Source organism: Schistocerca cancellata, chromosome 4 (assembly GCF_023864275.1).
Source record: "Schistocerca cancellata isolate TAMUIC-IGC-003103 chromosome 4, iqSchCanc2.1, whole genome shotgun sequence".
Taxonomy (NCBI): Eukaryota; Metazoa; Arthropoda; class Insecta; order Orthoptera; family Acrididae; genus Schistocerca; species Schistocerca cancellata.
In genome coordinates, this window is record NC_064629.1 from 309,652,307 (window position 1) to 309,774,202 (window position 121,896).

At 39.3% G+C, this 121,896-nt stretch overlaps 1 protein-coding gene across 1 annotated transcript; it reads right to left on the bottom strand.

Annotated features, from left to right (window-relative positions):
* Positions 1-31,058: 31,058 nt before the first annotated feature.
* Positions 31,059-102,172, bottom strand: LOC126185084 (uncharacterized). The gene is made up of 3 exons (XM_049927872.1): positions 101,931-102,172; positions 70,729-72,265; positions 31,059-35,544 (listed from the first exon to the last, which is right to left on the bottom strand). Exons 2-3 carry the CDS (start codon positions 72,254-72,256, stop codon positions 35,498-35,500), a joined length of 1,575 nt encoding a protein of 524 aa, XP_049783829.1. The 5' UTR covers positions 72,257-72,265; positions 101,931-102,172; the 3' UTR covers positions 31,059-35,497.
* Positions 102,173-121,896: the final 19,724 nt, after the last annotated feature.

A 121,896-nucleotide genomic window follows, 5' to 3' on the forward strand; every position in this document is an offset into this window, starting at 1 on the left:
CTCCAGCTATCAGAGAGAACCTGAAATTTCATGGATTCTTATTCAGCAAGTCCATAATGGTACGAATTTTGAAAACTTTATCTTGTTTGTCAGCAGAGATTTGTTCAGACGTGTGTTATCAATGAAGTGAAGGTAACACTTGATTTCCAGGTATCTGTTGCAGCTCATACACTATTGTACACACCTTACATCAGTGTTCTCATCGTCATTCAAATATAATTGTTTCTTTGTCTCCAGTGAGGAGCAGTATATCAAAGAATTTTTTTATGCATTCAAAGGATAACTCAAAGCTGCGATTATTCTTCTGTGTAGCATATCGGACACTTTCACTAGCAGTCAAGTTCAGTACTTGGCAACAAAAAATTAGCTTTCATTTTCTTCTTGTGATGGTCTGCATTTTCCTCGTTCTACCTTTGTTCATTAGTATGAACTTATAAGGTACCTGGCACATCAGCTGGAAGAGTATCTACCAATATATTCTTGCCAACATAGGACTTGCCATCTACGCGATCTGGAGGGATCTTGACAATGTCAGTGGTCTCATTCACTTCACCCTCGTCATACAAGAAGCCAAGATATTGTGGTCACTTATAATTTCTTCAATTTCCCTTATAGACAGTGCTTTATAGCCACTCATCCTACCTGAGGAGAAAAGAAGAGCAAAATGTTTTAGGCAGAACCTGACATGAGCCCAAAATGGGGATCAAAATTCAGAGAGCCCTCCTGAGAAAATAAAATTAGCCTCGGAAATAAATAACCGATAAACATCTTCTAAGGTCATTACAGAACATGTCAGTACACATGTGTTGAAAATTATTTATACACTCCTGGAACTTGAAATAAGAACACCGTGAATTCATTGTCCCAGGAAGGGGAAACTTTATTGACATATTCCTGGGGTCAGATACATCACATGATCACACTGACAGAACCACAGGCACATAGACACAGGCAACAGAGCATGCACAATGTCGGCACTAGTACAGTGTATATCCACCTTTCGCAGCAATGCAGGCTGCTATTCCCCCATGGAGACGATCGTAGAGATGCTGGATGTAGTCCTGTGGAACGGCTTGCCATGCCATTTCCACCTGGCGCCTCAGTTGGACCAGCGTTCGTGCTGGACGTGCAGACCGCGTGAGACGACGCTTCATCCAGTCCCAAACATGCTCAATGGGGGACAGATCCGGAGATCTTGCTGGCCAGGGTAGTTGACTTACACCTTCTAGAGCACGTTGGGTGGCACGGGATACATGCGGACGTGCATTGTCCTGTTGGAACAGCAAGTTCCCTTGCCGGTCTAGGAATGGTAGAACGATGGGTTCGATGACGGTTTGGATGTACCGTGCACTATTCACTGTCCCCTCGACGATCACCAGTGGTGTACGGCCAGTGTAGGAGATCGCTCCCCACACCATGATGCCGGGTGTTGGCCCTGTGTGCCTCGGTCGTATGCAGTCCTGATTGTGGCGCTCACCTGCACGGCGCCAAACACGCATACGACCATCATTGGCACCAAGGCAGAAGCGACTCTCATCGCTGAAGACGACACGTCTCCATTCGTCCCTCCATTCACGCCTGTCGCGACACCACTGGAGGCGGGCTGCACGATGTTGGGGCGTGAGCGGAAGACGGCCTAACGGTGTGCGGGACCGTAGCCCAGCTTCATGGAGACGGTTGCGAATGGTCCTCGCCGATACCCCAGGAGCAACAGTGTCCCTAATTTGCTGGGAAGTGGCGGTGCGGTCCCCTACGGCACTGCGTAGGATCCTACGGTCTTGGCGTGCATCCGTGCGTCGCTGCGGTCCGGTCCCAGGTCGACGGGCACGTGCACCTTCCGCCGACCACTGGCGACAACATCGATGTACTGTGGAGACCTCACGCCCCACGTGTTGAGCAATTCGGCTGTACGTCCACCCGGCCTCCCGCATGCCCACTATACGCCCTCGCTCAAAGTCCGTCATCTGCACATACGGTTCACGTCCACGCTGTCGCGGCATGCTACCAGTGTTAAAGACTACGATGGAGCTCCGTATGCCACGGCAAACTGGCTGACACTGACGGCGGCGGTGCACAAATGCTGCGCAGCTAGCGCCATTCGACGGCCAACACCGCGGTTCCTGGTGTGTCCGCTGTGCCGTGCGTGTGATCATTGCTTGTACAGCCCTCTCGCAGTGTCCGGAGCAAGTATGGTGGGTCTGACACACCGGTGTCAATGTGTTCTTTTTTCCATTTCCAGGAGTGTACAATAATGTAACTTATGCTGTTTTGAAAATGTTCAACTCTTGTAACTCTGAAAAACTTCACTTCTTCACACAAATAATCCCATAAAATTCACTTGTTTAACAACAACTGATTAATAATCAGGACACAAGTTTGGAAAGATCTAGACGACTATGCAATATAGTAACAAATGCTGACAAAATAATTACAAACACAAAATTTCTGTTACAAAGACAAGTCGCCAAATGGGAATCATGCCAATGAATGGGTTAAATTCTCCAAGAGTAGTGCTGTCAGTAGCAGGGCTGCCTACGGCGCGCCAAACTTAATACGTGTAGGGTGTGCGGGCCACATGCAGGGCAAGACCTGGCCTGTCTCGACTTTGCTCGGTCCTTCTCTGAAGCATCCAGAACAGCATGACAGTTCATTGAGTATTGCGGTGTGGCTTTTTCGGTGGCACGACTCTCTTCAGCTCGGCAGAATCATAGTGTCAGCAATTTTTACCCTTTGCTATTTGTTCATGGTATGGAGGACATTCACAGGTCCAGTTGCTGTTTGCACAAAAAGAGGCAATCTAGTCATCTGTCGCAACAAGCATTTAAAAACGAATGGCAGTGACAGAAGAGAGGGATGAGAATTCTCAATCTATATTATGTAGTTGCATAGGTGATGGGTACCGTAAATTTGCTATGAAACGTTACAGTACAATGCAAAAAGAATTTAAATATTAGTTGAGAATAAAAGAGCAAAAAATTACAACGATCGATAGGCGCGACTCATAGTTCCGTACATCAAGAAACACGTTGTGCTTAATTTTCAGGCTTGGAGCACGCGATGAAATTGATGGTATGAAAGGTAAATTTCTGATGTCACACACATTATTCCATTGTCAGTTGCAACAGTTTTCGATGGAACTGAACGAAGTAGAGGGAGCCTTTGTATGTTATTGCAAAGTACATTGATTAAATAGCATGCCAGGAACAATTTCTTGATTTAAAACTCGCTATTATTGAATTTAGGGACGAAAATTAGAATAGCCGGACTGGATCGCGCAGACCTTGCGTTTTAAGTGGACTTGACTGCACACTGCCCATAGTAAGACACTGCAAAGTGAGAAACAACATCTGCTTTGATGGGGGTGCATTTAAAAAGAAAATAGCGCTGTAGAAGGGACACATTCTGACAAAGACAATCCAGTTCCCTGAGCTCACTGGCGTTAATTAAAACGGAAGATTTAAAGAGTTCATTGTTGGCTTGAAAGGTATTACTCAGATAGTTTCCCAAACGTTTCACACCTGTTTTCGAGCTGTTTTCAATACTGTTTCCCGTTTCAGTTGAAAGCACCCCTTTGCATGTGCAGATGTAACTGACATATCTACAAGATTATTCCCATTTTAAAGACAAATCCCTTTAGCATTAAAACTATAGAAGATGTCTTCATTGCTTCCCTCAGGCAGTGAGTCCACGACTCTATAATGAGATTACAAAGTGTTACAATATATCAATCAACATGTATACTGAAGAGCCAAAGAAACTGGTACACCTACGTAATATCGTGTAGGGTCCTCACGAGCACCCAGAAGTGCCACAACACAACGTGGCACGGACTCGACTAAATGTCTGAAGTACTACTGGAGGGAACTGACAACATGAATCCTGCAGCGGTGTCCATAAATCCGTAAGAGTATGAGTGGGTGGAGATCTCTTCTGAACAGCACGTTGCAAGGCATCCTAGATATGCTCAATTATGTTCAACTCTGGCGAGTTCGGTGGCCAGTGGAAGTGTTTAAACTCAGAAGTGTGTTCCTGGAGCCACTATGTAGCAATTATGAACGTGTGGGGTGTCCCATTGTCCTGTTGGAATTGCCCAGGTCCGTCGGAAAGCTCAATGGACATGAACGGATGCAGATGATCAAACAGGATGCTCACGTAGATGTCACCTGTCAGAGTCGTATCTAGATGTATTAGGGGTCCCATATCATTCCAACTGCACATACCTCACACCATTACAGAGCTTCCACCAGCTTGAACAGTCCGCTGCTGACCTGCAGGGTCTATGAATTCATGACGTTGTCTCCATACCCGTACACGTCCATCCGCTGGATACAATTTGAAGCGTGACACGTCTGACCAGGCAATATGTTTCCAGTCATCAACAGTCCAATGTCACTGTCGACGGACCCAGGCGAGGCATAAAGCTTTGTGTCACGCAGTCATCAAGAGTACACAAGTGGGCTTTTGGCTCCGAAAGCCCATGTCAATGATGTTTCACTGAATGGTTAGCATGCTGATACTTGTTGATGGCCGAGCATTGAAATCTGTAGCAATTTGTAGAAGGGTTGCACTTCTGTTCAAAAATGGCTCTGAGCACTATGGGACTCAACATCTGAGGTCATCAGTCCCCTAGAACTTAGAACTACTTAAACCTAACTAACCTAAGGACATCACACACATCCATGCCCGAGGCAGGATTCGAACCTGCGTCCGTAGCGGTCACGCGGTTCCAAACTGAAGCGCCTAGAACCGCACGGCCACACCGGCCGGCAGGTTGCACTTCTGTCATGTTGAAAGATCTCTTCAGTCATTGTTGGTCCTGTTCTTGAAGGATCTTTTTCCGGTCGCAGCGATCTCAGAGACCTGATTTTTTACAAGAGTCCTGATGTTCACAGTTTACTCGTGAATGGTCATATAGGAAAATCCCCATTTCATTGCTACCTCGGCGATGCTGTGTCCCATCGCTCGTGTGCTGACTATTAAACACCATGTTGAAATTCACTTAAATCTTGATAACCTGCCATTGTAGCAGCAGTAACTGATCTAACAACTGTGCCAGACAGTTGTTGTCTTATATAGGCGTAGCTGACCGCAGTGCCGCATTCTGCCTGTTTACATATCTCTGTATTTGATTTTGCATGCCTGTACCAGTTTCTTTGGCGCTTCAGCGTGTGTTGTGTGTGTGTGTGTGTGTGTGTGTGTGTGTGTGTGTGTGTGTGTGTGTAGGGGGGGGGGGGAGGGAGAGCGTGTAAGAGAGAGAGAGAGAGACAGGCAGAGACAGCACATTCCATTCTGGCACACTTTTCATATCAAATTAACTAACTAATTAATTAAATTGATCAATTAATTACCCTCTCAATCTCCCTCCCACACCTGGAAAAAAAGGAAGGAAATTCAAATTTTCCTGGTAAATTAGATTTTTCGTGGTAAATTTGAAAGCTAATGACACTGCATTGCAGAGGACACACTAATAATTGTAATAATAATAATAAATTCATTATTTATAAAAATTCAGTTTGATTATCGCTGGTGCAGAAAGATATAGGGTACTCTCTTAGGACTCCATCAGGAACCAAAGATGAGTTTAGTGCTCTAGCCCTGTGATACAAGATGTAACAGATATTAAGTTGACAAGAACAGATTTTTTAACGACTGAGAGAATACTTATGGGAAATGCAACCTATTCCATGCTTTTGTATTGGATTTTCACATCAAGAATCAGCAAGTAACGATACTTTATCAAAATGAAAATGCGTGTAGTCTCCAGTTTATTCTGTCTTCCAAAATAGCTCACTTGAAAGGGAGGAATCTACAGAGACATTCGAGGTGTATGGACAACATCCCTGTCTTGGATTGGGTAAAGTGGATTTTTTAAAATAGGGAGTCTGTGTTAGAGTTTGAATTACAGTTATAGCTCTACAGCCAAGCTGCACCTAGCTGTCTCGCAGTGTACTAGAAGTTAGCGACATTGTCAGGCATGGTCACGAGGGCTTGGTTGACTGGAAGTCACACTTAAGCATGTTGCAACTGGAAGGGAACAAAGAAGGGCTACAGCCAGTCAGCCCTTCACATACATAGCACACACGTTAGATAGCACTGGACTAGACTGGAGGTGACTGGTCAGTTTTTTAGTCTTGAGAAGCTGTGTTCAAGTAAGACAATGAGCACTACACTCGTAAAAAATATAGTATGATGTATTTCCCATGTTACTGTTGGCTAGTATACGACATGCATTTTGTTAATAGATACAACTGTGTTTCATTCCCCAGTGCTGTCGCCACACGACTCCTACATATAGGGAGTATGGATTTGTAGCAGCACTCCCTTCTCCATAACGACCGCTCCCTTCCCGACAACCTCAGTAAGGCCAACCACTTCGCTTCCCACCTTTCTGAGGTCTTCTCCATCCCTGATGATCCCCACTTTGATTATTCTCTTTTCCCCACCATCATGGAATGCACTGATACCTCAGTCACTCCACTTGCCCCTAGTCTCCAGTACTTGGGGCAGTTGCCACACTCTGACATCAACACTCCAATCACAGCACAAGACATTAAACTTATCCTCCGGTCAAAACGCAACACAGCCCCTGGTCATGACTGTGTCCCTACCGCCACCTTAGACAAAGTCCCTTCTCCTTCCTGACAGTCCTTGCCAATCTCTATAACGTCATCCTCTCTACCAGCTTCTATCCCGACCTGTGGAAGACTCCCGCATCCTCTTACTCCTCAAACCCAACAAACCCCCTCACGTCGCCTCTTCCTATCGTCCCATCTGCCTCACCTCCATCTTCAAATACATCCTCTCCTTTTGTATCCATCAGCACGTTAATCAACACCACCTCCCCCCCTTACCCAGCGTGTCTTCCGACCCTCCTTCTCCATCGAAGACCAACTCCTTAACCTCGTCCACCTTCTCTCCCTCCAGCCCAACTCCTGTCACTCCACCATTGTTGCTTCCCTCAACCTCCAAAATGCATATGACCACATATGGCATCCCGGTCTCCTCTTTAAACTCCAAACCTATGAACTGCCTATCAGTTTTGTCCATCTGATCACTTCCTTCCTCTCACGCCGTCCTTCTTATGTCACAGTCCACAACATCAACTCCCGTATCTTTTAGCCCACTGCTGGCATGCTCCAGGGCTCCGTCCTCTCTCCTCTCCTCTATCTCCTGTACACCAGTGATATGCCTGTGCCATCCTCACCTGTCCACCTTCTCCAATATGCTGATGACACCGCCTTCCTGCCTCTCTCTCCCACCCTTCAACGATCCCAATGCACCCTCCAAACCCACCTTGACCTGCTCGCCAACTGGTGTAACCAATGGTTCCTTCGTCTCAACCCCTCCAACACCCATGCAATCATCATAGGCCGCACCACCTGCTCCTTCCGTCTCCATGATTTCTACCTTACCATTTGTAACCTCCCCCTCACTTTCCGACCTTAATGACAGTGAAAAATGAAACCGAGTGTACCTAATGGGAGTTTTGGAAAAGCAATCGTCACCGAAGTTAACCTGTCGGTAAAGAGGGAGGAAAGGGTTACATCTTAATGAAAGGAAATGCGCTAATGAAACTGGTGGAAATTAATTTTGAAAAGGTGTAAAGTTAATAAAGAAAGTAAATGTGCAGCCGTTACGTTAACAATTAACTAGCGGTAATTAGGTATTTGAGATTTGGGGGAAATCACGGTCGCCAATCCTGAGGACAATTACTATAGTAACTGAAAAAGAAAGGTTATTACACATATAATTAGCACTAGAAGCGTGGCAACTGAAGGTTGACACGTGTAGTGTGAAAACTGAAAGTTTGTCAGAAGTAATAAATTTCGCTACACCCTGACTTAATTTAGCAAAGAATTAATAAAACCGGAAAATCGAAAGTTAATTTAGTGACTGAAGTTAATAGTGAGCTTTCTTTCTGAAGCACATCGAAATTCAGTAAAATACGGTTAGTCTTGGACTACCTCAACAATCATTTCAAAAAACTACTTGAATCTACGCAATTTGGAAATAAGAGATTTAACTTTGAACTTGAATTAAATGATTCTGAACAATTAACAATAGTAAAATTTAGTACGTACCAAGCTGAGCTGCAGTCACAGGTAAGCTAAAATACGATAACAAAACTCGCACTCTTAATTTGTGCTTGTGTAATCTGAATATTGTAGCCAGCTAACTGAACTTTGAAATTAAAGCAGTGAAATAGAATTAGCTATATTACTTTAGTGCTGGCGTTTAAATTTCAACGACACTCGGGTTCATTTCGGAAAAGGAAGGGACCCTGCTTGGTAATGCAATTGGGACAATGAGCAACAAAGGTTCATGCTAAGTTGCTGTTATTATAGTTACGAAAATGGTACAGTTTGAAAAGCTGAGGTCTGCCATACAGTTCTAAAACTTTACTTGCTTCCAGTCTTCCTTGATGGTTGATTGAAGGTTTGAAGCCGTCGATCGAGGAGGTGGCGACAGTCACTCATTGTCGGCCGTCGCTGTTGCAGAAGCTGGATGTTGGCGCGCCTTCTTCTCGACACGGTCACCAGACGAAACGGGCTCTTGATGTGCGCTAGTTAATGTTTCCCGTCCGCGACACCATGTCAGAAACTATCATCGCAAGTCGAGCGCAATTACATGCTGCCAAACCCCGAAAGCGCGGCAACTCGCGGGAGCGTCACACAACACACCTGCTCCACTCGCTACTCCCGCCACACTCTCTCCCTCAGCCCGCGCTCCACGCGGCAGAGTTAACACTACCAAAGATCCTACACACTTTGATTCTTCACACGACCTATCGACGTAATCGTTCGATAGCAGTTTTCCCTAGGCAAGACCCAGCGTAAAAATACAAATAATATTTACGAAACAAACCAATTATACATCGACATAAATGCATAAATATACAAATAGTAAAACAATTACAATATACAAAGAGACAGAAATGTCATATCTTGAGGTAACAAAGCAAGGAAAAAAAATAGTACAATAGATGGAAATAGGAGGATATGCATTTCCGGCGTTACACATTTACAGTCGTCCCATCCAGCTCACCCCCACCCTGAGATACCTAGGCCTCACCTTCGACCGTCAGCTCACCTGGACCCCTCACCTCCTGACCATCCAGCAGAAAGCCCATTCCCGCCTCTGCCTCCTGAAACTTCTATCTGGCCAGACATGGGGATTGCATCCTTCCACCATCCTCCACACCTACAAATCCCTCATCCATCCTATCCTCTGTTATGCCAGCGTTGCCTGGATCTCCGCACCCACCCACTTTTACAAGGTCCTCCAACTCCTCGAACACCATGTGCTCCCCCTTGCCTTCTGTATCCGCCTTCCTTCCCCCACATGACTCCTGTATGACCTCATCCCCTTCCCCCACCTCCTCCTTTTCCTCCAACATCTCCGCATCCTTTACACTGTCCGCAGGCTTAATCCCCCCCACTTCCTGGTTTCCTCCTTCCTCTCCACCCTCCACCCATTGCCGCGCCACTATCGCTGTATCTGTCCCTCTCTCCACCTCCACACCCTCCATCTCCATCATCAGGGCAATTTTCAGCACCTCCCCCCCCCCCCCCCCAGATGTTGAACTTCGCTGTGACATCTACCTTTCCTTCCTGCTGTAACCTGACCTTGTTCACCCCTCCCCAGGGCCCCCTTTTTCCTCTCTCCTCCTTCCCCCAGAGTGGATTTTTCTCCTAACTTCCCTGAGTCCCTGCACCCCCTCCTCGACTGCTTCCCTACCAGACCCTCTTCAGTGCACCCCTCGCCTGTCTCCCCCATCTCCTCCTTTCCCTCCCTTCTTCCTTTCTCCCTCCTCTCCTTCCCTCCCTCCCTTCTTCCCTCCTCCCCCTCTCCTCCCCACCTTCTTCCCTCCTCCCTCGTCTGTATGCTTCTGGCAGATCCTCTCTGTTTGCTGATCGTCGTCAGTGCACTACGTCAGTGTTGTGTTTGGTGCTGTTCTCCTGAGTGTCAAGAGCTGTGATTGTAATTGTGTGTTGGACTTATACATAGTGTTATTGTCAGTGATATGACTAACGTCTTTCGGCTAAAGAGCAGCGCATATGCTGCTGCCAGCCTGCCCCAGATGGGGCACTGAAATACAATAAAGGAAAAAACAAAAAGATAGCAGCACTGGGATTGTGGGTACTGTCCTAATATTGTTATTCATCCTTACATCCCTCCCAGCGGCTATTTACTTGTTAACTGGCACGAATCTACTCCCCTGCACTTAAGTGATAGTTTGCTGTCCTATTGTTACTCATCATTCCCACATGTTGTTGTTGTGGTCTTCAGTCCTGAGACTGGTTTGATGCAGCTCTCCATGCTACTCTATCCTGTGCAAGCTTCTTCATCTCCCAGTACTTACTGCAACCTACATACTTCTGAATCTGCTTAGTGTATTCATCTCTTGGTCTCCCCTACCCTTCACGCTGCCCTCCAATGCTAAATTTGTGATCCCTTGATGCCTCAGAACACGCCCTACCAACCGGTCCGTTCTTCTTGTCAAGTTGTGCCACTAACTCCTCTTCTCCCCTATTCTATTCAATACCTCCTCATTAGTTACGTGATCTACCCATCTAATCTTCAGCATTCTTCTGTAGCACCACATTTCGAAAGCTTCTATTCTCTTCTTGTCCAAACTATTTATCGTCCATGTTTCACTTCCATACATGGCTACACTCCATACAAATACTTTCAGAAACGACTTCCTCACACTTAAATCTTTACTCGATGTTAACAAATTCCTCTTCTTCAGAAACGCTTTCCTTGCCATTGCCAGTCTACATTTTATATCCTCTCTACTTCGACCATCATGTTATTTTGCTCCCCAAATAGCAAAACTCATTTACTACTTTAAGTGTCTCATTTCCTAATCTAATTCCCTCAGTATCACCCGACTTAATTCGACTACATTCCATGATCCTCGTTTTGCTTTTGTTGATGTTCATCTTATATCCTCCTTTCAAGACACTGTCCATCCCGTTCAACTGCTCTTCCAAGTCCTTTGCTGTTTCTGACAGAATTACAATGTCATCGGCAAACCTCAAAGTTTTTATTTCTTCTCCATGGATTTTAATACCTACTCCGAATTTTTCTTTTTTTCCTTTACTGCTTGCTCAATATACAGATTGAATAGCATAGGGGAGAGGCTACAATCCTGCCTCACTCCCTTCCCAACCACTGCTTCCCTTTCATGCCCCTCGACTCTTCTAATTGCCATCTGGTTTTGTACAAATTGTAAATAGCCTTTCGCTCCCTGTATTTTACCCCTGCCACCTTCAGAATTTGAAAGAGAGTATTCCAATCAACATTGTCAAAAGCTTTCTCTAAGTCTACAAATGCTAGAAACGTGGATTTGCCTTTCCTTAATCTTTCTTCTAAGATAAGTCGAAAGGTCAGTATTGCCTCACATGTTCCAACATTTCTACGGAATCCAAACTGATCTTCCCCGAGGTCGACTTCTGCCAGTTTTTCCATTCGTCTGTAAAGAATTCGCGTTAGTATTTTGCAGCTGTGACTTATTAAACTGATAGTTCGGTAATTTTCACAGCTGTCGACACCTGCTTTCTTTGGGATTTGAATTATTATATTCTTCTTGAAGTCTGAGGGTATTTCGCCTGTCTCATACATCTTGCTCACCAGATGGTAGAATTTTGTCAGGGCTGGCTCTCCCAGGGCCGTCAGTAGTTCCAATGGAATGTTGTCTACTCCCGGGGCCTTGTTTCGACTCAGGTCTTTCAGTACTCTGTCAAACTCTTCATGCAGTATCGTATATCCCATTTCATCTTCATCTACATCCTCTTCCATTTCCATAATATTGTCCTCAAGTACATCGCCCTTGTATAGACTCTCTATATACTCCTTCCACCTTTCTGCTTTCCCTTCTTTGCTTAGAACTGGGTTTCCTTCTGAGCTCTTGATATTCATACAAGTGGTTCTCTCTTCTCCAAAGGTCTCTTTAATTTTCCTATAGACAGTATCTATCTTACCCCTAGTGAGATAAGCCTCTAAATCCTTACATTTGTCCTCTAGCCATCCCTGCTTAGCCATTTTGCACTTCCTGTCGATCTCATTTTTCAGACGTTTGTATTCCTTTTCGCCTGCTTCATTTACTGCATTTTTATATTTTCCGCTTTCATTAGTTAAATTCAGTATGTCTTCTGTTACCCAAGGATTTCTACGAGCCCTCGTCTTTTTACCTACTTGATCGTCTGCTGCCTTTACTACTTCATCCCTCAGAGCTATCCATTCTTCTTCTACTGTATTTCTTTCCCCCATTCCTGTCCATTGTTCCCTTATGCTCTCCCTGAAACTCTCTACAACCTCTGGTTTAGTCAGTTTATCAAGATCCCATCTCCTTAAATTCCCACCTTTTTGCAGTTTCTTCAGTTTTAATCTACGTTCATAACCAATAGATTGTGGTCAGAGTCCACATCTGCCCCTGGAAATGTCTTACAATTTAAAACCTGGTTCCTAAATCTCTGTTGTAAATAGGCTGTTTAGGTTTTTATGTTGGTAACTCCACGTAGCGCTCTGTATGAAAATCACTGACTGTACTGTGTGCAGTCTGTGGCTGGTTTTCATTGTTGGAATATTCGCTATTGTACTGTTGGACAGTTGGATGTGAACAGCGCGTAGCGTTGGGCAGTTGGAGGTGAGTCGCCAGCAGTGGTGGATGTGGAGAGAGAGAGAGAGAGATGCCCGAGTTTTGAGAGGTTACTATAAGCGGCCGATCTGGACGTGTGTCCGCCAGAAAAAGGAAATTTGTAAAGATGGAGGTCGAACATTATTAAGGTAAATACATTGTTTGTTCTCTATCAAAATCTTTCATTTGCTAAATATGCCTATCAGTATTTAGTGCCTTCAGTAGTTATAATATTTTATTTAGCTGTCAGTATTGGCGCTCACTGTATTGCAGTAGTTCGCGTAACGAAGATTTTTGTGAGGTAAGTGATTCATGAAAGGTATAGGTTATTGTTTGTCAGGGGTATTCTTTTGTAGGGATTATTGAAAATCGGATAGCGTTGCGCTAAAAATATTGTGTGTCATTTTAGTGATAATCAGAATAAGTAAAGAGAGAAATGTCTGAGTACATTCAGTTTTGCTCAGCTGTTAGAAAATCAAATAAGGTAAGAGGTTTTCCAGCATTGTCATTTTTAATTTTTTCTAAGGGGACGTTTCATATGTCGACCCTTAGCCGAGGATACCTCACTGGAATCTTCTGATTTTTTCTTGTGGTTTGAGTAATTAGTGTAGTTATTGTTTATCACTAGCGCGTAATTGTAGAGAGAATTTCCTTTGTAGTTGTAGTTTTTCATTGTTGTACTGTAAAACAGGTGGCACGCATGTAGATTTGCACCTAGTATTTCGCAGCCGTGCATGCAGTTAATTAGATATTATTTTCAGTGTTATGTTAATGTGTTTTCTTATTTTGCTCTTCAAATTGTGCCTTTCTGTGTTATCGTGTGAAATATTTTGACAATTATGGCGTGTGAAAAACGTAACACTAGGCTGCAAAATAAATTGAGAAATGACAGTGAAGACGAGAGTAGTGTGTTAGCGCCACCGTGTAATGAATTAGCAAATATTCAGAATAGTAATTCGGTAATTGTGCATAGGGAAATGGACCAGGCAATAAGTAATGGTGTAGACAATGAAACAGCTAGTGAACAGGGTAGTACTGTCGATCGATCGGTCGGCAACAGCTCGCCCCAGGAACCCGAAATGACAGGACATAATCTTGCAAATACCGTAGATTCAGGTTTTGCGTCCTCACATTTTTCTCAATTAAGTCCAGACACATTTTCTGCTTTTCAAAATGCGAATGCTGCCGGTGGAAATGTACTGCCGAAAATCATAGAGGAACAGGTTCCAGACACTACTACATTATTATTGCAATTAATGCAACAAATGAAACAAAATAAAAAAAAATGGAACAAAATCAGATACAAACACAGCAACAGCTTCAGAAGTTAGACATCACGCCTGAACAAACACGTGAACGTTTAGCTGCCGAGTTACTTAAAATCGAATCGAAATGTCAAAAAGGTTGTAATGACGTAAAATCACAAATTTGTGAGCATTTTCAGCCTATTTTTTCGCGTCATGAAAATGCATTACAGAATCACGAAGCAGCTATAAAAAGAACTGCAAACTATTGTTCATGAAAATCAACGACACCTTGCAAGCTAAAATTGACTGAGTTGCATCTACCGATTCGGTTACGCAACTTGCAAAAACTCAGGAAAACTTAAACGACACAGTAGATACGATTTCAACACAAATGGACACTCTGAAACTTGGTTCAGAAAAACACACGGAGGAAATCAGTTAATTATCGGAAAAAGTAGCCGAACTTTCGGATCAGTTCACTAATTTATCTACAATGGTAGATGATGATCTGAATGACACAAAACCGGTAGCCATCACTGACACATAAAGGCGGGTCCACATTGAGCGCGCCGTGCCGTGCCGCGCCGCGCAGTTTTCCGGCTGTTGTCGGTACATCAAACGAAGTGGCTTGTTTGCGCGCGCTCAGTTTAGAGGGGGTTTCGGCTCGCTCCATCTACTGACCATGCACGCGCTCCAACTGGAACAGCGCACTCCTCTCTGTTACAGTTGTGCGCGGGGTGCAGCAGCGCGGCGCAGCACGGCGCGGCGCGCTCAGTGTGGACCCGCCTTAAGAGTATGAACAAATTAAGAATTTTCAACAAAATCAGGATAAAATCAATACACAGTACAAAAGAGAAATCCGGGAAGTACAAGATCAGTTGACACAGGTAATACAAGAATTAGATATTTCAGAGGAGACTCGCGCTCCAACACGGGAAGAGGGACTTACGAATACGGAAAAGTCACAAAATAATAACACAGGGCATTTCGGAAATTATGAAAGAAACTGGCAAAGTGCACCGAATTTTGAGATGGAACCACCGACACGACATTACAATGACCGATATGCGACTCGCCGACATGATGATTCTGACTATAAGCTGTTCATTACTACACATAAATTCAAAACATTTAAGAATTCTGGCAACGACATTCATCCACAAGCGTGGCTTCATCAATTCTCTCATTGTTTTCCTCCCAACTGGTCATCAGAGCACAGATTGGAATTTATGTGTGGGCATTTGGAAAATGAACCTGCTGTAAGAATGTGTTTGGTCATTCGCGATTGTCCCACTGAAGGACAATTTTATCCTGCCTTCCTCTCAGTATATTGGTCTCAAGCTACTCAAGACCAAGTAAAACATAGCATCATAATGATGAAACACTCTGAACAATCTGAATTTTCCAATCTTGTCAATTATTTTGAAGACATGTTGCACAAGAATCAGTACCTGTCAAACCCATACAGCCCCTCATAACTCATCCGCATTTGCTTAATCAAATTGCCTGAACATTTACGACATATTATTTTGGCAGGACGTCGCAAAGACGACATTGAAGCTTTTCAGGGACCCTTACAAGAATTGGAAAGTGACACTAACAATCGCAGGACGCGAAACCAGGAGAACAACAATCACAGGTCACATCCGTCACAATACCGTGACGACAAAAATAATAACTGGACACGACAAGGCTATTCTTACAACGCAAATCGTAACCAAAACAGACTCCACCCGTATGACAACCGTTGGCAGAATAATAATAATTACAGGGAAAGATCATCTCAGTAATTACTATGACAGAGACAATCAGAGAAACAGACAATATGGGAAACAAAATAATTATTATCAAGGGAGAAAGAATAACTTCAGACGCAACGGTCCACCATGCAGCTACGACTCAGGGAGAAATTCTCTACTACGTGACCGACAAGAAAGAAATTACAGAAACTACTGACATGACGACAGACGATATAATCTTAACAATAGACCAGACTTTAATCAGAACTGATGGACACGCACCCATATCGTCTGCTTAAAGTAACCTCTCAAAACTCTGGCATCTCTCTCTCCACATCCACCACTGCTGGCAGCTCACCTCCAACTGCCCAACGCTACGCGCTGTTCACATCCAACTGCCCAACAGTACAATAGCGAATATTCCAACAATGCAAACCAGCCACAGACTGCACACAGCACAGTCAGTGATTTTTATACAGAGCGCTACGTGGAGTTACTAACATAAAAACCTAAACAGCCTACTTACAGGCTATAGGCTAGACTGGCTGGAGCAACTCTCTAGTGCTATAGTAATAGTGAAAATATCCTCTCTACATCCAGCAGTTATTGACAAAACTAGCTAGAGCTACTCTCTAGCACTCAATCAATGGGAGCGACCCCTCTCCAACTCTCATGCTTCACAGCCAGAGGAAAAAAATTTAACTGTCCCAGTGATTTTTGTATTACCTGCCAGTAGTAGGAGGAGGGGAGTTAGACTGCCCCAGTATTCTGGGTCGGCCATCTTGTATTGTCACAGCATAATCAGATGGCGAAATAAAGAGAGAACCCTACATCCTTCCAAACCAGCAAAATGCAAATTGTATTATTATTATTACTATTATTATTATTATTTCTTCTACAAATGGTTCAAATGGCTCTAAGCACTATGGGGCTTAACATCTGAGACCATCAGCCCCCTAGACTTAGAAGTACTGAAACCTAACTAACCTAAGGACATCACACACATCCATGCCCGAGGCAGGATTCGAATCTGCGACCGTAGCAGCAGCGCAGTTCCGGACTGAATCGCCTAGAACTTCTCGGCCACTGCGGCTGGCACTTTCTTCTACAATGTAACGCAGTTGTCATTTGAATTTACCAAGAAGATTTAAATTTTCTGCCAATTCTGAATTTCCAGCTATTTTTCCAGATGGGTGAGAAATGGTGGGAGGGGGTAATTAATTGATCAATTTAATTAATTTAGTAAGTTAATTTGATATCAAAAGTGTGCCAGAACGACCTTTGCTCCACTTCTTGTGTGAAAGACGTTTTTTCGATTATGAAACTAGATAAGTCACGATTACGTAGGAACCTGAGTGCAAAAACATATGAAATTATCTGTCTGTCCATATACTGAGTGTTTGTACCAGATAAAAATTATAATATGTCTTCAGTGTGCCAAAAGCAATTAAATATAATGGCAAATTTGTTTTGCTTTTGATCTATGCTATTGAGAAATGTGAAACTATATCATATGTAGTGTGACTGCGTTGTCATTCAAATGTGGTGTGCGCACAGTTTTCCCCTCCTCACACCCATACAGCATGGTGTGGTGGTGGGGGAAATGTGCCAGCCAGGCTGAGCACTATGACACTTCACCAGGGCATGGCTCATGAACCGAATTCTTGGGCACCCTTGGATATAGTCAAAAGCAGAAACAATTGGTCCATTTGAAATCCAAAATGAATCTGACTGAAAAATGATTGTGACAAGACTAATAGTGGTTGCTGGACTAATAATAGTATGTTTTGACCTATCACCTGACACATCCATTTTAAAGTCTTTCGAACATAGCCTAAACTCTGTAGCAGGAAATACTCTGAGAATAGGGTAGCAGATAATAGTGACTTTGACCCAGATAAATCACCTGGGGAAACATACATGTAATGTGAATGGCGATTAGGATGAACTGCCTTGTGAGGTAACACCAAATACATTATCTGACAACTCCTTTGAACAATTATTTGATGTATCACAAAACCGGCCCCTGCCCTGACATCATAAACATGGTAGGCAGCCTGCCTAAGGATCCCCCAATAAAGCCCATAGTCAAGCCAGAGTCCCACTACCTGCCAAGTAAATCAATGTGAAGAAACAAATACAGCAGAAGTCCAAAAGTACAACAAAGTTGAATGCTGCACAATGTAATCGAGAATCATCAGCAAAGAACAGCATGGTCTAAAATGATTGTGCCCTGCCAGATGGCGAACAATGTCACTTGTGTGACATCAGTGGCGACACCCTTCTCATAGTCTCACAGGCTTATGTGAGCAGCAGAAGAGTCCAACAGCGCGACAGGTCCATGCGACAAAACACAACCGCCGTTGTAGCTATAGAAGCATCCTACATTGGTGACATCCGTTTTACTGTTGCTTGTCATCTGCTATAATTGGCGACATCCAAATTCAAATGTGTCTGAATCTTGTCACTACAGCATGTCTGACAGTGACACCTACAAGTCTTCTCAGAAAAGCACTTGAGAGGGCATCCTGGCTGCTATGAAAAACTTATCATCTGATTTTAACAATACCATTAGGTGCAAAAATTTTCTTATTTCACCTCTTACAACTTGGTATCATTGCTCAATGACGGATTGAATTTCTTTTAGTTATTCACCATAGTTCCTGAGCTGCATAAAACTATGTATATGGCTCCAAGAACTTTTTAGGGAAAATGCATTGTATGAAATTTGCATATGGTTCATTTTAGGTCACAAATTTCTGCATAGTAAATGTAGCTAACATATCGAAATTTTGAAACTTCCTGGCAGATTAAAACTGTGTGCCGGACCGAGACTCGAACTTGGGACCTTTGCCTTCTGCCAGTACCTCGTCTCCTACCTTCCAAACTTACTGGCAGAAGTAAAGCTGTGAGGACAGGGCGTGAGTCATGCTTGGGTAGCTCAGTTGGTAGAGCACTTGCCTGCTAAAGGCAAAGGTCCCCCGAGTTCAAGTCTCGGTCCGGCACACAGTTTTAATCCGCCAGGAAGTTTCATATCAGCGCACACTCCGCTGCAGATAGAAAATCTCATTATTGAAATTTTATTTAAAGTTGAGATCAGAATTATATCTCTCTCAGTTCTGGAGAGTTTGGTTGTTATATCTGGCGAACAGGTCAGGCATGGTGCTCCCTATTCTGTCCCTGCGCATCAGGAATCGTGGGGTTGTGAAAATCATCATATTTCGCAAACGGTTCAAGATAAAGAAATGACCACATGCAAAGAGGCACATATTTCAACTATGATTAACACTTGAAACGTTTTGTTCAAATGTTTGAGCGGAGCAGGAAAGGACTCCAAATAAATTATACAATTGGTTTTGGTCCACATTTTCACAGCTGACCAAAGTGTGGGAAATGAACAAATATGGTATAGAATTGACCAACATGAGTTCTAGTTTTGCAAAAAAAAGTTAATTATTTGGAAGTAACCAGGGTAATCAAAAAAAAACTTAAGTCAGTTGAGGGAACACTGAAATGTTTCACGAACAGCCACTGCTAGCTATTTAAATGAAGTGTCAAAAAGTTCATTTCTTCAAGGTCTAGCTATTTTGTGCACAAAAAAAATACATTAGGATGATATTTAACTGTCAAAAAGGCTTCCTTCAAATCATATAATAAATTTAGGACATTTTGAGAACAGAAGACACTTGCAACACATAGTAGGTTTCAATAAGATCATTCTTTCTGAATTAAACTTGAAAATTAAAAAAAAAGAAAAGAAAAGAAAAGATATCTGCCAATGTTTAGTGGAATTACTTGTCTAAAAGTAAGAAATAAAACAGTTTAGGCAACCATTTTACATCCCTTTGAATGATATTCTAAGTCATGTACAGTAAATTAGGTGTATCAAATGTGTCTCTAATCTATTTTATTCCCCACTTTTAGACAAACTATTTCAGAAAACGTTTGACCTTTTTCTTCAAAAAAATTTTTCTGCTTCATGTATGCAGTCTATTTAGATTAACAGAAACACTTGGCATTAACATTGATTGCTGATGAATTCTGTTCCCAAAAATTAAAGATCAGTTAGATTTCTTTGTTGTTCAGTGTTTTATTAGGAATTTAATGTGTATGATGTATTGGGATAAGTGCATATACACTTATTGATAATAATGTCTTATATTAGATAATATACTTCGAGATTCTGTGTAATTCTGTGTAAAGAGTGTAGAGAAAACTTTGTAGACACAACAGGTGATAGGATTGTAGTTCAGGTAGTTAAAATTCAAGTAGTTGCTGCATCCAAACCTGGGATGAACAATGAAGTAGATTAATAGTCAAAAATGCTAGTACAAAACTACAGACCTCACTTTACTACAGCAAGTCATTTTATCCCTTCTTACAGTCATATTCATTCTTTGGTACTTATTGGTCACATAAGAAACACTTGTTTTCAGTTCATTGATGAGATAGTCAAACATATCAGTGCTCATCCTTGTATATTCTTTATATGTAAATTGAAGGTGGAGAGGGCAAGTAAGGAAAGGGAAAGGAAGAGAGGGGATCACTATTGTCACCTGCTTCGGGCATTATGCGAAATCGGCAGTGACGAGTGAAAAGGTGTACCGGGCCGGGATTGGATTCAAACCTGGGATCTCCTGCGTACTAGGCAAGTGTGGTAGCCAATACAGCGTAGACTGTCTTGGCATGCCTCACAGCCAGTCCACATTCCCATTGAGAGATATCTGTTGCCTTACTCTCGAGCTACAACTTTCTGCCCTTTATGTGTGCCATTTTATAGAAACAGCTTGACAGCTCTAGAAGCCACCTTCAGAAGGAGTTTGTCACTCACACACAGAACACCAGGGCATGATGAGCACTGTCAGTCGCTTCTGTTGCTTATGTAGGCCACAGCCTTAGGGCCAACATGCAAAGCTCAAGCTCTTATTCTATGTTAACCAGTCACACCAAACCCAATATAACATTTCCTAAGTTGGCTCCTATCAGTCAAACACAGCAAAGGACCTGTGAGGTGACACAAATGTCTTTCTGGAGATGACACACAACACTGACTATGCTTATTTTTTATTATTATTTTAAATTAAATTTATGTTGACATGTTAATTTGTAATGTAGCGCAGTGTCTATGTTAGGTTGGAGGGTGATAGTTTCCTTGTAATGTGGCCATGCCAGAAAATGCAACATCATGAGAAACTACCATACAATTCATGCAGCATGAATTAAATTATCCCATCAGGCATGTATAACGCCTGCATGCTATTTGCTGTGCTGTGATTGACGTGTATTAACTGAACACACATACCTTGAATCAATTACTCATCATGGCATAATCTTCTAGGGGTAATTCAACAAATGTCACCAGGCTACTAGTGTGGCAAAAGAAAATAAATAACATCATGTGTTTCACACTGCTGGAAGTTGTCATGTCAGCCACTGCTAAAAGTATTTGAAAATACTATCCATTCCATCACTGTACCTTATGTCTTTATTTTCAGCTCAACTACAACATTTATCACAGAGAGAATTTTAAACTTCATACACAGCATTTAAAACTCTATGCCCAAACTCCAGAGTATATGAGGTTAAAAACTTACAATGAACTAAAATTCAGGAACAACTCTTTGTTGCTATAGTGGAAAAGTGTGGTTTTTGAGATTTCATGTACCATAACTTTGCAGTAGAAGGATTGAACTGTGTATTTTTTCTGTAAACATTGTGAGTGTTGTGTAACTGTATCATACCAATGTATGTAAAATAATGTAAGACTTTTTTGTATTGATCTGATAAAAAAAATGCCTCATTGTAAACCTTGACGTCACAAAACAAATGATTTGAAAATTGTACGTAATGGTTTGATTAAATCGCACCTCGAAATATTAATACTTCAATCATGACAAGGTGATATTCCCTCTGGTAGAATATAAATTGTTTTAATCATTTAGTGGTCTGGTCTACATTAAACATTTCAACATTTTCACAGCATTTCCAACAGACTCACTCTCTAACTATAAGCGAAATGAAGAAACCACAAAAAAATAATATGTTTTCTTAACTACTCTGCTACACATATCTAATGACATTGTTTTGATTAAAATGCCACACTTCCATATTTTCATCATTCTGCTATTCCTTCATCTATATGATCAGAATACCACTTGAATAAGTTAAGTGTTAAAGTGAAACCAGTCAATGATTATTATTATTATTATTATTATTATTATTATTATTATTATTATTATTATTATGTCACAATTTTTTTGTGTAATTGACATCTTGCTCTTCAGCACCCTGCTAAAACAATTAGGGAGGAGTGTCCTCAAAGCTGAATAACACTCATCTTGGCATCAGTTAAAATTAAAGGGAAAAGGGGGTGGGGAGAGTATTTTCCCACATAGTTCACCCTTGTCAGAATACAAAACTTGTCTCATTTCAAAACTTACAAAATCCTTATTAATTATATTTCTGCATTCATCATTAAGACAGTTGAGCAACCAGCAAGAACATTCTGTGGAGCTTATTTAAATGACATTCCACACAGTTACAGAACATCTGCCAACAAATTAAAAGACCACATGACAATACTGAACACTAAACTACATTTCTTTTTTTTTCCCTTCAAAAATTAACACCTCAGGGAACAGTTTGTGATTCAAAACGTAACTAAGTATGCGACATTTTCTCTGAGACACACTTTACCTACGTAAAATGGGAAATTATTGTTCCAAACTACTGACAAGACTAAGCAGCTGTCTATGAACTACATGGGCTTAAGTGACCACAGTTCTCCTTGTCTGGACATAATACATTCTCACAACCATGACCTCGAAGAAGTAAAAAAGACGTTTTGTTCCAAAATTCTGAATCGCATTGTCTACTTACCATAATTATCTACACACTCTATGCAAACATATATGTCTTTTCTTCATTCAAAGATGCCAGCAATGTAAGTAATACAGTGCACATCCTCCATTTGTTGCTATTGCAGCATATCATTTTCAGGGACAGCTTCTAACTAACTATAATACGTTGAAATGTCTCAAGCATTCAGAGTTAAAATTATATACATGTAGGTGGATCCTAAAATCAGTATTCCAAGACAAGGCACCAATGGTCAGAAATATGTATCTTGAAGTATGAGGTCTTGAATGAGCAACAAGTGTGAGGCACATGTAGGTAACTACTTATGTTTTATAACAAACAACTGTCTGCATCAGTGTGGTAGTACTACTTTGAAAGATCTGTTTACCACTATTTGTAGCAGTTCACGACTGGTTCTCGAGATGTGGCATTACTCATTACAGGCATGCAGCAACTGACAGGCGCATATTTATTGTATGGTAGAGCAAAAGGAGAAATGTACAAAGAAAAGTTTTATAATAGGTATCATCAAAATTGGAAAAAATTATTAATGTTGTGGATAGAAACTGTGTCATTCAACCACAGTGGACTGGCCAAGATTCTCAACAAGGAATTTTTCACTCAGGAGGATTTGGGATACCAGTACTGGATTGTGAGAGAGACAATTGACCAATAAGCCTTCATCTTTCCTGTGAAAAGCACACTTTGAATAATAGTGTGGAGAGCACTGGTGGAGCAAAAAAAAATAAATAAATAAAATAAAGGGTGTGCAAAGCAATTAGGACAAGTGATTTTGAACCCATAATTCGATTCTGTCAACAAATTACCCCAGGACTCAACTTCCAACAGTTTGTATCGGTCACAGATGATGTATGTCTCTCTCTCTCTCTCTCAACCAAGATGTTGTTTTCAACTATCAAAATCCATGCATCACTCTCATCTCAGATTATCAGCAATGATTCTCTATAAATGCAATTTTAGAAGATCACCAGGAAATCATTACCTGTTGCCCCATTTGGATGGTGCACATACCTGGTGTTCCTTTGATATGTGCTGCCACAGCTGGAGACTGCACCTGTTGTCATTAGTGAGAGGTGTGATTTCAACATGGCTGTGTTCCATTTCGGTGTTAATGTTGCATTCTACTTGCTGTTTTACTGTACAGATATGTAAATCCATACATATCATAAAAGTGTATGTATGTATGTAAGTATGAATGAATGCAGTATGTTTGCAAGTTCCACATCCCCTCCTACATCACTTGACTGATCTCAAGCAAACTTGGTACACACATTACCTACTACTTGGGAAGTCCAGCTTGGAATATCAACAATTATGAAAAGGACAGATTGCCACTCACCATAAAAATGACACAATGAGTTGCAAACAGACAAAACCAGTTGTTCAAAGTCTAGCCTCCAGTGGCAGATATTCCTAGAGCACTCCAGGGCAGCACCCTCTCAATAATATCCACCACATGAAAGGTCGCAGTATGTACGAAAAGTGTATCACAAACTGGCTCATTTAATTTTTGTATACCACGAGCCCCTGCACGTGAATGATAAATGCTTTTAGAATGAGTAGACTATCTGCTCCTGTAAGCGAATAATGAATGATTTTTGAATTGGTTGACTGTCTGACTCTCGGTGAACTGTCCCAGCAGTATAAAAGCAGAAAATGGACGTTTGTGGAAGAGTGGAGGTACTCAAGGGTCGGGTGGTGGAAGTGCATTGTGTAGGTCTGCTTGGGACAGCATCTGTGCAAAGCAGGCAAAGTAAACAAGTAGTCCCGTGCCTGTGGTAGTACTTTAGTTGTTCCATTGTGAATCAGATTGTTTGAAAGAGTGACAGTGAGTAACTAATGTGCTAGTTTTCTGCTTAAAATGAATCGTGTAAACAGTATTTTTACTAGTGGTAGTAAACACTGTATTTAAGTGTAAGAAAGAAATAGCTGAATGCTTGGGATCATTGAAGGCAATTGTAGCAATGATTACTCAACAACCAAGAAAGCAGCTGGACTTCAGGAACTTCTCAACAATGACCAATAGTTTCTCTTTCGGCTTGAGTTTTTCAATAAGGTCCTGCCTCACTGACATTTTGTTTAATCAGCTTCAATGTAGAGATATTGATAATGTGAAAGCTCTTAAGAACGTCTTTGATTTTAAGTGAGCAATACAACTGACAAGAAATTCTCTTGATCTCAATCATCATTGGGGTAACAGGAATGGAAGTGAAGAAATTGTCAGCCAAAAACACTTCCCTTTTGTAGACTCACGTAAAAATGTTGGAAAGGAAGTCTGCGATCTTGTTGTGGCTAACAACATTTAGCAGTCAGTTGTCAGTAGCTATTATTCCAGTCCAGTTTGTTTCTATAACACAAGCTGCTACTCGTACTCTATAGAAAATACACTTTCTAATGTGCATAATTTTAATGAGCTTGTAATTCACCACTTTGCTGAAAGGAAGGAGGGGAGAATGCACTTCATTTACAAATCCATTAATTAAAGTAAGAACATCGTTTTAATTTTATTCTGTATATTACTGTCTTGCCTGCAGAAAATATTAAGAACTACATTTGTGTGTCAATTTTTATATTTTGGTATCAGAGTAAAAAATTGTGTTAGATGAAGGTTTAAATATGTCACTTGCTAATACATTAAATGCTATATTTTCCCTGTTCCAGAAATATTCTGAAGAGATGAAAGATTGCATCAGCTGCCACTGCTAGCCTTCCACATCAAAGATACCAACCACTTCCTTCTCCAACTCTCTACCACTCCCACCCCTTTACCTCCTAGATTCCCACTCGTCATTCCCTACATATCAAAATCCCTAATACCCATGGTCTTGCCACTATTGAACACTACGTCTCCCAGTGTCCTTCAGATTCCAAACCCACAACCTCATTTCTCATACACCTTACTAACTTTATCTTAACACTGCTACTTCTCCTTTGAAGGGAAGGTAAACAAACAAATCGTATTTCAGCCATGGGCACTACTATGCCATCTTCTTTATGGAACATCTTGTGGAAACTTTCCTAGCCTCCCAAAACTCCAAATGCCTAGTCTGGTTAAGGTTCACTGATGATATCTTCACAATCTGAACTCCTGTCCAAGACACCTTATTCACATTCCTTCACAACCTCAACACCTACTCTCTGATCTGCTTTCCTCCTCCTCCTCCTCCTCCTCTCCAATACCTCCCTTCATATATCCATCCACATTATACCCATCAAGAACCAGCTGTAGCTGCATTTCAACAGCTTCCATGTGTATTTGCAGTTACAAAAACTCCCTTGCCCAGTATGCTGAATGTCTCACAAAGGCCTTTCATAGACAGGCACAATCCCCCACACCTAGCCTGCAAACAGATTTCCTGAGCCATACCCCCACACACCCCTAATGCTCCCACCACCCCCAACAACGAGCTACACTGAAGCACCTCCTTTGGCACCCAATACTGCTCAGACTGGAACTGAACCACGTCTTTCGTCAAGTGTTTGCGCTGAAATGAGAATTCTCCTACACCAGATCCTTCCCGTCCCTCCTGAAGTGGTGTTCCATTGCCTACCCAAGCATCACACCCTAGTCCATATCTATCCCACTCCCAATCCCAGACACTGTAGAAGATCAGGGTGCAAGACTTGTCCAATCCACCCACCCAGCACTTCCTATTTCTGTCCTGTCACAGTCTTGTCATCCTATACCATCAGAGGCTTTGCCACCAATTAAAGTAGCCATCTCATATACCAGTTCTGCTGCAATCATTGGACCAATCAGCTGTCCACCAGAATGAATAGCCACTGCCAAACTGTGGTCAACAGCAAAGTGGACCACCCTATGGCACAACATCCAGCTGAACATAACATGCTTGATTTCAATGTCTGCTTCACACAACCCGGGCCATCTGGATCCGCCCCACCACCACGAGGTTTTCATAACCCCGCAGATGGTAGCTATCATCATAGCATATTCTCTGCTCCCAAAAGTATCCCAGTCTTGACCTTCAATAACTTACTGCCCCACACCCTCCACCCAAAAGCTTCTGCCCCTCTGTCCTATCACTTCCTCACAATTCACATCCCCTAAGCCTCATTGTTCTCCAGTCTCTGCTAATGTACCCATCAACTTTACCCCTCTCTGCTCCTCTCCTTTTCAGCTCTGTTTCCCCCTTAGCCCGGCAACTTTGTCCTGGCACCTTCTAGTCCCTGCATGCTCCACCAGGTGGTGGTCTTCTGTCCCCCCATCCACACCTGCTATCCCTCCCCCTTCCCTGCCACACACCAGATTGCTGCTTTCGTTCAATGCAACAGTTGCAGTCTGGCCACAGATAGTGGTCATGTATGGCATGAGGTGTGCCTGCTTTTGTGCATGTGTGCTAAAGAAGGCTTTGGCCAAAAGCTGTGTGTAATAGTCTTTCCTTTGTGTCTGTCTGCTACTCAGTGTATCATGTTTAGGGTCAGTAGAAATCTGTCCTTTTCAGAAGTGTTGTTACTATCTGGAAATACTGTGGGGGTAAAGAACCAGAAACAGAGAGAATGGTGGGAGCAGCAAATGGTCAGGCAGAGGGGAGAGGAGGAGGAGATGGACAGAGACAGGGAGGAGATGGATAGATATGGAGAGCAGGAGATAAACATTTACATACATACTCCACAAGCCTCTGTCTGATGCATGGCAGAGGTTACACTGTACCACTTCTAATCATTTCCTTTCCTGCTCCACTCGCAGATAGCCCTAATTTCTCATATCTTATCTTCATGGTCCTTATGTTAAATGTATGTTGGCAGCAATAGAATCACTCTGCAATCAGCTTCAAATTCTGGCTCTAAATTGTCTAACAGGTATTCCTCAAAAACAACTCCGCCATCCCTCCAGGGATTTGCATTGGAGTTCCCAAAGCATCTCCGAAACACTTGGATGTTGTTCGAACCTACTAGTAACAAATCTAACAGCCTGCCTTTGAATTGCTTTGATGTCTTCCTTCAATCATGCCTTGTATGGATCCCAAACACTTCAAACACTTGAGCAGTACTCAATAATAGGTCATACCAGGATCCTATATGAGATGTGTGCTTGTTCCCGTCCACTCAGGGAGCTTGAAGGATCTTCCAGAAAAGAACTACTTCAAAATTCCTAATATCTCTCCGATGGGTCATTTTGACAAAAATATGTCTATAACATTGGTGATATGCCTGCAACAGAGCACGTAGTTCTTGTAACAGTACATTCAATGTAGTGTCCTCAGGCCTGGCTGCATGGGGTACAACAGAGAGAGAGAGAGAGAGAGAGAGAGAGAGAGAGAGAGAGAGAGAGAGAGTGTGTGTGTGTGTGTGTTTTAATCATCAGAGACGTTCTGATGCAGTTTCCAAGTCCTCGCGGTCATAGTTTCCTGGGCATTTTCATGTCCTTTCTGTGGTAATGCATTCATTGAGTAATATCAATAAAATAGAGACTACACTGTGTACACAAAATTTCTGAAAACATTCTCAGGTTTGCATTAATAAAGTGAGTCAGAGAATATTCTTCACCCGAGAATGTACTTAGTGTGAGGGAAGCTGCCCGAAACAAGAACCTTCTCTGACTTCATATGAATAAAACTAGAGGAGCTTCTCACAAGTGGACAACATTCTCCATTTTTTGGAGCGAGTTCTGTAGCGTACTTCAAGCTGAGTAAGTTCTGTCGAGGATTAGTAGTATCAAGTTCTTTTTCTTGAAAATGGCAGAATTTATGTTGCTTGGTAATAAAAAAAAATTATGTACCCCCATAGAAATGGTGAAGAGAGAACCTGTAGAAATTTATACTGGTTTAACTATAAAAAATTATTTTACTGATGACTTTTCTTCCCGAAGATCTTCAAAGAGAGGGCACCCTTTCAAATGGAGTCAAAATTAAAACATGTTTGTTGCTATTTAGCAGACTAAGGTTTTCAGAATGATGTACAACAAGATTTTGTTATACACCAGACAACCGTGTCATTGACTTTTTCAGATGTTCATTGTCTTTTTTTTTCTAAAAGCATAAATCATATGTTTTGTTATGTTACAAGTAGGCAGCTTAGAAAAATTACTAAAAGGTTTATTACGGGAAACAGATCGCTGGGTTTATAACGAACTGCATAGATGACTGCTTACATCCTTGATGCACGAGCAGACCATTATGAGTTGTATTTAATGAAAATTATCTTGCATTAGCAAACCCTGACTCAGTTCCATTTTGGAGTAGATGGAAATGTCATGTAATCTTAAGATTACCGTTTGCGTAATGTGTTCACCTAACTTCAATAACAAAAAAGTTTTGTGCAAGTCGAAAATTCGGTAACATTGCAAGAAAATATATTTTCGTAAAGTGTCTGTAATTGTCTTATAAATTGTTGGCGCACATAAAAGCAAAATCTAAATGTGGAGCAGTTTCCTATATGTACACTGAACAGCTCACCTGTTTGAGCAAGCTGAATGAAACTTAACATTATGCACGAGTTCTGTGCCAGATATGGCAAAAGACGCACACCGAGAACCTTCTCAAGGAGGGGAGGTACTGAGAAGGAACCTCCTCATCAGAGAAAATGCTTTGAATTTTTTATTTATATGAAGAGAACTTTCTCACAGAATGTTTTTTTGCTCAGATTCTTCACCACAGAATGTTCTCTTTTTTTTATTTATACGACCCATCATTTCTCCTAGACTGTGTACCATAGTTACAATGGTCAAATTTGTTGATGCTGTTCCTTACCTTTGGTAATGCTTAAAAGCTTTTTATTTTTTGTATCATGAAACATGAATTTTATGTTACAAATTACAGAGATTTGGAGTTTCTTTCTATTATGCCAGTTGCACCACATGGTCTTGAAGAGTTCTTGCAGTCTTTTGTTGTGTCTGTCTGCAACTTAACATTTCCTCGATACGATGAGTGCCAATCTATATTTTTCTTAATACCTGGATTTTCCATTGTTTGATTTTGTGTCTGAAACTTAGCATTCACATAACAAAAATAATAAACAGCGTCTGAAACAACTAAAAATGTAATCCCATTGCCAGCATACACATCCTCCTTCCACTTTACCAGGTGCAAGTGAAAAGTTCTCTGGCTGACACAAAGGCCTTTGAAATCAATGATTCTTTTAAAATGTTGATACATTATCAATAACGAAAGTCGAGAACCATTTCGATATGTATAACTGTTTTATTTCTACTTATTTTTAAAGTAGTTGCATTTTGTGTTTTTTTCCAAAGGAAAAACTAGAATATCACATTATCACAAATGCTTCCTCATTTTCAATGGTTTATTGCTGTTGGAAATTGATGAGGTTTTATACAGCCTGTTAATCCATTTTCAACACTTAGCAAATGTGTGGCCAAATTTAAGCCTACTGTACTTCAATGTACGATGATCCATGTGAAAGATAATTAAAATTTGCAATTGTTGATGAAAACATCAATAAAATGTTCAATATGATACTGGACAATCAGCTATTGATGGTGTGTAGAACAGATAATACCACAGGCATATCAGAACAAAGATTGCAGTACTTTTTGCTTGGAGAACTAGCTGAGAGGAAACTTTGGCGGGACACTGCCCTGCAATTGTTTAATTCTGTCCAATAGAAGATACAAAAATGAATATTTGTGTGTTTTAGAAGGAATACAACTGATTTTGTTTGCTAATTTGTTACTGAAGAGGCGTAAGCGTAAGTTGGTGGTAGAAGTGATTTAGGGGTTAATATCCCACCAATCATGACTCTTTAGAGGTGGAGTGCAAACTTGAATGCAACAAGAAGTCACCATTTTCCTTTTCAAGGGAACCATCTCCACATTTGCCATCAGTAACATATGGAAAACATTGAAGACCTAAATGTTTATTTTGGACAGTGTCTCCTGGTACATATATGAGATTTTTTATATTGTCTTTCACAGGATAAACAACAACTGGTCAACACTAAGCAAGTGTTCTGTAACAGCTGGACAAAATAAATACATGATGAGAGGTCTAAATTGTAATAGATGAAAAGATACACATTTCAAGACAATGTGCTTACTCACAAACGTACTCTCACAATGGGAAAAACTGAGTGGAAATACACTTGTCTAGGCACCCTCCAACTACTTCCTGTTTCCACATCTGGAGAGAGAGAGAGAGAGAGAGAGAGAGAGAGAGAGGAGTGTGTGTGTGTGTGTCTAAAAAAAAAAAAAAAACACTTTCAATCTAATGAAAAGATACGACCATTACCCATTACATGAGGGTATTTTGCAGGGTCAAGGATGACACTTTACACATGCAATCTACACACTGGAAAAACGTTGGATAGCTTATAGTGATCTTAAGAGGAAACAAATTTAAAACAAAGTGCAATTTTGCCCTTTAAAAAAAAAAGTTGTCATTCACTGCAAGGTTGAGAAAGTTTTACCTTGCTATCAAATTGTCCAAGTATTTAATCTGAGAGTAACACTTTTTTGAATGTGCTCTTAGAGTGATTCCATAGATTTACCTTCATCACTCTTCACCCTTACCTCATTATCAAGTACCTTGTATATTCGTTAAAAACAGCAAGATTGTCAGTTAAGGAAAAAGCATATTACATTCACATTCCTTTTATTTCGATAGGTTATAGACATTTAATAACACACGTACAGACAATAAAATGATGTATATGGCCATTATGCCAGACAAAAAGCATCATATCATAAATTGCAAATAGCATAAAACAACAGCCAATGAAGACAACAGTGTAAAAACAAATCACAAAACTGAGGACAGGATCATTTGAATAAAAGAACAAGCTTATCTACACACCAATTTACACTACAGATATCATAGACACAGTGTGATCCTGAAGAACGGTTTTGCATGAAGAGCAACAATTCATTACAAAACTGGGTTTCACTTTTGACACATAACAAAACATTTATCTCTTGTATCTGACTACTAAACACAGAGTAAATATTCAGTTGCTGAAATTACCTTGTATGTTCTTTTTAAAAAAGCATGACTGTCAGCAAAAAAAGAGCATATTACTGTCATATTCCTCTTAATTTCAGTAGGTTAAACAGTCTGAAAACAAATCATGAAACATAGGGCAGGATCACTTGAATAAAAGAACAAGCTTATCTACACACCAATGTACACACTACAGACATCATGGGCACATTATGACACTGACGAAACTTCTGCATGAAGAGCAACAATTCATTACAAAAAGGGTTTTACTTTTGACCCAACACACAATTACATCTTGTATCTGACAGCTAAATGCAGAGAAATATTCAGTTGCTAACATTATCTTGTATGTTCTTTAAACAAAGCATGACTGTCAGTTAAGAAAAGAATATATTACTGTCACATTTCTTTTCATTTCTGTAGGTTAAACAGTCTAAAAACAAATCATAAAACTTAGGACAGGATCATTTGAATAAAAGAACAAGCTTATCTACACACCAATGTACACTACAGACATCATAGAAACAGTGTGATCCCGAAGAATAGTTGTGTGTGAAGAGCGACAATTCATTACAGAACTGGATTTCACTTTTGACACATAACAAAACATTTATCTCTTGTATCTGACAACTAAACACAGAGTAAATATTCAGTTGCTGAAATTACCTTGTATGTTCTTTTTTTTAAAAAAAAAGTATGACTGTCAGCAAAGAAAGGGGCATATTACTGTCATATTCCTCTTAATTTCAGTAGGTTAAACAGTCTGAAAACAAATCATGAAACATATGGCAGGATCACATGAATAATAGAACAAGCTTATCTACACACCAATGTACACTACAGACATCATGGGCACAGTATGATACTGAAGGAAAGTTTTGCATGAAGAGCAAAAAACTGGTTTTACTTTAGACACAACACACAATTACATCTTGTATCTGACAGCTAAACACAGAGTAAATATTCAGTTGCTAACATTACCTTGTATGTTCTTTACACAAAGCATGACTGTCAGTTAAGAAAAGAATATATTACTGTCACATTTATTTTCATTTCTGTAGATTAAACAGTTTAAAAACAAATCATGAAATGTAGGACAGGATCAGTTTAATAAAAGAGCAAGCTTATCTACACACCAATGTACACTACAGTTATCATAAACACAATATGATCCTGACGAAAAGCTATGCACGACGAGCAACAATTCGTTATGAAACTGGGGTTTACTTTTAACACACAACACATGTATAACTCGTATCTGACAGTTAAACACAGGGTAAATATTCAGTTGCTAACACTACCTTGTATGTTCTTAAAAAGGGGAAAAAAAGAAAAAGAAAAGAAAGAGCATATTACAGTAGCATTTCTTTTCATTTCGGTATGTAAATGGTCTAAAAACAAATCATTAAACTTAAAGACAGGATCACTGAGTAAAAGAACAAGTGTATCTACACACCAATGTACACTACAGACATCATAGACACAGTATGATACTGAAGGAAAGTTTTGCATGAAGAGCAAAAAACTGGTTTTACTTTAGACACAACACATGATTACATCTTGTATCTGACAGCAAAATACATAATAAATCTTCAGTTGCTGACATTACAACAAGATGGTATAATTATTCTGGTATTCTGACAAATCTGACAGTTCCTGATAACGTAACGTCAACAGGACTGTTTGGGTTTCCAACTTTTGCTATGGCCCTAGACATTTATGCCCAGCTTACACATAAACTCAGTCTTCTCATGAGTACATCACTTTTCCTTACTATAGTCATAACCATGTTTGCTTTTTCTTTTTTTTCTTTTTTTTCTCGTGTTACACAGAAATATCTTCATTTTAATACTGAAACAGGTACAACTGACTACATAAATTTTACATAACACACACAAAATAGAAGAAACTGTTGTATGTTCCCATGTGACAAGCCAAACACATGCACATAGAAGAAAATCACAGAACTCTTGCTTCATATTAAGTTAAGTAACATATCATACACATTTTCCCTACTTGCCAGTTAACAGTCTTATAGTAGTAAACAGTAAAAATAACCATTTACTGTAAGCTCTTTGGAAGATCTAAATTAAGGATATACAAACGCACTGCCTGAAATGCAATAAAGAATGTGGTAGCAAAAGTCAATGCCATTACTTAGTGTCAGGACAAGAAAAACTTTCTTTGGAAGAGGGGAAAATAATATTAGTGAAGGCAGGTAGAAAAGGTGGCAAACAGGAAAGTTAAAGTGAGGAAAAACTAAGAGCATGACAGAGACATGTAGTAAAAGCTGAAGACAAACTGAACATCACAAAGAAACTAAGAAAAGGCAGCTAGTTAGGCAGATACACCAGTAGCTTACTCGGAAAACACATGCCTATTAAGTAAGTGTTTTGTTTGATTTCCCACAATTTCTCAGCTTGCTTCTTTCCACATCAACCGCACCACCTCCACTGTTTTCCCACTATCCATCCAAATCAACAAGAAATACATTTCTTAGTTACAGATCTTCATAGTCAGAATTTGTTTTCTGATGCTGAAGATGAAGATAGCACGAATAATTACTTTCTGTGTGTCTTATAGCATTTCTTCAATACATTCTTAGCTGGAATTTCAATTTTTTGCCTATTAGTACATCGGGAAAAATTATCACAATGAGCCTCAGAACATTATGCAGTAAATTATACATGCAAATTCCTCCAAACAAATCTTTGGCAAAGTAGGCTTCAGCAGATTTGTATTAAGTATATCAAATTATTTTGATCGATCTTCATGTCCACCCATGTGTCAACTGAATGCAAACTACAAACAGGAAAGAGGCATGAAACAGAAACAGAAGACAAACTGAACATAACTAAGAAATTAAGAGAAAGCAGCAAGTTATGCAGAGGCAGGTTGATTTGCAATTTTCTTGGAGAACACATGACCATTAAATAAATGATTTTGTTTGTTTATCTGCCACATTCCTCAGCTTATTTTTTATATTTCTACCCCCCCACACCCACTCCACCACCCTTCCAGATCTAAAAAGACTGTTTTCTTAATTAAAGACCTCCATATTCAGAGTTTGCTCTATGATGCTGATGAGCTTAAAACCAGTTATTACTTTCAGTGTGTCATAATTTTTTGTACTCTACCTAAACTTGCATTTTCAAACGTTTGTCTACTGGCATACCAGGGAAAATTATCAGAATTAAGCATACAACATTTGCTAGTAACTTAGACATGTTAATTCCTTCAGAATAAACATTTGACATTCCAGTCTTCTACAGGTTTTGATAAATCTTCATGTGCATCCATGTGTTTACCGAATCTCAGAAAATTTCTCTTTCCTGGACTACATAGTACAAAAGAACACAAAGTATTTAACATTGAAATATCCATTTGGTATCAGTGTGGGTCCCTCATCCATATGACAGTGTGGCTGTGCATCTCAAGTAGCCCATAACTCTTGGTGGGCTTGAAAGACTTACAATCAGGATAAACATCTAGACATATTCTGGGCTGAATCATGGAAACTGAACAGAAGCAACGTTTCCCATACCTTGTAATAGTTGGAATGTAAGTCAACATTAATAAATTTCAACATGCAAAATCACGTTTCAAATTATGGTGAATATTGTTCAACCACAAAGAAATGATAACTTTGTAAATATGTAACACAAAATTTGTACCGTAACACATAAAATAAAATTTGTACCATGTTGTAGTGCAGGTACTAAATACCTTCACTAATGTGTTATCTAATAAATTCCTTGCTGTTGCACTTTTCACTGTAATCAGTTTTACACAATACTTAACACATACAGTGAATAGTCCATTTTTAATACTGTAACAGGTAAAATAAGATTATAAATTATGATATCACAAATAGGAAACAAAATATTGCAGAGAAACTACATTTCAGTAACATAGATATGACACATTAGGCACACATGCCATCACGACACACACACACACACACACACACACACACACACACACACACACACACACACACACACACAGAGAATGAAACACACATCTGTTAACTGATTTCTTCTCATGTAGAACTCATCACAATCCCAGATTACTGGATTAGTTGTTGTGGATGTCTCTCTCAAGGTCTGTTATGAATGGGCGACCTGAAAGAAATGCAAGTACTTTGTTCAAATTTGCATTATTCAAATACAAAGCACAGTAAGTCCATGATACAGTACACTAACTGTAACAGCAAACAGCATCACACCAACTTTCGTAAGGCTAGTGAAATATTAAGAATAAATTAAAATACTCTGGTTCTCATGCAATCCTGTACATTTGCACTACTTGTATGATTTGAATTTTATCTTCCTTTGGTATGGATTAACTAAACATAACATTAGGCTGCCCACTGAGATGACAATTTAGTAACATTTTGCAACACTAAATGAAACTGATGACAGTAAAGCTTGCAAAGTCATAGCATAACTGTAGTGTCCTGCAGTCGGCAGGAAAGAATTAACAGTCTATTTGAACACAACTTACTACAATTAAAGAAAAATGCCTTCTTGGCATACACTAAGTTTTAAACGCAAGGAACAATCAGAAAAGCCCACAACTCTTGTGGTGGCAGTCCAGTTAAGGAAACAAGACAATGGAAGAAAATACTGACCAAAATCTACTCTACAAAATACGACGTGCTACTACAATGCTACGGCGAATGAATACTATGCTAGGGCCAGCATAAGTGCTGGCTGGAGCTGTTCCTAGCAGTTGGTAAACACTAACACTGCCGGTCTAAGCGTGCTTATAGAGCCAGGTCGGCGGAGTGCTACACGAGTCATAGGAGTTCCGATTGGTGGAACATTGTCACATGTTGTCTGGCGAAGTAGTTCTGTGTTTATTTGGAAAGTCTGTTATTGTTTCTGTCCGCTGGCAATGCTTCTCTCTCAGCTGTGCGGAACCTCTAACTAATAAGGGGCCACTAAGACAACAACCATAGCTTTAACGATGAAATACAACTTCATTTTTGACCAAGGAGGCAAATTTATGAAAGCTATTCATACATAAGATCACATCAAGCTTCTATCTTCTGAAGGAAATTAGACTCGGGGAAATATTATTTAGTATGAAACAAAAGACTTTTTCTGTAAAAAACACAAAATACCTTGTAAGACCACAATTTCAAATTACCACATATTTGGCTGCAGCAAATGTGTGTGATCAGGAAAATACACATGCCATGTTCACATTAAAACTAACAATAATGTAAGCCATGGACCTCAAAATATTTATCAACCACATTCATACTTTCCTACCTTATAGCCAATCACAGTATTTCAGATATAGCGATGACTAACCAACCTCCATAACTAACTCGACTTGGCTGAGATAATCAAGTTTTATCTGTTACTTCTCAAATTCCTGTATATTCTCCTCTTCCTACAACCCATTCACCATAAATAATTAAATTTTCTTTGGTGCCAATCCTCTTTCTCATTTTGCACTGCCTTTTTACTATAATGGGAGAGGTTAGAATTACTTCTTGGTACATTTCTAAATTCAACACTTTTTTGTTAAATATCAGATACGGTGATTTCCTTCATTGCGCAGTTATTTGGCACACTGATACTTTCACAAGGTAACCTTAAGTGTCTTCTATTACTATATCATGAACTGCTAAACATGAGAAGCTTCATTTCATCAAGCCAGGTTTCATGAATTGAATGAATGTTTCCCCATTAGCATAAAAAATAAAATACAACCAGATTACGATTCTTTACAATTTATTTCACACCTGATATCCATACAGAAAGAAAGCCTTGCAGTTCTCAGTTTTCTTACTGCTACCTGTTAATGCCATTTACACAAATACAGGAAGTTTCCATAATTTTAACCCAGCAGATTGAGATTATACCCAAAATTTAACTGTTTCAAAACATTAAAATACATGGGAAAGTGTTCACTAATCCACCAAACGCTAATGTAAGTTGCTGCCAGTGACTTTTTTCCTAACAGCACAGGAATAAGGAAACAATTTTCTCATCATTTTACAGCCAATGATCTCTGAATGGCATGTTTCTGAACAATGAACTATCATACAAAACCGTTGTACAACTGAACCTTCCTGTAACTCTATTATTTTTATTACTTATAATATTGTGTGTGCCACTACACTGTCTTTGAAAAAATTATGATATCCCAAGGCTGATATGATTGGTTATTAGAAATACTATGCAATTACTGTTTGGGAGGGAGAGAGAGAGAGAGAGAGAGAGAGAGAGAGAGAGAGAGAGAGAGAGATATGGGGCAGGAGTGTATGTGGGGGAGGGTTATGCACATGTGCACGTCATCATCACGAACTGATAAAATCTTTTTCCAGAATAAAATCACAATGGACGATGTACTTTCCAAACTGGTGCAGCAGCAGAATTTTTAATTCAACATTTAAATGCTAATGACTGTCAATGTCCACCTTTTATTCTGTATGTTTTCATCAGGATTGGACAGACAGGAAAAGGCATTATCATAATTCTTCCTCTCATCATTAGTCAGAAAACAATTTATCCAAAAATGTCCTGTGATGTTACATTACGTTACATTACATTAAAGATGGTAACAAGATCCCCTTGATATTTTGTAACCAGTATATGAATTTTTAAAGACTAATTGAACGACATCAATGTGACTTGTTTCAGACAGCGCACATCCAAATTTGGTATAGTCATCATTCAATATTTTAGCTCCTGCCAAATGATTGAAGCATCCTTACATTATATTAAAGATGGTAACAAGATCCTTGCAAGATCAGGCAACTGTAGCCACATTGTGTGTGTGTGTGTGTGTGTGTGTGTGTGTGTGTGTGTGTGTGGTGGGGGGGGGGGGGCGTATTTTTGAGGAAGACCTTACTGGCCCAAAGCTTTAGTCGTGACAGCCTTTCTGTTGTGTCTATCTGCGACACAGCATCTCCACCATATGATGAGTGGCAACTTTCCTTTTCATAATATTGTTACATTCCATCCTGGATTTTCTATTGTTTGTATGAACTGAAAAGTAGAGCAAGTTTGACCGTGTCTGGGACACGCGTTCTTGCGTCAATCAAATCGTTCACTGTACCTGCACAATCAGAGCAGTTTTTAAGGTGCTTCACAATCTGTTCACCATTACACTTTCACAACTGAACTTTTCTCCTGGCCATGGTTTTTTAAGTAGTCATAATCTGACTGAATTCAGAAAGTAGTCTGTTGGTGTACTCCATTCTCTTGTTAATACTTTGAATTCAGGCAAACTATTTCTTCGGACTGGTTGTTATGGGAGTGCTCACAGTTCCAGCAGTAAGGCACATCATCTAGACGAGGTTCTTTTCACAGGAGGCTGTTGCCCATCCAGCGGGTGATGAATATTGCTCTGGATTTTGTGGACTTCAACTGCTTTTTTCCCTTTTCATTGCAGTAGGAGTTAACCTGGTGTAGGCCTTAAATATCCAGTGATGACAAAATATGACTCACTTCAAGTAGCATCTTCGTCCTTTGCATAGATACAATGTCACCAGTTTGGTGTGGCACATACTTCATCAAAGCAATAGAGTATAACAATAATTAAATGTAAAGTACTGGTTCTTATTCTCCTTCAGAAACTAACTAGTTGGAGGTACCCAGCATTGCCCATGCCATTGATAGCATATGAGATTAACTGGTCGCTTGAGTAAAAGGATAAACTTTAAATTATACAACGTAAAAAAAATTATTGAAAACATATTGTAAGTAAAAAAAAATTACTGAAAACATATTCTAACTATTTACAAAACTTTTTAAAGTATAAGTGGTAAAACCTTTTATGCAGAACGTATTCTAACGACTTACAATATTTGTTTATAAGCAACATTTTTCATTTTGTTATCTGGGGCATATATGTACAAATTTTTCAAATTTCTTACTTGAGAGCAAGCTATGTGTAGTTGACAGTGAGAGAAGCAGGAGTCTTTAAGGTTGATGCCACAATATTCTAATGTTTGTTCTTGTGCTTTCTTAATTTGAAAATTGTCGGTTAATTTCATAGGAAATTGCAGTCTTTTAAATGGGAATGACACTTTAGTGGAGATTAGTGGTATCCTGAGGATAAACAGAGTGTGTCCTCTGTACTTTCCGTCAAGTTTTGCTTCGATGATGTTATTCGACAGCTGTTTTACAATCATACTTGTTCCATTACATAGCTTTAGTGAGTTCAGATTTCCGAGTAGTTTGATCAGGGATCCAATTTTAAGTCAAAGGCAGTGTAATGGCATTCCTGGTACCCACAAAGAGCTCAGAAATTCCGTAGGGAAGTTCACACTTACTTCAGAGTTTACCATTGTTTCAATCCATTTGGATATTCTCTCTTTAGAAGTTCACTCCATCCAGACAATCTTGAAATTTTACATACCAGGAATTGTTCTTCAGCTGTATTCAATAATAGTTGTAGGGCGGAATGGATAGTTCTTCATCATTCCATACGCACGGCTACTGTGCTGGATGATGCAAGTTGCAATGTGGTGTTTAGCACATGTTTCCGCTAGCAATAGATTTATAAGAAATGATTTCCCAGTGCCGCTTGGTGCGTCCAAGGGAATAATTCCACCAGGACTGTTGTCAATGATTGTAAATTTACTCTTTATTGTCATTGAGGAGTGGTGTGCTGTGAACAATGTATTGACATAGTTTGTTGATGATTTAGCGTTTTCCTTTGTAATTTCAAAGTTTAGCACACTGATAGCATCTTTTTGTGGTGCTTGCATCCCAAGTTTTACTACGGTCTGGTTGTTTCTCTCTAAACAATTATCTTCCACACGAATGAGTGTTTCATTTAAGATGTCTTCACTGAATTTAATGGTCATTTCAGAAGGAGTTTTTCCAGATTTGGTACAGTATGTCATCACCCATACCCTCTTTGAAGGCGTCCCATAGCTGTTTTGGATTTGATAGGTTACATGTTGTTAGAATTATGGTGAATAAGTCTCATTTGTTCAGCCGAGGCTGCAGTTAAGGCTTCTTGCAGTGTTAATTCCCAGTGGTTGTCGTTTTCCGGTAGTACTAAGTGTTTGCATGCTTCTCTGTACATCTGGCATAAGTAACCGTCAACAGACTAGAGATCTGTGAAACTTGGTGGGCCCCGTATTTAATTTAGCAACATCCGGAGATATAAACATTCAGCATTGCTCAGATGTACGGTGTATACTCTACCTAGTACACCCATTTTCAAGATTCCTTTATCATCTACAGGAATTCACTGTTTTCATCAATGGAAGATCTTTCTTGTTGTGTACCACCTATAATGTTTAGGGATATCGAGATATAGTAATGTTTTCACAAATGAATCTGTTTGGCACACTTGCTAAAAAGCTGTTAATGTGTTCTGAGATGTTTCACTTGCAATTTTTCTAGCGGTGTCTTGTGAATAAACTCTGTCCATTCTCCAAACGTATTGCTACATGTTGCGCAGTTGGTTTGCGTTCATGAATGGGAAAACCGAAAATCTGCCACAATGCTTCGTTACTGTTGATGTATCTTCCCATTAGGTACACGAGTTCACGGTCTCTGGCTATTTTAAATACATCATGTCACTGCCTTTGTTCACATACTTACAGACATATTTGATGGATTTCACTGACTTCCAGTAGTCTACATTTGTGTGTGTTTAGAACATTTTGAAAATTAGTGTATGATATGGTACTACCCACTGATTATCTGTTTCCAGTTCCTCACTGCCTTCTTTTTCATATTTTTGCTGTGAAGCCACACTTTTTTGGTGATCATCATCTGTCTTTGGAATTGCCATCAACTCCAGCTTGTATGCTGTCCAAGTAAAGTTTTGCGTATTTTTTTGTACATTTTACATCACTCATACATGGCAAATTGGCATTTAATGGCCCATGAATCACATTTTTCGCTACTATGTAATACAGTTCCAGTTCTTCTTGTGGATTTGGAAATTCAGGTTGGATGATTTTGTCAATATCTATGGGATGAATTCTGTCATGTAGCCGTATGAGATTGTGTGAATGAGGCAGCCTTAGTTTTTGTCATTTGACTGTGTATGTCCAGCATCTAACAGTTCCAAAGATGTGGTATTTTGTGACGACTTCAACAAATCTCATTTGTTTTCATTGGAAATCTCAGAATATTAGGTCATGCCAATGCATTGGGGCTTGTCTGTATTTTAGTTGTTCTTCGAATTCTGGCCACACCGAGTAGCATGTGAATGTTACGAAGGGGTCAGGTTGTCCATATTTTTTTTTTATGTTGGTCATGGCATCTTGACCGTACCCGTGCATGTGTCTCAGACTTCCTACATGTGACGAGGGTAAGATTACCATTGTTCTAATGTCATCAACGTTTCTGTCATTTATGATCAGGTCTCTAAGGTGAATGTATTCTTCATATGCATTTCTTCTGATTCAGTCATACGTAAAGCATCTGTCCCGCTTCTATTTTTGCATACATATCTACTGGAAATTGTTTGAATAAACTAAGAGAGTTGAGAATGTGACTGTATGTTTCACTGTTTCTGATCATTAAGTGGTAAGCATAGAATTTCTTGGAAATGACTTGTTTCTAGGTCTGTTTCAAGTTGGATTTGTTTCAAACTAAAATGATATCCGTCCTCTCAATGCAGAAATATTTATCGATATTAGAGGGCATCAATACAAACAGTGTGTGTCTGCAATGCATTTTAGTCCTTCCCTTCTTCGTTGTACAGTTATGTCACAGTGTTTTCATTGTTCACAATTACAATGGCTACCTTGTCTGTTAGGTACATTAAATCAACATCTGTTTTCTCCAGGTGGTCTTTTATTGGCTTGAATTATAACTTTACAAATATCACAAATCATTAGGTCTAGTGCTGCTTTGAATACGTGAACCACTTGACTGTACTTGTGCCCTCTGTGCATCTTTGACTACTACTCGCCTCAATCCTCTGATACTTGTGCATCGTTAATTTCTGTTTCTTCATTTCTGATGAAATATACTTGTAGAAATTTATGGTTTCATTCGGTAGTGGTACTGATGATCCCATGTTGTTATAGATTTGTTTATGGCTGGAAACAAACTTAACGGATTTGATCTATGCTAGTGTTGATCAAAGTGACACCAAAAGAAGTCATTACGAAGCAGATGTTGTATGCTTTTATATTTTTTAAAAAAAGTTTTGATTCTGGAGTTTGCCCGGTCATGTAATGTAAAAATTCCTGCAGATGTGCATCAAGTGGTGGTAATCGAATTTTTCAATTCATGCAACAGAATCCTGGTGATCCTCTACTGAATTTTTTCATGTTGTAAAATTGGCAGATGTTATCCATTCTTCCAATTACTATGTGCTGTGTTTGTTATATTCTTTTGTCAGGTTGTAGTGGAATGTTTCATCCGTTAGCTTCCACTGTTTACTTGTCCTCATCCACACTTCTTGTAGTGTGATATTTTCATGGCTGGCTTGAGTTTACAGGCTTTTACTGTAAGATTGTGTCACAATTTTTGATTCTTCAATCTATTCATTTCGTTGTTCTTCGGTTTCTCTGCTTATCACAGTGCTCATTATCATTCGTTGGTAACCTAAATTTGCCTTCATCACTGACAATAAACTGGCATTCAAACCCACAAAGGGTCTTGCCTCATATACACCCACCAAAGGGTGGCCCCACCAATGGAGAATTCCAGAACATACCAAAAAGGCTTTAAATGGTCCACAATGTTCCAGAACTCTCCACAACATTTGAGTGTGTTCTAAAATGTTCCACAACGATCTGCGATGTTCCTGAACATTCTGCAATCTTCCTAAATGTTCCAGACTATTGCTGAACATTTCAGATCATTGTGGAACATCTAATACTCTCAAGTGTTCCAGAAATTTCTAAAGATCGAAATTTCCCAGCCCTTCTATCTTCAAAAACATGCTTTTCAGGTAAAAACAGAAACCTGCTACATGAATGGGGGATAGAGAGCTACCACATCATGTAACTCCCTTGATTGTACTGGGACTCGTTTCTGAGTTTTAGTTGCACACACATTGTACATTTACTTTTACACTGTAATACTGATTATTTTATTCAGAAGATTGGTAAGAGCATCATCCAATATTGTTCAAATATATTCTGATAATAAGTACTCTGTCAAATGATATAGTAAGATATCTAATCAAATTCCTGTGTTACTGCTGAATGATCACGTTACATTTATGGTTTAAGTTTAAAAATTCTGAGAGATTGCCTTTGTTGTTCTCAGTTTTTGTTCTCTTGTTCTGTAAATCCTTGACTGTCAACATAAATAATCTGCCATGAGAAGGAATAGGTTTCATAACTGATATGAGAACAAAGATACTGCCTTGCGGATGGCCACTTCTCTGTAGTCTTGGTCTGTTTCACCTGATCTGAAATTTGGTAATGGATCTTTTTCAATAGTAAGTATGCTTACAATCTTCCATAACTGTTAATAATTTGTTGTGTTTTATAAATTCACATGAATGTCTCTGCAACTTACACACAGTGAAAAGAACAGCAAAGGCAACTCTCATCACTTCCTCAAAGTTAGAAAACAATCTTCAATATGTTCAAAATTATCAGCCTTCAGCGTGTTAAGCACTCATCTGGGGATTTGTTCAGAAGTTTGAGGTGGATCAACAGCAGGTGTTAGTTAATTGAGTCAAACTCTGATACTGTGCATATGACAGCAGAATGAAATTGGGCTATAGGTCTTTGGGGGCACTTCTGCCTCCAGTATAGCAACTATTTTTACTCTGTTCCACCTTGAAGGTATATTGCTAGTGTTTCTTCAGTTGATGGACAATTAGAATATCTAAGTTCTTGCTTGTGATTCAAAATTATATACAATTCTTCATTTCCTCCCTACTGCTGATTCATAGTGTGGGTACTATAATTTAGAAATCAGTGCACACCTGAAGGCACATTTTGGCAGCCAAAGAGGCAAATCATTCAGTGTCTGTGGCCAGCAATACCCAATGGAGCACACCATAGGGTCACTGCAATCGTTTCTTTGGCCACCAACATGTGCCCATGGACAAAGACCATTCTGTGGTGTTAGTCCTACATGCAAATAAAAAATATAGATGCTCCATTTGCATGTAAAGTTCGAATAATTCAACCATTATTTACATCCCGACAGATGTGTACCACACACATTTCACATTGTCCGAAACTCTTTCATTTACTGAATTCTTCAGCATGTCAGTTTCATTTATTCCTTGATTTTTCTGACTTATCACTGCACACACCTCGTAACATGTTCCAGAAAGCTGTACAATTGTTGCTTGCATCCCCTTATGCCTCAAAGCTTACTTTAAAGCTGTTCGAAGGGAGTAGGGTATCATCTATTACATCCAATTATTTGTTCTCATTAAAAACATCAAGCAACTCTCAACTTTTCAATTGCTGTAGTCATATAGTATCTGTTTCCATGGCATTCAATCATACCCAGCAAACTACATTTTTTCATGGTTCAAAATTAAATATTGGTTTAAATTATGTTTTATGCATCCATGGAAGGTATCAATTTTATTGTACTCCATGAATAATTACACATTTCATATGTAAAGGTGTCCTTTCTGCATACTTTAAGTGTAATCTATATGTGCTGTAGCATGAAGTGCCAAATTTCACTGCTTGGTACAAAATATAGTCTGGAAAATTTTGGAATAATGCCATAGTCCTTGTACATAATAAAAAGCTGAAGAACTAAACAATCTCACTCTCAAAAGTCAGAATGTGAACACACAGAACCATCTCCTCCTGGTGCCTTGAAAAGTAAGTTTGGAAAAAAATTGCATTTTTGTAATGATGTGCTTGTGCTAATTTCTCTGCAAGTGGTGTTAGCACTTAGTGGTGTCTTTCAGCAGCCAACATGGTTTGACATGCCCTATTACTATCGTGCATCTTCATATTTTGTGGAGTACATCTACATCATACTCAGAAGCCACCTAATGGTGTGTGGCGGAGGGAACTTTCAGTACCACTATCTGATCTCTCCAACCTTGTTCCACTCGCGAATAGTGCATGGGAAGAATGATTGTCAGTAAGCCCCTGTATTGGCTCTAATTTCTTGAATTTTCTCCTTGTGGTCAATACACAAGATGTATGTGGGGGAAGTAATATGTTGTCCAACTCCTCCTGAAAAGTGCTGTCCCGAAATTTCAATAGTAAATCTCTCCTTGGTGTACAAAAGATCTCTTGTAATTTTGGCCAGTGGAGTTTTTTTAGCATCTTCGTAATGCTCTCTTACCAGCTAAACAATCCCGCGATGAAACATGCCGCTATTCACTGGATCTTTTTTATATCGTCTATGAGTCTTATCTGATAGGTATCCCAGATAGATGAACAATACTCAAGAATCGGGCGAACAAGCGCCTTCTTTCGTGGACGAGTTACATTTTCTTAAGATTCGTCCAATGAAACTGAGTCTGGTGTCTGCTTTTCCCATTATCTGTTTCATGTGGTTATTCCACTGAAGGTCGCTCTGGATAGTTATGCCTAAATATTTTACGGCAGACACTGTTGCCAGCTGTTTGTCATCGATAGTGTAGCTGCACAGTAGTGGATTTCTTTTCCTATGTAAGCGTACCCGTGCATGTGTCTCAGACTTCCTACATGTGACGAGGGTAAGATTACCATTGTTCTAATGTCATCAACGTTTCTGTCATTTATGATCAGGTCTCTAAGGTGAATGTATTCTTCATATGCATTTCTTCTGATTCAGTCATACGTAAAGCATCTGTCCCGCTTCTATTTTTGCATACATATCTACTGGAAATTGTTTGAATAAACTAAGAGAGTTGAGAATGTGACTGTATGTTTCACTGTTTCTGATCATTAAGTGGTAAGCATAGAATTTCTTGGAAATGACTTGTTTCTAGGTCTGTTTCAAGTTGGATTTGTTTCAAACTAAAATGATATCCGTCCTCTCAATGCAGAAATATTTATCGATATTAGAGGGCATCAATACAAACAGTGTGTGTCTGCAATGCATTTTAGTCCTTCCCTTCTTCGTTGTACAGTTATGTCACAGTGTTTTCATTGTTCACAATTACAATGGCTACCTTGTCTGTTAGGTACATTAAATCAACATCTGTTTTCTCCAGGTGGTCTTTTATTGGCTTGAATTATAACTTTACAAATATCACAAATCATTAGGTCTAGTGCTGCTTTGAATACGTGAACCACTTGACTGTACTTGTGCCCTCTGTGCATCTTTGACTACTACTCGCCTCAATCCTCTGATACTTGTGCATCGTTAATTTCTGTTTCTTCATTTCTGATGAAATATACTTGTAGAAATTTATGGTTTCATTCGGTAGTGGTACTGATGATCCCATGTTGTTATAGATTTGTTTATGGCTGGAAACAAACTTAACGGATTTGATCTATGCTAGTGTTGATCAAAGTGACACCAAAAGAAGTCATTACGAAGCAGATGTATGCTTTTATATTTTTTAAAAAAAGTTTTGATTCTGGAGTTTGCCCGGTCATGTAATGTAAAAATTCCTGCAGATGTGCATCAAGTGGTGGTAATCGAATTTTTCAATTCATGCAACAGAATCCTGGTGATCCTCTACTGAATTTTTTCATGTTGTAAAATTGGCAGATGTTATCCATTCTTCCAATTACTATGTGCTGTGTTTGTTATATTCTTTTGTCAGGTTGTAGTGGAATGTTTCATCCGTTAGCTTCCACTGTTTACTTGTCCTCATCCACACTTCTTGTAGTGTGATATTTTCATGGCTGGCTTGAGTTTACAGGCTTTTACTGTAAGATTGTGTCACAATTTTTGATTCTTCAATCTATTCATTTCGTTGTTCTTCGGTTTCTCTGCTTATCACAGTGCTCATTATCATTCGTTGGTAACCTAAATTTGCCTTCATCACTGACAATAAACTGGCATTCAAACCCACAAAGGGTCTTGCCTCATATACACCCACCAAAGGGTGGCCCCACCAATGGAGAATTCCAGAACATACCAAAAAGGCTTTAAATGGTCCACAATGTTCCAGAACTCTCCACAACATTTGAGTGTGTTCTAAAATGTTCCACAACGATCTGCGATGTTCCTGAACATTCTGCAATCTTCCTAAATGTTCCAGACTATTGCTGAACATTTCAGATCATTGTGGAACATCTAATACTCTCAAGTGTTCCAGAAATTTCTAAAGATCGAAATTTCCCAGCCCTTCTATCTTCAAAAACATGCTTTTCAGGTAAAAACAGAAACCTGCTACATGAATGGGGGATAGAGAGCTACCACATCATGTAACTCCCTTGATTGTACTGGGACTCGTTTCTGAGTTTTAGTTGCACACACATTGTACATTTACTTTTACACTGTAATACTGATTATTTTATTCAGAAGATTGGTAAGAGCATCATCCAATATTGTTCAAATATATTCTGATAATAAGTACTCTGTCAAATGATATAGTAAGATATCTAATCAAATTCCTGTGTTACTGCTGAATGATCACGTTACATTTATGGTTTAAGTTTAAAAATTCTGAGAGATTGCCTTTGTTGTTCTCAGTTTTTGTTCTCTTGTTCTGTAAATCCTTGACTGTCAACATAAATAATCTGCCATGAGAAGGAATAGGTTTCATAACTGATATGAGAACAAAGATACTGCCTTGCGGATGGCCACTTCTCTGTAGTCTTGGTCTGTTTCACCTGATCTGAAATTTGGTAATGGATCTTTTTCAATAGTAAGTATGCTTACAATCTTCCATAACTGTTAATAATTTGTTGTGTTTTATAAATTCACATGAATGTCTCTGCAACTTACACACAGTGAAAAGAACAGCAAAGGCAACTCTCATCACTTCCTCAAAGTTAGAAAACAATCTTCAATATGTTCAAAATTATCAGCCTTCAGCGTGTTAAGCACTCATCTGGGGATTTGTTCAGAAGTTTGAGGTGGATCAACAGCAGGTGTTAGTTAATTGAGTCAAACTCTGATACTGTGCATATGACAGCAGAATGAAATTGGGCTATAGGTCTTTGGGGGCACTTCTGCCTCCAGTATAGCAACTATTTTTACTCTGTTCCACCTTGAAGGTATATTGCTAGTGTTTCTTCAGTTGATGGACAATTAGAATATCTAAGTTCTTGCTTGTGATTCAAAATTATATACAATTCTTCATTTCCTCCCTACTGCTGATTCATAGTGTGGGTACTATAATTTAGAAATCAGTGCACACCTGAAGGCACATTTTGGCAGCCAAAGAGGCAAATCATTCAGTGTCTGTGGCCAGCAATACCCAATGGAGCACACCATAGGGTCACTGCAATCGTTTCTTTGGCCACCAACATGTGCCCATGGACAAAGACCATTCTGTGGTGTTAGTCCTACATGCAAATAAAAAATATAGATGCTCCATTTGCATGTAAAGTTCGAATAATTCAACCATTATTTACATCCCGACAGATGTGTACCACACACATTTCACATTGTCCGAAACTCTTTCATTTACTGAATTCTTCAGCATGTCAGTTTCATTTATTCCTTGATTTTTCTGACTTATCACTGCACACACCTCGTAACATGTTCCAGAAAGCTGTACAATTGTTGCTTGCATCCCCTTATGCCTCAAAGCTTACTTTAAAGCTGTTCGAAGGGAGTAGGGTATCATCTATTACATCCAATTATTTGTTCTCATTAAAAACATCAAGCAACTCTCAACTTTTCAATTGCTGTAGTCATATAGTATCTGTTTCCATGGCATTCAATCATACCCAGCAAACTACATTTTTTCATGGTTCAAAATTAAATATTGGTTTAAATTATGTTTTATGCATCCATGGAAGGTATCAATTTTATTGTACTCCATGAATAATTACACATTTCATATGTAAAGGTGTCCTTTCTGCATACTTTAAGTGTAATCTATATGTGCTGTAGCATGAAGTGCCAAATTTCACTGCTTGGTACAAAATATAGTCTGGAAAATTTTGGAATAATGCCATAGTCCTTGTACATAATAAAAAGCTGAAGAACTAAACAATCTCACTCTCAAAAGTCAGAATGTGAACACACAGAACCATCTCCTCCTGGTGCCTTGAAAAGTAAGTTTGGAAAAAAATTGCATTTTTGTAATGATGTGCTTGTGCTAATTTCTCTGCAAGTGGTGTTAGCACTTAGTGGTGTCTTTCAGCAGCCAACATGGTTTGACATGCCCTATTACTATCGTGCATCTTCATATTTTGTGGAGTACATCTACATCATACTCAGAAGCCACCTAATGGTGTGTGGCGGAGGGAACTTTCAGTACCACTATCTGATCTCTCCAACCTTGTTCCACTCGCGAATAGTGCATGGGAAGAATGATTGTCAGTAAGCCCCTGTATTGGCTCTAATTTCTTGAATTTTCTCCTTGTGGTCAATACACAAGATGTATGTGGGGGAAGTAATATGTTGTCCAACTCCTCCTGAAAAGTGCTGTCCCGAAATTTCAATAGTAAATCTCTCCTTGGTGTACAAAAGATCTCTTGTAATTTTGGCCAGTGGAGTTTTTTTAGCATCTTCGTAATGCTCTCTTACCAGCTAAACAATCCCGCGATGAAACATGCCGCTATTCACTGGATCTTTTTTATATCGTCTATGAGTCTTATCTGATAGGTATCCCAGATAGATGAACAATACTCAAGAATCGGGCGAACAAGCGCCTTCTTTCGTGGACGAGTTACATTTTCTTAAGATTCGTCCAATGAAACTGAGTCTGGTGTCTGCTTTTCCCATTATCTGTTTCATGTGGTTATTCCACTGAAGGTCGCTCTGGATAGTTATGCCTAAATATTTTACGGCAGACACTGTTGCCAGCTGTTTGTCATCGATAGTGTAGCTGCACAGTAGTGGATTTCTTTTCCTATGTAAGCGCAATATGTTACATTTATTTACGTTTGGGGTCAGCTGCCAGAGCCTGCACCATTCATCAATTCACTGCAGGTCATTCTGCAAATTCTTACTATCTTCTGGTGTTGCTACTTTGGTATAGACAACTGCATCATCTGTGAATGGCCTTAAAGAGCATCCAACACTTTCTACTATATCAATTATTTATACTGTAAACAGCAACAGTCCTATCAGACTCCCTGTGGTACTCCGGATATTACCTTCACATATGTCGATTTAGTTCTGTTACGAGCGACATGTTGAGTAATGAATGATCCCTTATGATTTGGGCATACAGCTGCAGAACTCCCATTTATATACAACTGATATTTTGGCACAGCACTCATATCTTTAATTTTAAACAGAAGAGCCACGTCACTGTATTCACAGCCACAGAATACACAAGAGCCAGTGTTAATGTTTGGCAACTACTGAGGCACTGATATCCCAGCACAGATAGTGCGTCTAACACAAGGTTCAGTTCATGCAATGCTTTCTGCAGCTACATGCCCAAAACATCTGATTAATCAACATGCCGAGAAAACAATCAAGTACCTCTTCAGGGAGGAGATGGTTCTGTGTGTTTACATTCGAGCACTTGAGAATGATATTACTGAGTTCTTTAGCTTTATATTATCGTGCAAGGACTATGGCGTTATTCCAAAATTTGCGAGGCTAGTACATTTTATATCATCAATCACGTTGAATTAAATATTATGAAATGCTGGTGTTGCTGTTGTTGTTTTAGAGAATATTTGAATTACCTATTGAAAACTTATCAATTTTGTCTGCAGCTGAAGATGTCTTTGGAGTTGTCTTACAACTTGTGGAACTGAGTACATGGTATGACATGGTCTACATCTGATTAGGTTCACGAGGTAGCCTCAGCCAGACAGTGAAATTTATCCTGTGTGTTCACGGCAAAACAATATTCTGCACACTCCATCATAAATATGATGGGCAGTGATCTGGGTGACACTTCAGTGATGGTTCTAGGTGAAGGAGAGTTAGACAGTGGTTCTCCCAGCTGAATAAGTTAATGCTGCCGATTCAATGTCTCACAATAGCTTGTACAGTTTACATGTGATGGCTCATATCAGAAGACTGGAGAAAGCCCACTAACCAGTTGGTAAGAAAGATTGCTTTGCTTCTGATTCTCTCTGGAGATTGTGATAAGATTGAAACCAAGATGTGCTGTTCCTCCGAGGTTGTACTACATCCAAAAATCCATATGAAAAATGATGATATGCAACCAATAGTGAGTAACATTAGCTCCCAAAATTACAACATTGCCAAGTACTTAGTCTTGTTATTAAGAACACTGGTGAGGGAAATGTGTTCAACGCATATGAAAATATTCAATCTTTACTGGCAAACTTATACAATTCAGACTGAACACCTGTGATCACTTAACACTTCTGGCCCGAGATGCCATTGTCCATACATAAAACTCTCCCCTGACGTTTCGCCTTCGACTGCGGAAGGCATCCTCCGAGGACAATCGGCGAACTGCAACGAGAGCGCGAGTGAGCGCCGTATATATAAGCCATCCAGAGGGCGCCACTGTCGATCACATGACTTCGGCTGTGCTATGATCTCTGATGCTGCCAACTTTCTCAATTGAAATTAATCGATTGTCATGCTGTTGCTGCAATGTTGACATCCATATCTTATCCAGCTTAATGCTTTCACCTTTTCTATTAAAATTATTGCAGTGTTTGGCAATCTCAATGGCCTCTGCACATTCGCGCATAATAATGCGCATGTCTTTGCTATGATCTCACTGAACTTTTATTTCATGATCACCTTCCTGAAACACATGTTCCGCTACAGACGTTTTATCAATATATCTGAGGTGGCAGTTCCTTTTATGTTCACCCACATGGGTGCTTCTTTTTGTTGTGCCTATATAGACCTTTCCACAGCTGCACGGAATTTTATAGACACCTGTTGTAGCTAGAGGATGTTTTTTATCTTTTGCGGATCTTAAATATTCTTTTATTTTCGTGGTGGGTCTGAAAACAGTTTCCACATCGTACTTGCTTAAAACTGTTCCAATGCGAATGGTAAGAACACTTTCCCCTTGGGTTAGTGTCAATCCTCGTCCGTCCTGGTTGTCAGTCTAGGGCGTGGTGCAATATCTATCTCTCTGTTGGAATACCCATTCTTCTTGAAGGTCGCTCTAAGGTGTTCAATCTCATCTAAGTGAGCTGGTTCACATATTTTGTGCGCCCTGTCTATTGATGTTTTAATCACCCCTCTTTTATGTCTTGAGATTGCCAAACACTGCAATAATTTTAATAGAAAAGATGAAAGCATTAAGCTGGATAAGATATGGATGTCAACATTGCAGTAACAGTGTGACAATCGATTAATTTCAATTGAAAAAGTTGGCAGTGTCAGAGATCATAGCACAGCCGACGTCACGGGATTAACAGTGGTGCCCTCTGGATGGCTTATATATACGGCGTTCACTCGCGCTCTCGTTGCAGTTCACCAATTGTCCTCAGAAGATGCCTTCCACAGTTGAAGGTGAAACGTCAGGGGAGAGTATTATGTATGAACCACGGCATCTCAGCCCGGAAATGTTAAGTGATGTCAACACCTGCCATGAAAGCCTTCATTCTATGATGAACACCTGTGATTTATCAATCCGCTTTGACATGGGTTCCTTATTCACCAAAATTTCCATTTCAGATTTTTTATCTCTTATTGGCTGAAGTTCTGATACAGAGGTTACAGCTTCATTCAAATGTGTTCTAATCTTGAGTTAATTTTTATTTAATAACAAATTGTTTGAGCAATTTCATGGTGTTGTCAGAGCACAGTTCTGTGTCATCCTGGGTGTCCAATTTGTTGATGGATGGAGGGAGATTGGGGTTTAACACCCCATCAACAACGAGGTCATTTTAGATGGATCACAAGCTCCAATCGTTTCAAGGATGAGAAAGGAAATCAGTTGTGTGGAGAACCATCCGAGCATTTGCCTGGAGTGATTTAGAGAAACCACAACAAATCTGAATCAGGATGGCCGGATACAGATTCATCCTCACAAATTTGAGTCCAGTATACTAACCACTGTGATGCTTCACTCAGTTTGTCTACAGAGGGCTTCCCAGAGAAAAGAGGTGAAATCTACTAGTTTAAAACCCATAGTATTTTGGAGATATGTTGTTGAGACTTTTGAAGTGATGGCCCCATGGTGACAACAAATTACAGGAGCTCTTATTAAAACACCCACATTAAATACATAGGAATATTCAATTTACAACAGATATTAACAAAGGCTGTCTTCCATTCTTACATGTTTTAATGCATCAAAAAGATGATGGCACCTTGGGGCACACAGTTGTAGCAAGCCGAGTTATACACTTTTTTTTACATGCAAATAGCAACCACCATGCTTCACAGATAGTGGGTGTTCTTAAAACCTCAGTTCTCTATCTACATCTATACTTTGCAGGCCACCTTATGGTGTGTGGCAGAAGGTACTACGCATACCACTGTCACTCCCACTTTCCTGTTCCAGTCGCTACAGTCTGCAAAAAGAATGACAGGTGTTAAGCTTTAACTCTTTAATTTTACATTCATTGTTTTTTTCGAAATATACATGGGAGGAAGCAAAATATTGACTGACTCTTCAAGGAAGACACACTCTTAAAATTTAAACAGTAAACCAGAATGTGACGCAGAACACCTTTCATGCAGTGTCTGCCATAGGAGTTGGCTGAGCATCACTGTGACGTTTTAACTCTTACTAAATGAACCTGTATTGAAATGTGCTGCTCTTTTAATCTCTATTCCCTCTCTAAACCTTATCTGGTACATATCCCAGACTGTTGAACAATATTCAAGTATTGGTCTCTCCAGGGTTTGTAATCTATTTTATGTCTGGGTGACCTACATTTCTCTTAGTCTGGCAATTGCCTTACCTGTGATCAATTTTATGTGGTCATTCTACTTTTAGTCACTCCATATGCATACTCCCAGATGTTTAATGGAAGCGACTGCTCTCAGTGATTGTTCTGCAATCACATAATCATACGATAATGTGTCTTTCTCCTTATTTATGCACAATATGTTACATTTCTTAATGTTGCCAATCCTGCACCAAGTGTCAATGCTCTGCGGGTCTTTCTGTATGTCGCTGCGGTTTTCTAGCCTCATGCAACTTCCGATATTCCCTATATCATTTATGTATATTTTGGAAAGTAATGATAGTACAACACTCCCTATGGGTAGGCCCAATGTTACTTTTATGTCTGAAGATTTCTCTCTGATGAGAATGACGTGTTCAGTTTACTGGGAACTCTTGAATCCAGTCCCAAAGCTGATCCGATACTGCATATTTCCAGGAATCAAGGAACACAGCATTAACCTGGGCACCAGTATCTACAGCTTCCTGTGTCTCGTGGGTGAACCGAGCAAGCTGGGTTTCATACAATTATAGTTTTCAGAACCCATGTTGATTAGTACACATGTGGTTTTCAATTTCCATCAGTGTCATAATACAAAAGCACAAAACATGTTTCAGAAGCCTACAACAGACCTATGTCAAAGATACAGGCCTATAGTTTTGTGGCTCGGTTCAATGATCCACCTTGGAAAGAGGAATGAGCAGCACTTTTCCCGATCATAGAAATGTTTCATTCCTTCAGTGATCTACATTACACTGCTGGTAGAATAGGAACAAGTTCTCTTGCATCCTCTATATAGAACGATTTTTGCATCCCAATATGCCTGGTGACCTTTCCTCTGTTGAGCAATTTCAGCTGCTTTTCCATCCCTCCATTTCAAAGCCATTATCGTCACAGTGTCTGGACAACTCGGTTCCACTTGTTTACTTGTTTAACATAAGATCAAAATTTCTTACAATTTTCTATCAAGGGAGGGAGGGAGATTTGGGTTTAACAACCCATCAACAACGGGGTCACTGGAGACAGAACACAAGCTTGGACTACTTTTAAGGATGGGGAAGGAAATTGGCCATGCCCTTTCAAAGGAACCATCATGTTTTTTGCCTGGAGCAGGTTAGGAAAATCACAGAAGATCTAATTCTGGATGGTCAGTTGGTAGATAGAATTTTACTTTCAAAATTTTTGAACATTTCATGCATGTTTCTTCTTGCAATACGCTCAGCTTTGTTCAAACTTCTTTTCCTTTTTTCTTTTCATGGGGTTCTGGCTATATTTAAATTTGCAGTGAAGCTATCTTTGCTTTTGTAGCTATTTTCTAACATGGCTGTCAAATTATGGCATGTCTTTCCAATCTCGCACAACTCCGCTCTATCCATACCTATCTACGGTGTATTGTGAAATACTCTAGAAATTTGTCAATTAATACTCAGCAATTTCGGTCCTGGATACGAATTTTTCATGTTTATTGCTCTAGTAACTTAAAATCTGTTTTTATCGCTCATGCTAAACAAAACTATTTTCCTATTCTTCTTCTTCACATTAAAATTTACAGCTCTAATCAATGATGCTGTAATGGCATTATGAGCAGCGATTCCCTGTTCTACATCGAGTCGTGAAGTTCAGATCTGTTGCTGAACGCATCTAATACGTTGCTTCATGAGTTTGTTCCATGATTAGCTGCTCAGCAGAGTTTTCAGATAGCGCATTCAGACAATTTCACATGATTCCCTTTCCCTCCTACTTGCCTTATTCACTCCCAGTCTATAGTTGGCAAGTTGGAATCTCCACCTAATACTGGAACATGAACAGGAAATTTATGTTAAATCTTGAAGTTTTCTGTCAAACATTCTGCCACTTCTGCTACTTAGGCAGGGTGTCTAGAAAAAGCTTCCGATTGCCATTTTTTAAAACTCCTGTAACACTTACCTTCACACAAATTACTTTGCATTGAAAATCTGTACTAACGTCAGCAGATATAAATCTTATTTTTCGACAGCTATAAGCATGTCTCCACCACCACCGTATCATTGCGATATGCATTCCAAACGGAATTTAGAATTTCACTGCTATTAATGACTGGCTTCAGCCAGCTTTCTGTCTCTAGTACTATGTGGGATTATTAGCAATTATAAGCGAGGCTAGTTCTAGGAACTTTCCACAGATGGCATAGGGAATATAGTGTTGCTGAAGACAGCAGTATATATAAACTTCCACACTTAAAAAAGTTTTTGAAGCAAATGGGTACTCTTCACAGCAAATAGGCAAGGTCCTATGGATTAAACCAAAGGTTTAAAAAAGCGGTTGGATCCTCACCAAGTACAAAGTTAAATTTATCTTCAACCCTTCACTGAAGAAAGCGGCACTTTTGTGCTCCGTTAAGAATGGCTTTATGCTCCACACAGCTGCCATTTACAAGACCCCCACGAGTACGTCCCTCCATACAATGGGCGAACATACATACAGTGCACGAGAGAAGCGCAGAAGAAGAAGAACAAGTAGAAGTAGTAGTATTACTGGCAGCTGTGAAATTATATATATATATAAACTGAACCTTTAGGTGTGGTGTGTAGCGGCTAAAGATTTTAACACTGTTCCCTCTTTTGCAGGAACATTTGCAGATAAATGTTTATTATAACAGCTTCATCTGATCGGGATTACACTGAAACATTCTGCTCCCCACAGGCTTTTTTCTCATTCTGTTTCTTCTTTTACCATAGAATATTTTCTTGGTTTTGAACATATAATTTGCTTTGTAATTATATCTCTCATATCTCCAGCGTAGTAATTTATGTACATAAACTGACAGGAAAAAGAATCACAATACCAAAAATATAATTATTGCAGAGTAATGAAATTGGGAAATACATTTGTCCACGTCACATATCTAAGTGATAAACACTGCAATATCACAGGTTAATGTAAGTGTGAAATAACCCATTGCAAATGTGAAATGCTGGTACATTAGTAACTGGTGTAACCACCAGAATGCTGAATGCAAGCAAGCTGATGTGCACGCATTGTGTTGTACAGTGGCCAGATGCCAGTTTGTGGGATGGAGTTCTATGGCTGTTGCAATTGGTCGGTCAATACAGGGATTGTTAATGCTGTTTACGGATGACACAGGAGTAATTGTCCCAAGATGTCCCATATGTGCTCGACTAGAGACAGATCTGGTGATCAAGTGGGCTAAGGCAACACGTCGACACACTGTACAGCGCATTGGGTTACAACAGCAGTATGTGGGTGAGTATTATCATATTGGAAAATGTGCCCAGGAATGCTGTTCGGGAACAGCTGCTTACCTGGTTTAATCACCGGAATGATGTACAAATCTTCAGTGTGTGTGTGTGTGTGTGTGTGTGTGTGTGTGTGTGTGTGTGTGTGTGTGTGTGAAAAATCATGAGAGTGCTCCTGCTTTCATATGAAATTGCACCCCAGATCTAAATTCCAGGTATAGTTCCAGTGTATCTAGCATGCAGACAGGTTGGTTCCAGGCCTTCAACTGGCATCCTAACCAACACAAAGCCATCACTGACACTGAGGCAGAACAAACTTTCATCAGAAAACACAAGCCATCCACCCTGCCCCTCCAATGATCTCCCACTTGACTTCACCAGTCACAAATGGCGGTGGTTTGGGTTCATTGGAATATACGTTACAGGACATCTGGCTCAGAGCTGTCCTTGAGGTAACCAATTTGTAACAGTTCATTATGTCACTGTGGTGGCAACTGCTGCTGCAGATGCAGTATGATATGCCAGAGCCATACGCAGAACATGATGGTCTTCCCTTTCAGTAGTGCCATGTGGCCATCCAGAGCCCTGTCTACTTGTGATCATACATTCTCATGACCACTGCTGCTAGCAATCATGTACAGTGCCTACATTCCTGCCAAGTATTTCAGTAATATTGCAGAAGGAACATCCAGCTTCTCATAGCCCTATAATAAGACCTCGTTCAAACTCAGCGAGGTGATGTTAATGGCATCTTTATAGCGTTACAGGCATTCCTGACTATCATCATCTCACCACATCCAGTGTCAAAGGTAACTAACACTGAAAACCATTACAGTGTGTATTTAAAGCAAACTTTATTTGCATCTTCATAGGAGCACTATGAGCGCCACTCTTATGCAACTGGTGCCAAATATGAACAGACACTATGTTTCACATGTAGAAACACACCTACCAACTTTCGTTTATGACACACAACCCCTTCTTTGTGTTGAGACTTTTTTTCATCAGTGTATTTGACTTTACACAAAATACCACCCATCAACAAGGATCATTTGCAGCTAGGACTTCCTAAAGGTGGCCCCCCTCTCACAAAATGGTTGTGTACCCATGTGTTGACACTTGAAGTACTGAATTATATTAGAGGCATAAAGTCTCACTGCAAAACTAGTGTAACTGGGTGTTATGTATTTAAGTGATGCCAATGAATTAAATGCCAGCATAACAGATGTAGCATGGAAAGATTGACTGTTTGTATGCCTCTATGTGAGCTGCTTTTTTTACCTAATGTTATCCATACACTTAGTACATTATAGATTCATAGCTCTTGCCCTTGAAGCGAGTTAATGAAGTTTTTGTAAGCAGCTTCTCAGGAGATGTACCACCACTTTCTTCAATCATACGTGGGTCTCTCACTTTTTAAGCACTGAAGTACACCTGTTTCATGTGCAGTCTCTTTGGTACATAAACAATAATAACCAAGCTATGAACTGTCTCTTACCATTTGCTTTACTTATAACTTGCCTAGGTGGTTATTCCATTTCATATCTGTACAAAATGGTTACTCCCAAGGCTTGAATGACATGGCTGACAGTAGATGTGATTCATTAATCACGAAATTAAATGTTACCATATTTTTAAATTTCATTAAGTGCACAACTTAGCATTTATCTACATTAACAGAAAGTTGCCAGTCTTTGCTAAAGGCTGACATTTCATCAACATCTATATGGTAACATGCTACCTGCTACCTGTCAAGAAATTTTTGATCCAATTGCAAACCTGGTTGGATATCCCATAGGAATATATTCTCTTTAAGAGAGATTTATGCAGTACTGAATCGATAGCTTTTTAAAATTCTAAAAAAGGAAAAAATCAACTGATTTCCTCTACTCATGGCACTGAAGATATTGTATGAAGAGCGTGATCTGAATTCGCACGATTAATGTTTTTTGAACTGATTATTTTTCTTGAGCATGTAATAATATTTTGCTATGATAGTATGTGGAGGCTTCAGATAGTGCCCTTCTGGTAGCTAAGAAGCATTTCAATCACCAACTGCTCAACTGCAAAATTTTGTTATCATTAGTACCTATTATACAGTAGCTAGTGTTTCTAAAACTTCCTTATATTGTCTGTGTACCAAGTGCGATCTCCACTACCACCATCTTCAACTGTTCTGCTACGTATGTGTTTTTGGAGAGCATGGTCAACTACATATTGGATGTTGAGCCTAGTTCTTTTACTTGTTCACTACCTGAATCAACTAAGTAACTCCTATCCAAGACATGAGATAACCTTGTATTATTCATTTTAGTGACCATGTTACACCTATTTGCTTACTTTTCTCACCCTTGTACCTCGTTACCCATTGTTGCAATAACTACATCATGTTCACTGTTCTCAGTCTTTAGATGAGCATCCTCAAAGAGGTCCAGTCTTTCTGTGTCAATAAGTCTACTACATTTCCAACATGGGTAGGATGCCTGTACTCGCTAGATAAATACAGTGCCAAACTATTTGTTTCATGAAATTAACAGACACAGCTTTTATAACTGTGTAACTGTTTTGCAGAAAGTTTTCTCTCGTCGTCTTCTTTTTACGTAATTCTAACTCAGTCATGGAGAGATTAAAATTTCCTCTATCTAGCAACTAAAGCATGTTTCAGAAACACAAAGTAGAGATTTTCTGTAGGTGACTCATAAAATGCTCCAACTATAATTATGGAAGCTGTGACTGTTGTTTGTGCACACCATTTTGCAAGAAGATTCTTTATATTATGATTTCTTACACTAAGTGATCAGTGGAATCCAAGGAAGTAGTTAACACAGTCAGTCATCAGGTAGAGCTACTGAAAAGGACTTCCGCAGTACAAGCACAGAGATGAGTGACAGAACAGTCCATCAAGAGGTCAAAACATCTCGGGTTTCAAATATTCTGCTATGGCAATCATCACAAGAACAAATATCACACAAGTCAAAGGGGTACTAACAATGACATCATACGGTAACGGACCAAGAGAAAAGAGTTTTATGGAGTAATGAGTCCGATGTGCATCTTCACGTGCACATTTGTGGGCTGGATGCCTGGTAAATGGTATTTTACCCGAGTGTGCTGTGTCAATTTGTGATTTGAGTACAGTTTGTGTGATGGCTCAGATTTGTTTTTTCTAGTTTGGGCTGACACCATCAGATCGGGTCGTTGGGAAAGTGAACACCGGTATTCACATATGCATATTAAACAGCATGCTTCCCATACTAACAACAATTCAGAAACTGACCTTTTCAATATCAGTACAATAGTACTACTAGCCACAAGCAAGGATGACTGCATTTTGGTTTGCTTGCTGATGATGCTGTGACGTACAGAAAGTCATCATCATTGAGTGACTTTAGGAGGATACAAGATGACTTGACAAAATTTCTAGTTAGTGTGATAAATGGCATCTCACTCTAACTGTAAATGTTCAAGTACAGCATTAGTAGTGTGCAGCTTGACACAGTCACCTTGATTTAACATCTACGCAAAATGTTTCAAAGCAATAGTAAATGGAATGGAATGAGCATGTAAGGATTGTAGGAGGGAAAAGGAAGGCAAATGGTCTATTCAGTTTATTGGGAGAGTTTTAGGATAGAGTAGTTCATGTGTAAAGGAAACTGCATATAGGGCACTAGAGCAACCCATTGTTGAGTACTGTTGGAGTGTTTGGGATCCGTATCAGGTTGGATTCAAGGAAGATATCGAATCAATTCAGATTCAGACGCGTGCACACACACAACTAGCACCACCACACAAATACCGAAAATGACCAACATCAGAAGTTAACTACCAAAAATGACCAACATCAGAAGTTATCAATAGCAAGTATTTATTATCAACAGTGATCAAGTAGCATTAACTCTGTCCCTCTGTTGTTTGACCATTGAGCGAGCAGGATTCCAAGTAGAATTTAAGCAAAAAACCCCTCTCTATTTATAAGAACACTCTCTAATTTCACCTCAACTGCTTCCTTAATAACACTGTCCAAATAGCTGGAAGTGAACATCAGAATCTCTGTGTTGTTATATTCCATAGAATGATGAGTGCCAGGACAATGTTCTGCAATAACAGACTTGCTTGGCTGTTGTAAGCCAATACAACAGTTCTCCATGGTCCTGACGGGCTGAGCAACGTATGACATACGACAACTCCACGTGATACGGTAGACACCCACCTTACGCTACCCACAATCATCCTTAATGGATCCTACAAGAGCCCTAAACATAGATGGTGGTCGAAAAACACACTTCACACAATGTTTCGCAGAGTACGACCAATACTGTTGGAAATACTACCTGCGTAAGGCAAACAGTCCATAGATTTAGGTGTCACCTCACAGTTTTCATCATTCACCTGGTTCATCATCGGTCAATAGTGCAACACATAACTCTTCCAGACTAACACATCAAGGAAGTGAAGGCACTTGTCCTTTTCAATCATGACATGAAAATTTCAGTGAATTGAACAGACAGATCGAGCTGTGATGGCTGTAATGGGGGGCACTTTGTCACATATTACTGCCAATCTCTTTTTGGGAGATTACAAGGAACGTCCCCTGTAGTCAGCAACACTTTAACCTGTGTGCTTTTTTTAGACATTTAGACAATACTTCTGTTCTTTAGCCTCAAGAAAGTGAGAATTTAAACAGCTTCTTAGAACACCTGAATTGAAGTGTATTTTCAAGCTGGTAGTTTTTTACCACCTGGTTCAGTGTAATGCAGTACTTCATACATTGGTATGCAGGGCCATCGTCTGGAAGGTTGTCAGCTGAATTAGCCCACCTAAAGGTCACCTTCCACCAGAATGGTAATAGTGACAGGCAGATCACATGCAAGTTGCACTACTGGCCAACTGTGAATCAGGTGAATGCTGAAAAGAAGGTGGCACCAAAGTTAACAGCACTTTTGCCTTCTACACACAGTCTTTCCTAAAAGATTGGTTGTATTCTGCGGATACATGGTGCAAAATGTGTTTTTCGATCACCATCTAAGATTGGGCCCCTTTCAGGGTCTGTAATGGATGGTTTGCATGTGGCATGTGACCACTGTATCCCTTGCAGCTGCAGCATGGGACACTGGTCACACCACCAGACTGGGGACCAGTGAACTGACATAAGAACCACAAAGTGACAATAGCTGAGAAAATCCACTGCATAACAACACCGAGATTATGGTGTCCACTTTCTTTTACTGGTATAGTGTTACTAAGGAAACCACTGAGAGTAAATTAGCAAGTGACCTTATAAATAGAGACACAGGTTTTTCATTTAATTCTGCTTGGAAAGAATCTTTCTCTCTCTTTTTCTGTTCACAACAACAGAGAGACAGAGTTGATGCTACCTGCTCACCCAGTTGATAATTGATAATCATTATCATTAATTTCTGACAATGGTCATCACTGTTGGTTGTGTGGTCGTACTTGTTGTTTGTGGTGTGTGTTGTCTTTCTGCATATGCCCCACATAACAAGGTTTTAAATTTCCTTGCACAGCTCTGTCTCTCTGCATTTGAGTTTTGGAACTGATGGAGTTTATACCTGTCGAACTATCAGCAGTTTTAGAAAACTTTGCAAAGCTGCAGTCCTGTAAGTAGTTTAAATACTTTATGTGCTGAGAGAAATTAAAGTTTCACACTGTTTGCCTTTATGTGGTGGAAATGTACCGCTGCTTATGTAAGTTAGAACTTCATAAGTAGAAGAGTGAGATTCCTACACGCACTTTCATCTTCATTGTGGTCTCGACACCATAATGTTGTTCCAACATTTTCCAGAGTTATGCATCATAATAGTTCTCCTGTTGCTGCTCGCTTAAAGCAATGCACTAGTTTACATCTTGTTCCTAAATGGCTCCATTATACTTGTCTGGACGGAGCTTCTTAGTCACGGTATGATTTAGAATTCCAGTATTCGGCTCAGGTTGAACATTTCCATGACTCAGAGTGTAATGTTAAGTCTCCATGTTCTGAGATCAATCTAACAGAGAAAGCTTTGAATGGCACAGCTTTATCCATGTTGGGGAAAGATTTAAACATTGCACCAATGCCCTAGCTTTTACCTGTTGTTGATTTTGAAAGTCCTGCTGAACATACTGTTTTTAAACTAACTCTTGATGCTGTGGAGGAAGTTAGGAGAGAAGCATGCCCTACACTGACTGGGGCTCCTACCAAAGAGTAATATTAGAGCAGCTGAGGGGACTGATTTGTATTCACTCAGGGTGAGTCCTGATATTGTTATCTTAACTGTGGCCAAGAGCAACGCTACGGTTGTGTTATACAAGCAGGCTTTTGTTCAAAATATGCGCAGTTTACTATCTGACCCAGCTTATCACAAGAGTCTTAACTATCATTGTGCTCTTCATTCAAAAGTGCCGTGCAGGAACTCCAAGACACAAAATTCTTTCCTGTTCTGATCTCAACTTGTACATACTCAAATATGTGCATTTCCCCCAAACCGGTCCTTCCTACTGCTTCAGATTGTAGTTGGTCTCTAAGATTGTCCTCACTTTGCTCATCTTTGATCCCCCCCCCCCCCCCCAAAAAAAATCTCATCTTTGCCTAGATATCATATCCTTCCCTTCATCTTTATTATTGAACAGACTTAATGTTACACCTACTTTATTTTTGAAATTATCTAGCACACTTTTATATATTTTACCATCATTGTCCCCTACTTTTCTTTCTTTTAGTTCAACTCCCAATTTCAATAATCTCTCCATTGAGACAAAATTATGCTTTTATTGTAAGCATTTTTTCTGACTATGTTTCCAAGACATTATGTAATGATGTCATTCATTTGCATAAATTGTATGTCCAACACTGTCAGTCACATTTGACCAGTGATTTTAAAAACTTGAGACATAATATTGTTTAATGTTTGTTTCCCTGCTGCTATCACCTAAATTGTGATGTTTTCTGATAGATGACTAGATCTATTCCATGGATTAATCCACCTATTTAGTTGAGGACTATAGCAACTGAAGCCAAAAGCATTAATATTCAATTTAAAAAATTCACCTTCTTACCAGGGGAAGAAAATATCCAGATCATACATAAATAGACAATGTACAAGACTCTAATCTACATACATAAAATCAGGAGGAACCTATACAAAACACTACCTTGTTCTGACGCTACATCTGGTATGTAAGGCCAAGAGTATGAAAGGGTCTTTTACAGCATTAAGCCCAACCCCCCCAAAAAATTACATTCCACACTGGAAGAAGACATTATGATGCTGAAGTGCATGACAAACTATGTGACCTATATGAACTGTTTGGAGTAAGTGACAGAAATGAAATAGTGACATCATTAGGCTGGAGGGTAACACGAAAAACTTCATGCTATCAGAGCAATGGAAATCTGGAATAACAATTCTGATATGGGATTTCCTGGTACACAACGCAGATGTGTATTGTCGGCTATCATCTCTCCATGTAGATGCAAAACATTAGCCCATAGTGTTTGCAGCATCTCCTTCAACCATCATGGTAATATGTGGTGCCAGCTGCACCACAAGCTAGTGGCACTGCAGTTAGCACTGCAATTGCAAGCACAGATGCTCTTCTGCCAATCATTGTGGAAGCATTCTTCCTTTGTAGCTATGAAGAATGCCGCACAGTCACTCCAAGCCATAGCACTGACTGCCATCATCAGTCCTTGAATCGGAGCATCCATTGTCCCAGGGCTGTTTTACCCTGAATTGCATCCAAGTCTCCACTCCACACCTCATTCAAGTTTTCCATACCCGCTGCCAAAGCCTTCAATCCAAGTTATGTCTGAGCTGTTGCTCCGTGTCTTGTTCAGATTTCTCCAAGTGGACCCGAAGTCACTGGGTGGTGCTTTCATAAACAAAGAAACATCATCAAAGCTGATCAAGATGATGTTTCATGCAAGTTTTAGGTTCTTCAGCATCTCAATTAAATGTTCTGAGTACTTTATATATGTGTCAGTCTTCCCACATGGTACACCGAATTCCTCGAAAAGCAAGCACCTATTCACCAATGCCCAAGCACACCGAATCTATGACAGAATGGAAAGAACTTTTGTTTGTGAGCAAATTCATACAACATGGAGGTACTTGGCAAGAATGGATGAGGAACTTCTGAACATTTTCTATGAACTAAGTAGCAGAATGCATTGAGATGAGTGGAAAAAGACTGACATCATCGCTCACAGTAGCATGCAGAACAAACTAGTGCTACACTGAGCGACAGAAGAAAACGTTTACAAGATGTGGAAGCAGACTAACAAGGTGATTCCCAGCATGTCAGGCACAGTGATCAACCTCACTCAATGACAACTGACCAAAGAAAAGAGTATGTCTTTCAAACAAGAGGGAATTTTGCTGTCATCCCAAGAACTATACCTACGGAGGATATCATTGCTAATACCGAAGCAACCATTCGGACCCTTTGCTATGAAAGAACAGAGGAAACACACACCAGAACAGCCAGGATACTGCCCTGAGAAAAACCACCATCTCGCAACCCGAAGAAAGAAGAGGTACAAGCTATTAAGAATCTTAATCCCGACAAGAGTATCTCGGTACTGCCTGCTGACAAGTGAAATGCGACTGTCATAAGGAAGGCTAAACAGTATGAGCATAAGATCTGGGATTTATTAGATCCAACGATTTATCAAAAACTAAGCACAGATCCAACACAGTTTATTACACGGAATACAAATCAGCGAATCAAGGTGTCTTCTCTACTGGTGGACATACAGAGGAAAATGCACAACACAGAAGCCCTATCACCTTGGCTGTATGAATTACCAAAGATCCATATGAATAACGTTCCACTAAAACTGACTGTTAGTGTTCCTGGCTCACTGATGTATAAACTGCCTCTCTGCTCCAGCGCCACATGGGAAAGATTGACACATACATAGAGGACTCAGAACATTTCTTTGAGAAGCTGAAGACACAAACTTGCATCAAATGACATTCAGGCCAGCTTTGATCTTGTTTCTTTGTTTACGAAAGTGCCACTTAGTGACTCTCTGGGCACAAGACATCACAGAGCTCTTTCATCAACATCTCACCACAAGCTATTTCACACAGAATGGAAACTTCTATGAACAGCTGAAAGGAGTTGCCATGGGTAGTCCACTTAGTCCAGTGGTGTCAAACTTCTTCATGGAACATTTCGAAGCACAGGCACTGCACTTGGCACCTTGTAAACCTAAGATGTGGTACAGATACGCCAATGATACCTTCATTGTGTGGATTTATGGTGAGGAACAGCTCGGTGACTCCCTAATACACTTGAACAGCCTCCTTGCCAACATGAAATTTACCATGGAAGTAGGAAAGGACAAAAAACTACCATTTCTAGAAATGTTGGTCACGAGGGATGGTGACAACATTGGACACAGTGCATGTCAAAAACTGACACACACAGACCCATACCTGCACAAACTATCAACCACCACCCAAGCCAGAAAAGAGGCACGATTAATATGATCGTAATGCAAGCAAGACAAATACATGAGCCGCAGCAACTCAGATGCAAAATGCAACACCTCAAAAGTGTTTGAGCAGCAATGGGTACTCCACAAGTTATATTAGAAGTATAAAAGAGTCAAACACTAAGCAAAGCGACACATTAGGAAAAGAGATGTTGGATGCGGCCTTTCTGCCGTACATTCCCAGAGTGACAGACCAAACTGACTGTCTATTGCGCAAACATGGCATGAACACAATTTACAAACTGACAAAGAAGATTAAATGTGTCTCAGATTGGTAAAGGATAAAAGGGACCCACTTACAATGTCTGGAATGTACTGCATACCATGGACATGCGGGATAGTTTACATTGGAATGACTTCAACGCTCAATCAACACCACAATCACAGAGCATCAGTAACACTGCAGGTTGGGACAGGTGCAGAAATCAGCCGTGGCAGAGTACATGCTGTGAGAGGCTGATCACATAGTGAAATTCATCGAAACAGAAGTTCTGGCTGTAGGGAAGAGCTATCACACCCACTTGTTCAGAGAAGCTACAGGAATAAACTTTCGTAAACAAAGAAACAACATCAAAGCTGGCCAGGATGTCGTTTGATGCAAGTTTGTGCCTTCAGCTTCTCAAAGAAATTTCCTGAGTCCTCTATGTATGTGTCAATCTTTCCCATGTGCGGCTGGAGCAGAGATGTAGTTTATGCATTGGTCAGCGAGGAGCACTAACAATCGGTTTTAGTGGAACGTTATTCATATGGATCTTTGGTAATCCATACAGCCGAGGTGGAAGGGCTTCTGTGTTGCACATGTTCCTCTGTATGTCCATTGGCAGAGAAGACACCTTCAGTCACTGATTTGTATTCCGTGTGATACACTGTGTGGGATCTGTGCTTAGTTTTTGGTAAATCATTTTGTGTAATAGGTCCCAGATCTTCTACTCATAATGTTTGGTCTTCATTACAACAGTCTCATTTCACTTATCAACAGGCAGTACCAATATACTCTTGTCGAGATTAAGATTATTAATAGCTTGTACCACCTCTTCTTCAGGTTGCAAGATGGTGGATTTGCTCATTGCAGTATCCTTGGCTGTTTCAGTATTTCCTCTGCTCTTTCATTGGGAAGGGATTGAATAGCTGCTTCATATTAGCAATGATGTCCTCTGTAGGTATAGCTTCAAAAAGAAAGAAGAAATCCTCAAGGTAAATGGATCCTGGCTTCCTGTGCTGCAGTTAATGACCGTTGCAGGTAGCAAGAGGAGACCTGCACCAGAAATGAGTGCAGAGAAGCTCTTGGATGTTGAGGCACCAGGTACATATAGTCTGTCCCCAAGCTCGCCTCCAGTCTACCACCAGCAATGCCAGCCACTCATGCTAGCAAAACATCAGAAAAATCATCAGATGAACATTGGCCGAAGAACCCGACACAGAAGCCAACCATCAGTTTGTAAATTTAGGTAGTCAGAAAGGGATTCGAACTGCCATCCTCCCTAATATGAGTCTCTTGTCTTACCAAAGGACTACATCACTTGGTCTGTATTTCAAGAAAACCAAAGTGACACTTCAGAATGAAATCTGTAAATGAAACATACTATTTCACAATTATTTTATTTTTGTTTGACAGAGTAACTGTTATACAGGAACAATTATGTCACTAAATTAAATAAACAGTAATAAAACACTTATTGAAATCAAACACTCAAGTTGTCTGTTATCTGGTATGCTCTTTATGCATTTCCCAGTGTATATGCTGTTCTAATAACTAATGGGAATAAGGACGAGGAAATTCGTATAAAACTGTGAATGTTTCAACAGGTAACACACCGTCTACCCACCCACAATTTTTGATGCCCAAAGCCGGTGACACTCCACGATATAAACTCACGAAGGACAGGGTGGAGCTGCACAGGCCAAGACCATATTGGAGTTGGTACAGGAAAATATACTATACATAATCAACACTAACGCCACTGCCAGCCAGACAGAACCACCACCATTATGTACTGACAGCACAAAGATGAAGGAGTGAGACAAACTATCCCTATGCTCTTTTACCAGAGAAAAAGCAGACTGACCAATATAGGCAAAGTGGCAACTCAAGGGATCTGATAGACTTCTACATTTTGTAGACTCAGATTGTCCTTTGCATACCTTGAAAGAGTTCTTACCTTGGGAGAAAATCTGATCTTCAAAATATGACCAAGCTTGTAAGAAATGCTCCCTGCGGAGGGTAGAAAAGAGTTTGACTTAGGAGACTCCTCCTTCACTTTCCTCACCCTCCCGACTGACACTACTACCGACCTGTTGTAATGTTTGAAAGTACAAAATTATATGTAGTACAACTAAATTGCGAACAGTGCAGTCTTATAAAGCATGCTCAGGTATTAGCTCCTACTACTCTGATACACTGACAGTGAGCAATTGCTGTGTTGCTTTTCATATTGGGTGAACGTTGCATACCTGTACAGAGGAAAGGTGGTTAAAATATGATTAATATCTGCAGGTGAGGACGTTAGATCCTGAGAATCTAAGAATTTCAGGTTGTTTGTTTCTCTAGTACAACCAGTCAATGCATACCTCAAGAATGGTCAAAAATATAGAGGAAGTAGTAGTTTCTTGCGAACATGCCCTCCTTGTCATCACGTGCATGTCATGGGCTGAATGCCATCCTGTCACTATGGCATCACAGTGAACCAGCTTGCATGCACATTTCTGTGAAGATAGCTGATCTTACACGTAGAACACAACTCCTTCTGAAGCTTAAAAAAAACATTAAAATAAAATTGTCCCTAATCAGCAACAAAAATGAATGACTTCAGTGAAGCACGAAGTATGCACTAAGTCCTGCTTTGCTTATGTCTAAAATTTGCATTGCTTGTGGCCATTTTTTGAAGTTTCACTCAACTTGTAGGTAATCAATGACATGGAATGCTGATGACAGGGAGAACAACAGTATACTGCGTGGATGATACATCAAAAGAAACTGCCACTAGCTGCCAAGTGATGGGGTATCAGCATCAAAGCCTCATCAAAAAGGCCAAATAGCTGGTGTATTTAAAGCTTTCTGTGCCCTTTTTGGTATCTGGTGAGCATTGTTTTAGTTTAATTGCATAGACAAACCCTAAACTGAGATTGTATATCCAGGCCCAAAAAGCAGATACATTCCACCTGCTTCCCATGACCTGTGACATACATTTCAAGATATTGAGACACCTTGAGCCTTCGGCCTTCAAATTCTTTAGGTATAGGAACTGCATAATATTAACTGTTAAGATAGCTACTGTGATATTTTTTTTACTACCAGAAGAGTGTTGTTCAAAACTGGAAGGTATCACCTTTAACAGAATACTATAGTATTGTTGTCGATATTAGTCTTTTATAGTAACATATACATGAGAGGTAATGCCAGCATAAGTTTGACAGAGATATGGTATATTATGTACTTTTCAAGAACCAGATTACAAAAATGGAAATTGAGCACAACAGGCCTACTGTGCAACACAGTCTAACAAACACTATTCTTAAGGAGACTGAAGATAAATAACATGTAGTTCCCCTGTATTTGGCTTTATCAAATATACCTCTTCTGTGTTGTCTACTCATAATTAATACTGCTTGAAAGATTACTTTAACTACAACTAAATAAACCAACACTAAAAAAGCAATCTCATATTTTTATTAAATCAAATTACTTAATAAGCAGTTAAAAGTGTACAATTCTCATGCAGTTATGGTAATTTTTACTGGTTCAAGTTATCAATGCCAAATAAGATAACATAAAATCACAAACCTGGCACTCCATAGATGCGCAACGTCCTTACATCAGTCAGCTGCCGCAACTCTGTGATGTCTGGTGAGAGACGAGGGCAATGAGACATGTTCAAACAGCGCAAGCTGTGGCATTTTGTGACAAAAAACAGGTCACCAATTGTTTGTATGCAAGAGAGATCCAGTTTCTTTAGGTTTGGCATTTTCTGTAGTATGCCACACAAGAGATTACTGCTGAGAGAACAGTTTCGAAGATTGAGGTTTCTCAGTTTCCTCAACTCTGCCAGAACAGAAAATGATGTAGCTGGGACTTGGCACAAGCCGGACAGATTCAAGTCAACTAACTCTGGGCAGTGCTCAAGAAAAGATACAGATGATATACACACACAACCACCCAGATTGAGTGTTTCCAGCATTGGCAGTCGCTTCAAAATATGATCCATATGTTCCTCACGCACTGTTGTATTCATCATCGACAGATGTCGCAGACCTGAGGGTAGCAGAGCAAGATCAAAATAGAAATACTTCTCGTCGGGTGACCATTTGCTCAGTTCAAAATGTTGCAGATTGAAGCAATGGCGAACAAATGATGTAAATGTTATTTTAGGGCAAGACTGAATAACAAGTACATCAAGCCCAGGTGCAGCTTTACACACATACTCCAGCGCCTCTGAATTTATGCTGGTGTTGCAGATGCGCAGCGACTGCAAATTCAAACTATGGTGCTTAGCCCAGAACTGTATTTTTTTCAAGAAGGGGCAATGCTCAAGTGTGATATCTCTCAAATTTTGACATTGCTCATGGATTAAGAATTCCTTCATTTTTGAATGAACAACAGACAAAACACGTAACTCGTCTCTGCGACCAACCATTTTCCAAGACACACAAGTACATCCAGAGATTCTTAGCTGCTTGAGTTCTGGACATGATCTCAATGACAGAATAACCTCACTACCAGCACAGCTGTCATACTTAGCATCTGCTGCACTCTCACTACTAATTCGCAAAGAGCGAAGAGATGGAACAGCGCCTATGGAAAATGTGTGAGCCAATGCTTTCAAGCTGGACTCTGTACGCTTTATCATGTCTCGGTTCAATGGACCAGGAGGTATTGTCACTGAAAGCCTAAGTAAATTCTGAGTCTGAACTGCAAGACAATTCTCTAGCCCTTCATCAAGAAGGCGAACATCAACTGACAAAGTTTTTGTCATAAGGGTACCAACTATGGAATGTATTGTCTTGTCTGTCAAGTTTGGAAGCTCAACAGATGCCCCAGCCACATTCAATGACATCCTGAAACGATCTCCTTTAACAAGATTAAGATAAATTAATGCAGGCCAGACCCCTGCAACTAATAAAATGTCATCCTTTTTCTCAATTTCTTCAACATCGTATCTCTTCCCTTTCCACAGTCTTGTGTCCTGGAGCAATTCTGCCCAGCGTCTGCATACATTTGCAGCTCGAGCCAGCTCATAAACTGACAAGTGGGAAAATATTTTCTCCAGTATTTCATTAGGTAAATGATGCACTGTCTTCTGAGTTGAGAACATTTCTAACACCTGTAATCAAGAAGAAAAAGTTATTTTAGAATCCGTGCCAAAACATTAAGGCAATACTGAATGTTACAAATACAAAAGGCAGAACATTGTGTTTGTTCTGTACTGCAGAACATATATAATATTGTGCTTTTCATCTATAATTATGAAGTTGTTCTACAAAATAGTGATGGAAGAATCAGTTATTATAAATACATTGTACATACAATACTTTAGTTGCAACAACACTAAAATTGGAATTGCAAAACTTTATTATTTTCCCAACAATTTCAGTGCAGCACCTCAGTATACAGCTAATCCATAATAGCTTCTTTTTTCTAGACTGTCAAATAATTGCATATTATATCAGTAAGTTCTTTCACTGCTAGGTCATATTAGGCACTAAAAACTACATTTAAATAAATACAAGATTTTACAAAAATGATCTTTTGTCACTAATGTGATTCTGTAGAGAAACAGGAACAAACAAGGAAGAAGAAGAAGAAGAAGAAGAAGAAGAGTGAAAAGTAGTAGTTTAACTCTCAATTTCACAGAAAATATTTTATACCATTCCTGACAGATAACAATGACATACATTTACTGACCAACTATGAGTGAACCAGCGAGACGAAACACAGGCTTCAATATCAATAACCTTTTTTCCACCACATCAGGGTTGCCGCTAGTTTCCCCAAGCAAAATTCCTTGGTTTCCAGAAAAGTTTTAGCATTTTTCCTTGACAAATTCCGAGATCTCAAGGGTAAGAAAAGACATAAGTTCGCAAAAAAAATGAACAGACTTCTGTATTTCTAAACAAGTGAGAAAATCTTAAGTACTAACATCAACATCTTTTTTAATGAACTGTTTTTGGATGGACAAAGCAAGCCAAATGGTATATATGTTTCATTAAGACCACTGATGTTATTTTATTTAAATAAAGCCCAACACATTTTGTTGTCACAAGACAGATTTAACATACCTTCACTGCTTTCAGAAACAGCCACAGAAAAAAGTAGGCCTCTTGAAAAAAATGCATAAGGTGTGGAAGAATTGTATAAACCAACACTATAGGTGACTGCCAATAAAATGTTGGTTCTACTACGTCCATTACTATCAGTTATTACCCACTGTGTTATGTCTATTATTCTACAGGTACTGTGTGATTTTTCTTTCAAGAAATACATGAGTACATAGCATACAAACTGCCAGCAACTGCCATAATTTTCTTCCTCTTATCATCCATACTTACTAACATATAAACTACTTTCGAAGTGGCAAAATGTGCTAGAATAATAAAATGTCTATAAAATGCCACACTGTTCAATTCTCTTGTGGTAAGACAGTCGCAATTCCTGAATTCCATTGCCCATGGCCTCTGGCCTGTCGAGGAGCACCACAATTCTGGGTCCATGGATAAACCATGAAAATCCGCCAATTACGCCACACACAGACAGACCCGGCCTGCGGGCAGATTGGTGAGACCAGATCTGACAGGCAGGGCCCGCACATTAGTGGGAAACTATGGGCTTCAGATCGGCAAGCTCGATCCATTAGAGATACCCACACAAATGGTCTGCGGTTTTGGCCAGTCATGGAAGTCCACTCGTGTGGTCAGCTATTCACATGTCACAGACACCATATTGATGAAATGAGACCACAGTGATCACCCATGTAACAGATAACTTGTGCAAATACTCTGAGAATCAATAAGGATAGATAGCAACTCACTGTGAAGATGATCACTGAGCCACATAGAGGCACACAGAAAAGAAAAATCACACTCTCAACAACTAAACTTTTGGCCATAGCCTTTTTCAGAAAACGAGCGCGCAAACACAGTCACAGAAACACTCAGACAAGTCATGGATACATGACCGTTGTCTCTGGCTGCTGTGTCAACTACCTCAGATATTAAGAACCAAACAAACCACCCCTCACGCCTCCCTGCCCGTCATCAGCAGCTGCTGCTAGGATAGTAGCAAGTAACGGTAGCAGCACTGACTGCAAGTTGAGGGGAAGGGTAGTAAGGGGAAAAGCAGTAAGAATGAGTGAGTAGGAAAGTGGCGCTCTTACTCAACTGCGCCTAACCATCAACGAAGCATGACACCTCACCTCAGTAAAGAAACAATTTCATACTACTGAGACAAAAATGAGATTTTTCCAGTTTTTCTTTCAAATTTCCCTGATACGTTCGAAATTCCCTGATTTCCAGAACTTGTGGCAACCCTGCTCGTCAACACAGTCCTTTCATTGCAAAGTACTATAGAATTGGGCTGCACCAATTTTATCCATTTCCCGAAAAGTAGAGATTTAATTTATTCCACATAAACTAATGAGGAACTGAATTAAAAATGGTTGTGATGTTCAGAGTTAGTAAGATTAAAATAAGACAGTAGTCCACTACAATTTCCCCACATGAACGAGCAGTCACATATTTCATTATTTATTTATATTTGACGATGAACTACAGTTTCAACCATTTAAATTTATTCCTGAAATTCAACTTAACCACAATAGATGCAAATGTACCACCTAAGTTTGGTTCAGTCCAAGGAGTGTGCTCAGACAACCTAAGCAGTGCACCAACCACTTGTGTAAGTTGGAAATCCAGGTTAGAGTCTCAGTCCGGCACAAATTTTAATTTGTCACTTTAGGTACAATATCTACCATGGACCTTGCTGTTGGTGGGGGGCTTGCGTGCCTCAGCGATACAGATAGCCATACCGTAGGTGCAACCACAATGGAGGGGTATCTGTTGAGATACCAGACGAACGTGTGGTTCCTGAAGAGGGGCAGCAGTCTTTTCAGTAGTTGCAGGGCAACAGTCTGGATGATTAACTGATCTGGCCTTGTAACACTAACCAAAATGGCTTTGCCGTGCTGGTACTGCGAACAGCTGAAAGCAAGGGGAAACTACGGCCGTAATTTTTCCCGAGGGCATGCAGCCTTTACTGTGTGGTTAAATGATGGTGTTCTCTTGGGTAAAATAGTCCCCCATTCAGATCTCCGAGCAGGGACTACTCAGGACGACATTATCAGGAGAAAGAAAACTGGCGTTCTACAGATTGGAGAGTGGAATGTCAGATCCCTTAACCAGGCAAGTAGGTTAGAAAATTTAAAAAGGGAAATGGATAGGTTAAAGTTAGATATAGTGGGAATTAGTGAAGTTCAGTGGCAGGAGGAACAAGACTTCTGGTCAGATGAATACAGGGTTTCAAATAGGGGTAAAGCAGGTTTAGGTTTAGTAATGAATAGGAAAATAGGAATGTGGGTAAGCTACTACAAACAGCATAGTGAACGCATTATTGTGGCCAAGATAGATACGAAGCCCAAGCCTACCACAGTAGTACACGTTTATATGCAAACTAGCTCCGCAGATGACGAAGAGATTGATGAAATGTATGATGAGATAAAAGAAATTATTCAGATAGTGAAGGGAGACAAAAATTTAATAGTCATGGGTGACAAACTTTATAGTAGGAAAAGGAAGAGAAGGAAACTTAATAGGTGAATATGGAATGGGAGTAAGGAATGAAAGAGGAAGCTGCCTGGTAGAATTTTGCACATATCATAACTTAAACATAGCTAACACTTGGTTCAAGAATCATAAAAGAAGGTTGTATACATGGAAGAAGCCTGGAGATACTAACAGGCTTCAGATAGATTATATATTTATAAGACAGAGATTTAGGAACCAGGTTTTAAATTGTAAGACATTTCCAGGGGCAGATGTGGACTCTGACCACAATCTATTGGTTATGAACTGTAGATTAAAACTGAAGAAACTGCAAAAAGGTGGGAATTTGAGGAGATGGGACCTGGATAAACTGAAAGAACCAGAAGTTGTTGAGAGATTCAGGGAGAGCATTAGGGAATGATTAACAAGAATGGGGAGAAAGAAATACAGTAGAGGATGAATGTGTAGCTTTGAGAAATTAAATAGTGAAGGTAGCAAAGGATCAAGTAAGTAAAAAGATGAGGGCTAATAGAAATCCTTGGGTAACAGAAGAAATATTGAATTTAATTGATGAAAGGAGAAAATATAAAAATGGAGTAAATGAAGCAGGCAAAAAGGAATACAAACGTCTCAAAAATGAGATCGACGGGAGGTGCAAAATGGCTAAGCAGGGATGGCTAGAGGACAAATGTAAGGATTTAGAGGCTTATCTCACTAGGGGTAAGATAGATACTGTCTATAGGAAAATTAAAGAGACCTTTGGAGAAGAGAGAACCACTTGTATGAATATCAAGAGCTCAGATGGAAACCCAGTTCTAAGCAAAGAAGGGAAAGCAGAAAGGTGGAAGGAGTATATAGAGGGTCTATACAAGGGCGATATTCTTGAGGACAATATTATAGAAATGGAAGAGAATGTAGATGAACATGAAATAGGAGATATGATACTGTGTGAAGAGTTTGACAAAGCACTGAAATACCCAAGTCCAAGTAAGTCCCTGGGAGCAGACAACATTCCATTAGAACTATTGATAGCCTTGGGAGAGTCAGGCCTAACGAAACTCTACCATCTAGTGAGCAAGATGTATGAGACAGGCGAAATACCCTCAGATTTCAAGAAGAATATAATAATTCCAGTCCCAATGAAAGCAGGTGTTGACACATGTGAAAATTACCGAACTATCAGTTTAATAAGCCACGGCTGCAAAATACTAACATGAATTCTTTACAGATGAACGGAAAAACTGATAGAAGCCGACCTCAGGGAAGATCAGTTTGGATTCCGTAGAAATGTTGGAACACGCGAGGCAATACTGACCCTACGACTTATCTTAGAAGATAGATTAACGAAAGGCAAACCTATGTTTCTAGCATTTGTAGACTTGGAGAAAGCTTTTGACAAGGTTGACTGGAATACTCTCTTTCAAATTCTGAAGTTGGCAGGGGTAAAATACAGAGAGCGAAAGGCTATTTAAAATTTGTACAGAAACCAGATGGCAGTTACAAGAATCGAGGGGCATGAAAGGGAAGCAGTGGTTGGGAAGGGAGCGAGACAGGGTTGTAGCCTCTCCTCGATGTTATTCAATTTGTATATTGAGCAAGCAGTAAATGAAACAAAAGAAAAATTTGGAGTAGGATTTAAAATCCATGCAGAAGAAATAAAAACTTTGAGGTTCGCTGATGACATTGTAATTCTGTCAGAGACAGCAAAGGACTTGGAAGAGCAGTTAAACGGAATGGATAGTGTCTTGAAAGGAGGATATAAGATGAACATCAACAAAAGCAAAACAAGGATAATGGAATGTGGTCGAATTAAGTCGGGTGATGCTGAGGGAATTAGATTAGGAAATGAGACACTTAAAGTAGTAAATGAGTTTTGCTATTTGGGGAGCAAAATAACTGATGATGGTCGAAGTAGAGAGGATATAAAATATAGACTGGCAATGGCAAGGAAGTCGTTTCTGAAGAAGAGAAGTTTGTTAACATCGAGTAAAGATTTAAGTGTCAGGAAGTCGTTTCTGAAAGTATTTGTATGGAGTGTAGCCATGTATGGAAGTGAAACCTGGACGATAAATAGTTTGGACAAGAAGAGAATAGAAGCTTTTGAAATATGGTGCTACAGAAGAATGCTGAAGATTAGATGGGTAGATCACATAACTAATGAGGAGGTATTGAATAGAATTGGGGAGAAGAGGAGTTTGTGGCACAACTTGGCTAGAAGAAGGGATCGGTTGATAGGACATGTTCTAAGGCATCAAGGGATTAGCAATTTAGTATTGGTGGGCAGTGTGGAGGGTAAAAATCGTAGACCAAGAGATGAATACACTAAACAGATTCAGAAGGATGTAGATTGCAGTAGGTACGGGGAGATGAAGAACCTTGCACAGGATTGAGTAGCATGGAGAGCTGCATCAAACCAGTCTCTGGACCGAAGACAACAACAACAACAACAACAACAACAACAACATCTATACTTACTACAGTCAAGTTGAGTTTCAGGAAAAAATTGCAATATTTCATTGATGTTGGAACTGGACGGAAAGAAGATTGTTGCTGAACACTTGCCAACAACATTGTTGTTATAGATGGACTGTGAATTCCAACTGGAGGACGACAGGGTAGGAATGCATTCCTGCATTTTGAAAAGCAATACCTTGACATCTGTATTTGTAAGTTAAGAAATGATAGAAAACCTAAATGTGTGGTGCTGGATGGTGATTCAAACATTACTCTTCCCAAATAATATGTCTTGATCACTATACCACCTCGTTTGGCTTAGCTGAAATTCCAACCACCTCTATCAATGATTGCATGGTGGATCTTGGCTGATGGTAGCTTGGGCAAAATGGTGTTCAGTCTTTCCACTGAAGTACTCATGTGTTTGTAGACACTTCTGTCTCAGTACAATTGCTATGAGCAGCTTAATGTGTATACTTTAAATCCTCCTGTGATGTCGCATACGACTAATTATGTAAAACTAGTGGGACTGAGCTCAGCGATCAATTGCAGCGGTTTTTTCTTGCTCTTGGATTATTGAAGTGAGTCTTACCCTCAAAACCTGAAAGGTTGAAAGTGTTTCTGTGGTAGTTTGAGACTTTTGCTGTTGCTGTACCACATGCTTACCTGAATTACTGCACGACGTATGAACTATAAAAGGAATTGCTTAAAGGTATGCGACAACAGGGACAAATTATGTGTGGTACATCATTTGCAAATAATACGATTCCACTGATGGCCCTGTCCCCTGTAGGATACTTCTCTAAGATGCTAAAATTCCATAACCAAGTGGCCTCAAAATATTTCGACCAGAAAATGCAAGGAATTTCAGTCACACTGTATGTGCACATGGACCTAATAATGTTTCACTACAGTATGTGGATCACGTAGACAGTGAGGTTCCTCAGTGTTCGGTTCGCCTAAACCCACTGCTTATCTCATTTTTCCACCTCAACAGGTTTTGTTAATAGATAATACTCTGTGCTGTAATGCAGAAACAGATCCACATTTCCTCACAGCTTAAAGCCTTTTTCTATTTCTGCCCTAGAATACACAGTAAATGTTACTGCGTTAAACAAACCTCTGAAAAACAATAAAACATGTGCAACTTTTCTAATATCCCTTCTATGAGGAAAGTGTCAAATGAATCGCAGTTATTAGACAACAATGCTATAAATACATATGAATATCCTTATCTCCATTACTGACACCATTATCCTGTCTACTGCTTACAAATTGGTGATGGCTGAGCCCAAGATAATACAGATTTCTATTCCATTACTACTACTTCTGTTTCTGCCATTTTCGCATATTGTATTATTTCACTGTTCATTAATTTGAAGTTTGTTTCTTGGTCTTTAGTTTTATCGGTAGATTACCTGGGCTCTGGAAGTCACCACAATCACAAACTCTGGACATTCTGATCAATAGCTTTCAACAACATAGATGCATAGCATTCTCAAATATACTCTTTTTTTTCTATGATAAAGCATTTAGAGCCCAGTGTAGTCAATAGTGCCATCCTAACAATTAAATCGGCTTAACATAGGTAGCCAAGGGAAAACATCTCCACTCACCAAGAGCTCTTAAATGGATCAATTTGCTTCTGTCTATTGCCTTATGGGATTCTCCTGGTATGATTTCCCCCAATCAACATCATCTCTTTAGTTTCTTTACATCCTGTTTTTTGACACTCCTATGGTTTCTCAGTTTTATTACAACTGACTGATCAATGGCCTTTAAACTATCTATGTAAGTTTTTTTTACTGAAAGAATGTTGTTTCAACTTTGCAGATGGCAGTGCACAACTCCCCCCCCCCCCCCCGGTGTGGTGTGTGGGGGGGGGGGGGGGGGGCGGCACGCGCGCAAGGGGCAAAGAGAGAGGGGGGGCAGAAAAAAAATAAATAAATAAATAAAAAATAAAATAAAAAATAATAAAAAAAATCTTCCTACATTGTTCATTACTGTACTCCCGAATTTACAAATCTTTTCTAAATGGATCATGGAACGTTTCCTCTGTACGTAACATTTTTCACTTCCAATTTTTTTTTATGAACACATTCTTTCTAATTAAATCACTTCAATGTGGAACCTTCGTAAGATGAATGCTAATTTTAGTATATTATAAAGCTTAAGCTGCCTTGTGTTTCTATTGAGCATCATCATCGGCATCAGCAAATCATCATCCGGAGTGCTCTTCCATCTTCAGCTTTTCTCATCCAAGCTTATTCTGCTTATTTGTGTGTTCAACCTATTCTTCCATTAGCTCATCCTCTAACTCATTTCTCATGATGAGGAATCCAACACAATGTTCTTAGTCCATTTCTTGTAGTATCATGTAGAACTTCCTTTTGCCGACATAGCACAGCAACTCAACATGGCATGGAGTCAACTAGTCGTTGGAAGTCCCCCGAAGAAATACTGAGCCATGCTGCTTCTAGACGAGGGGCGTTTGATAACTCCGTGCAAAAATAAAAACTACTTACGTGTGTGGTGTAAACTTTTTATATTTTTCGACAGTCTCCTTTTAGACTTATACACTTTGTCCAACACTGTTCTAATTTGTTGATCCCTTCCAAATAATAGGAATTGTCAAGTCTGCAAAATCGCTGTTAGTTGCAGCGATCACCACCTCGTTTGAATAAAATCTTTGCCCCGCCAGCCATTTCTGCAAATTGGTGAACAAATAGTAGCCCGAGGGAGCCAAGTCTGGAGAATAGGGAGGATGTGAAATGAGCTGGAATCCTATTTCCATTAAGTTTGCGACCACAACTGCTGAGGTGTGTGCTGGTGCATTTTCGTGATGGAAAAGGGCGTTTTTGTAGTCCAATCGCCGGCATTTTTCTTGCATCTTGGTTTTTCAAATGGTCCAATAATGGTGAATAATATGCATCTGTAATAGTTTTACTCTTTTCCATATAGTCAATGATGATTATCCCTTCCGAATCCCAAAAGACAGTCACCATATTCTTTCCAGCCGAAGGAATGGTCTTCTCCTTTTTTGGTGCATATTCTCCCTCGGTAACCCATTGTTTAGATTATTGTTTGGTCTTAGGAGTATACTAATGTATCCATGTTTCATCCAGTGACGAAACGATGCTTAAAGTCCTGCAGATTCTTCCTGAACAGCTGCAAACCATCCTTGCAACACTTCACACGATTCCAGTTTTGGTCAAGTGTGAGCAATCGCAGAACCCATCTTGCGGATAGCTTTCTTATGTCCAGTTCATGCAAAATATCATGTACCCATTCATTCGAGATGCCCACAGCACTAGCAATCTCATGCACCATAACTCTTCTGTCATTCATCACCCTATCATGAATTTTATCAATGATTTCTGGACTCTTAACCTCCACAGGACGTCCAGAACGTTCAGCATCACTTGGGCCCAAATGGCCACTCCGAAAATTTTGAAACCACTTATAAACTGTTCTAATCGAAGATGCAGAGTCACCGTAATGTTTATCAAGCTTCTCTTTAGTGTCCTCAGGCCTTCTGCCTTTCATACAGTAATGTTTAATCACCAAGTGAAATTCTCTTTCATCCATTTTTTGATATTCACTTGACTTCCTTGATTCACAGGAATGCCAAACACAAAGAAATAGAACAATATGGTTGAAACTTGGTGTGCATTCTTCCCGAAGATGCTACTAACTAAACATGACCTCGATACGTGCCGGTGGTGCCATTTTTTGGACTTTTCGTGGACTTTTCAAACGCCCTCGTAGATGTCTATAATTGCAAAAGTGCTAGTGCAGGATTTTGTGGATGAACTGGCCTCTCGATTATGTCCCATAAATGTTCGATAGGATTCATGTTGCATGATCTGGGTGGTAAATTATTCACTCAAATTGTCCAAAACTTTCTTCAAACCATTTGGTAACAATTGTAGCCCAGTGAAATGGTGCACCGTCATCCTCAGAAATTCTATCTTTGTTTGGAACATGAAGTCCATGAATAGTTCAATGTGACCTCCAAGTAGCCAAACATAACCATTTCCACTCAATGATTGGTTCAGTTGGACCAAAGAACTCAGTCACTTCCATGTAAACACAGCCCACACCATTATGGAGCCACCACCAGCTTGCACAGTGCCTTGTTACCTTCGTGAAGTCTGCGCCATACTTGAGCCCTACCATCAGCTCTTACCAACATAAAATGGGATTCATCTGAGCAGGCCACTGCTTTTCAGTCGTCTAGGATCCAACCGATATGGTTACGAGCCCACGTCAGGCGCTGGAGGCAATGTCATGCCGCGTTGGTCGTCTGCTGCCATACCCCATTAACGTCAAATTTACCATTCGTTGTACATTCCACATTTGATTTCAGTTGGTATTTCAGGTAGTGTTGCTTGTCTGCTACCAACTACAACTATGCAAACGCTACTGTTCTCTGTCATTACTTTCAGGCCATCAGCCAATGCATTGTCCATGGTCAGATGTAATACCTGATATTTGGTATTCTCAGCACACTCTCGACACTGTGGATCTTGTAATACTAAATTCCTTAACAATTTCCAAAATGGAATGTCCCATGCATGTAACTCCAACTACCATTAACCATTCAGAGTTTCTTAATAACCGTTCTGTAGCCATGAACATGTTGGAAACCATTCTACATGTATCACCTGAGTATAAATGACAGCTGCAGTGATGCACTCCCCTTTTTTACATTGTGTATGTAAAACTACCACCATCTGTGTATGTGCATATCGCTATCCCATGACTTTTGTTACCTCACTGTTTATAGCTTTTCAGCGATGGATGACTGTGAAGTCGAACATCCAGAGTATACAACAGATCCCTCTAAAATCCTTGAAAAACACAAAGTTTCCCCATTTAACGTCACCAATGGAAGAACATCGACAAGTGCCCTAAATACATTTGAAGCAAGTCTCACCGCTTAGCATTAGAATTGCAGACAGCATCAGGACTGTGTTCCAGTGGAAAATGTGTCTGAAGATCATGGCATGTTGAATGCAAACTGTAACAATTCAATGAAAAAACTTTGAGAAATTTAGCAGAAGTCATGCTAATAGCTTTAACACCAAATTAAAGATGTTAAGAAAAATTCCGAATCTTTTTTAACACCAGTGAATACATGGTAAAGAAATAATGGTTTTACTAAATGAAGGTGGTATTTTGTCAAAAGGAACCTGTTGTTGTTGTTGTTGTTGTTGTTGTTGTTGTTGTCTTCAGTCCTGAGACTGGTTTGATGCAGCCCCCCATGCTACTCTATCCTGTGCAAGCTGCTTCATCTCCCAGTACCTACTGCAACCTACATCCTTCTGAATCTGCTTAGTGTATTCATCTCTTGGTCTCCCCCTACAATTTTTACCCTCCACGCTGCCCTCCAGTATTAAATTGGTGATCCCTTGATGCCTCAGAACATGTCCTACCAACCGATCCCTTCTTCTGGTCAAGTTGTGCCACAAACTTCTCTTCTCCCCAATTCTATTCAATACTTCCTCATTAGTTATGTGATCTACCCATCTAATCTTCAGCATTCTTCTGTAGCACCACATTTCGAAAGCTTCTATTCTCTTCTTGTCCAAACTATTTATCGTCCATGTTTCACTTCCATACATGGCTACACTCCATACAAATACTTTCAGAAATGTCTTCCCGACACTTAAATCTATATTCGACGTTAACAAATTTCTCTTCTTCAGAAACGCTTTCCTTGCCATTGCAAGTCTACATTTTATATCTTCTCTACTTCGACCACCATCAGTTATTTTGCTCCCCAAATAGCAAAACTCATTTACTACTTTAAGTGTCTCATTTCCTAATCTAATTCCTGCATCACCACCCAATTTAATTCGACTACATTCCATTATCCTCGTTTTGCTTTTGATGATGTTCATCTTATATCCTCCTTTCAAGACACTGTCCATTCCATTCAACTGCTCTTCCAAGTCCTTTGCTGACTCTGATAGAATTACAATGTCATCAGCAAACCTGTAAGTTTTTATTTCTTCTGCATGGATTTTAATACCTACTCCAAATTTTTCTTTTTTTCCTTTACTGCTTGCTCAATATACAGATTGAATAACATCGGGGAGAGACTACAACCCTGTCTCACTCCCTTCCCAACCACTGCTTCCCTTTCATGCCCCTCGACTCTTACAACTGCCATCTGGTTTCTGTACAAATTTTAAATAGCCTTTCGCTCCCTCTATTTTACCCCTGCCACCTTCAGAATTTGAAAGAGTATTCCAGTCGACATTGTCGAAAGCCTTCTCTAAGTCTACAAATGCTAGAAACGTAGGTTTGCCTTTCCTTAATCTTTTTTCTAAGATAAGTCTTAGGGTCAGTATTGCCTCACGTGTTCCAATATTTCTACGGAATCCAAACTGATCTTCCCCGAGGTCAGCTTCTACCAGTTTTTCCATTCGTCTGTAAAGAATTCGTGTTAGTATTTTGCAGCTGTGACTTACTAAACTGAAATATGATAGTAGGCATTATATGAAAAAAATTAAGATGGTGAAACTCATGATGTCGGTGAAAAGAATTTCTGAAATTTACAAATAAAAATTTGTAGAAATGACTTTCATTACAGAATTGAAAACATTTGTCTGCATAATTCCTGCATTTTAGTAACTGTCATAGTTGATCCTTTTATATTTCCAGTGACACTTAACTGAATAAAACTGATTCACTAATAAAAAGGTTGATATGGTTCCAACTTGTCACTCAATGCCAGTGGGTCAATCCATACCAAGTGGTCCAAGAAAAAAATAATTGGTTGCTTGACCATCTCAGAAAAATTTTATATTTGCTGGGTGAATTCCCCAATGTTTATTAGTCACAAACATATTTTTTTTTAAATTTTTTATTATTCTGAAGTGGCGGCCATATTTGTTCCAGGCTGCTTGCATTTTTCATATTTGCAAGTATTTACATTTTTTACAATTATTCAGTAGTGGATTGTCCTAAGCCTTTCAGATAAAATGCATTTAGTTCAACACACACTGGGCTACAAATCATCATCATTATCACTTAGCTGAATGTATTCTTTAATATATTTTTAATAGTTGAAAGTTATCAACCACAAATTAAAAAAACTCAATTTTTGAACAGTAGTTTCCCAAAGAAAGATTAATTTCTCAGCCTTCATATTTTTTGCGCTCTTACTCTGTATAGTATATTTACTTTTTACACAGTATCAATGGTGAGCAGCTTACACTTAAAAAAAATACACTATTTTAAAAATGGAATTTTTTCATTTTGTGGCCTTCAGTATCTTTGTTGGGGGACCAGATAAAAATTTTAAAATTTCACAGTTAATAGACCGTTATGATATCAAACTTCAGTATAAATTTCTACTTTGAGATTCAATTGGAAGTTATGGGAAAAAAATTACAAACACAAGTCAAAAATACATTTTTTAACATCTGCTATATCTAGGCTTATGGAATAAAATGTATCAGTTACAGTATATAATTTAATTACATCTATGATTACTTACTTTTTTAATGAAAATAAGACTACTAATTACATTATATTGTTCTTGTTATTTGTTTTTAGTACACTGAGAAATTTTTTCACGCAGTTTGGGTGTTAGATTGTAAGTTCATCCAGTCACAGCTGTAAATTCCATGGGAGACAGCTTCCGTAGTACATTTTTAAGTGGCGTCCAAACTTGATGTTTCTCAGTTTTTTTAAAAGATGTCCTTGGTCATGGAGGGCGATAAAATACAACATGTACATCTTGGTTTTGACAGTCAATATTATCAACTTTGCCAATCCACCACTGTTCATAGTAAACACAAGACACTATGTCCTTACTTTGAAGAACCAGTTGTACAAGTTTTTCACACTAATGAAGTTCACTATCAGGCGAAGTTGATGTGATCTTACACTTCAGTAAGTTGTGTGAATGGGGTACTAAACAATGAAAAGATTGAGTGCCTTTAATCTTCTGACAAGAGTTGGACCTTTCCTTCAAGAAACTGTCAGACTTCTTGTATTTCCTTACATTGCGCAAAAACATAGGTACTTCCTTTGATATATTTTTTACAGAATTCAAACATTTCTTGACGTGTTACGATTGTCATCGGTCCACAGCAGACTTGCTTTAGTGACAGCTCGCTTTGTTGTACCCCCGACACCATCACAAGCATTCTTCTCGTGGCACAAAGTGAAAAAGTGCCATTCTACATCAAACCCAAAATCTTCTTTATGAAAGGCAATGTTAATAATTTTGTTTTTGTTTTTATATTGACTTGCTGCCCCATCCAAAAAAGTAAATCAGTTTTTTTATGGAAGGGTGGTGCTGTTTAATGTAGTTTGTTAACTTTAGTTGAAAAATGTGCACTGCTGCAGTGTTGTGTTCAAGGTAGTCACTTATGACACAAAAGCTGTGGCTTAGTAGTTTATCTTCATCTTTATAATGGAATACAAATGGATGAACTGTGGCCTGTTTGTTTACCCAGTGGTGCCCTTGTACTTCATCTTGAACAACAAAGGAATAATTTTCCAAACAGCCAGCAAGAACGAAGCATTCATCAGCTGCCAAGGTTTGCTTTTTGTCTTTAAAAATTTAGCTTGAGATTTTGCAATAAAATGATGCATTTTCAGATTATCAAGGTTAGCCACTAACACTTCAAAAAATTCTTCTCGTGATTTTATGACTGTTACCATTTCAGTTCAGTCTCGTGACACCCATTGTTTGTATTTTATAGTGTCAGGCAACAAATCATCTTCTCCAGGTTCTTCAAACATGTCAAGTAAGGCTTGTTTGGCTGGACAATCTTCACATTTACCTTGATCATAGAATTGCAACTGTCAATATTGCATACCATAACTTCCGAAAGGTCAACTCTAAGATCGGCCCCATCTATCATCAACTTTACGTTCTGATGATACAAACAAACAAACACAAACATTATGGGTGCCAGATGCCCCTGCAACAAAAAATGGCTCTGAGCACTATGGGACTTAACTGCTGAGGTCATCAGTCCCCTAGAACTTAGAACTAATTAAACCTAACTAACCTAAGCCTCTCCCCGATGTTATTCAATCTGTATATTGAGCAAGCAGTAAAGGAAACAAAAGAAAAATTTGGCATAGGTATTAAAATCCATGGAGAAGAAATAAAAACTTTGAGGTTCGCTGATGACATTGTAATTCTGTCAGAGACAGCAAAGGACTTGGAAGAGCAGTTAAACGGAATGGATAGTGTCTTGAAAGGAGGATATATGATGAACATCAACAAAAGCAAAACAAGGATAATGGAATGTGGTCGAATTAAGTCGGGTGATGCTGAGGGAATTAGATTAGGAAATGAGACACTTAAAGTAGTAAATGAGTTTTGCTATTTGGGGAGCAAAATAACTGATGATGGTCGAAGTAGAGAGGATATAAAATATAGACTGGCAATGGCAAGGAAAGCGTTTCTAAAGAAGAGAAGTTTGTTAACATCGAGTAAAGATTTAAGTGTCAGGAAGTCGTTTCTGAAAGTATTTGTATGGAGTGTAGCCATGTATGGAAGTGAAACATGGACGATATATAGTTTGGACAAGAAGAGAATAGAAGCTTTCGAAACGTGGTCCTACAGAAGAATGCTTAAGATTAGATGGGTAGATCACGTAACTAATGAGGAAGTATTGAATAGGATTGGGGAGAAGAGAAGTTTGTGGCACAACTTGACCAGAAGAAGGAATCGATTGGTAGGACATGTTCTGAGGCATCAAGGGATCACCAATTTAGTATTGGAGGGCAGCGTGGAGGGTGAAAATCGTAAAGGGATACCAAGAGATGAATACACTAAGCAGATTCAAAAGGATGTAGGTTGCAGTAGGTACTGGGAGATGATGAAGCTTGCACAAGATAGATTAGCATGGAGAGCTGCATCAAACCAGTCTCAGGACTGAAGACAACAACAACAACAACAACCAACAACAACCTAAGGACATCACACACATCCATGCCCGAGGCAGGATTCGAACCTGCGACCGTAGCGGTCACGTGGTTCCAGACTGAAGCGCCTAGAACCGCTCGGCCACTCCGGCTGGCCCCCTGCAACAATACACCATCTTGGTCTCACTCGCAAAACTTTGATCTTCCAATTTTAATGTCAGGATTTTTTTTTTTTTTAAATTCAGTGAATAGTTCATTTAAATCACACAATATTAACCTTTTTTGTCTTGTGTATCTTAGAACTAATTTCTTTCACAGAAAAACAGTCTTTTTTTTGCCAGACATCAAATGGCTCTTATTGTCATCATCATAATACTTAATAACTTTATTGATTGTGTTTTCATCTGCCACATTAGATTCGCTTTTCTTTTGTAATGCTGGTAAAATTCCGTTCTTTTACTAATTGCCTTGTTAACTTAACAAGACGTTCTGATGCATTAAATTCATCAGTAACTTTTGTTCGACTCCAAGAATTCGGCAGTAAACTGATAAGCTTAATTTTATCCTCTTTGAAATACTGCATTTAATTTTTGGTTTTTCTATCAAATCATCATATTCTGTTGGTCAAGTTTTAGAACTTCCATCTGTTTTAGTACAAATTGTATTTTGAAATGAAACTTCCAAATTCTTTTTGACTGCAGCTGCCACTTTCTCAATTTTTGTATTCAAGGCACTTGGTCTTTTATCTTGACTCAGTTTTCTAATTTTACTAGCAGGCGTTATACCCAGGATTTCACAAGTTTTATCTACTTTCTTAATGGTTGCTGGTAAGTCACAAAATTCTGTATCTGAGGTTCCACTATTCTTTCTCTTGTGAATTACAAATATCTTCCCTAACATGTTGGACACAATGATTTTCCTGGTATGAGATTGACAAAAGGGCTTTTATTGTTAGAATAATGATTGAATGTTATTTCTCACAGTCCTTTTGTTATAGGCTAGTACTTTTGCTATAGGTTTCTAATGTTTCTCAAAAGGGTCTATGCAAGACTGGCCAAGAAAGTGATGAAATTTTTTTAAGTATTTCATTTCATGATACTTCCATGTTGATTTGACCTCTGGGCAGTCTCTTAAGTAAAACAACACTTTTCCTTCTTCACTATAATCTCCGATTAAAGTAATGTCTTTAGGACACACTCCATACACACTTATGACATGCCTCATTAATGATAACACCAACAGAACACTGAGACACCATTTTTCAAGTGCACACTTCAAGAACTTCTACCTAAGGAATTGTGAGTAGACTATTGTTGGTGTAAGGGGGAAGACAACAATCTGACTTGTATATCTTTGCAGATGCCATTGTTAGCCTGCTGAAACAATTACCACACCACTGTTTCAACAAATAATCATTAGCTAGTGTAATGTGGTGTGTTACATTATGCAATTGGTATGCTTTATTTGATTAGCCTACCAGATATCGCAGATGTTAAAAAACATATTTTTGACTCGTGTTTGTAATCTGTTTTCCATAACTTCCAATTTAATCTCAAAGTAGAAATTTATACTGAAGTTTGATATCATAAAGGTCTATTACCTGTGAAATTTTCAGATTTTTATCTGGTCCCCCAACAAAGATATTGCAGGCCACAAAATGGAAAAATGAAAAATCCATTTTTTAAAATAGTGTATTTTTGTAAGTGTACGTTGTTCACCATTGATACTCTATAAAAAGTAACTATACTATACAGTGTAATAGCAGCAAAAATATTAAGGCTGAGAAATTAATCTTTCTTTGGAAAACTACTGTTCAAAAATTGAGTTTTTAATTTGTGGCTGATAACTTTGAACTATTAAAAATATATTACAGAATGCATACAGCTAAGTGACAATAATGTTAATTTGTAGCCCAGAGTGTGTTGAACTAAATGTATTTTATCTGAAAGGCTTATGACAATCCACTACTGAATAATTGTAAAAAATCTAGATGCTTGCAAATATGAAAAATGCATGCAGCCGGGAACAAATATGGCCGCCGCTTCAAAATAATAAACAATTTCTTTAAAATATTTTTGTGACTACTAAACATTGGGGAATTCACCCAGCAAATATAAATTTTTTCTGAGATGGTCAAGCAACCAGTACTGGACCACTCTGTATGGATTGATCCCAGTTTGTGAAAATGACAATTCAAAATGGCCTCCTAACTGTAGTTTTGGTTAAAAATTCTAGAAAAATTATTTTAAATATATTTCATTATGTACTCCCTTACACCAAATTTCCACAAATATTCGTGACATGAGGGCAACAAGATTTTTTTTTATTTCTGTAGCTGTTGGAAAGCTCTAAATCTGACTGTGAAGCACTCTGCCTGTAAATACAATGGTGCTTCAACTGCTAGATTGTGCAGTTTGAGGGCATATGAAATGAAACCAGTTGAAAGTTACAATGAATTGGGTTTGATCCCCAATCAGACCTAGGATTTGTGTGTGTCACCAGTTCTTTCACCTTTGGCAATGTTTGCTTCTGTGGGAATTGCCAAGCTGCACTATGGTTCTCAGTCCACATCAAACTGCAGATCCCCCTGTAACTGGCTGCATGAGTCAGTTCAAATGCAAATGGAAGGCAATAACATAACATCTTAAATAGGAACATGCCTAGTACAGCACAATGCTGTTCAAATCAGTCTTCAGATTGATGACAACTCCTTCCCCTTCTTTAATTACAGAATCATCAAACTGCAATAGAGGGTTATACTGTCCGAAGTGTTGGAGAATGGAATGGCAAGTAGCAGCTGAGTACTGATGCTGACACATATGACTCCATACTTTATATGAAGACTGTTTTTCTTTGGTGCATCTTCTTTTTAAGAATTCTTTGCAACACCTTTTGTAAATTCATTCTGATTGACTTTCATCAATTGTGCTTGTGTTTATAGCTCTTTACTTTTCTTTGGTAAATGATCTGATGATGGGCAGTGCCCAAAAGGTTTTGGTAAGTAACAATTTTTTAACAGCAAGTGACTAGTTGATGTGGCAACCTATTCATCACTGACTTAAGTATCCTCAACACTGCAGAATATCTACATCCAGATGGTGAAATAAAGATCTGAAAATCCCTCCTAAATACGAGTCCTGTGCCATTATCACTGCACCACCTCACCTGGTAAATGATTAATAAAGAAGGAAAAATATCTGGGTTTAGATAGCATCAAAATTCAGAGGGACAACGACAGGAATAGATGATTAGAAGCGGCGACAGAGTGAATTAACAGGGAGGGCTGTTTTTACTTATCTGAGGTATGTTTGTGTTTGGCATCGATATAAGGCAGGAAAGTATACCAACCAAATGCAACTGATTCAATTTGGAAGAAAACCAAGTCTAATCAAGAACTCTGAAGACAGTTAAATTATGCAGCTTGATTTGTTTTAGCAATCTTAATTGCTCTCAGCTCTATCCAATCAGATTTCAATTCACAATACTGAAGCAGAGAAAGAGGGACGAAAACCTTACCTGAAAATGGTTTTAAATGTTGCAGTGAAACACTCATTTTTCAGGACAATTTTAGGAGGACAGTGACAGTACCTTAAAAGAAGACATGGTCAATTTCTTACATTATTCTTGTCCCACTGGAGATGATGCTCCATTTCTTACATGATCTACAGGATATTAAGCCATCAACTTTCTTGTTTCCCTTTGATTAACCATAAATGTCTCTAAGTTTTCTGGTGTATTCTGTCCTTTATTCGATTAACTCTCTTACAATCATTTAATGATTCCAATTTATCGCAAACCATTTTTCAATTAATAACTTTACTACAAAGCATTAATGTTCCACAATATTATTTATTAGTTTGCTATGAACTGGCTTTTGGCTTCTTAGACCATCGTCAGATAACAGAGTCCATACAAGTTAGTGAGAAATCATAACTGTGCAAAAAATTATGTATAAAAATTTGTGACATTTTAGGACTATATCGATACAATTCCCATGCATATCTAAAGAGATTCTGAACAAGTAAATCTTATATTAAAACTATGTGAATGTGTGTGCCAAAAATGTTCAAGAGAACTGAGTAATGGCACAGGCTGCTATGTCATATAGACAAACTGGTGAATGTGATGAACAGACCGAATGAAGGGAGGGGCAGCAAGAAGTCTATGGAGTGTGTGTGTGTGTGTGTGTGTGTGTGTGTGTGTGTGTGTGTGTGAAACAGTTAAAACAAGTTTACTATCTAATGATGAAAGAAATAATGACTGGCTGCTACTTTTATACTGTTAAAAGCTGAAGTATATTTCCTGGCTTTTTGTTTCCTGGCAAGAACATGTGAAGTCCTAGGCTGGGAGCCCACTTGTTATCAGTGTTGTTTTGTGCTGTCTGAGGTAGACAATGGAGTCATGTTACCCTGTCTCATTTTTATTGACTGTGTGGTCAATTAGTGTAGAACTATAACCATTGTTGAATGTTATTTCTTTAATTATTTTGAATTCATTTTCAAAATCTGGTTTGGTTGGTGGTACAGATAGTAGGTGGTGCACCATGGAGTCAAAGGCTGCATGATTGTGTGTTGTGGGATGCTGTGAACTGGGCAGTAGTATTGTCTGTTGATGTTACTTTCCTGTACATCTTAAATAAATACTGTTGCTTACTGATGTCAAACAGAGAGGTCTGAAATGTTGACAGCCTTCTACCAACTCCATTGTAAACTTAGGTAACTCTACTAGTTTGAGAAATGTGAACACTTATTCAACATATTCTGACTTACAAAGTTAGTTTTGTCAGACGATGTGTCTACAAAACATCTGTTAGCTCACGAAACTAAAAATTATAACTACAGATACGTTCAATGCTAGTTGTATGGAGCAAAGAGTGTTGCCCACATTAAAGAAAAAATTGTCTTCTCAAGATGTGATTGCTACCAATGGCGACAAAGGGAACATTTTAGTGTTACTTAGTAAGTAGAATATATTGAAAAGTGTTTACATTCCTCAAACCTTTTGAGTTCCCAGAGTTACCCAAAGATTCCACAATGAAATGAAGAATCTTATTAAAACCTGTAAATCCATATTTACTGATTGTGATGCCAACCACACACGAATCCAATAGCATCAAAGTTATATGGGTTACCTAAGCTTTACAAAGAAGCTGTTCCAATAAGATCCGTTTCTTTAGTTTCAGCACCTTGCCATAAATTAGCAGAAGAGTTTCATTCACTAATTAAAACAAAAACTAAATTTCAACCAAAAAACTAAGATGTACCCATTCCATCTAGTGCAATACATGTCTCATTTGTTGTTAGCAGCCTGTTTCCTAATAGTCTTGTTGCAGAGGAAATGGAAATTTTAGCAGAATGGCTACATAAAAACACAACAAATCCAGTGGAGACGCAAGATATAAGAATGAGAACTGAAACAAGGTTAGAGCAAAATTACTTCCAATTTTGACAAGTTCTGTAGTCGGTCAGATGGATTAGTAATGAGGTCCCTACTGACTCCGTTATTACCTGAAATGTTTAGGGATAATTTAGAGCAAACACCTTTAGGTAAAAAGCCTGTAAGTTCGAAAATACAGTATTGGGCTAGGTATAGGGAGCATGTACTGTGCTTGTGGACAGGTACCACCAGACAAATTTTTTCAACATCTCAATTCATGACACAGTAACATAAGTTTACAACACAGTTGGGAGAAGACCTCTCCATTTGACATCAGTAAGATATAGCATTTATTTAAGATGTAACCTCAACAGACACAGTAATACTAACCACTTCCCAGCATCCCATAACACACAAACAGGCAGCCTTCGACTCCACAGTACATCGCCTACTATCTATACCACAAACCAAATCATATTTTTGAAATGAATTCAAAATAATTAAAGAAATTGCATTCAACAATGGTTATAGTTTCTACACTAACAAGACAACATACTCGGCAAAAATGTCCCCCTTAGATAGCACAAAACACTGACAACAGGTGGGCTCCCATGCTATATGTGGGTAGGATTTCACAGGAAACAAAAATCCAGGAAATATACTCCGGCTTTTAACACTATAAAAGTAACAGCCAGTCATTATTTCTCTCACCATTAGATAACAAGCTTGTTATAACTGTTCCATACCCACATTCCACAGATTTCTTGCTCCCATCTCTGTATTCGGTCTATTCATCACATTTGCCAGTCTGTCCACATGACATAGTAGCCTGTGTCATTACTCACTTGCAGAGTGTTTTTCGTTTATACATTTATATAGTTTTAATATCTAAATATACTTACAGTAAAGTTTATTTGTTCAGAGGCTCTTTAGGTATTACATTACGCTTGTTTTATATATCAATGTAGTCACTAAATGTCTCATCTTTGTACAGCAATTTTTGTACAGTTATTAATTCTCTTGGAAGTTGTGTGGACTATCCATTTCATTTCATATTAAGTTACCTCACAATGGCCAAAAAAATCTGAAGCCAGCCCATAATAAACTAATAAATATTATTGCAGAACATTAATACTCCTTATTCAAATTATTAGTACGTCTGTGTTCTTCCCAGAACCGACTGAATGTCCCACCATAAATATCATTTACCAAGCCCTTATACTTCAATTAATTTCTATTTGTGCTCTTCTAACCCTTCACACACTAATTATGGTAACTGACTACCATCTGATATCATAAGGCACGTGTCAAGGTAATGTGATGTAAGTGTTAAGATAGTCAGATGCTACACAAAGCATTTTCTACATGTGAGCCTTCCTGTTACCTACCATGACATACTCTCCCCTGCATGAAATCTTGAAGACTTGTCATTTTTCACAAAACATCACTGTCTTTTTTCACAGTTTCAGGTTACACCTTTAGACCACGCCTGCATTCAAGAGATGCGATTATACCACTACTGTGTAACTTTTCTTGCTACAGTACCACGTGCTCTGCAATACCAAAAGTACTCTGACAATGCTCCAATGAAGGTGGAGCATTTGTTAAAAACCTGAATCTTCTCACTACAAGTGTAACTTCTACATTTCCGAATGAGGAGCTCCATTACATCAGAAAAATGTCCCAGCTGTTCATATGGGTACTCCACAGAGTACAGGGCATTAATAGTTCTCCATTTCTTCCCAAGAGATCAAATCGTATGAAGGTTTTTTGGGAACACATGTACAGTACAGGTAGGACAGTTCGAGGAACACAACCGCACCAACCACACATTTTTAGTCAGTGTTACTAGCACCTTTATAATGAAGAAACTTTCAAGAGATTCAAATAGGACCACTGTTGCTATGGCAATTTATGAAAATGCTTTGTTGAAACAGCTGCACCAGGGAAAAGATGTGGCTTTCAAATATGACAAAAACTGGTACATATGGTAAATTTCCCAGATATCAAATGAATTTAGAGATGCTGAGATTAACTGTACATATCCAACTGAATCAAAATTCCTTTCACGGCACAGTAGGAAAAATGCTGTTTAGATCCCCTATTCCAATATCATATATAAGGTGGTGTCCCATCATTAAAAGTGTCACAGTGCACCGCTGTAAAAATGTGACAACTGCTGTAAGATAATTCTCTCATCTTTAACTGAATTTATTTTATTTTTGGATCAACATTTCAAAGATAACAATGTTACATGCAATGTGGAAGAGTTTTAAAAATACACTTTCCTTCTTTATATTTTAATTTGTTTATGAAACTGTTCTTTGCAGAATCATTATATCAATAGATACCGGTATACATGTAAAAAAATTAATGTCTCATTATTGTTTCCCTCTTTTCTTTTATTTAACTGAAGTGGTCTTTTTAATTTACAGTAACAGAATAAGAATACATCACCATATTTGTGTACCCAACCTTTTTTGCATTTCTTTACACTGAAGACATTTGGCAGTGAAATAAAATATATATTAGGAAAAATGATTGATAACCGTTTTCAGTTTTCACCTGTTCACAGTTCTCATCTACAGGTGAAACACAAATATTTAAGGACAATTATACAAGCAAATACACTTAGTTTTTATTTGCCCATTCCATGTAGCACTGAATGTGACTGGCATGCCAATGGATAAAATGAGTTAGGATATTTTTCTTTACACTTACAATTGCTGCCAGATATGTGAACATGTCAGCAAAAATTCAAGTTGAGAGCCAATTGTCTACGTAGCACCCCCAAACACCCCACCCCCAGCACTTTGAAGTTAAACAAATCTGACTTTTTTTTTCCAAAGGAGCCACCTCTAAGTGCAGGTAGTAACTGTAATTGCAAGGCAAAATGCTTTTCATTATTACTTATACTTACTACCAGTACTAAAGATTTACAGCGCACAAGCAGAGGTCTGTGCTGTTTCCCTGGGCAAAGTACCTTTTTTTAATCCAGATTCTGAAGCATGGCATGGAAAAAGTGTGTTTCAATGTTTTTCATAAAAAGTCTGAATGACGTATCCTACTTTTCATTCGTCAACATAGTGGTCTACATACTAGATATATAGAAAATTGATGCCTGTAAATCAGCTCATTACCAAGTACCAATCTCTGAGATTAGGGAAACTGTTGCCTGATCAATGACTCTGCATACATCCTTGTGTATTCAAACCAGATTTTATCAAAAGTGGTTAGAGTTAGCACAGTGCTATTTGGCACTTTTACTATTAAGACATATAGATATCCACATACCAAATATGACTAAATCCCCCCCCCCCCTCAAAATGAGATTACACGGAATGACCCCCTTGCCTCAGATGCTAACGCAATATTCCAGTACACCTCAGAGATCAAAAGTTCAATTCCTGGTCTACCACACAGTTTCAATCTGTCGGGAAATTTCAGGCTTTATAGCTTATTCATACAGTAGTCCCAGTAGTGTAATAAGTCTACTGTTGAAATCGATTGTCTGTTGTCAAAGTCTTATTTATTTTTGCATTGGCTAATGTGCCATTTTATTTCTATATACGTAGTACTAGTCCCACGGAATAAGGAAACATCTATCATCACTTCATAATGACAATCAGTTTATATTACATGTGGAAACATAAAAAAAACCTAAACCACGAATGACAAAAAGGAATTTGAACAACATATTTTCATACTAACCCAAGATTTCAACTTTCACATGAACAGACAAAAACGAACAAGCTTCAACATGGCAGTTCCTATGAAAGTATAAAGGATGTTCACATGTTACATGATATATTTCATAATTTAAATATTTCCAAAGTATAAGTTGTATCCCAAGAATTAAATCAGAGGAAACAATTCAAAAAATGAAAATGTGTTACTCTGAGGAATTCCAGAAATAAATTTCTACTTAATAATAATCATTCTGTAATAGAAAATGTAGGAAGCTAGAACCTTTTGATATTAGTGATTTAACAGAATTAATAAAATACTTCATCCATCAGGGCCTCTAGCTAAATGTCATCAAATCACAATTACTGGTATTTAAAACAGGCAGCCCTCAATACAACACTGTAAATAATGTATGTAACATCTCAGAAACACAAAGCATATCGGCTTTTTAAGAGGAAAAATCTGTAGCGGCGTGTATCTCCTTAGCCAGTTGGAAAAGATAGTTACTAGACATTAAAAACACTGTACTTTCAAATGATTAACCCCTTTTGTAACAATGAAATTGAGTTATAGTAATGTATTGCTGATGTACACTTAACAATGTTTGTGTTGAATTGGAGAGCAATGAGACTTACACATATGGGACAGGCTGTAGTAGAGAAACATGTCATGAAGTGTTCCTGCAGCACAAGTACTTTATGTATTTGTACGCATATTAAAATTAGTTGCATTTTCATGTTTTTCCCAAATGAAGTTAACAGGTACAATGTAGTACATGATCACAACACGTGGACAAAATGTAACTACACTCCCAGAAGGGAAAAAAATTAAAAATGATACTGAAGCCTACACATCAATGGTTTGATATGGTTTAACAAACTACAAAGGTCTCTGAGAACATGTAAGGGGAATGACTTTAACACAAAACTGAAATCTTTCCTGATAGAAAAATATTTATTTATATTCAATGTATTAATTCAATGCTTGTGATATGAATTAGAACTATATCAGCTATAAAGTAATTAACGTTATAAAATAGATATAATATGTAACAATTGGAATATGTAACATACTTTGTAAGTGCAATTTTCATCTTATTATTTCTAACATTTGCAAAAACAATCATTGTGATAACCCCAAGCAAAGAAAATGTAAATAAATAAAAGTTCCTTAAATGAAAGTCATATTTTAAAATATGATTGCTTAGAACAAAACCAGAAAACTGTTTCAAAAACTATAGGCAACATTCCACAAGCTGACAAAGTCTTCAAATTTGTCATCACAGTCAACTGAGAATAAAATTAAATATATCGGACACAATATGCAGACATTTAATTATTGGGAACACAAAGTTTGTTCACTTGAAACCAACAAAACTGGTAATAACAAATATAGCACTACTGTGAAAACTGCCCACAAAGTAGACACACATCAGAAAATCTGTATTAGAGGAACAAAAGGCTTAGAAAATGTGGTGAAAGGAATATAAAAATACATTATTATATCAAAAATTACTTCTAGGGCAATTAGTCACAGTAAAAGCAAAAATTGCTAAACAGTTTGCTTCTTAATGCACTTTTCTGATACCACAAAAGTAGTATTAGTACAAGTTCATATGACAATTAGCTTATCAGATTTGATGTTGAAAGAATTTATGATGAAATAGAAAACATTATTCATATAGTTAAGGGAGAGGAAAATTTAACTGTGATGGGGGTGCCCCAAATTCAGCAGGGGGGGGGGAGAAAGAAGAAAAAAAAGGGGAGGGAGAGAGGGAGAGAGAACATTAACCAGAGGGCAGGAATGAAAAAAGGGAGCTGCCTGGTATAATTTTTAACAGAAAAATCTTTTAATCTTCACTAACACTTGGTTCAAGAATCATGAAAGAAGGCTGTGTATGTCGAAGGGACCAGGGGACACGAAGATTTCAGACTGATTACGTAATAGTGTGACAGATTTTGAAACCAGATTTTAAAATATAAGACATTTCCACAGATGTGGACTCTTACCACAATTAACAGATAGGAAATGAAGGAGATAGACCTGGATAAACTGAGTTTCTAAGTAGTATTGGAAATAGTGTGACTTAGACAGTGGAAAGTAACAACAGAAAACAAATGGTAGCTTCGAGAGTTGAAATACTGGGGGCAGTATAAAAACACAAGGCCTTGAAGAAATTCTTGCATTACAAAAGAACAGCAAATGAAGCAGCTAAAAAGAATACCAACATCTAAAAACTGAGAATCATATAAATTGTAAAATAGCTAAGCAAGCACTGCTGGAGAATAAGTGCAAGGTTGTAGAAGCAAGAATGACTAGGAGAAAGACATACCACCTATTTCGAAAACTAGAGAGATCTTTTGAGGAAAGAGAATCAGCTGTATGAATATCAAGAGCTCCGATGGAAAGCCAGTACTAAGAAACTGAGGTTAAACTGAAAGGTGGAAGGAATACAAAAATAGCCTATACAAAGTAAATGAACTACAAAAATTGTTATGGAAAAAGAAGATAATTCCTCCAAATTACTGAGATATTTGGAGGAGCCAGCAATATCAAAACTATTCACCAGGTGTGCAAGGTATACAAGTGAAGCAAAATACTCTCAGACTTCAAGAAAAATGTAATAGTTCCAATTCCAAAGTAGGCAGGTGCTGATAGGTGTTATTATTTACAAAAAGATTGGAAAGACAAAGCTGAACTCGGGGAAGATCAGTTTCGGTTCTGAAGAAATTTCTGAACTGATGTACCAACAGTGACCCTATGAGAAGATAAACAACAAAAATGCAAACCAACATTTATGGCATTTGTAGATTTAGAGAGAGCTTTTGACAGAGTTGACGGGAACACACTCTTCGAAATTCTGGAGGCAGCTGGCACAAAATACAGAGAATGATAGGTTATGTACAATATGTTGTACGAGCTCAATGACAAGAAGGTAGGCCAAGTTCAGAATGGAGTGAGACAGCGTTGTACCCTATTCCTCACACAATTCAATTTGTGCAATGAGCAATCAGTAAAGAAAGCCAAGGTGAAATTTGAGAAATGGATTTAAGTTCGGGAAAAAGAAATAAAAACTTCATGATGTTTGCCAGTGGCACAGTAGTCGAACAGAATGGACAGTGTCTTGAAAACAGGCTGTAACATGAATAATAAAAATAGAACAGGGGTGTTGACATGTATTCTAGTTAACTCAGGTGATGCTGAAAAAATTCTATTAAGAAATGAGACACTGAAAAGTAGTCGGTTTTTGCTGTTTGGGTAGCAAAATACCAATGAAGGAGAAAGCAGGGAGGATAAAAAATGCAGATGCAATAGCAAGAAAAACATACCTGAAAAAGAGAAATTTATTATCATCTAATAAAAATGTGAGGGAGAGCTGGTACAGGACAATTTCATTTTTTTTTATTGCAGTAAACATGAAGTTCACACATTACAATTAGTCTAGTAACAAAAATGAGGTTAATCTTAACATAGGGTAAATAAGATACAACTAAAAAGTCATACAGTGCCCACAATTAAATTATGAAAGGTATCAAATACAGACTAATAACAATACTTACAATTAGAAGTCATCAAGGCAATAGGTACATTTTAATATAAACCAGCTCTAGAGCTCGGCTTTAAATTTTTAACCTTCAACATCTTTCAGGTTTTTTGGTAATTTAATTTAAAAGATTGCTCCTTTCACGTATGGGCTGTTTACATTTCAGGTAAAATTACTTCGTATTCTAAAACAATCATTCTTATGCCTACAGTTTTATTAATGTACTTGATTAATGGCAAGAAGGTATTTTTGGTTCTCTTTTATCAGGATAAGGGGTTTGATAAACATTGAGTGCATATGAGATCAATTTATGTTCAATGAATAATTCTTTACATGGTCTTCTTGTATCTACATTGGCAACCAGCCATATTGTTCTTTTCTGCATCAAGAAAAATAGTTGTGAATCTGTGAAAAGTGGTTCCCCACAACACCCAAACCATTCATACTGTAGAGATAAATTACCCCAAAATATATCACCCTTAAAGTATGTGTGCCCAAATAATGGGAAAATCTTTTTAGCAGATACATACCACTTAACATCCTTGAGCATACATGATCAATACATTTGTCCCAAGTAAAATTATATAAAAAAATCCTAAAAACTTACAAAAATTTTTGCTATCAAAACTTACACGATTATTTACATCTGACAAGGAACATTAATTTGTATGCCAAAGTTACTACCTCACTTTTGCTTATGTTAAGTTTAAAATCTATTTCCGTGAAGAAATCACATGCCTTCCATAGGCCCATGCACATATCCGCTACCTTACAACCGAAGCCACGCCTGTCAAGTGCTACATGCATAAACTCCACGGCTGCGGATATTGTGCTTCGACCCACACGAAAGCCATGTTGGAAATCAGCCATTGAGTCCCCTACATGTAAACTGATCATGTAATTTAAGAACTAATATTTTTTATAATCACTGAACTCAGTGTAAGCGATATTAGCCTATAGTTTTGAACGCCGGTTCTGGTTACCTATATGTAAAGCATACGAGGCAGATTAATAACAAATGAGTGGGGTACTGTGCTGAACCTGCCCATCAACAGCATCTCAATTATCACATCAGGAGATTTCAATAATCAGATGATGCTGGCCATAATCGAGACGTAAGTCAGTGAAAAAAGTGGTAATCAAAATCACCATGGTATGACAATACTTCTTGCTAATATCTGTGATTCACATGGTAAAAATATATATCTCTACATTTTAGCAACACTGAAATGTAAAATGGTTAGACAATTACCATGGCGATAACTTACCTGCACAACAACCCGGATTGTGGATTTGGCAGATCGAAGCTCCGGGTATTGGCGTTCTTCTGATAGCGTCAAGCTTTAAAATACATTATGCATAGCAGCTTATATAGCTGAGCCTGCAGCTAAGCCTCGCATAGTTTCATTATAAACGTCTCTCCCGCAAAGAATTTCCCATGTAAACCCCACCTCGCTAGCGAACGTAAACAAGCACCAACCTCCCTACAGCCCAACCCCAGCTTCCAATGGCGCCGAACCAACTTTGTAACTAAAAACACACCCTCTGGTTTCAGGAAATTTCCGTTAGCGACATTGAGTAGCAATGTCTCTGGAGCGAGTAGATATTGATTTTGTGTTGTCAACATTCGATGCCAACGTGGTCACGTGATCCCGGGACGACGTAGATTTGTCCACAATGCGTCCTATAAATTTTGAATGTCATAATATCGATAGCACAGACAGATTCCTTTCATAGATGCTGTGGTTTTGATATAGGCTCTTGTAGAAACGATAACAATTTGGATTTGATACGTGGAATAAACTAGGCTCTTAGGTTTAAAGACCAAATTGAGCGGACATTTCAGTTTTATGGACGTGTCACAGCTCAGATGTCCCTAACTCCTTTCTTTTTTTCTTGGGGTCAGCCGCAGCTAGTTTTGGGCTGTTCGAATATATTTTTTGTGACCGCAAAACAAAATGACAACAGTAAACCAGTGCATTTGAAACTGTCTCGAAAACACTGAATTTGGCCACAATGCGTGGCGATGATACATCCTACTTCTTCGTTACCTTTTCTCGATTTTTGTGTATTTTTTTCGTCGACTAAGTCATAATTTTGCCTATTGGTAGCACTCTGGTGTATATATTTAGCGCACTCTGTCTACAGGGTCCGACTACTCGGTAGAATAAGTAACAAATAGAGAAAAATCAAGCAGCCGCATCAGTATGCTACGAATATTAAAAATATGTGTGACATGTTTCACTCGCCAGGGCACACGTACACGGATAGAGAGAGAAAGAGAAAATAGTTTACATGAATTTGCAATACAGTTGTCCCTTATAAAATTTATGTTGAGTGGGCTGCCATCTATTGTATTCGTATTTTATGTTTGTTAATCAATAATGGTAGCCGCAGTAAACAGAAGGCAAAACCCAACAAAGCAGCTAAATCAGCACTAAAATGTGTGCACTATGTGTTTGTGTGTTGTTTGCTCCTTTCTGTTCCCCATTGTTATGAAACATATTTAATCTGTTGACTTCCTACTGACTTATCTGCGAAACAGAATATACAATCTAGGTCTGTGGTTGTTAGTGTTGTAACACAAATAAACAAATGCGGTAATCTGTACAATTATCGTACAGAAAATGTATTTAAGATACATGCTCTAATTTCACTCAACACTGCAGTTCATATTTTGTATCTTTATACACTTCATTTCACATTGCAATTAGTACATATTTCTTATTTACTTTCAGTTCCCTGTAGTGTAAAGGATATACACACAGAATTGTGCCATTTTTATTTTTTATTGTGAAAAACATCCCTTCAGACAAGAGTGAAACATTTCTCTTTTGCATAAAATATATAACAGATTCTTCGTATTACACAGTACCGTTGGTACGAATATTTCAGTGTCAAACAAACTGGTCATACATCACGCAGATGTGAGCTACAACCTAAATAATTTTTTCAGATATCTGACCTCGTTTGTGCAAGAACAGTCAATGGAAACAATATCCACGTCGTCATCGAAAATCTGCCACGAAAACAAAGTATAATAATAAAATAAAAATTAAGAATACAAAAAAGCATAAAATCCACAAGTATAACTGGAGTGGACGCGGCGAAAATGGATTAACTTTGCAACCCTCTTCCCTAGAAATCTTGACGTGCCGTGACGTGACGGTAATTGACGGCTTCTGTAAATGCTACCATTTGAAATGCATTTTGGAATGCTTGGCGTGACGTGATTTCACGTATGATTACATGACGTGACGCGACGACCAATGTGAATTGGCCTTACACAAACAGCTTCATCTTAGCGACAAAGATCCTGCAAAAACAACAGTTAGCGAAGAACAAGTTCTATGATTAGCTCAGTTTATACTCCACTAAATACTTTTAATTCGTCACTACAAACATACCATGAGTGTCAAAGCTAAAACTTAGTTATGTTTCAAAATTATTCTAATTTTGACTATTTAACACGTCACAAATGTTTATGGGTAAAATTAGAAAATAATGAAAAAATGTTTGGTCGTGAACCAAATGGTGCAGCCCAGTGATTAAAGTATAAATAACATTAGGGAGAAGCAGGAGGTATTAAACTGGAGTAATGTAATATATACTTTCAGCAATGGTGAGGAAGCTTTTGGCAGCTTTATTACTCCTGAGATACCTCCTGATGAATTGTTACCAAACGAAAAGAAACTAAGCAAGTAAACATGGCCAGACCATTCTACATCTGAGAAACGATGTCTATTTAAACTTCGCGACACTCGCATAAGAGTGGCGCTAGTAGTGCCACTATGAGGATACAAATCAGGTTTGGTTTAAATACACACTGTCACATGAGCGTTAATTGCCTTTGAGATTGATGTTGTTGAGTTGACGTTAGTCAAGAATCCCTTTAAGGCGACAAAGACGCCATTATCAATACCTCACTGAGTTTGAACGAGGACGCTGTGAAGCAGGATGTTCCTTGTGCGAAACTGCAGAAAGACTTGGCGGGAATATAGCCACCTTACATGACTGCTGGTAGCAGTGATCACGAGAATGTACGATCGCTAGAAGGCAGGGCTCCAGACGGCACTACTGAGAGGGAAGACCATTGCACTCGGGTATGTGGCTCGAGAGCATCGTACTGCGCCTACAGCAGCAATTTGAGCAGCAGTTATCACAAAAGTGACGCAACGAAATATTACAAATCGGTTGCTTCAAGGACAGCTCCGAGCTAGAAAGCCTGTAGCGTACATTCCACTGACCCGAAATCACCGCCATTTGCGACTTTAGTGATGACAAGCGAGTGTTCATTGGAGGGCAGGGTGGAGGTCTGTTGTGTTTTCTGATGAAAACTGGTTCTGCCTCAGTGCCAGTGATGGCTATGTGTTGATCAGAAGGAGGGCAGTTGAAGGTCTGCGATCAACCTGTCTACATGCTAGACACCCTGGACCTACACCTGGAGTTACAGTCTGTGGTGCAATTTCATATGACAGCAGGAGCACTTTCATAGTTATCACACACACACACAGACACACACACACACACACACACACACTGATTGCAAGTCTGTATATCAGTCTGGTCAACCTCTTGTGCTGCCATTCATGAACAATATTCCAGGGGGTGTTTCCAAATAGGATGATGGCCGCCCACATTACGCTGCTGTAACCCAACATGGTCTACAAAGTGTCAACTTGGCCAGCTCAATGACCAGATCCGTATCCCACTGAGCACATATGGGACAAGATCTGAAGATAACTGCAGCGTCATCCACGAACAGCATTAGCTGTCCCTGCATTGACCAACTACTAAGTACAACAGCCATGGAACTCCATCCCACAAACTGACATCTGGCACCTATACAAAGCAATGCAATGTTAATCACCTATGTATGTCACCTAGACAAATGCATTCCGAAATTTAATTACTCTATACTAATTATTTTTTGGTGTTGTGATATTTTTTCCATCAATGTATTAGCCTTAAAAGACAATACAGGTCAAAAATCAGATCAGCCAAATGTAGAGCAAATGATAACTGCATCAGAAACTCCAATAATAAATGTACAGTTGTATGCAGTGCTTTTAAAGCAGAGTCAGGCATAGGAAGACACTTTGCAAAAATTATAAATAATGTTAATATCTCTTCACATGAATTTATCAGTACTGTGAAACATAAATCCTCATCTCCTCATAAAAAGAGTTCGAAAACTGATTCAGACTCTGTTTATATGAACCAGTGTCTACAAAACTTTGCTAATACAGTGTCAACCTTTAAGGGAAGAAAAGTGGAAGTATGTCATGTAATTAAATCAGAAACAAAATTAAATAACTCAAGATCAAAAGACGTAGGTACCGTCTCAAATTTTGTGATTAAAAATGTATTGGACTTAATATCAATATCTCTCTGCAATATTGTAAACTGTGTGTTTGTTTGTGGTATTTTTCCTGAATGTTTGAAACAGACAGTAGTTATTCTATTACACAAAAGGGTGAGACATTTTAGTCTAAGAATTATAGTGCAGTTTCTTTGATACTTATATTCTCCAAAATATTTGAACATCGTATAAAAAAAGCGAATTTAAAGCATTTGTCAGAAAACAATATGTTGACTAAGCCTTAACGTGGTTTTAGGTTCCAGTTATCAAGAGTTCAAACTGTTGGAAATGTTATTTCTTTTGTGCAGCCTTCTTCTGAATCAAAATTATCTGCTGAGGACACACTAGCCGACTTGCGCAAGGCATTTCATTCTTCCCATCAAAGTATTGTACAATGTTATTGGTGAAACTATGGTGACATAACATTAAGAACCTGGAACTCTTCCTCACTAAATCCTATCTCAATAATAGGCAGCAAATCATAAGCTACAATGATCAAAAGCCACAGCTTCTGAATGTTCCCAAAGGGTCAGTTCTTGGACCATTACTGTTTAGAATATTTATAGATAGCCTGCTCAGCAACATGTCTTGCAAATCTGTGTTTTATACAGATGATACAACTTTCATCAGTTGTGGAAAGAACACATGCAAACTGAAGGAGGAAAGTAAACTACTGTTTATAATATTTTTAAAGGACTTGCTCAGGAATATGTCTTGCAAATCTGTGCTTTATGTATATGATACAGCTTTCATCTTTTTTGGAAAGGACACAAACAAACAGGAGGAGCAATGTAAGTACTACCTCAAATAACCCAGTATATGATTTCAAAACAATGAGTTAGTTATTAATTACTGAGTAATTGTGAATATTTCTTTCAGATTGTCCAATGATTATGTTAAGTCTAATTCCAACAAACTCCTTGCTGTGCATCTAAAGGTTAACTGGAATTTCTTGTCTACACAGCAGCATTGCCTTGCTCATGCTGCTTTGTGTGCTTTGCTCCCATGCACGTAACACTGTTGCTAGAATTTCTCCTAATGGTAAATCTGCATACTGCTGGATTCCAGGTGCGGCTCGCTTCATGCTGGTTGTAACTAGTTCTGCTGTAAACACATTTTTCTAGCACAGGTGCCACACAGATCCTCTCTTGGGTAGCAGAACTCGAGAGCTGCAAGAAATTTCAGGCATGTGGGCAAGCTTGGCAACATGGAGGGCGATTCCAGAGCTCAACAGGAAAGCAGACATGAAAACTAGTACAGAAGTTAGTCCAGCGTCAACGCCCCACACAGACATAAATGTAAGTCCAGGAGCTGTGACAGACCAGTTACTGGTTAATGTGACATGGTTGGTGGTGTCCAGAGCTTGACTGGAAACGATTTCCCAATGACGTGTCCCACTGGAGACAGTGTCTCTACGGCAGGCAGTGGCTGGGGCACCTAATTCTTGTCCTTTGCTAGGGAGGGTCGCAAGCGGGCTGTGTCACATGACAGGACGAGGTTATGATACAGCTCGGGCGTTTGAGCATATGTAGAAGCCAGGGCACATGACTACACTGGCAGCTGTGGTGGGGGTGGCCTGGGCACCTGGTGTGTCCATGGTACGAGCTGCTGTGCTGGCTGGCAAGGCGAGGCGGGGTGGGGCTGTTGTGTATATGGCAGTGAGATGGAAGCTGATGATGTGCGTATGTCATTGGCAGCTATGGGTGTGGGCTCTGCCTGACCAGTTCGACATGTCGAACTAATGAATGGTTGCTGAGCAGTCAGGACATTCGACGCCTTGACTTGGTTGATTGAGACATAGGCTGGCTTGATGTTGCACTCAGTGCTGAGCATTACCTCATCATGGGTGCTCATATTGTGTGGCACTAAGTAGAGCAGCTAAAGTGGCGGCTGTACTACTTGTGTGTGACATGACATGTGTACATTGTGTAGACTGGCATATGCAAACACTTTGTCAGTGTCATGCCATGTCAACGTGTGCAGTCAGAAGCCAGCTATGTGAGTGTGCAGATGTTCTGCCAGTAGTGGGGCTGAGGCATCAGAAGGCAGTAGTACTTCCTCCACAACATCGCCAGAGATGATGAGAGATTGGTAGGTGAGGTGCTGATCTCTTTTGTTGGTGTTAGTTGTTGGGCAAGGAGTACCACCAGGAGTGCTTTCACCCAGGTGGTGTCATGGCAAGTTAGGGAGGCATTCACTGTCTGACTGAGCTGCTCAACCATGCCATTAGATGCTAGGTGGTAGTTGGCAGTCCTGTGCAACTGCATACCACAAAGTTGGGCGATGTGTGTAAAGAGCACGCAATATAAATGGCAGCTAAAGAGTGTTTTTACATGACTGGGGCAGCCAATGCACGCCACTCGGCTGTCAACGAAGGTGGTAGCGACAGTCAAAGCTATAATTTCCACTATGGGCATCACCTCCACCCAGTGAGTGAAGTAGTTCACCATCGTGAGCACGTAACCCTTGCCATGGGAAAGGGGGAGTCCACAATGTTCAACATAGACATGTGCAAAGTGGCACGTCACATCTGAAAAGGAGCTGATGGGTGTGTGAGTGTATCTTCCAACTTTGACTTGCTGACAGGGAGTGCAACTATGTGCTCACTGATGGCAGTCCTTTTGTAGCCCTGCCCAGAGAAAAGCGTGGCCATGAGCGACACAGTGTTGTTGACCCCAGGAATATGACAGTCAATGGATGTGGTTGGAAACAATGGACCAGAAATTCTTCAGAAGGAATGGGCAGTGTGTCCGCATTGAAATGTCTCACCAGATCTTATGGGCAGGGCTGGGAATTGGCAGTAGCTCAAGTTGTAGACTGCTGGAGATGTTGTGGTGGAGTGTTTATACTTATTGATCACTCCCTTGGCCTTGGGCGATGTCCTGAAAGTTCACAGAAGAAGAGATAATGGCACAAGCACGGGTTAAGCAGTTAATGACGATGTTGTCTATTCCCGAAATTTGGTGGATGCCCATGGAAAACTTGACACATACTCGAATTGCCAGGATTGGACTAGTGAAAACTTTGTGTGGTTCTTCCAAAACGTATAGGTGATAGGCTTGTGATCAGTGAATATAATGAAGAGACAGGCTTCCACAGATGGGCGGAAGTATTTCACCTATTGAAATACCGCAAGTCACAACGATAAATACTCCAAGCACGTTGCAACTCTGACAGATCCTGCAGGAAGGACCAAAATGCAAGCCACCTACTGTTTATGCATTGTTAAAGCACTGCACCTATGACGGTCTGGCTGACATCCACAATCCTGGCTAATTTGGTGTCATGCACCAGGTAAGTGGGCAGTGTTGCTTCTGCAAGTCTCTATTTGACCTCTTTAAAACTTTTCTCCAGTGCATCTGTTCAGATCACTGAATTCCTTCCATTGGAGGTGGAGCTGTGTAGAGTTGCGATCAAAGATACTAGTTTAGCAGTGGCATTAGGCAGATGGTGCTGATAAAAGTTTATCATGATGAGGTGTAATTTTTTGTGTGTCTGTGGACACTGTAGTCCTGTACCTTGTCCAGTAGTGGCGCAGATCCGGTTTGGGCGATTAAATGCCCAAGAAATTCAATTTCAGACACCTTAAATATACTCTTCAAGGGGTTAATGATTATACCTGCTCTGTTCAGGTAGTGGAAGATGGTCGTTAGGTTGTGGTGATGGAGCTTGGATGACTTTGAACATACCAGGATGTACATGAAATGTTTTATGATTTGCGAATGTGGACAACCATCAGCTGTGTAATGGAAAGATGACTATGAAAATTTGTGCTGGAACAGGAGTTGAACCCAGATTTCCTACTTATTGCAAGTGATCACCTTACCACTAGGCTATCCGAGCGTGACTCACAGCGAGACCCAAACTTCCATATTTTGTGAACCATGTGTCTACATTCTGCACTTGTACAGTCATTACATATATTCTTGTACAGGGGAGACGTAATCCAAAGTCACTTGCCTGGTGTTGACAGACAAATGTGATATTACAGAGCCAGTGTTGTTCAGAAGTACAATGCAAAGTTGCTTCGGACATACATGAATGCACACATGATTGCACGAGTGAAAGTTGTAGACACATGGTTGACAACATATGGAAGTTTGGATCTGGCCATGATGCATGCTCAGATAGTCTAGTGGTAAGATGACTGCTCACAATAAGCAGGAAATCTGGGTTCGAATACCAGTCCAGTACACATTTTCACTGTCGTCATTCCATTACACAGCTGATGCTTGTCCATATTCACAAATGCAAATACATTTCATTTATTTCACAATGGATGTTGTCGCCACAGTGTCTATACCTTCAGACGTGCATGCATGTCCAAGGAAACTTTGTATCGTATTTATGAGCAACACAGGCGTTGCAATATTGTAATATTGTACCAGGATGTGGTTGGGGTATGCAAAACACCAAGGTAGGCTTCGCATGATGCCATCCAGGAAATGCTGCCAGGTCTGGGCAGCATTCCAAATGCCGAACATCACGTACATGCTCCCAAAAAGCCCAAAAGTGTATGATAATGGCCATTTTATGTATGTCATCAAACGCCATATGAATCTTAGTGAACACCCTCGTGCAGTGTAGTTTGTTAAATATGACTGAGTCTGCCAAAGTGTGGCTGCAGGTGCGGTATCAGGAACTGATATTGGTCCAGTACTGTTTGTGCATTTAAGGTACAATAGATCCCATATGTGTGCCACAAATTGTCTTTCTTGGGGAATAAGTGCTAGGCAGAGGAACATGGGCTGCTTGATAAATGAATAATGGCATGTCACAGCATGGCGTCAAACTCAGTCTTTGCTACTGACAATCACAAGGGCGCAAATAGAGGTGGAGTGCATGAGATGGGTGGGCCAGTTGTAGTCATGATGTGGTGGACCTTGTTGCACCAGGTGGGCAAGTGAGTTCTAGAAGTTTGCCCACAACAGTCTAGGGCACTCCAGGAGTTATACTGTAGAAAGTGGATTGCCATTGATGTCTCCCTATTTTCTAAGTTGTTGCTGAATTGATCAGCTGAATGTTTGTGATATTGGCTAGCAACTTGTAGTAGCTGAGAAAATCCACACCCAGGATTGGTTCATTGATGACAGCCACCGGGAATGTCTACAAGTATGTGCAGTGTAGTCCGAGGTACAGATTTCAGTGATGTGTGCCATAGGCTATTATGGTGGGGTTGTTTGCAGCTGAAAGAGACAGTGCCTCAGTGGTCCTGTGGTCCCTCAGCGTGGTGTGCGGCAATACTGAGACGTCAGAAAGTGAATCAACAAGGTAACTGACCCTGCCAGCCTGTTCTGCCATGAAGAGACACTATGGTACAGCACTGCAGCTGGGTGCATCTAGATGCAGTTGCAGCTGGCATTTGAGTGTGCACAGTGTTGCCGACAATTAGCCATGTCATTGCTAAAGCGGGCATGGTACCAGCAGAATTGATGGCTGCTCTGACATTGGTGGAGTATGAGAATGGCTGATGATGCATTGCAAGTTGTGCACACTTGGCCACCTGTAGCTGGATAATCTGCTGCTATGGTGCCTCCTGTTCTCTGTCCATGAGTGCACCAGCTGGTTGGCCCTGTGTGCTGCCATCTAGGTAACCTTGCAGTAATATATAGTCTAAAGATATATTGAATAGTAAGCTACATGCTACCACACTTTTCAATACAAGATCTGTAAATTAATTGCAAATGCTTGAGAAGCACATCATTTCACAATGTCTACAATATTATGAACTATGAAAAGGTACATGGTTTATTAAGAAGTTAAGATGTTACAGTACCATGTGTACAAAATCAGAGTTTTTAAAGACATACTTTATTCAAAATCGAGTGAGAAACGTAATGTAACCAAAAACTCATGACAACTGGTAAGTAGGTGCTTCGTTTTTTCACAAGGAAGGTATGGATTTTAAGGAAAATGTAAGTTCATAAAAATGATATGCGCAACCTAATATGTCCTCAAGTGATTTTACAGTGTGAAAATTACAGAAATGGATTTTCCCACTCTACCCCATCCTGGACTACAGTATCAACAACCTGGACAGCAACTTCAGCTGGCTACACATGCACCAGTTCAGTACGCCCCATCCTGGTGTGCAGTGTGAATGCAGCGTAAGGGTACATTTATGCTGCAGCCTCGCTTCTGCCACATCGCTGCTCATATCTACATCTGCATATACAAGGATACCCTGCAAATCACACTTAAGTCCCTACAGAGGGTTCATCGAACCATCTACACAATAATTCGCTATTATTCCACTTTTGAACAACGCACAGGAAAAACAAACACCTGTACCTTTCTGTGCAGGATTTGGTTTCCATTATTTTATTATGACAACTGTTTCTCTCTATGTAGGTCAGAATCAACAAAATATTTTCGCATTTGGAAGAGAAAGCTGGTGATTGAAATTTCGTAAGAAGATCCCATCGCAACGAGAAACACCTTTATTTTAATGATGTCCAACCCAAATCCTGTATCTTGTCCATTACACTCACTCCCCTGTTTCTTGACAATACAGAACATGCTACGCTTCGTTGAACTTTCCCTATGTACTCCGTTAACTTTATCTGGTAAGGATCCCACACTGTGCAGCGGAACTCCAAAAGAGGACAGAGAGGGGCAGTGTAGGAAGTCTCTTGCTTCTTTAAGTGTCCTGACAATGAAATACAGACTTTGGTTCACCTTCCCCATAACATTTTCTGTGTGTTGTTTCCAGTTTAAGTTGTGAGCCTTTTTACATATATGGAGCAGCCTCACTGCTGGCCAGGAGTAATTATTCTGCAGCAAAGCCAGTGGGATGTTAGCAGAGCCAAACATGGCACTGCTGGAGTGACCTTGAAGCAGCCAATTATGACTGAAGTTTCAGGATGTATGGTGATGGTTGTGGCATGAAACAAGAACCAGCTTGATATCATCACCTAGTGAGGATCACAACTGGCAGTGGGGCAAGCAGTGATGGTGCAGATTAAATTAGCCTCTAATACTTAGTGTGCTTCTTTCATCATCAGCAGGCCATGCCAGTGAGCGGCGAGGTGGCAGCTCATAACAAAGAAAGCGGTATTCCCACACATATATTCGATCTGATTGAGACACTCAACAAAACCACTTTGCCCAACATAACTACACTTTGCAGTAATCTTACAGGCAATGTCGTAATGGATGCGGAATATGGCCATGTGGTGAATGTTTGGCAGAAGCTTAACAGCTCTGATTTTAGGGGGCTATGCAAGAACTGTTATGAAAATGGCTGCGTGCTTACTTGAGACTTTTGGAGAAATTCCGGAATGTACGCATGGAAACATACACGCTGAATCCCGTGCTCTACTACACCATACCAGGGCTTTCGTGGGACACAATCTTGAAGAGCACAGATGCGAAATTGAACTTTTAACAAACATCGATATGCTGCTGTTTTTTGAGTACAGGAACTTTGGCAATGTTTCAGTAGGTACGCTAAGGGAAATAAACAAACAGTTCAGTGCATCCAGCAATTTGAGTTACATCCTATATTTGGATGCACACAATTTTAGTGGCATGTCATACAAAAATCCTGCCAATTGGAGGGTTCCAGTGACTTTTCAACAAGGAAATCGTCAGATTAAGTGATTTCAGTGATGTGGCGGTGGATTCTGATATAGGATATGTAAAGGAGACGGATGTGCGTATCCTAATAGTCTGCATGCACACAGTGATTTGCAGCTATGTTCAGAGCACCAAGTTCTACAAAATGGTTCAATCTTCAAGCTGATGAGAACACTGGGAGGTAAAAAGGATAGATATTGCTTTATAAAAACCTCCAGCAATGTTGCAGTTTGAGAACGAAAAAGATTAGAGACACCCATACAATTAAATTCGATCAGTCAGTCTGGTTGAGGAAATACATGAAGTTCATTGAGAAGGCTTCCATGACGTGTGATTTTGAGAAAGATTTTTGCAAACTTATGAATAATGCAGTTTTCGGGACAGCAATGGAGAATGTTAGAAACCACTGCGAAATTCACTTAACTGGGTGGGTTGGATGGCGCAAAAAAATTATGTCGCTATGCCAAATTTTAAATAGCCCGCAGTCTTCACCAAAGAATTCCTCACTCAGGAGATGGCCAAGTTTCTGTTAGAGATCACAAAATCAGTTTATGTCAGTATGTATATATTTGACCTGTCCAAGCTCCTCATGTACCAGTTTCGTTATGAGTTAGCAAAATTACATTTTGCAGACCCAAAATTACTTTAGATGGATACAAACAGCTTCATCTACTGGGTGAAAGTTTGGAATTCATAAAAAGTAATAAGGCGCCATTCCAATACATTTGATATGTCTGGATATGTAGTTGATGATCCTTATGACATATTTCCAGCAAACAACAATGTTATTGGTGTAATGAAAGGTGAATGGATTGCAGATTGAGGTAGGCCTTAGACCGAAAATGTACGCATACCATACAGTGAGAGGTGCCACCCAAAGGTGGGTGGCAGGTGTGTGGCATGTGGGCTCAGTTGCTCTCACCACTAACAATTACTTGAGCAGTGGTGTTGGCAGTGGTCCAACACATGGTTCACTAAGTTGAATATTCTACATCTACATAATTACTCTGCAATTCACACTTAAGTGCCAGGCAGAGGGTTCATTGAACCATTTTCATACTACTTCGTTACCATTCCACTCTCGAATGGCACGTGGGAAAAAGGAATATCTAAATCTTTCCGTTCGAGCTCTGATTTATTTTATTATGATGATTCTTTCTCCCTACGTAGGTGGGTGCCAACAAAATATTTTCTCATTTGGAAGAGGAAGTTGGTGATTGAAATTTCGTAAAGAGATCTTGCCACAAAGAAAACCACCTTTGTTTCAGTGACTGCCACCCCAACTCACGTACCGTATCATATCAATCACACTCTCGCCCCTATTGCGCGATAACATGAAACGAGCTGCCCTTCTTTGCACTTTTTCGATATCCTCTGTCAATCCTACCTGGTAAGGGTCCCACACCACGCATCAATATTCCAGCAGAGGATGGACAAAGGTAATGTAAGCTGTCTCTTTAGTGGATTTGTCGCATCTTCTAAGTGTTCTGCCAACATATCACAGTCTTTGTTTCGCCTTCCCCACAATATTATCTATGTGGTCGTTCTAATTTAAGTCGCTCGTAATTGTAATTCCTAGATATTTAGTCGAATTGACAGCCCTTAGATTTGTGTGATTTATAGTACACCCTAAATTTATCTGATTTCTTGTAGTACCAATGTGGATGACTTCGCACTTTTCTTTGTTTAGTGTAATTGCCACTTTTCGCACCATACAGAAATTCTCTCTAGATCACTTTGTAATTGGAATTGATCGTCTGGTGATTTTACTAGACAGTAAATTACAGCATCATCTGCAAACAATCTAAGGGGGCTGCTCTGATTATCACCTAGATCATTTATGTAAATCAGGAACAGCAGAAGACCTATGACACTACCTAGCGGAACGCCAGATATCACTTCTGTTCTACTTGATGATTTACCGTCTATCACTACGAACTGTGACCTCTCTGAAAGGAAATCACGAATCCAGTTACACTACTGAGACGATACTCCATATGCACGCAGTTAGATTAATAGTCGCTTGTGAGGAATTGTATCAAAAGCCTTCTGGAAATCTAGGAATATGGAATCGATGTGAGATCCCTTGTCGACATCATTCATTACGTCATGGGAATAAAGAGCTATCTGCGTTCCACAAGAACAATATTTTCTGAATCCGTGTTGGTTATGTATCAATAAGTCAGTTTCTTCAAGGTGATTCATAATGTTCCAGTACAGTATATGCTCCAAAATCCTGCTAAAAATTGAGGTCAGTGATATGGGTTCATAATTCAATGGGTTACTCCTATTTCCTTTCTTGAATATTGGCGTGACCTGTGCTACTTTCCAGTCTTAAGGAACAGACCTTTCGTCAAGTGAGCGGTTGTATATGATTGCTAAGAAAGGCACTATTGTGTCTGCATACTCTGAAAGGAACCTGAATGGTATACCATCTGGACCGGAAGACTTGCCTTTCTTAAGTGATTTGAGTTGTTTTGCAACACCTAACATATCTTCCTTTATGTCTCTCATGCTAACAGCTGTTCTGGTTTCGAATTCTGGAATATTTACTTCGTCTTCTTTCGTGAAGGAATTACAGAAAACTGTATTTAGTAACTCCGCTTCAGTGGCACCATAATCGGAAACATTTCCATCGCTATCGCTCAGTGACAGTATTGACTGTTTTTTGCCACTGGTGTACTTTACATACGACCAGAATATCTTTGGGTTTTCTACCATATTTTGAGACAATCTCATGAAGCCATGAGATGCATACTCTGTCTGAAAACTGTCCTGTCATCTCATGTCGATAAGTGGGTCATTTGTGAGGATAGTGTAGTGGGTTGGGGATGACATGACTCCTACTAGTTGGTGGGTTGTGTTGATTCGTTGGGAGACAGGAGTGACATTGTGGGAAGCTGCAGTGAATATAAACAGTCCTTTATTAATCAGCTCAACGGTAATAGTTATTAGAGTATTCCCTCATATCTGATGTTGTTTCACGTTGCAGTGAATGAGACAGGCAGCCAGTGGTCCTTTGCAAGCAGCTGAGAGAGAAGCTGGTTCCATGGGAAGGGAACAGGCTGACTCAGGAGTGGCATCTGGCCACAGGGTGCGACTTTCGTGAGGACATGAGGTGGCAGTGACATCCTCTAATGTTGTGGCATGGAGGTGAAAGCCCATCATTTCGTGCATCAGACCAAGGGGTGGCGGCAGATATATCGGTGAACAGTCTCGTGGAGACAGCAGAATAGAGTTGGCTGTCACAGGCCTGGGCAGTTGGGCAGTGGCCGTTGGGTGAAGCCAGGGTTTGGTGATGGTGGCTGCCTTGTAGTTACAGCATAAGCTCCAAGGCAGCAACTGACGCTGGCTGGGTGCAACAGAATTGCCCAGCCAGTCAAGCACCAGACCTGATGGATAGCTTTTATACACACTTTAGCATACCTCGTTGCAGTGATCATGTATGTGGCCTGCCAAGTGCCATCACAATGTCGTAAAATACCAGTATTGCCTCAGCAATGGATGGAGCTGCAGACATAGTGTAAGTGCTAAGCTTGCAGTGTCAGCAAGAGTTCAGATTTCGCCATTGGGCCCAAGCTTGTGGCCCTGCTACTACATTCCTCCCCTCCAGGGGTATTTTTGACCCACTGAATTCTTGAATTGCTAAAATTTGGCTGCAACAAAGGAGCTGCTCCTACAGTTCATATTTTAATACACACTAGTCTGGAGTACAAGTTCTGTCAGCTTCCTGTATGCATGTTTTCTTTGTTTGCCTACTTACATTTATACTGTTTTCACTGTTCCAACTTCTTGGGCTGAAATACAGTTATTAATGGTAACAAGTCTCTCTATATTTCGTGTCAATAGCAAGTTCTGTAAACTATAGACAAATGTCTGTGGCTACGACACTGCTATATCTGACATGTGTTACTACACTTGACTTTACTTGTTCCTCTTGTCCAGTTCCCTTTTCAGAGGCCACTCGCTAGTTACTGCAAACTTTTTTATGCTGTCCCTCTGAGTCTCTACGTGAAGCTAGTTCATAAAACACGCATGACCCATGACATTCCCTTTCAATTCTACAGCAGTGTTAAACTATCTCATACGGATAAGAGTATGGGGATGTGGGAGGCATCCTAATGCTTTAAGAAACTATGTACCCACTCTTCTTCATGTGCTGTCCTCTGACTCTTATACTTAACCTTAAAAACTAACCACTTATCCTGATCTCCCAACATCACACTCCTAACATGACCAATATGGTACAATACACAACATCAATGCTTCCCTACCAAACTAAATTGAACATGCTAAGTTTCCACCACATGCTACACAAGACATATCACTTAGAAGTTCATTTGACATACTACCTAATCACTTCCTTTAAATACAGCAAACTGTCTCCTTTGTACTCCTATGCAATCCTCTCACTTCACTGCAACAATTTCTATGATTTGAGCATTGACACTCCTAAACACAGATATACAAGTAAAACACACACACACACACACACACACACACACACACACATAATTATATGTTCAAAAGAAGAGGTGAACCCAGACTATTCACAAGAAGTAAGTAATTCGTGATAGAGTCACTACAATTGCATTATAATGCTCATTGGAGCTGGAGAACTATCACTTAAACCTTAAATTGTATCTCTCATCCTGGAATACCCATGCAGCGTATCATGTTCTATGAGCCTTGCGATCTCTCTGACACATTTCGCTACAGGCACTTTCCAAGCTGTAACCTATGTCCCTTAATACTACTCAACAATACTCGATACTCCTTCTTCGTCATAACTCCCAAATAATCACCTTCACTGTCAGTCCTGAATACTTCACAATAAACCTCAACGTCTCAACTCACACTTACTTGAGAGACTAGTCCAGCATATTGTGATGCATGAGATCCTCTTAATACACCCACGATAGTCCAAAAACTTCTTAGTACTTAATACAATCTCCCTCACACTAATTCTAACAGCCATCCTGCGCGGATTTTCTGCTATCGTGTGCACAGTTTCTTGCCAAACATACAGTGGTTTTATTTATGAACTAAGAGGCATTGTCTTGTCTTGGATTTGTGTGCTGCCTTCTGTATATTGGTGCTTTGAGTCAGTGCCACATGATGCAAAGACAAAAAACCTAAACCATAAGATACTGTTGTGACACTGACCTATGTTTCACCTTGTCGGTGCTGTTGTTTGCAACTATCTAACTAGAAAATGAAATAATCAATATGAGTGTGGCACGGGAACAAAAAGGAAAATAAATTCTGCACATGACTCAGGCACTCTGTCAATGTGAACCACATATCTGCTGGTGTAGACCACTGGACAAACCTTTACCTTGCAACCTACAAGGACATGCTGAAAAGTAATGCCTTAAAATTTCTTATGTGAAAATTCTTAAACCTTTTCAAATAGAACAAATGTTATTAACATTATGCATCTTTATGCTTCATGTCAACAAATTTATTTCTCAATATAGTCACCCTGGCGACCAACACATTTCTCCCAATGAGAGACCAGTTTGTTGATACTGTCACTGTAGAATGTCTGACTCTGTTGACAAAGCCACGATGACACCTCTGCTTGCACTGCTTTGTCGTTATCAAAGTGATGTCCTAGTAGGTGTTCATTAAGTTTTGGGAACAGATGAAAATCGGATGGAGCCAAGTTGGGACTGTATATAGGATGATCAATGACAGTGAACCCAAGCTGTCAGATTGTTGTAGGTGTTGCAGCACTTGTGTGTGGTTTGGAAATGTCATGCTGAAAATGAGGGTGTTCCATGTATGGATGAACTCTTCGAATTCTAAACTCCATTACAGCACGCTGTTTCTCATGCACTGAAATAGTTACGTTACACACTGCCATGTTACACAGTACAATTTGGAGCCTTCTAGCAGTAGAGGTCTGCAAATATGTAGACATGAATAATAAAGACATATGATGTTAATAACATTTGTTTTATTTAAGAAGCTTTTAAAAGTTTTCACATAAGAAATTTAGTGGCATTACTTTTCATGACGCCCTGATACATGACAACAATAAATAACATCTCTGCTCGCCTACTATTTACATGGTACTCTCCTACTTACACTTAGGTATACTTCATCAACATACCCTTACCTTAATTCACAACATATCATACACAGAAAGGAAGAAAAAGGAAAGGATACAAAACTAAGAAAAATGGAAACAAGAATCTCATGATCGATTACAATAAACACATGCTTCTACTTAGTTGTGTGTGCGTGTACGCCCCATATTGTGTACCAAAATGTAGCAGGTCGTGTTTGCAATGATCACTTCTGGTTGGTGGGTTCTCTTGATGGCTTGGGCGGCAGGAGTGACATCGTGGAAAACTGCAGGCAAACAATTAGTGAACAAAAACAGTTTGTTATTAATGCATTAAGCCCAAAAATCATTTGGGTGTATCCTCATCTCTGGCACAGTTTGTCACTGCCTCATAACATCTCCACTCAGTGTGGCATATGAGGCAGGTGGCCAGTAGCGCTTTGAACACAATATGGAGGTGAGCTGTTTAAACAGGAATGTGCTGATTCAGCAGTGACGTTTGAGCATTGGACATGACTTTACTACAGACACAAGGTGACCAGTGGCCTCTTCCGATGCTGTGGTAGGCCACAGCACAGAGTTGAATACCCATCTGTTCATGCCTCAGGCCAGGAGATAGTGGCAGATACATCAGTGAGCTGTCCCATGCATACAATGGTATATAGTGCTGGCTACCGTGTGCCAGACAGTCAGGTAATGGTTGTTGGCTCGGAGCAGTGTGTGTGTGGTGTGTGGTGTGTGGTGTGTGTGTGTGTGTGTGTGTGTGTGTGTGTGTGTGTGTGTGTCATTTAGTTCTCACCCAACTTAATAATAGTTTTACATTATCTTAAGTACACAAAAAAGTTTGAAAAAATATTTTCGTCTACTTTTTCATACTTCTGCTTAAGCCAACAGAGGGATTGGCACCCGTACGATTCCAAAGTACAGCATGATTGTAAATATTATGTATCCATAAAGCCTTCTAGATGCCTTTCATGTAAACAATTGTGTCTATATGATCAAATATATCTCAGTAATTTATTCTGGGATCATTCCAATGTATTCCATGAAAATTATGCATCAACCATAATGCAGTTTCTTGTGTCTTGGCACACTTCATTTCTCTGTATGGTTATTGTCAGGTAATTATTTGGGGACAATGTTATGATAACATGTCAAAAATTTGTGAATTCGATCAAGGCTGCATCCTTAAATACAAACTAGCTGCATTCATCACAGAAACCTTGATTGTCTGTAATGATGATTGCACCTTGAAGCATCATCTTGAAATGCTTCAGTTGTGACGCAACAACTGTTCCTTCACTCAACTCGTTGCAGAATTCCAGTGAGACGTGAATAATTATTCACACTGGCATGTACTATTAATGTGTACACTGCAATGTCATTTTGGGGGAAATTTTCTGAAGATTCAAATTATCTATGGAAATGTATCAGTCCTGATTTCACAGTTTTATTCTGCTTTGAGCAATCCATGACAACAATAGGTGGTAATACCTTAAATTTCTGTGGGCTCAGCATGCAACCAGGTTGGTCTTCAGTAACACTCTCATAGTAAGTAGGGTGAAATCTTGCATACATCTCAAACAATAAGCTGTAAACGTTATTACCACAGTTCACCAATTAATAATCATATGGGTAGGTCTCTGAATTAAGGTAAATTTGAGTACTGATTTGACTACAATAGTCGAATTTCCTTGAATCACATTTCGAGCTCAACTTCTGTCAGTCTGCAGGGCTAGTATAATGACTCGATGCATTTCTAATTGAACAGCTGTTCTAATAGCCCATGTCTCTAAGGCTGTAGGCGGTAGTGTGGGGTATCCAAACACTTCCTATGAATTAAAAGTTAATGGCTGTTGAATGCCAGCATTCAAAACCTTTAAAAATTTTAAACAAACTTTGCCAACTACAGAAACAGGAGATATTTTCCATACTGGTTTGGCAAGCACAATTGTATTCTCTTCAGGATCACTTTGTTGTATCTGTATGTATGAGTTATTATCTGAAGTGGATGCAGAAACATTTGTTTTATGGGTTGATGTGATTCCAAAATTTCTCACATGGTCAATATCGACACCATTCACGAGGTATCTTACTTTTTGAACAGGTAGATGAAAGCATTATGAGTCAGTTGTGATGTCACTGTAGGGTGTCAATCCATTTTCGCAAATTATCCTCCCAAGTATGGAAAACTACTGCCTGGAATTGTTAAAGCATCCTG

What these genes read in the sequence shown, in the direction of transcription:
- LOC126185084 (XM_049927872.1), bottom strand. Translation starts at nt 72,256, where the DNA reads ATGTTCTCAACTCAGAAGACAGTGCATCATTTACCTAATGAAATACTG. An exon ending in GCGCATCTATGGAGTGCCAG is followed by an intron (nt 35,545 to 70,728) that starts GTTTGTGATTTT and finishes CATTTCTTTCAG; the next exon opens with GTCGCCCATTCATAACAGAC.